The sequence below is a fragment of the Mytilus trossulus genome, chromosome 2, assembly GCF_036588685.1.
Source record: "Mytilus trossulus isolate FHL-02 chromosome 2, PNRI_Mtr1.1.1.hap1, whole genome shotgun sequence".
NCBI lineage: Eukaryota > Metazoa > Mollusca > Bivalvia > Mytilida > Mytilidae > Mytilus > Mytilus trossulus.
The window spans coordinates 13,943,780-14,066,424 of NC_086374.1; the positions used below are offsets into that span (position 1 = coordinate 13,943,780).

Here is a 122,645-nt window from a genome sequence, read left to right on the forward strand (position 1 = left end):
TGGGAGTTAGAAACGTTGGAACTAATTGAGATCAGTAAGAAAGGGGTAGTTATTTTCGAGTTGTACTAGTAGGTGTCCCTCCAGTTTGAAACTACGAACTCCCGTCGGTAGTCCGTACTTCATTTGAATCACATGTGCCAAAGGTTATAGAAAACAAAAAAACTGCAAACTGTACGTGTATTCTTTGTTGTTAATTTGTATGATATTCAAGATTATTGAATTGTTCTTGTAATATTTGTTCAAATCGATGTTTGGTGTTTAATTTGTATAACGTTCAAGATTTGTGAAAAAAATAACAATAGTTGATGTAACCATTTAACATCAGGCTAATACTGTATTTGTAGATACTAATTGCATTTTAATTTTCGAATTATTGTTTATATACCACGGTTTAGATGTTACGGTACACTTATTAGACGTGTATACAACGAATCTCTTCATATATGAGAATGTCTGCAAGATTCACCAGTTATGGTTGATAATCGCTCGAAAGGTGTAACCCGAATGTTAAATAGTATTTGTTTTTCTGTCATTGACCTACTAGTATACAGAATATATCGTAGTCCATGTATAACTATAAATGTAATATTTACTGGGCAGTTTAATTAAAGGTTGGGCTCATGTCATATATCATGGGGCGATTCCAGGTTTAAAGGGTAACCCGTTTTTGTTGTGTAGAAAAACATACGTATAAAACTTCGTATATGTTTTCCAAGCATTTGTGGGAAATCTCATCATGTCAGCTGTTGTAAGAATTTTCTAACGTGATCCCTTCTGTATCCATTTAAATTGCGAAATTTTCGAACTGCAATCAAATCAAAACAGAAAAGATACTGAAAAAATAAAGATTAGCCATTATGTACATATACCAAGGGGAAACTTCATGCACAGCATGAATATTCATCGTTTCATTTCATTTTTTTTAGAAAATGGGATTTTCTGGCAAAAAAACCTCACAATATTTTCTTCTTTAATACAGATTTTGTTGCTCACTTGTTTATTCTGTGATTTGCTGGGTTTATGGTTCACAAAACGTCATAAGCAGCCTTTAAAATCTCAAAATATCGTGCCAAGTCAGCAAAAGGTATACTTGAAATGACCCATAATTTTATTTGATTTAACGAACATCTTGATTTATGAACTTGCAATGCATGCAATTATCCTTTAATTATCAAGCATTGAATTACATTAAATGCGTGTTATTTGGATTTGTTCAGCTCAAAATCATTATGCAGCTATGGGTGAACGCCTGTTGTATGGAAAATTGAACTAAAACAAATAATGAATAATTAAGGTTCATCATAACAAATGGACAAATATGGCCGTATTTTTACCTCAAAAACTACTCTGTGTACAGACTCACCTGTGCTGTTTGAAAAGTTTTAATGCCTAGCATCCACTAGATATATAAAAGTTAAATGCATTTTGTGTTTAAGAAAGATAAAATCTTTCTTGGTTTTTGCTGGGCATTTTTTTCCTTTCTTCAGAAGGTGCAAAAATAAACAAACACCTGCATTACTTTGATACTGTCCACTCACTGACTCAGATAAACTCTTTAACTCACCTATAGTTGTAAAGATACCTGGTGTCTATGGTCAATTAAGGACAATGAAAACAATACAAACCGGTTTTTTTGCCCATCAAAATCCAAAAGAGATTTTATCTTTCTGAAACACAAAATGGATTTTTTTTTTTTTTATATCTACTGGATGCTAGGCATTAAAACTTTTCATACTTTACAGGTAAGTCTGTACTCAGAGTAATTTTTGGCATGTAAATACAGCCATATTTGTCCGTTTGTTATGATGAACCTTAAACAAATTTTGTTTCTGTTCAAAGCATATTATTTCGGAAGAATAAAAATAGGTTCCTACAGACTTGTAGCTACTTGTTGCTGTCGGGTAATCAAACAGGAATGAGTCGTTTGATTTTCCGGCTATTATTTTCAAGAATGAAATCGCCACCTTTCTCTCTAAGATTCGTTTTCAACAATAACGCAAGAACTTCAGGCGGATATTATGTCCGAACAAACCAATCTATTGCAAATGTCTTATAAAAAGGCAAATCGAGACCAAAGAAAGAGTGGCGCAAATTTTACTTTTGCTTTTTGAATAGCAGAGGACTACTGCCATGTATATGGAGTGCTAAACAGTAGTATACTGTTTCCGACATTGAACTAAAGTTTGGATTTTGGACACCCTCCAACCATTGAAAATGGTCAATTGCAGACACTAGACCTTTCTTGTGAAGCTGTTCTTAGCAATACGTTGTGAGTAGCTTCTGGGCCATAGCAAACATAAAAATTTGTAGGATTTACCAGTTTTTGTGATGACTTAAAAAAAAATGAAACAACATTACCATCTATCAAGTGTAACATAAATTATCTATAAAATATGAACAAAACTAATTGAAAATTAAAACGTTTTGCGTCATTCACTTTTAGTATTATCCTTACTGATGTTCTTTATCAATTATATCGAAAAGAGTATATGTAACAATAAAAGTAAAAGCATGTTTGAAAAGACTAGTTTCAATATTCATATGTCACACCACCCTTAAAACAAAAATAAATATCTTTTCTATTATAAATCATATTCGACTTGTAATTGTAAGAAATGTTAGAAAATCAGCTTTCGTCTTTCGTTTGATCTTTGTCAATTTTTTTTTTTAATATTTGTCACCCATTGATTTCAGTTTTCGTTTTATTTGATACAGCTTCGTCATTTGGTCGATCATCAGGCAATACAAAAACCAGTTCATACTTCTTCTTAGTGCTTAGTGGAATATCATGCAACCACAAAAAGTATTATCGCCGATGTTCATTGGCGTTTTTTCAGACATGTTGATGAAATTGTTGACGAGGTCATTTCCACTTATTGACTTTAGAGTTGGTTGCTAAGAATTTAGAATTTTTGATAAAAGTTCGAACGTTTGAAATTTCTCTATTAATGTTATAAGCAAACATAATTTTCATTCGCAGAAGCCAAGCAAATTGGACAGCGAGAAAATTCACCTTGAAATCATATTCTTATGTCGTTTTAAGGAAAGTATAATGTTCCGCAGTTACAAAAAATATCGTTCAATTTCTCAGAACACTTGCAATGAAGAAGTCGCCTTCTTCGTTCCCGAACACACAATGTATCAAAAATGATTTGACAAGGACAAAACAGACACATTGACCCATGATGTCGGCCCACAGTCTACACAATGTTTCATCTCCGACTGTAACGACATAAGTGATGATTGCAATATTTGCAATGAGTTGAAATTAGACCAGCGTAATATTTTAGTTGGATGCAGATCAAAATCCCCATGTAGCTACTGGGTGCACGCCCGTTGTATGGGGATTTGTGCCTGAATAAAAACATCATTATAAAAAAAAATCTATCCAAAGCATATTGGTTCGGAAGACGAAATATCATATTATTACATTATCGAGCCTGTCCCGTTCCTTTAGACTTGAAACCACTTGTTGATGTCGGTTAATTCAGCGGGAATGGATTTCCGGCTATAAACTTCAAGAATGAAATCGCCACCTTCTCCCTTAGATCATATAAGATCCGTTATAAACAATACACGCAAGAACTTCAGGCGGACACTGTACCCGTACGTACAAACCAATCTCTTACAGATGTCTCCATGTAAAAAGGCATATCGAGGCCTAAGAGAGAGAGACGAAAATTTCATTTTGTTGTTTGAATCGCAGCGGTATTATTTCGCCTGACCCCTACCCTGAATATATGGAGTGCCAAACAGTAGGTAAATGCTATTTTCGACATTACACTATAAATTGGATTTTGGACACCGAAAACCACTGAAAGTAGCCTATTGCAGACACTGGACCTTTCTTTTCAGCTGTTCTTTGCAATATATTTCACAATATTACCATCTAACATGTGAAACATAAATTATATATAGAATATTTACACAATTTTTTTTTTAGTGTAAAACGTTTTACGTCATGCACTTTTTCTATTTAAATATATTTTTAAAAAAATATTTCCTTTTGCATTTTTATTTTTCTGTGTAAAATTGAAATTTAAAAGGAAAAACACCCTACCATTTGTAAAAGTTAATTTTCAATTTTCTAAAAGTTGGATTAAAACTGGTAAGTAACTTTTGATGTTAAACTATTTATTTCAATAAAATACATACTAGTAGCATCTTGACACGCTTGTAGAGCTTTAATGGATACAAATCCTAACATCTTTGCTAGGTCTATGAGCGGCATCCCACAGCATTTTGAATAAAGCTTTGACCATATATATTTCATAATGACCTGGTCATGCAACAGGGAAAGAAACCCACTTAACTTTCAAAATGAAATAAGAAGGTGTTGTATGAATGTCAATGAAACCAAATTCATCCAAGACAAAATGCAGTTTAAGTAAGCCATTAGAGGTTACAATCTTCAATGTGATGTCTTTGCAAACGTCGAACAGTTACATAATTAAAACTTAACAGGAAGTAAAAAGGTATTGTTGTACTTTCAGCAGTTTTCAACTAGAGTCATTTGACAATGATCTCTTTCTTTTATATGCTCTAGGAACGCTTCCTCTTCCTCAAATTTCATTTCACAATCATAAAAAACTATGTGATTGTCACTGACTTCGTTCCCTATTGTGTAATGCAGAGCGTCGCCAAGAATTGTCCATTTTGTGTTTGATAGTGTCAAATTTTCAATGTGTTATAATACATAAAATACAAATTTGAAGGTAATTTAATGTATACTATTCATTTTCTTGCATTTAAACTGTTTTATTTGGGAAATATAATTAGGAAAGAGTGATAAACGAAGTATTAACTATCTGTACGTACCATTTCGACATATTCACAAGAACATGGTCTCTCAAAGCACGGGTCTCCCATTTTCACTTGGATATTTCATCTGGATGGCCACTAGTTACAAAGTTGAACCATATATATATAATGGCACACATTAAATAATGATATCAGTGGCGGATTCAGAAATTATCAAACGTGGGGACCCACTGACTGCCTTAGAGGAGGCTCCTTCAGTCATTAATTCCAACTTAAAAAAAAAAACACTCTACGTTTACCTCAACATCCAACATCCAAAAAATGATTTAATATCCAAAATACTATAATCGGACGATATATATACCTATCATGTGGGTTGCAATCTTATCCATGTTCCCATCTTCAATTGCTAATCCATCACACATAACTTTAAGTTGCTCTTCTACAAACTGGTTTCTGAAGATATTACTATAACATTTTTTTCTTAATATATATATATAAGTCTACAAGTCTACTTTTAAAGGAGAATAATGTATCTAACCTAACAATAACTACATGGTTCAGCGAACAAGCTAGCTAACCAAAGATATGTGAAAGTAATCGTAAAAGAAATGAATTGAAACCATTTAAAAAAAAAATACTTATTGGTATGAATTGTAGCCAGTTCATTTGTTGATGATGAATACAAAATACTTCCTTCATTAAAGTGCACTCCAACTTTTAATTTGTCAAATAATGACGATACATATCTATTCATTAATAAGACATTATTACCGAAACTTGCAAAAAGCCACATCCTCTTGTTGAAATATGGCTAAAATATCGCCTATATGGCTTTATTCTTTGAAGTCTGGTCAAACTTCAACCAGTTTCTTGGAGTGAATTTATCTTTAAATTGTAACACAATATTTGGATTTGGCATGACGTGGATGCTGTTGGTTATTACGCTGTTTTCCGATTTAAAATTAGTTACAACTCATCACTTTCTCTGTAATACCTGTAAAACAAGTATACAGTATAAGTTTGCATACATTCTAAAAAGTAAAATCACAAAAATACTGAACTCAGAGGAAAATCAATTTGGAAAGTCCATAATCACATGGCAAAATCAAAAAAACAAAACGCATCAAAATGGAATGGACAAGAACTGTCATATTCCTGACTTGGTACAGGCATTTTCAAATGTAGAAAATGGTGGATTAAACCTGGTTCTATAGCTCTAACCCTCTCAATTACACATACTTTGATATTGTTATGCAGACGAGTGTTATATATTTTCAACTTTGTTTACTATACTAATTACCAAATTAATAATGTAGTCAATGAAATATTAATCCACTGTAGACAACAGGTGACTGTATATGGATTATAAATTTGTTAATTATAAGAACTACCTGATTGTTGTCAAAGAGAGTAATAACGTCTATTTCTTCAGGGCACTGCAAAGCTTCCTTGCTATATTATTTGATCCAGTTAGTAACTGTGGTATAGCTGCCAGATGGACGACCAACCGAATTTAGATTAACTGCTGTTTTGCTGCCAGTGGTGTAGTATGTCAACAAAGATTGAACTACACCAAGAGACAAAATGAACACAGAATTCCTCAAGTAATAAATGGCATCTATACATCTGGCTGTGTACAGGGCAGTGTTGTTTTAAGCTGGGTTGTCGTCAATTATTCTATTTCAAAAAATGTTGTTGACCCAATTTCTGCAACACACATACTCTTAATAGGATATTGAAAAAACCAAAATATACCATCACCATTATTGAAAAGGGAAACAATTTGCATCATTGGATTTAATTCTCAGCCATTAGACTTGTGTTTTAATGTTATACCTCTGTCCCAGCTTAAGGGGGGTGTTGGGATCCCGCTAACATGTTTAAACCGGTCACATTCTGTATGTATGTGCCACGCCTAAGTCAGGAGCTTAAATAGGGCCGGTATGTTTCTAGTTTGAATTGTTCGACATTGTCATGTCGGGACCTTTTATAGCTGACTATGTGGTATGACCTTTTTTCATTGATGAAGGCCGTACAGTGACATGAAGTAAGTTGATAATTTCTGTGTTATTTCTGTCTCTTGTGGAGAGTTGTCTCATTGGCAATTATACCACATCTTTTTTTTTTAAATTATGAGAATCTTTATTTACAATAGTTCAAATATACAAGAACATTGATTTCATCCTATCATAATCATAAGTACTCATAACCTAACTGTAACGATGAAAGATTCCAGGTATTCATCATCGTTAAATTTTCCAGCGATATTATCTGAATCCTCGTAAATGACTCTGCTTTGGTATATCCCTATTGCTGTGACAAGTTGTTGCTGTTCAATAGAGCATTCACCCCTTTTAAAAGTGAAATAACTGCTTGCACCGCTTCTTCTGACAAATCACTCTTGTTTATTTTTTTGGTAAACTGGAAATTTATAAAAAAAAATGACCACATTATTTGATATTCATGTCACCACCAACACCGAAGTGTTGACTAATAGGCTGATAATACCCTCGGGGAAGAAACGTCAACCAGCAGTGGTGTAAATAGTTATCAAAGGTACCAGGATTATAAATTGAGAAACCTTTGAAATTTTATTAACAATATATAAAGTGCAGGTTTAATTTAAAATCTTTCTTCGTTAAATATATAAATATAAACAAAAGCAAAGGTTAAAATAAGATTTAACAAAATTAAGATAGACACAAAAAAAATTAAACTACTAGACTTACTAGCAGTGGAGACTGGAATAACTAGATAATAGAAAAGGTAACCTGACTAGGTTTGAAAACTGGTCTTTGATCTGGATGATGCGTTCATGTTTTAGTCATCGGTTTTAAGTGAAGTTGTCGAAATCAATAAATGCAGGAGCCTAGATAGTATTATGTTGTCTGAGTCTGATCTGAAAAAACGATCAGGTCTACTGATATTGCCTGGAAAACAGGCTGATATTACTGAACATGGTTAAGAGGTCGCACATCACGTAGAGTGTGTAGATGAAGTTCTGTCAGTTTTTAGAAAAAAGTTCTTTTAGTTGTAATATTTTGGACGTGACTCCGACTCGGTAATTATCCTGCTAATGGGTTTTGATTTTAACGTTCTTAATGCAGTTTTTTTCAAGGTGCGGCTCGGTCACACGAGGCTTTTTACAATGATGTTTTCAATTTGATTCCCTCATATATCTTTCTTTTAATCTATATCTGTCAATTTATTGTCAACTACAAAAGCGTATTGTGTGTATAACAATTTAGAACTATATAGTTATTCGCATTGTGTGTCTGTGATGTATGTATGTTAGCTGTTGAATCCCAAGAATTCTCGCACAACTAACAATGACGGTTCTAATTGTTCCGCACTAGGTGCACGTTTGCTTACTTCATTTCGTCAATACAACGGAACTACATTCGACTGTTATGTTAACATGTCGGTGTTGACATGAATATCAACAATATGTTATTTTTTATAAATTTCCTGTTAACAAAACATTGAATTTTTCGTATCCCAGGCATAGATTACCTTAGCCGTATTTGGCACAACTTTTTGGAATTTTTTATCCTGAATGCTCAACTTTGTACTTGTTTGGCTTTAAATATTTTGATTTTAGCATCACTGATGAGTCTTTTGTAGACAAAACGCGCGTCTGGCGTACTAAATTATAATACTGGTACTTTTATAAACTATTATGCAACTGGGAGGTTTTGCTAGCTTCGTTGATTAAAAAAAGGGAGCTCCAAGTTAGGAATACTACTGTTGTTTTTCACTGGTTCCAGTTTTTTTTCATAACGTTGATTTTGTCAATTTGTAAGGTTCCCCTTTGTGAATTTACCTTGGAGTTCTACATTTTTGTTAAACATTATGTGATTTACGATACATTCCAACTTATGTCATTAAGAATCAATGGAGTGATTAAATGCAACATGTTTGTTCTACTGAACTTAAACATCTGCTACTCGTGTAGTTCGGTGCAGTCCTTTTATGTGTAGAAGAAATCCGAACTTCTTTGACCTCTCTTGATAAACACAATTCTAAAAATACAATTTAAAACTATAAGATCTATCATTTTTGATAGCTTTTATTTATCAAATTAGATCAAGAAATTCACAAACAATACATACAAGGCCTATGTGGTATCTCTTTACATATCTCACTACCAAATACCAAATGAATAAAATATTCGAAAAGACGTTTTATAACATAATTATTAAAATAAATATTGCTATCAATAAAATATCCTTGACTTCATACAGCAAGGTTGTGCTCGAAATCTTAAACCTACATTTTAAAGTTTTCCTTTGATGAAATTGAAAATCCAGTTATTATTAAAGGAAAATATGTTATTTAAGCCTATAGCAAGACAATGGAAGGATATATACAATTAACAGTAGAGGAGGTAAATAAGGAGCACTATAGTGTAACGTAAAAAAAAAACCGACGAGGAAATAATTCAAACTAGGAAAAGAGACACACTGCCATAAATAAACTAAATATTCATTCTAACCAGAAACACAATTTCGGGGGTCCTGTCAACGAAGCGATCTTATGAATAGAACATGTCTTATTATGGTCTTAGGACACGTCTCAGTCCTAAGTCAGGGTAACGAAAGTCACAGAAGTTACGGTATGTCATAAATTTTGTCACAAAGTTAGGATATACTAATCGGTGTCTTAGGATTGTCCACAAAATTAAGATGTGCTAATTAATTACAATAAAAACAACAAATATGGCCACTGTGTATGTTCATGTAAGACGACGAGCGAATAACATTCGCCGAAACAGAGTGTTAAAGGACAGAGACAATTTATTAGATTATTTTGACAATGCTGATATTGTTGGTAAATATAGACTTTCAAGACCAATGATTCTATAATTTTGTTGAATGTTTCTAAATGAGCTATTGTGTGCCACTTTCATTTTGGCGTTGCTCATAAATGTTGTCCATTTTATCGAATTTCTTTAACAGTTCTTTGATTGTGGGTATTTGAAGAATTTATTTTTATACAAATACCATCCCATGTCTTCTTAATATTATTTGTCCCCAACATTTGGCAATTTGCTTAATATTGTTTCTATTTGTTTTTTTAACTTCGGCTGGTATAATTTGATTTCCGATTTCGGAAAAATTCGGAGATTCTTTGCTCATGCTGATTCAATATACGTAATTAAATCGAGTGGACCTAAGTATACTAGTTTATATAGTTCAATTGCAGTTGTATAGTAGCCTTTAAAAATTTTGACAATCATTTAATCGTTGAAAGAATTCTTTTTCTCAATTAAAATTTACAGAGTTTGGAAATAAATCAACTCGTTCAAGAGTTTGTCTATTTAGAATGAAATGATCATAATATTTCATAACAGTTTACAATTTCTATTTTGAAAAAAAACTTTCCCCTCAAGAAAAATTAGCAAGTGTTTGTGGTATTTTCTAGTCTACCCATCAAAGGTTAAGTAGCCTTTCACATATCAATCATGCATTTTAGAGAAAAAAATCCACAACTTTCATATTTGCTGACTAATTTTGTATTTCATCAAATACTTATAGATAATTAGTTGTTCTAACTGCCAGATCATAAAAGAAAATAGATATGATATTCACAATGAAATGTACTTAAGAGGTATATTTGGTACTTAAATCGTCTGCTTTAAGCATAGTCATAATAAGATTCTCAACAATCTATTGAATAGTTTTATAATTCAAGATGAAGAAACTGGAATGACTCGAGACAGCTTTGGAAGTATCATTACTTGCTGATGTATATGATATAAAACATATCCCTGCAGCGTGTCAATAAGAAGCAGACATCTTAAGCTTTATTTATCAAACAAACTCATTTAGTGTGTGATTATAAGTCGCTTGTATCAAGTTGTCACAATAAACTGAAAAAATTGAAATGCTGCTTTAGTAAACTAGTTTTGTTCAGTTACTTACTAATTAATCACGTGTGCTTTGCAACACAAAAACGTGTGACTTGAAAATAGCATAGATATGTGGTTTACCTGTGCATGATTTATTAAAGAATCAAGCTAAATACCATTTACACATCATCAGAAACTCTCGTCAATATTTGACAGGCGTTAGCGCGTCAATTTTTCATTTGATATGCAATAGTTAGAAATAAAAAAAAAATAAAAAATTGCAAAACAAGCATAAATATGTTTTCGCATTTTGTAGGAATTTTAGGTCTTGTTGTAACGCATTTCATACAGATTGAACCTGTATGAAAAGACCACTGATTTGTCAAAAACTTTGGTCAAATATACTTTAATCGCAATAGTGACTGCTTACAGTTATTTAAAAAAACACTCATGTATATATAAAGCATGTTTGAAAACCTTTTTCGTTCGAACTCTCTTTAAATTCTTTTGTAATCATTTAATTTTTAATGATGAAACATGTGAAATTACATACTACAGTATTCGATACACATTTTAAAAATAAAGTAATACTTGATAAATCAATTAAGTCATATGGATATAATAAGATATAGATATAAATATAACAAAAAGATTTTGTTAATTAATCAAATAAATTAAATAAAAGCTGCTTCTAACAAATGCCATTTCTGATCCATTTTTACTTTTTGTACAGGGGTTAAGAAACATACAGAATATTTCTCTATATTAATCCAATATTTTAAATATTCTACACCACCACATTTTGTGGGGAATATGTTCTTACATCTACATTTGTATATATAATATTTGAAATACAACAAAATATTGTTAACTATTTTACTGTAATTTAGTTGACAAAATCCTCAGACACACCTAAAATGACTTCTTTTGCACTGAAAGGCAGGAGAATGCTATAATTTTTAATCCAATCTGTAACGGATAGCCAGAATTTTTGTGATACATTACATTTCCAAAAAATGTGAAAAATATTTTCTTTAATTTCTGAACAAAAAGTACAAAGTTCAGTTTCTTTTAACTCTCTTTAAATTGACTGCTTTATTTTTTCAGCTTATAACGCAAGAAAAAAAAACCACCACCAATAGAGCTTTTCAAATATTACCTTGAAACAAAAATGAAAAATAAACGTGATACTCGTTTCATTAAAGTCGATATGGAACTTTCATATTTGTTTTAAGGCATTATTGACGTGTATCAAAACTGCTGTAAAAAGAAAGTTTGAAATTACTGAACGCTGTTTGTTTATCTGACTAGACAGACAAGGTTGTGATTTTATGACTTATTTTCCACATTACATTTGTGCATGGTATGTCTTAATGTCATATAACTGCCTCTTGGCTGAACCGACAACTTATACATACTGCTTTATTCCTCAAATAAATCTGGTTTTGAATTTCATTATAATATTGTGATAAATTACTATTGATATAACCGATGACTTTTAACAAATGTATCAAAGGACATGACAATTATTTGTTTAGTCGATACTAGACGTCTGATGCTACCATCTAGAAATAAGATGCTATCAGATGGATATCAGCCTTTATTGAATTTTGAGGCACTAGTTTCAGTTACATTTGGAGATAAACTGTGTCGTAAAAAATTTAAAAGAAAAAATCCAGTTAATTTTGCTAGCCACAAAACCAGATTCAACCTGATGTGCTTTATGTAGTAAGTCGGGTAAATGGCAGTTGTAATCTTATAATTTATTTTTTTGTGTGTTACATTGTCGTTTGGTTTTTGTTGCATTTTAGTGTTTCGTTGTTTTCCTTTTATAACCTCGGATTTAGTTTTTAATCTGGATTTATGACTTTCGAACAGCGGCATACCACTGTTGCCTTTATACATCTTGATAACAACACGTAACCCGCACATATCAGCATGTAGCTTAACCTTCCAAAGGATTTTGGGATGAACGGACGTAGATTCCGACCAGTGTCCGTGTATTTAGGGATGAACGGACGTAGATTACAACCAGCGTCCGTGTATTTACTCATGAACGGACGTAGATTCCAACCAGTGTCCGTGTATTTAGGGATGAATCGTTCAACCGAAGCTTTTCAAATTTAAACATGGTGTCTTTGATGTCACCATGGAGGTCAAGTTCTATATTGAAATTCTTTCACTCATATTTTCTTCTCAAAACTCGGATTGGTGTGAACTAACCAATACCTTATCTATTTAAAAAAATCACTATCTTTATACAATTTGCAATCGTAGTGGTTGAGAATGTAAGTTCGAAAGTGCACTAAGTGTGCTTACATACTTCATAGAAGTTTAAATAACAAAAACACATAACCTGATTTGTAAAAATGTAAAAAATGTCTTCTCATCTATCATCTATTCTTCTTTTTATGATTGATTGCTGGATGACATTTGTTCTACTCATCATCAACGTGTTCTATGATACTTTTCAATATGTTATTTCTGAAATAAAAAACGTATTAATTTTATTTTATCTTGTTTACAAAAAATATTTTAATAAATAAGTTTTAATAATAGATTTAATGTTATTCTTTTTATCAGCCTTTTTTGTGTTTTCATTCTAATTCCCTGTCCCTATTTGTTCCGTTTGGTACTGTAGGGTGGTGACTTCCTCTTTGAAATTCTGTCTTTTTTTCTGTCCGTTTATACCACCATCCCCTGTGTCAATTTTGAATCATTGTTTCCATTATGCGTTTTATTAAAAGAATGGCAGCAATGGCTCTAAATTTATTGATGTGGGATACCATAGCCCAGCTATGTTTTGTTCATAGTGACTTTACAGATTACAAATGCTACCCAGAGGAACAAGTCATTAGTATGCCGGTGTTTCTTATGACAACATAATTATTTCTTGAACTTCAAGGTAACCGTGTTCAACAAATTTTCTACATTCCTATGTGAACGAATTCTGCGCCTTACCTTGACTGCTCCTTCTTTTCAACATATGAATCAGAGTTCGGGTTAGACACTTGTCAAAAGCAAGAAGATATGAAAAGCCAGATCGTTCAATTTCAATTTAGATATATTGATGATGTTCTTTTCATTAACAATCCAATCTTTTTCTATTCGGTTCCATTCATATATCCTCTAGAATTAGAATTAAAGAAACAACAGATATAGCTTCCACCACCTCAGTTTAAGACTTATGCTACTTGTATGACACAAGCGGTTATCTCAGTACCCGTAAATATGACAATCGAAAAAAAATAATTTTGAAATTATCAACTTCTCCTAACCTAGCATCAATATACAGAATTGACCGGTATATGGGATATACATTTCCTAACTTATTCGGTACTTAAGTGCTGGGCTTAAAGTTGATTAATCAGGAGTGTGTCAAAGAACATTTTTTTTCTAAAAAAAGTTCATAGGAAGGTATTAAAACCTTGTTGATAAAAATTCAACTTCACAAATAATACATGAGGGTCTTGGAAGTTTAGATTCTTGTTATTGACGTTTTAAATATTTCAATATGTGGCACTTTAGTGTTTCTGTTGTTTCATTGTTTTCCTTGGGTTTAGTTTGTAACCCGGATTTGTTGTTTCTCAATTGATTCATGCCTTTTGAACAGCGGTTTACTATAATATTGTTGTATTTATCAATAATGTGTTTTAGTGTGCTATTTATTATCTTTGTATTTTTGAACCTTTAATGGTCCTTTTTGCTTATTTGTTATCAATATAATTGAATTTAAAACGTCTGTAATAGTAGTGAAAGGTTTGGCTACCTATCAAACGGGATTCAATCCACCATTTCAACATAAGAAATTTTACTTTACATAAGCAGTAATTTGAAAGATGTCCATTGGTTTGATAGTATGAGCATTTGATTTTGCCATGTGATGAAGGTGTTTCCGTTTAGAAATTAATTTCCTTGGAGTTCTGTATTTATGTTATTTTACTTTTCACCTCAAAAAATATTTAAGGAATGACTGTAATATATTTTTCTGTCTATTAAAAAATAACATAATAAATATGGTGCACACTGAATAACACACGGTTATTTTAAAGTGTGCACCACATTTGTTATGTTATTCTGAATAGACAGATAAAAGATATCAGCTCTTGAGTCTTTCAAAGGAGCAATAGTGGATACATGCAAGTAGTTTTTTATACATAAAAACTCTCCTTTTACACTTGATATTTTATGCCGGTCACTGATTTGTTTTCTCTACCTAATAAGTAAAAAGGAAACAAGTAAAACACAAAATATTAAATGTTGTTAACATTTCATTTACGGGCGATTACTGATATAACCAGTGTTTGGTGATCTTGACAAATTTGTAGATCTGTTAATTGTCTTTGCTATTTAAACTTATCTATTATTATATACTAGTTTTTAAAGATAACAAGCAGAAAACGGCAAAACTTAAAAAACAAAATCGTCATACAGTGACTAACACTCCTGATGAGAAGTTTGGCAATATTGCAAAAATCGTTATATTTTGTTTTGCTCATGTTTCATGTCTATAACATGTGATTTCTCTTGGCCTATGATTATAAGCTTGATTAGCTAAAATACGATCACTGATGAAGACATTATGTTATAGAGGCCATAACTTACATTAGGAGTTGACCCGTGATTTTTGTCAAGTTTACTTATTAGTAGATCTTAGCTTGCTTACAATTTTTGCAATTAAAGTTTGTTTTTTTTAAATTTAAGGGTTCCCTACAATATCCCCTTTAAGGTTCCATCTGACGGTGTGGTGTTAAAAAACAGTAGATCTAAAGATTTGAACCTTTCTACCAATGTTTGATTTGTACATCGTTAGCGTTTTTTAATATTATAATTAAAAGCTTGCATTTTCACCCATGATACATGTTATTCTATGTCAATAATGCTGGTTGAGAGGCTGGAACACATTTATAAAACGATACCTCAAGGACGAGTTGCAATTGTCCAAGTAGTTGTAGAGATTTAATATGATTGCCAATGAGGAAAAATGTGAAATATTAACGAAAATTGTAGTGAAAATAATTTGTTTTCCATATCGTAATAAACATGTAAATCATATTAAAAATCAACTCATTTATCAGTTTTATCCATGCGAATTCAGAATAAATGAAAAGTAACCATGAATAATCCAGACTTCTATGTAAAATGGATTAAATCGATAATGCAATTAAACATACGTATTCATAGATCTTTATAATTTATTTGAATTAGATATTATCATTTAAACATTCATTAATATCATAATTTGTACTCACCAGTTTCCATCCTATTGATCAGTTAAGCATTTAAATATTCAAATAAAATATTAAATATACAAAGCCTGCTTTTAAAGTTAATAGTTAATTAATATTGTATTGATATAAAGTGAGTGGCCCTCTTCTTTCAATGTTGTTGCTTAAGTTTTAAATGGTACGAACCAATACTGTATACTGAAAAGTTCAAAAATACATAAATGAAAATTGTATTCAAAACGTTCTTTCATGAAGCCTTGGTGAAAGGCCGTATGAAGAACATGACATTTCAGATTTATTTAGATGTATAGTCTTAAGATTATAGATTATAAGGAAATACGAATTAATTGCAAACCTTATGATAAACATTCATACGAAATGAAATTACTGAAATCAGCATAAAGAACTGTGTTGATATCCACAGTTTTAGTAGCAACATAAATGGAACATGTCTCAATATCTTCATGTTACTGAATTTGTAAAGTTATGATGACTTACTGAAATATAAAGGTTTTCAAACTGGATTTATAGACACATATCTTCATTTATAAACGTAAGTAAACATTATTTTGATATTAAAGTCGAAACTACCATTTCTTTGTTTTAATTGTAATCTACAGAGATGTCCGTGTACATTTCATTACAAAAACACTAAGAAAGAAACATTCAATTATCAGGAACATGGTACAGATTTTTTTAAACAGCAGAATTCGGGACATTTATTGCTGAATATAAAGACCGTTTTCGCAATTTTTTGAATTAAAACAACCATTGATCTATAATGCCATAGTTGAAAATTATTGTAGAACCTTCATCATCAAAATTATTATTAAAGGTTTGTGGAATAGATAATTCTGTCACAGGGAAACCTTGTTCGGCAGAAGGTAAAAAGAAAATTGTTAACTTTCTAGTAGAAAATATTGAACCTTTGTATTGATTTATCCTTTCAACTTGCGTTCTGTGATAACTGGAAAACCCAAAAAAAAAACAACCAAAAAAACCAACTGAATAAATAGATCTTGATGATTGCTGGTTTATATATCATTAGTCAACAGTTTCCCTTCATTCTAAATGTATATGTAGAGCAAAAATGTTTTAACTTCTTTGCCGCAAAAGAGTCCCGTCTGGAAGTTAAGACTAACAGCATGTGATTTTAATTATATCGATTATATTTTTGGCATTAGACACAGATTAAGTAGTAGAACCGTCGTTTATAGTATAGAAGTATAGTTATAATGTAGATAACTGTACCCCGCCTTTCCCGTACTTTTCTTTTAAGAGAATAGGGATACACCGGTTTAAGGTACACCTCAAAAACGTGGTCCACAAGTCAAGCAATAGTACAGAAAAAAACACGTGTTTTTTTTTATATCCATAACATCGTTCGTTTTCCTGTTTGTATGATTTTACATTGGTAATTTTTTGGGGCTCTTCATAGTCAAGGCTCCGTGCTTAAAGACCGTATTTTAACCTGTAGTGGTTTAATTTAAAGAAAAAATGTGACTTGGATTTACAGTTGTCTCATTGACACTCGTACCACAACTTATATCTATTATGAAACGTAGGTTATGTATATGTCATTGAGACTCTACTTATAAAGTAGTCCCTTTTGAGCATGATTCAGACAACTTTTTGCAGAAGGTTCCAGTTTGGGATTTCATTTGAAAAATTTAGAAAGGAGTTCACTGTTATTTTCATTTTGTATAAATAAAGAAGGCATTTAAAGGGTAAAAAAACAGTGATTCCCTTGACCAATCTTGACTTTATTGTTTTGGTGGGCATTGACCAGTGAAACAACTGAAAAGTTTGAAAAAATATTTACGTACTGTGCAAATATCCCGGGATAAAATATGTGTGATTATTTGTGGTATATGTGTGCTAACATACCAACATTTGTAGTCTTTATAATGTGGTTTATGGATTTATACTTAGATCTATAAATGATAGAATTTAAAAAAAAAAAAAAAAAAAAACACTACAAATAAGAAGTAAAATAACAACAACAAAATACCGAACTCCGAGGTAAGTACTTAACAGAAAGTCCTTCAGCAAATGACAAAATCAAAAGCTTGAACACATCACACAAATGGATAACAAAAGACACATTAGTCAGTTAGTTTTCAAATTATCAGTCTGATTATCACTTTGGTATTGTCCGATTCTCGTTTTATGTCAGATCAAAATAAGTGTGATGCCACCTAAGCAAGTCTACCGTTACAAAATTAAATGAAAAGTTAATCCAGTGAATTTTAGGAACATGGAATTGGTGTATTATGAATCAAACGACAAGTTTAGTTAATGCATCCAATGAATAAATGAACTACAAATAAACGAATAAAGACAACTGTTTATACCCTTTGCATGTTAAAATTAATCTTCATCCGACATCTCAAATGTACAAAGGCTGATTATTTTCTCTGTTGGAATGTTTCATATTTAAATTACTTATACGAGTCGTTTTATGCTTTAACACTATGCGTCATGTGTTTTACTTTTTGATGAAAGTCGTACGACGACTTAGATTTCAAGCAATTGCCGTCGATATAAAATTATATAGAAATATTTAAGAAACTAAGGATCAAACTCCCTGAGGCAGAGTTAACCTCATACGAATTGGGCTATTGTATGTCCTTTCTGGTCAAATATTTGTTGGATGGTTTATGTCTGATACATTTTTGGCTTTTATATCTGTTTGGAATATGATGATCTAGTCAGCAATGTTAGAAATAGGCCGTTGTAGTTGTTCCACATAGGTCTAGGTTAGCGTTAGATGTTTTTTAAACTTCAAGTTTTATTTACAATAATTGGAAGTGATTTTAATAAATGATATTGTTCTATGTGTTTATGGTATGGTCATTTCATAATGAATCGTTCTAAAGATTAACAGTTTGTTTTTCATACACCTTGAGGTTTGATGGTATTTTTCTAGAATTTGCTCATATGTCCTATTTCCAGATTATTTAATCAGGACCAAATTTCATAGAGTTGTACACAGTTTTTCAGACCAACTTCCAAAAGCATTTAAAAGGTTAAAAAGGCTGATTACCTTAACCTATATAGATATACGGTGTCAATTTGAAGCAATGACCTTTAAATTATATATACCAAAGTGCGAATAAAGGTCAATTTCACCACTACGTTATAAACCCTTAAATGATTATAAATAATCTAGAATTATTGTAATTTTAAAATTGTGACTCAAATCCGATGCGTGTTTTTATTTTTACAAATTTAAATAGAATTGATATAAATTACAACAAACTGTACAAAGTGGATACTTGTGTCATTACTAAGACCTCAATCCGATATTTATCTCATCAATTCAACATCAAGCAAAGACATGGAAAATCTTTTCACAAAAAATAATTATTCCGCTCATTGCAATACATTATTTCAGCTTTTGAAGTAGCATTGATGTATGGTGAAAATCTAAATTACAAGTATTAAAGGCTCCAGATAATGGAATTGAATTAGATGACGTCTTATTTTATCACAAATGTACTGGCACAAGTCAGCTATTTATTTAAAGAGCAAAAGATTTGAACCAATAAATTTACCTTTTTAGAATACATATGTTTATACTCTAATACTTATTTTTAGCTCACCTGGCCTAAAAGGCCATGTGAGATTTTCTCATCACTTGGCGTCCGTCGTCGTCGTCGTCTGTCGTCGTTAATAATTTTTCAAACATCTTCTACTCTGAAACTACTGAATGGATTTGGATGAAACTTAGCATGATTGTTCCTTAGATTATCCTGCACAAATTGTGTGCTTTGATTTTTGATCCGTCAAAAAACATGGCCGCCGTTACTTAAAATAGAACATAGGGGTCAAATGCAGGTTTTGGCTTATATCTCAAAAACGAAAGCATTTAGAGCAAATCTGACATGGGGTTAAAATGTTCATTACGGTAATATTTATCAGCCCTGAAATTTTCAGATGAATCAAACAACCCATTGTTGGATTGCTGCCACTTAATTTGTAATTTTAAGGAAATTTTGCAGTTTTAAGTCATTATCTTGAATATTGTTATAGATAAAGATAAACTGTAAACAGCAAAAATGATCAGCAAAGTAAGATCTACAAATAAGTTTATATGACCAAAATTGTCAATTGACCCCTTAAGGGTTTATTGTCCTTTAATGACAATTTTTCACAATTTGTTCATCATATTTGCTAACTTTAAATAATCTTCTCCTCTGAAGCTATTACATGGATTTGGATGAAACTTAGCATGATTGTTCCTTAGATTATCCTGCATCAAGTGTGTGCTTCTATTTTTGATCCGTCAAAAAACATGGCCGCCGTAACTTAAAATAGAACATAGGGATCAAATGCAGTTTTTGGCTTATATCTCAAAAACGAAAGCATTTAGAGCAAATCTGACATGGGGTTAAAATGTTCATTAGGTCAAAAATTTATCAGCCCTGAAATTTTCTGATGAATCAAACAAACCATTGTTGGGTTGCTGCCACTTATTGGTAATTTTAAGAAAATTTTGCAGTTTTGGTCATTATCTTGAATATTATTATAGATAAAGATAAACTGTAAACAGCAAAAATGATCAGCAAAGTAAGATCTACAAATAAGTTAAATGACCAAAATTGTCAATTGACCCCTTAAGGGGTTATTGTCCTTTAGTGACAATTTTCACAATTTGTTCATCATATTTGCTAACTTTAAAAAATCTTCTCCTCTGAAACTACTGAATGGATTTGGATGAAACTTAGCATGATTGTTCCTTAGATTATCCTGCACAAAGTTTGTGCTTCGATTTTTGATCCGTCAAAAAAACATGGCCACCGTTACTTAAAATAGAACATAGGAGTCAAATGCAGTTTTTGGCTTATATCTCAAAAACAAAAGCATATAGAGCAAATCTGACATGGGGTTAAAATGTTCATTACGGTAATATCTATCAGCCCTGAAATTTTCAGATGAATCAAACAACCCATTGTTGGGTTGCTGCCACTTAATTGGTAATTTTAAGGAAATTATGCAGTTTTTGGTCATTATCTTGAATATTATTATAGATAAAGATAAACTGTAAACAGCAAAAATGATCAGCAAAGTAAGATCTACAAATAAGTTAAATGACCAAAATTGTCAATTGACCCCTTAAGGGGTTATTGTCCTTTAATGACAATTTTTCACAATTTGTTCATCATATTTGCTAACTTTAAAAAATCTTCTCCTCTAAAACTACTGAACCAAATTCAACCAAACTTCAACTGAATGATCAGTAGGGTGTATAAAATAAAGTTTGTGCTTTATTTTTTATTTCGTCAAAAAACATGGCCGTCATGGCTAAAAATAGAACACAGGGTAAAATGCAGTTTTTGGCTTATATCTCAAAAACTCAAGCATTTAGAGCAAATAAGACAAGAAGTTAAAGTATTAATAAGGTCAAGGTCTACCTGTCCTGGAATTTTCAGCCGAATTGGGTAACTGGTTTTTCAGGTATAATGCCCCTGAATTGATGATTTTAAAGAAATTTTGCAGTTTTTGGTTATTATCTTGAAAATTATTATAGATACAGATAAACTGTTAATAGCAAAAATGTTAAGCAAAGTAAGATCTACAAATAAGTCAATTGGACCAAAATTGTCAATTGACCCCTTAAGGAGTTATTGCCCTTTAAAGAATTTTTTTCACAATTTGTTCATCATGTTGACTTACTTTAAAAAATCTTCTCCTTTGAAACTGCTGTATCAATTTCAGCCAAACTTAGGCTAAATGAGTTTCAGAGTATCTAGTATAAATTTTATATTTCATTTCCTTATCAGAAACATAGCTCCTATGGCTAAAATAGAAAATAGGAGAAAATGATTTTTTTTTTGCTTTTGAAGAAAAAAGGACGATTCAAAGAACATTTAAATAATTGAAAAGCCAAAATAATCATTGATGAGAGATTTAACCAAAAAAATTAAGGTGAGCGATTCAGGCTCTTGAGAGCCTCATGTTATACCTTGGCCAACTTAATAAGGGGACATTGAATTTTATATAGCATAGTTAATCTAGCTTTTTTTTCTTCTTATTTCTAAACTTTCCCAATTTGAAAACTGCTCCAGGTGATCTGTCTTTAAAATCGATTAAGACCAACCTGGCTGCCTTACGCTGTACCTGCTCAACCTGAGTGATGTGTTGCGTTTTGTACGGATCCCAGACGGGGGAAGAGTATTCGACGACTGGACTGACAAGTGATGTGTACGTAAGGGTTTTTAACCTTACGTGTGCAGTTTTTCAAATTCCTACTAAGAAAATATGTAAGATAATAATTTGTTTATGTGTGTTCCCCTATCAAGATCATGGGCATAAAACTGTTCCCTGAGAGACACCAGAGTCAACAGCTAATTTTGAAGATTTAACACCATTTAGGTAATGTCTGTTTGTCCTTTTCATTTTTAGCCATGTCGTTGTCAGTTTATTTTCGATTTATGAGTTTGACTGTCCCTCTGGTATCTTTCGTCCTTCTTTTAAGAGTACCTGCTGTTGCCTGTCGGCTAAAAAATCATTTATCCAATTTAAATTTTGATTCCTAAAACCATAAAAGTGTAATTTCTGGGTTAATCTGTGATAAGGGACTTTATCAAAAGCTTTAGAAAAATCTAACAGTTTAACATCTTTAAGAATACCATAGCCCAATGATTTTGCTTGATCTTGAATACTGATAATAAGTTGGGTTTCACAAGACCTTTTACTTCTAAACCCATGTTGACTGTCATTTAATATGTTATTATTTGTAAGATGTTAAAATGTGTTCCAGAATTTTGCAACATATTGCAGTTATTGAAACTGGTCTGTAATTAATAGCGTTATGCCTGTCACCTTTTTAAAATTTGGTACAACATAAGCTTGCTTTCAATCAATTGGGATTATACTGGTTACTAGTATCAATAGATTTTTGGAAAAAAGAATGATAATAAGGGAGACAATTCTTCTGCAAAATTATGTAAAAAATATGCTGGCAGATTATCAGGGTCAGTGGCTTTGTGTGGATTTAAGTTTTTAAGTAACTTTAATAAACCGTTAGTACTAATAAATATGTCTGGCATAGTGGGATGGTGACTTCTACCTTTATTGTGCATATCGGATGTGTTTTCGGTAGTTATAGCCTTTTTAAATTGTTCATTTAGGATGTTAGCTTGTGTATTTGGGTCACAATATTATGATAAACCATCCTTTGTTCTTAATGGTGAAACTCCAGATGTTTCGGTTTTTTTACTTTTTATAAATTGCAAGAAATATTTCGGGTTTTTCTCTATCTGGGGGCTAATTATTTTTTGCATGTATGTGCTTTGGGCTCTTCTTATTTCCCTTTGTGCAGTTGTTTTTTACCTTTTATATTTATCTTTATGTTCTTGGTTACCATTTTTTATTTAGCTTTGTTGTAGGCTTAACGTTGTTTTTTTACGTAAATGGTCCATATCCCTTTTTTGCCCAAGGGTTCGTGTATTTAGATTTAGTTATTTTGCTTGGTACATTATAGTCTATTATTTTGTTACTACCTTCTATGAATTTATTCCATAATTGATCAAAAAGTAAATTTGTATTAGCCTGAGAAATAAGTTCAGATATAAAATGAGATGTTACATCTTTTATGCTTTTAATATCAACCTTTTTTCCATAAATAAATTTCATGTTGTGATTGTTTAGATCTTTGGGGCTTGCAGATTGCATCCGCTAATACAATATCATTGTCAGATATACCTGGTATAAATTTTATTTTTGTTATCAATACAGGTTGGTTTGTGCAGAAAAGGTCAAGGATATTATCTTTCCTAGTTCGAAAATCAACCATCTGTTTAATGCCATAGTTGTTCAGCATATATATATATATAACTGCTTTGTTCAGCTCCTTAGTATACAATGAGCCAGATATTTTTTGCTCCGGCCATTTTATGTCAGGAAGGTTAAAGTCACCAACAATCCAAAAGGTGGAATTTTTAAATTTTAATTTAAGTTCATTAATTTCAATGATCATTTGTTTGAGATAGTCTATATGCAGAAATAATAACTAAGGATTTAGTATCAGTTATATTAATTTGGGCAGCAATAAGTTCTACATTTTTGCTTTCATACATTTAAACTAATGTTATTGTTTTATTGGCAATCATACAACATCTTCTTTTTTTTAGGTAGCTCATATATATAGAGAGAGATTGTTGGGTTGATGTTTAGACGAGGTAGTGTTTTTGCTCGTTGGCATTAAAATATTTATTGCAATTAATTCGTTTAGAACGCACTTTTACTCTGGTCAATAGAAATGTTCTGAAAAAAAAACATTAGTTCAGTGTGTCTTTAATTTATTTTTCGTATATCCATGTTATTCTTAAAATTTCTCAGACTACAAAAAAATTGTCTTTACAGTTGGTACATTATTACATGCAGACAAACATGCACTCAAATTTCTCAATCTAATTAACCGAATAAACAGACGGCATATCACTTCAAAAGGAATTCTCGATAAAATATATATATCTCAGAAAACAAATAACACGTGTTTGGTTGATCTGTTAACAGTATCAGTTAGACGTGTCACTCATTGTAACACAGATTTAAGTGTCTAACTTGATATTATTAGGTCGACGAACCAGCTTCTGAAGCAATCAAACGCACTGACATTGTTTTTAAAACGGACAGATCGTTTTTATATTGACATGAATTGCTAGTTATTTTGAGTAGAATTGCATTGATAACAACGTATTAAATTGAAAAATGCAATTTTATATAACTACACCTAACTGCTTTGCTCTTAGTAAACGTGCGTAAAACATATTTCGCTGCTTTTCGTCTGAACATTATCTTTCTTGAATATTGTTTCCTGTTCACTTTAGGGATGTGTGAAAATGCAAACTTTAGAAAATAATTTCCAATGATTCTGTAAAGCTATGCATTATACTCTAGGAGCAAATATCGATAAAGATTATATAGAATGAATTATTTTATATGATTGTTACTTATTCAAGTAAAAAAATAATGTTTATATATCTTCTGATAAGCGTTTTCAAATTTCCTTTCTGTAATGAAAGTTAAAAATGAAGGCCCGTGCTCAGTAATTTCCAACATTAATTGAGAGTTTTAGATGATTAAAGGTTAAAATATAATAACTTACTCTAATTGAATTGCTTAAGATTTAATAACAATGACAGTTCAGTATTATAAATCAAAGATAAAGAAGGAAATAGATATGAATTTATAAATAATTTTTTGCAAACATCTGTTGAAAAAAATCAGTCAACCTCATCCACCATTTTCTACATTTGAAAATGCCTGTACCAAGTCAGGAATATGACAGTTCTTGTCCATTCGTTTTTGATGCGTTTTGTTTTTTGATTTTGCCATGTGAATATGGACTTTCCAAATTGATTTTCCTCTGAGTTCAGTATTTTTGTGATTTTACTTTTTGCCAGATCTAATAAAACCTAAACGTATACATTGACACTTGACGAGCATATAATGTTATCCATTCAATTGATGTGTTTGAGTTTTTGATTTTGTCATTTGATTATGGACTTTCATTTTTAAATTTTCCTCGGAGAGCAGTATTTTTGTGATTTTACTTTTAATATAATTTTTATGTGTATAATGAATACAAATAATGTTTTTGATTATATGAAAGTAATCGTTACAGTTGTATACTTATTGTAAAATATCTAAAACAAATCAAAGTTAAAATATTGCATATTGTGTCATGTTCACATAATCTAATCGGGTGTTGTTCTTGTTCTAACGCTAGACATTCCTCCATAAACTGAATTTCTACTTCAAATGAATGCAATGAACAATGTTCCTTTAACACTATTTTTGGATCGTTATTGTTGTAAGCACTGCTGTTAAGCAAAAGTCAAATTACCTTATAACATGTAATTACTTTCTATAATAGTATCATAATAACATGTATGTATATGCAGTTACTATATAACATTTATGCTCTGCAAATAAAATAGTTAGTTTGAATCTGAATTTCTAAGAAATTATTGGAGCATTTAATGTTATCTAATAACCGATGAAGGATGTACGTGACTTTGAATTTTATTGAAAGTACAGGCAATATAACTTCACCTAGATAATGTCGACAAAGCAATACTCTATGAATATACAATGAATGTGTGTTAAAAGCAAGTTAAATTTGAACTCTATTATGATTAAATAAATACCAAACGCCAAGGAAAATTCATAACTGAAAGTCCATAATTAAATGGCAAAATCAAAAGCTCAAACACATCAAACGAATTAAAAGATGTCAACAATTTGGGTACAACAGTCAGCATTGTGTTGTATTCTTAATCACTATTAAAAAAAGAAATATGTAACAAAGAAACACAAAAAAGCAATTGACAAAGCACATTTGTAATAATGAAAGACAATACAAAAAAGAGGGTTAGTGGACAAAATTTTACATTAACAATTTTGATCGTTTTTAAAACAGACATTTTGATATATTCAGAATAATATACCATTTACCCACCTCAGTAATGAAAGGATCAAAACTATCACAGCTAAATTCTATAACAGTGTAACTGAGGGAAATCTTTCATAATGGAAGTTGTATAGGGTCATCTGTTTGATTGAAAATGTTTGCTGTTAAAATGTGGTTGAACTTGATGTACCGCAATGTAACGCACAATTAATTGTACAAAGCACCAACAGAGGCAGAAACAATTTAAGTGGTATCAGTATAAATAGTTGACCATGCTGTACCTAGGATCAAAAACCTTTTATTGCAATGCTTAACCTGACATTCGGGGTAATAGAAGCACATACATAATCTAACCATCAGAACATAGAAAATGAATGGATTGATAAGTAATGTCGCGAAATGGAAGAAAAATACACGTTATATCGATTCTTCAATATCATATTATTTCCAGTTATGATTATTCCTTCTTATTACAAAACACAAAAGTAACTATTTTTGAATCATGTGAACGGAAGCTTGAAGTATGATGTATGTATGACATGCGGACTGATGATAGACAATTATGTACGTAAAATGTCATATAAATTCCACTAATAATTTGTAATGCCGAGGTAGGATTGGCTTAAAAATGCATGGTAGATTAAAATCATAATGAAACAATAACTTAAACTAAATGATAAAATATATTAATTAACAAATTACGACAATTCATCAAAACTTGTGTTGTAATGATCAATCTTTTAAGGAAAAACTATAGAGAAATTGTGAATTAATATTCTGTACAGAGATTCTCTTAGAGTACTAGATAACTTGTCAAAAACCCTAACGTTAACTAACTTTACAATTGTATATGTTACAGTTGTTGCTAACGTTCATTACTTTTCGCGGTACATGCATGTCGACATCGTTTTTTTTATGTTATCTTCAATGTTATTGTGATTGGCCAAAGTTTGATTTTTGATTACTAATAAGGAGACTGTTTTTTGTTACTATTGAATTTCATTATTATATATTTTATGAGTTTGTACCAAAAAAACCTGGTTGAGTACGATATATTAGTTCTAGTTAAATATAAATAAAAGCCATGTCGTACTTGTATAATGACGGTATTGGTGATAAATTGGGTTTTGCCTTCCAGTTCGCCTTTATATGTATGTTCTTCTTGTGTCTGATCCATTTTGGTTGAGCAAATAAAACATGTTTTTCCCTTACCTTATGTTCGAATCATCCGGAAAAGTTAGTTGTCATCTGATTTAATCTTGATTGTAATGGTCCAGACAATGGGTGTGATCACAGATATGTTTTGGGAGTCTGTTGGTTTATTGGTATTGTCTTGTAGACTAATAAATTGTGTTTTTCCCCATTTGTCATGATGTCTCTCCTTCTCAGACTTAGACGTGATCGCATCGTTGATACCGTGTCAGTTTTAACGTGATATCTTATTCCATTTAAAAATAACATGTCATCATTGGGATCTTTAGAATTTACTTATGGACTGTTGAATTATTTTTTTCATCTGCCAAAAGTCACCCCTTCGACTTAGTGATCACCTCGTTGTTATAGTGTCAGTTTTAAACCCGATACCAAAGTATATTTAAAATCATGTCATCATCGGGTTTATTGGTTTTGACGCCTAACTGATATATTGTTTTAATTTCGTAAGTCAAGACTTATAATGTCGTCCATCACATAGTAATAGCGATCGCTTCATTTGTATCATTTCAGTTTTCAATGAAACCTCAATATAGAAATAGACAATATACAACTGTCAATCTTATCCCATATCTTTTTTTATGGCAAATAGTCTTGTTTCTTAAGTATTCTTGAAAAAAACATGTTTAATTGGCTGTGTTGTCCTTTTTCATTCAATATATTGAGGTCTTTGATCTTTTGATCTTTTAATTGTCCTTCAATATCATCTTTGATTGTTACTAATGCGGTTTAGAAAATTCATGCAAACGTTTCTGAACTTTCATTGGTATTCCATGTATTTTCCATGCGAAATAAGAAAGAAAATGATTCATCAACTCACAAACTTAAATAATTGAGTATTTCAGTGTATCTTTTATTTCGTTGTTTTCCTCTTACAGTGTATAGTTGATGTGTTTTTCTCGATTTTAGTTTGTAACCCGGATCTGATTTCTCGCAATAGATTTATGACTTTCGAACAGCGGTAAACTACTGTTGCCTTAATTCAAGAGATCATACTTGATACAACACTTAGAATAAGCCCCCGTTCCATTACACTTTTGCAGATGTCTTAATAAAAATAACATGAAGCGCTCAAAGCGATTTTCTAGATTTAAATTTGAACTAAAATGAAGAAAAATTAGGGTAAACAGAATCATAAAAGGGCAATTTTGTGATGTAGATAGTGTCTATTCCTTCCCGCTAACTCGTTTCATAATTCTTATGAAGTAGGTGTTATGCATGCGCCTGCAAGAAGAATACACTTTTGTGTTATTTATAGCTATTCTGAGACGGATAGAAAGCAGCATAATATTAAACACACTACCTCGGAGAGAATATAAAAAAAGCTTATATCGTTATCATTTTACATAGTGTTCTGTTATATAGATGATGTCCTACCACTTAAAAAACAAAGCGGCATATTCTTGGTAAAAATATATTCTAAATGATGCAATTGTTCCCTTTCATGCTTTCTGTGATGATTAAAGGGACGCTATCAATTAAACAATTGTTCCAAAGTATCTACAGTAAGTTTCAGTAATTAAAAGTTATTTCTAAAAAAGAGTTGTATGGAAACCTAATGATGTTTGTTATTTTTCGGAACATGATGTTTATTTTTTTCGTAACATGATTGTTCAACTGTGTCACAACTGACGTAGGATGTGTTCTATTAGTTGTGACAACAATCCCTTCTATCACCGAACAGAAAAGAAATACCTAAATAGACAAGGTTTATAACTATCAATTAATCAGGAATCAAGTTTAAAAAACAGATATACTTGACTCCCCTTCTAGAGTTTATTCGATGTTGTAAAGTTGTCTTGCATTTCTAGTTGTCACCCTAGCTTGGTCTTTAGAGGGAACACCGAACATATATGAAAGCTTCCACATGCTACCCTTTAATAGTTCTGGAGATGCATCAGGGTATACTTGAGTGTAGAGATAAGGCGAATCAGTCTCTAAAACTAAATATTCGAGGTCCAATGCACAAACAGTTAACCTGTATGATGGGTATATGTTATCCATACGCAGGAATGGAGGGATGCCAAATTTACCATTTGGAATCATGGTTTTGCATTGCCGATATTTCTCCATGTCACTGGTAAAGCCATGTCAATGAATTGAATGGTCTTCCTCTAGAAATGAGATAATGAACCTCCGCTCATGGTCTTTAGCTTCTTATCTACTCTGCAATAAATGTAGCTATAGGTAGATGTTGCATTTTTGCTATTCTTAGTAGTTCTTCGAATACATTGACCTGGGTTTTTTTTTTCGTTCCTTTGTTTTTTGGATTATCAGAGAAGTGTACTCCACATACCCAAACTGCCACCATTCTATTCACACAGATAAGCATATCTAAATCTGCAATCCACGAATTCAGGACACTCATCTCCTCCCCTTTTACTATCCGTAGATATATTACAGCAGTCGTCTGTATTCGTCTATTCTTCCTGATTTCTTCCATCTCTTCTTTTGCTGACCAACGTCTTGGAAATGCATAGTTTGCTACCAAGTGTCATATTTGGTATACTGACTCACCATCATTGCACTTATAGATCGGTGAGCAAGAAATTCTGGCTTTTTGTTTAATCTTGTCAATATGGAAATGAGAATCAGAAACCACAATAACATTTTTAATGTTACATTGATAAAGAAATACTTTGTCTTAGTATGTTATAAAACTGTCTATGTCATTTCAAAATTTAATTGTAAGGGGACAATTATAGACCTTTCAAATTAGATTTCGGTTGAATGATTATATCATCTGTTAGGATTTGAGCAATTTCCATTTTAACTATTTTCAAGCTATAAGGTTGAACTGTTTTATCTTTATACTAATTCTGTATAAATGTATTTCTTCTCCTTCTTTTTCAACCAAACAGGCAGCTGGTATTGCCTCATTATGAGGAAAACTTCGCCAGTCATCCACACCTTCGGCGAAACAATGGCGGTGGTACATGAAGCTCATTTTACACATTTTGAAGAAAAGTTTTTGAAATGAAGAATGGCGCACTTAAATGTACGCCATGGAGTTCTTTTTTTCTGTTTTGTTTCTAAGTTGTTGACGCCAATGTCATGCCAATATGGTACTTTAATTGTGATGGAAGGTGTTTTGTGAAGCCACTCATCTGAAACAATCTGTAGCATTATTTATTCGTTTAGCCTAAGTATGAACATATATGTGTATAACTGGTTATCAAACGAAAAGCAATACTAAAAGTGAAAAATTGGACTATATTTATAATGTTGCAATTTCCGATAACATATTGTTATAGCACACAAACGAAATTGGGGTTTAAACACCAATCATGGTTTTATTTTGTGTTTCGTTGACATTGACCTGCAATAATTAGAAAAGACATTTCATGTTGATATATTTTTTGTAAATATTTTTTTAAGAAATCTCCTCTTGCGTATTTATATCTCATGTCTTCTGGTGATCTAGATAATGAACAAGAGTTTGTCATAAGGCAAGAATTTTGTTAGTAGTTGCCATTATTTCTTCAATCCTGTAATTGAAAAAAAAAACCTGCGTTTGTGTTTAACTACATCAGGAACTCTCAAACTAACACATTTAAAAGAAAAGAATGTACAATGTATATCTACGTAGCACCGTTGAGAGCTATATATGACAAAAGGGAAACTAAAAAAATTGAAAAGTTCGGATGAGGTCAACGTTGCCGACAGTTTGACCTTAAGTTGCTCAGAATTTTCTCGATTTATCAACGGTTATTATTTTTTTTAATTCATATATATAAATATTCAGCCATGTTTAATAGGATCAGTGTTAAATCAATAATATTGAATTTTCTACAAAACCATATAGCATTTCCTTTAATAGAATTTTATTTTAAAAATATATACGGTAGAAAGTATTGACTTAAAAAATGTGTACAATTGTATCACTTTAATAATAAAGGGAAAAAATAATATATTCAGTATTCATTTGGTTCGATATTTGTTTGTTTGGTGTTACTTATGAGATTCCATTATCACTTCAAAACTTTAAAAAAAGATATAATACACATCGTTAATTGGTAAAATCCATTTGTTTATAAATAAAGTGATTTCTTTTGGTAGTTTTGTTCCTGTTTTTCAATTTTAAAATAATGTTTTATCAATAATTTATCATTGTTATCAGTACGGAAATGTGGTATGATAACTAACGCGACAAAAGAGGGGCGAAAGATACCAGAGGAACATTCAAACTCATAAGTCGAAAATAAACTAACAACACCATGATAGCTAAAAATGAAAAAGACAAACAGCATATAATAGAGCCTCTGGCTTTTTTAGTCTTGTATGATTTTTAATTTTAGTTTCTTGTGTATAATTCGGAGTTTAGTATGACGTCCATTATCACTGTACTCGTATACATATTTTTTTAAGGGGCCAGCTGAAGGACGCCTCCGAGTGGGAGTTTCTCGCTACATTGAAGGCCTATTGGTGGCCTTCGGTTGTTGTCTGCTCTATCGTCGGGTTATTGTCGCTTTGACACATTCCACATTTCCTTCCTCAATTTTAAATAATAGAACAAGAATATGAAACAAAGGACGAGGATATAGATTCAGATTCAATATTTTATTAAAATCTCACTACTTGCAATACATAAATATACAGTACATACACAGTATATACACACTATAAAACAGACAATACACAAATATAAATTACAAGTACCATTCTATTAAGAATTATGAGAGACTATAAAACAATTTCTATATAAAACTAGTTAAAATACATACGATTATTAAAATAATTTCATTTTAAGAATATAAAAGGTATTTCTTCTACTTAAAATATCAAAGCAGGTTTTGGCAACCATATCATAACAATTAATGTTTTTAAATAAATAAACAAATTTATCATCATCAGACAAATCATTAAAATCTACATTATATTTCATAGCTTCGCTATATAAACAAAAGCGCAAATCTGCATATAAAGGACATGATAGTTGTGACGGATGGGTTAACTAAAGTCTAGACAGGCAGTAAAACAACGTCTGGTTCGTTTGATCGTATAATCTGAACTCAATATAGCAACATGATACATAACAATAGCACAACGTTAACAGAAGATAATGATGACGTTAACAATGTGAATGGAAACGGCGTTAAAAGTAGTGTTAACGTTTGACGCGTAAGTTAAACTGTCTCTAAATCACCGACATACTCGGGGCCACCAGATGCAATGTCCATTAGCTGTGATATGTAGTGGCATGCGGAAAGAACAAAAATAGATTGATCTCACAAATAATGAAAAAAGGATTAAATTATTAAATTACGTAAAAAACTCTTTGAATTTACAGTCTTTTCACAAATAAGAAAAATTAACAAGTCTGTTCACACACGTTAGTTTCTTCGTTCACTTCGTCTCAGATAACAGTCCATGCTGTTGACTTCTAATGGGTAGAGTTTCGTCACGGGTCGATTTGTAATTCCTGATTTGGTACGCACCATAGCGACGCGTACTAAGCCGTCCTTGCCTTTAATAGTGTCCTGCACAACTCCAAGTTTCCAATGCACGCGCTTTGATTCGTCGTGTATCTGAACAACATCGCCTTCTTTGATCTTCCGAACGTCGACTCCAGCTCTTTGGTGATATTCTCGCAATGAAGTAAGGTATTCTCCTTTCCATCTTGTCCAGAAGTTCTCAATCAATTGTCTCTGTCGTATCGCTTGATTGTTCAAGTTTGTGTGTGTTAATTCACAAATATTTAGATTGTCAATAGCACTTTTTGACGATCCATACGGTAAAGTTGTTATCCTTCGTCCATGTATAAGATGGGATGGTGTAAGCGGCTCCGGATCTCTGATATCTGTTGAAATATACGTCACTGGTCGATCGTTGAGTGTGGCTTCGATCTCTGTTAATACAGTCCTTAGAGTCTCATTGTTGACATGTGCACGTCCTAATACTTTCTTAAGTGATATTTTTGTTAAGCCAATCATTCTTTCCCACATGCCCCCGAACCATGGAGCTCTATTTGGGATGAACTTCCATTCAATGCCATAATTCTGAATATTTTCTTTAACTTTTCTAGAATTGCAAAGTCGTGAAATTTCGTTTGAAGCAGCTTTAAATGTTAGCGCATTATCTGACATCATTATTTTCGGCACTGATCGTCGACTTACAAATCTCCGGAAACACAATAAAAAAGATTCTCCGCTGAGATCGTAAACTAATTCCAAATGTACGGCTCGAGTGACAGCACATGTAAATAGGCAAATGTAAACCTTCGATTCTTCGTTGTGTCTGTTTCTTGTCGTTAGCGCACCTGTGAAGTCTACACCGGTTATGCTAAAGGGTGTGGCATCTTGAACTCTCTCTTTTGGTAATGGTGGAATTTCTGGTGCGGGATAAGATTTTCCGATTACTTTTCGGCACGTTACACATTTCTTCAATATAGATTTGACGCACTGTCTTAATTTCGGAATCCAAAATGTTTGTTGTATGTATGCTAGAGTGATATTTATTCCTGAATGTAGTGTATTCTCATGTGCTTCTAACACTATCAAATGTGTGAGACGGTCCTTTGCCGGTAACAGATATGGAAACTTGACTGTTTCTCCTAATGTCGCATTGTCTATTCGGCGGCCACCACATCGTAATAATTGCTTTTCGTCTAGAAAGAGCTTTAATTGTCGCACAAGTGTTTTGCGTTTTGTAGAATTATCTATACAATTTATTTCGTCACTAAATATTTTACCTTGTGTATATCTTATCCATAGGAATTTTGCATTTTTAATTTCATCACTACGTAACAAATCTTTCTTTCGTTCAGTTTCTGTTGCTTTGCAGTTCGTTGCGAATCTCATTACATATGCGGTAATGCGGGTTAGTTTTCTATAAGAATTGTACCGTTCGATATCTATGATTTCTCCTATACCAATACATACATTTTGATTTTTCTCCATAGACTCAATTTTGTCATCGTTCTCCGACATAGTTGTACATACACTAGACGTTACGTTATTTCCGTTCCATGTCGGCCAATCTTCTTTGCTGTTTAACCATTTAGGTCCACTAAACCATATTTCGTTCTGTTGCAGTTCTTCAGATGTTATTCCACGTGTAAGTAGATCTGCGGGGTTGTCTTTTGTAGGGCAGTATCTCCATACATTATCTCTACACAAACTTTTAATTTCTTCAATTCTGTTTTTGATAAATTGTCTCTGTGGTTTTACGGATGAAAGCCAACTTAGTACGATTTGACTATCACTCCAAAATTGTATTTCACTGAAAGTTTCTGGAAAGTTTTTGCAGATATGATCAGCAAGTCTTGCTCCAATTACAGCCCCCATAAGCTCTAATTTTGGTAAAGTTATAGTCTTGATAGGCGCAACTCGATTCTTTGCCATTACTATTGTTGGTTTTCTGTCATACAAGATGTACGCGCATGCGCCGTACGCATGAGTTGAAGCATCGGTAAATACATGAAGAGTTGGTAATTTTCTGTTATTCTCGTTCTGTGTTTGAGTACTTCGATGAATCTCTGTTTCTAAGCTCGATGCTAGATCTCGTGAAATTAATATCCATTTTGATTGGATATCTTCCGGTAATATTTCGTCCCACTCCAAATTTAGCTTCCAAAGTGATTGCATAAAGATTTTCGCTTTTACAGTAACTGGGCTTAATAGTCCTAACGGATCGAAAATCTTGGATGATTGCCGTAAAATATATCGTTTAGTCAGTTTTCCTTTTTTGTCCATCTCGAACGTGTTACTTTGATAAAACAGCTTGTCCGATTTAGCGTTCCATTGCATACCAAGAATTTTAGTAAGCTCATCTTTGTCTAAGGTTTGTTCTTTGCTAGCGATTTCTTGTAATTTTGGACTGTTTGAATTCCATGAGCGTAGGTTGAATCCGCCTTTCGTAAGTAATTCTCTCGATCTCCTGTAATAATCTATTACGTCATTTTCGTTATCAAAGCTAGTTAAAATGTTGTCCACATATAACCCATTTTCAAGTGTATCTGAAAGTTTTCCCGGATTTTCTTTAAAGTGCTTGAGAAGTGTGGCGCTCAAAATGAATGGCGAACATGTAGCTCCGAAGAGTACGGACTTAAAGCGATATGTTATTAGCGGACTTGATGTGTTTGTAGAATCGCTAAGCCATAAGAACCTCGTTGCATCTCGGTCTTTCTCGTCGAGCTGTATTTGTAGAAATGCCTTTTCTAAATCTGATGTTGTAGCATATTTCTTAGCGCGAAATCTCATAAGTATTCCCGTAATGTCATTCATAACAGGTGGGTGTGATTCTAAGCATTCATTTAGACTTGGATTATCTCTTCCATCTTTGCAGCTACAATCATAAACAATGCGTATTGGCGTAGTAGATGATTCCTTTGAAACTGGATGATGCGGGATATAGTGCACGGGTCGATCGGTAGGAAGTTTTGTTTCCTCAACCTTTTCAATAAAATGTCTTCTCTCCTGCTCCATTATGATATCTCCATATATTTTTAATAAATCAGGTTTGTTTGCTAGACGTCTAATAACGCTTCCTGTCCTCTGTTTAACCAATTCCAAGTTATGCGGCAGCGGAAGGAAATCTGGTTTCCATGGTAACTTAGCTGTGTACTTTCCATTTTCTAGTATTATAGACTTTTCTCCGTATTCTCGTACAACTTCAGACTGACTTTTAATGGTATCGCTTCCTGAAACCCCCAACGCTTCTAAGTTCCAAAACTTTTCCAAGTCGCAAACAACGGCTCTGTGATCAGTCAAAATATTCAGCATTGCTGACTGTTTTGAAGTACTTCCGTTCTTAGTAAGTACGGGTCCCGACAAGAGGTAACCAATTTTCGACTTAACTGCGGTCGGTCCATTTCCTCTTATTATTTCATCTTCAACTATTGACCAGTAATAGTCTGCGCCAATCAATAAAGATATGTTAAACTTGTCTTCTGCGCATATCGGATGTGCGAGTCGTAAACCACGTAAGTATGGCAGTGCTTTGATTTCCTTTTGTGATTTTGTCTGAATAGGAGCGGCAATTTTCGGTACAATTATTACTTCAATTTCTATTCTTTGATTGTCAACTGTTTCAATAGCTATGTTTGCTTTATCAAGATGACGAACTTGTCCTTCGTTTCCTCCAAATCCAGATATTTTCAGTGCAATCTTTTCGGTGGACTCAATTTCTAATTTTCTAGCTAAATCTTCAGTTATGAATGAATTCTGTGCTCCCTCGTCAAGTAAAATATTTGTCATGATAGATCGATTTTCGGACCAAACTGGAGTTACAGCAGTTTTCAGTAAAACATCTGTATGTGCAGTAACAGTAGAATGCAATGATGTGGTTAGCTCTAGTGGCGTTTCCTCTACGGCAGTATGTGCTACGGTCTTTTGTGTATTATACTGGCTTTCGGTCAAGCTCTTTGGTTCTGTGTTATGTACTTGTACATGTATACTCGTGTGATGTCTCTTTCCGCACTGGCGGCATTTAAATTCAGACTTACATTCAGCTACTCTATGACTTCCGAAACAGTTAAAACATACCTTTTTTCGCTTCACAATTTCAATTCGTTTCTCAACATCTTTCACGTTTTTGCATGTATTTGGATGATGGGATTCTTCACAAAATAAACATTTCTTACGTGACTGTTTCCTGTTCTTTCCTGGAAATGTTTCGGCAATAAACGAAGCGGTCGGTAAAATTTCTAAATCTTCATTACTCTGACCTGTAGATTGTCCTGCGACCTGTACGCATACTTCCCTCTTTATTGCTGTTCTCAATGATTCGATGTCCCAGTCGTCGTTTCCGCGATCTCGGGTTATGTTTTTTCGTACGTCGGACGGCAATTTATTGTATATAATAGGCGTAAGAATGGCTCCAAATGTACTCTCGTTTGTTCCTAACGATTCTAATCCGCGTATGCTACACTCAATTCTGTCGGAAAAGTTTCTCAAACTGTCTGCGTTTGACCTCGGTGCGGGTAAATCAATTAAATTCTGAATATATGCGTTCGTGATTTTGTGGTTCTGACCAAACCTCTCTCTCAGTATTGATACGGCTTGATAGTAATTTGCACTTGTGAGTGGTAAACCGGCGATACATTGCGCGGCTATTCCCTGAATCTGATTTTGCAAATACGTAAATTTCTGCACGTCTGTTAATGTTTGGTTATCGTGTATTGTTGATTGATACGCATCCCAGAAAGGTTGCCAGTTTAACAAATTGCCATTAAAATATGGTAGATTCAATTTTGGTAGCTTGTGGTAGATGCTAGAATTTGTTGCGCTCATTGACGATCTGTATTGCATATCATTATTCTGCATGGGATGTGGAGTATTACATGTAGATGTGGAGTTGATGAAAACAAAATCTGCTGCATTTGGATTTAAGTTCTGATTAGAGCTAGTTTCATTTGATTTATTTTTCTGTTTTGAACTTGATGAATTGCGTACTTTTGTCAAAATTCGTTCTATATCTAAAACATACCGATCTGAGTCTTCTATCTCTGCTTCCATGTTTTCCTCTGCAATCTCCTCTAAAATTTCGCTATCAAGTTCCGAAAGAATATCCCTCTTTTTCTTCAAGGTTTCACATAGGCTTTCTATTTCGTCGCGTTGTGTTGTTTCTTTCTCTAATTCCTCTTCAATCTTTGACATTAATCTCCTCGCGGCTCCTCGATGGCCCACTCGAATGGCTTTCTTTTTCGTCATTATATCCTCTGGTCACAGCACCAATGTGACGGATGGGTTAACTAAAGTCTAGACAGGCAGTAAAACAACGTCTGGTTCGTTTGATCGTATAATCTGAACTCAATATAGCAACATGATACATAACAATAGCACAACGTTAACAGAAGATAATGATGACGTTAACAATGTGAATGGAAACGGCGTTAAAAGTAGTGTTAACGTTTGACGCGTAAGTTAAACTGTCTCTAAATCACCGACAATAGTATTACATGTTTTTTGTCTTCTATGTTATCATTACACATAAAACACACTCTTTCGTCTACATTTTTATTTTCATACCGCCCTGTTTCAATTCTCAACGGAGCTACTCCGCATCTAAATTTAGCAAAAGCACTTCTATATCTATAAGATATTTTTTTAGATAAATATAATTCACTTCCATAACTGTCTTTAAACAATTTATAAGTCCGCAATTTTTTACCAACATCTTGTGTTAATATTCTATTTTGCCAGTTTTCTATATACTTATCAAGTAAATATATGTGAACAACTTGAGATCACCGCTTGACACTCAACAAAGAACACATTTCTTTAATAAGCCATAAAAAGCCGTTGCATGACAAAACAGAAAATTCATCGACGATTTTTGCTAAAAAAACGACAACAAATATTATAGACAGTAACTAACAATATACTGTTTCCGTGTAAGCACTTAATCTGAACTATTTATTTACAGTTTAAATAGAGACTTCAAAGTTTATTTTGCACTTGATTGATTTTCTGAAAAAATCATCCTGGCCATTTCACAAGTTCGTATATGTACGTATAGTATGTTTGAAGATGTCGCTGCATTGCATTAATTTACTCCAAAGTACTGCCTTGAAAATTAAAATGTAGAATGGAATGGGTGGATTTTAAATTTTCAGTTTAAATTCTCGAGATGGCTTGCAGTATATCCAAGTTCGTGTATACGTGATTTTTGCCTTTTTGTTTATTTTGCTTGTACGTATCCTTTCCTTTGTGTTTATATTGCTTCTAATTGTCCTTTTAGTTTTGTTTATTTTGCTTGTACGCATCCTCCTTTTTGTTTATTTGGCTTGTAACTGTCCTTCTCGTTTTGTTTATTTTGCTTGTAACTGTCCTTTCCTTTTTGTTTATTTTGCTTGTAACTGTCCTTTCCTTTTTGTTTATTTTGCTTGTAATTGTCCTTTTCGTTTTGATTTTTTTGTTTGTAAGCATCCTTTTGTTGAAATTTGGTTTCCGTTAAGTTTTTGATTAGAAAGTTCTTTACATAGTCATATGGTTATTTCTCTCCTGAATTTAGAGACTCTTCAAGAGATATCATTTGGTATCTATTAGAAGTTTTTGTCGGTCAGGAAGTTTCATAATAATAGCAGTATCTTGATATTAGTCTATAATTGGTATTTCCCATTTTGAGATTCAGGGCGTTTTAAAGCTCGAAATATACAACTTATAAAAACGATTTAATAAATTGACATGTTCAAGCATATTAAGGAAATATTTAATACAATAAATAAGTTGGATTTGTAGAAAGATTAACAAAAAATCAGACAAATGAAATTAAAACAGAACATTAAAACATCAATCATTTCAAATAAGAAATCGTCAAGATAATTGAATTGAAAATCTGTTGTAGCATGTGTCAAGCAATGCTTTCTATACGCAAATATTACGAGTCTTTCATGTCATGGTCTATAAATAATCCCGAATAATAATAAACGTCGGAATCAATTCTTCGGTGCATTTAAAACTATTTTATAACATGAATATTAATAACTCAATTTGACAGATATTTTGTCTGAATGAAAGCACATAACATAAAGTTGCCTCTCTTAAAATGTAAAGGATTTTCAACATTGTAATGCAGTGTTGCCAGTCAGTATGACCCGTGATATTTTATTGATAACTTTATTGTTTTCATTGTTATTTCAGCTTTTAAGAAGAAAAAACTTGCTTTACTCAGTTTCAATAAAAATCTGACTATAGTATTGTTCCTTGTTGTAAAAACCAATTAGATTTATCAGAAATCATTGTTAGTTGTGTGGGAAAATTAGATTTTTAGTTTATATCCTCTCGTAATAGTGATTATCGAACACTTTAGTTAAGTATAAAATGTACAGACCAAACAAAATCTATTCTTTTAAATGTAACGGGTTTTTCTATTGAAAATTGCAATCTTCACATGGTCAAATAAATAGGTTGTAAAAGACGAAACAATACTCTTTTTTTCATATTACCGACTTTGGACTCCGTTCGACAGGTTACCTATGACCTCCTCAGTGGTACCAAGTTAAATTAGAGCAACGTAAAGAAGTAAAGTCAAGCTCATAATCTGTACAATTATTGGGTGAAACTATACTGCTTCATATCATTCTTTACACGACAAACTCTGAAAATAGTAAAATTACCCCTCAAATTACACCGATGAAATGTTTGGTTTTAAGCCCCAGTCCCACTAGACCACGATCGCACCACGCTCTAAAAAAATTTAGTTGGTGGTGCGGTCGCGGTATGAACGGCATGAACATGTTAATTTTCGTTGCTTTCACGATGCTACTACGTCCTCATTACGCTTCTACAACGATCCCGCTACGATTAAACCACGTTCTCACCGCGCTTATTCTGCGACCTCACTACGCTTATAAAGATCTCTCTACGCTCTTCACGTTCTCACTACGACCATACCACGAGTTATCCGATTGCAACACGATCTTACTGCGAGTATAGCACGTTCTTACCACGATTAAACTACGTTCATACCGCGATCTTACTACGTTCTCAGCAATACCGTCAATATCGTGTTTCATATCAATATAGTTCCATTCCTCCTATTTCTGGTTAAAACGGAGATTTCTCGGAAACAATACAGTCATGCCACCAAAATCTACTAGAACACGTGGGCGTGGTGGTATGGGTTGATGTAGAGGCAGAGGCAGAGGGAGCAAAGTATGAACATCATACTGAACTCCAAATAGTACACAAGAAACTAAAATTTAAAATAGTACTAACAAAAGACTAACAAAGGCCAGAGGCTCCTGACTTGGGACAGGCGCAAAAATATTGGGGTTAAACATGTTCGTGAGAACTCAACCCTCCCCCTATACCTCTAGCCAATGAAGAAAAGTAAAAGCATAACAATACGCACATTAAAATTCAGTTCAAGAGAAGTCCGAGTCCGATGTCAGAAGATGTGACTAAAGAAAATAAACAAAATGACAATAATACATAAATAACAACAGACTACTAGCAGTTAACTGACATGTCAGCTCCAGAATTCAATTAAACTGATACTATACACATAAGTAGTATAATATCAAGAGATGTCGGAACGACCAATCAAACCTAAATTACAACCTATTGTTGGTCCATAAAGCTCAAATGACGATATTTTAGTGAACGATAGAAGAGATGACACAGATGTGTCAATATATATAGGAAGATGTGGTATGAGTGCCAATGAGACAACTCTCCATCAACGTAAAAATCTATAAAAATAAACCATTATAGTCCAAGGTACGGCCTTCAATACGGAGCCTTGGCTCACACCGAACAGCACGCTATAAAGGGTCCCCCAAAAAATACTAATGTTAAAATCATTTTTAACAACGGGAAAAACCAACGGTCTAATCTATATAAAAACGAGAAGCATGGTTGAGCCGTTAGAGCAAATGGATAAAAACATTCAGACAAAAAAAATCTAGGGATTTTTTTTTAATATATTTTATGTGAAAATGACAATGAAAATGATGGTCGTAGTTTGAACGTAATAAGGTCATGAGAAGAGCGTGATGAGGACGACAAGGGCGTGCTAGAATCGTACTATGGTCGTGAACAGCGTGGTAAAGTCGTAGTGGTAGCGTAGTTGGGTCGCGGTGAGAACGTGATGTCGTAGTAAGGTCGTGATAACGTCGCAGTGAGATCGTAGCGCAATATCTCCGAATAGAATCACGCTTTCGCTACGCTCTCGCTACGATTGTACAGCGACCTTTGCGATCTTACTACGATCTTAGTGCGCTCTCACTACGCTTCTACTACGACCTAATTTATCCACGACCGCACCACGATTGTTTTGAACATGTTCAAAGTTGGCCACGCTCTTCGCGATCTTGAAGACCTCACCACGACCGTGGTACGACCTTACTGCGACCTACACGATCGTACCACGATCATCAAAATTTGCATTTTTTTCACAGATCGTAGTGCGATCGTGGCCTACTGGGACTGGGGTATAAGTTATTATAATTATGATCTTAATTGACCGAGTACCAGGATGTCGTAGGTAACCTGTCGAAAAATAATATAAACTAGAGTCAAAAGTCGTTAATATGAAAATAGTCTATTGAAAGTAATATTTTACGAAACTGCAAGTTAAGATTGGTGTAAAACATGTAGATTGTATATGTCGAACTTCCTGACAGCCGAAACCGGAGAAGAGAGGCAAAACAAACAAAACATTTTATCGAAGACAAATAGACACCAGTAAAGCAAGAAGACAGACCAAACAGATCAAGAAAACTGTACATTGTTAAATAAAAAGGATTGACAATCATGAACCCAACGAACAACCAGTCCTACTTCAAGGACTTTCATACATTAGGTGTCATAGTGTGATACGGTAACGGCTTTCAGTAATTTAAACTATGTTTTGACAGTTTTTGATTTAACGCTGAGGTTGATATTCTCTCTGTTAAAATAGTTAAATGGTTATATAATAGATCAAACGATTACTATAGTATTAAAATATGAAAAGTATAAATCTTTAATCTATTACAATTTTGTTTGCTCTTACAAATACTAGTGAAAAGATAAGGTCGGAACATTGTAATCATTTTAGCAAGTCATTCTCTGATTTATTGTCAGATTTAAATGATCTTTTACATGCATTCAATTTATTCAAATATGATTAATAACCATTTCAAATATTAAAGGATATTTTTGACTGACATAATTTGTAAATATTACCCCACTACTCTCCCTCTAAAAAGGTATTACGAATGGAATACTAGTAGTACTCTTTATATGAGAATTCCGCTAGACCATATTGGTCGAATGATTGAGTCTATGCCGAGACAGGTCCGTGTCATAATACAGGTTAATAGTGCGCACAACAGATATTTGTATAAGTTCTTATGTTGCACTGTTACACCACTGTCCCAGGTAATGGAAGGGTTGGTATCCTGTTAACATGTTTACCCCCATCTCATTCTGCATGTATGTGCATGTTCCAAGTCAGGAGCCGTTAGTTTTCTGATTTGAATTATTTTACATTTTTCATCTCGGGGACTTTTATAACTGGCTATGTGGTATAGGCTTTGTTAGTTGTTGAAGGCTTATGGTGACCTATGGTTGTTAATTTCTGTGTCACTTGGTCTCTTGTGGAGCATTGTCTCATTGGCAATCATATCACATCTTTTTTATATTCGAAGTGATTTCATCTCAACCCTACAGTCTAAAATGTCATAAACTTTGATATTTATATAATCGAACTTTAAGTTCTGAACAACCAGTGAGTTAAATTTCAGCTGGATGTGTTTCTGTTTGTTTTTAAATAATGTTGAAAATTTGAAATAAAATATATTTCTTCTAATGTTGCGTTTCTATATATATGTTGAGATTTGATTGCTCATTATTTAATTATTTTGTACGATAATATGATCATATCTTTGTGCGCACACTTTTTATTCTGGGAAATATACACTATTCTTTTCTATAGTGAGGACCGTACTATGTTACTCCCTGGTGGTTTATGGTCATTTCCTTCGTTATGTTACCTACTCATTGACGTATGCAGAACGTTTCTTTTGTTTATTTACACTTACTCTGACGTAAATCAAACATATTTTTTATTTAGTTATTTACTTGAAATCCAATAAGTAGTAATCTACTGTAAAATTAATATACAGTAACTAGTAAATTAATATTTTTGCGAGCTTTATGCTTCTATCTATGCCCTTGACACGTTCTTTGCGGAATATAATGAGAAACCACAAAAATGGCGAATAATATTCATTTCAGTGTCACGTATTCATATGAATTACAATAGTCTTAAAATTATTGATTTATGGATAACCTTCTTCTTATTTTATTTGTAAAAGTAGACTTTTCAACAAAGATATGCACTGAACAGTTTAAATTGAAAAAAAGAATAAACAGAAAAAGCAAACAGCCCTAACAAAGCCAAACATTTATCGTTTCTTATTGAAGGTAAAATATTTATATAACAACAATACTGCCTTATACAGGGGTCTTATAAAACTTTCTATATATAAATAAGGTCAATATAATTTTTGTGTCATAGTTCAATTATAACAAATTTTACAATGGTAATGTTAATTTGTAATTTTGAGTAGATAATATCCAAATATTGACATATAAAGAAATGTCAGTTGATATTCACATAGTTAAAATCCAACGTTTGGTTTAATAATGTGGGAAATACAAAAAAAAAGTCTCTTTATATGATTTGTTTCTATTAAATCTAGTTTTTGTCATAAAGGAACAATAAAAATATGTGATAAGGGTTAAAACTTCTAGTTTGAGAGTTGAACAAAAAGTTTGTTTCGGGATTATACTTTATTGGCCGAAAGTGCACAAACAATTAATTCATTATAGCTATTGTTGTACACATGGAGGCACACGTAAGTATTGTACTAATGAAACATGCAAGAAATGTATTTCAAAATGAATAAGAGCTTGTTCCTCAACCTCAAATGCTTATTATTGGTATTAGAAAAAGTAACTGGTACGTTTAGTGTTGATTTTCAGCATACAACAGTGACAACGATCTCGTAGGCATCAACTTCCTTATCGGAAACGTTCATTCATTTTCCAAAAATATACCAATGTTTTGTTTAAATCTTTTAAAATCATGTTGATGGAAAGGGTTATCAGACGCGATGAACGGGTAAACTCTATTCGTAATATTATCTTAATTTGTGTTTAGAAACTATGTTCTATGAAATATTAAGCGCAAATGTATACGGTACCGTACGCAACCGAATAACAAATTATCTTGATAACTCGAAAACGTTGTTTAGCTTTTAAACTTTATTTTGGCATTACACAAGGTCAGGCCTTTTTTGGATTGTTTATGATGTGTAATGATCAATACTTAAGAATGGGAAAATTATATTTCATTTGGCTTTGAACAACTTTCAATAACTGCTCTTAATTCGGTACTTTGTGTCTATTGTTTAATGTTATTTAACGGGATAGATTGATAAATAGTCAAACAGAAAACAACGCGACCAAAGAGGAGACCAAAGCCTAATGTCACTTTGGGTCTTTAATGCAGTGGGAAAATCTTGAACGAGGAGGCAGACTTTAAGATAAACGTATAAAAGTTCATCGAAATGAACGCCACGCTCAACTCCAAAATATACAAATGAATCAAAACTCAAAAAGAACAAAACCACAAGAATAACATAGACTTATGTCTAGTTTGTTAGTGTGTGCTCCATACGGATTTATTTAGTTCAGCCATTAGTAATTGATTTTTACAGTTTTGGTCTTATTTGAATTTACTGAAAAATTCTTAGAATCTCAACCATGGAATGTCATTGTGCCACTTCTATTTTGTTTTTATACGATTTTTTTTATTACTGGGCATATCGTAGACTTTGTTATTGCCTAAAATGTGGATGTTTAATTTGTATTTGCAATTATTCCTCAACGACTGGACAAATTTGAATGTCATTTTCTAAAATCCCTTACAATGGATGCCTTTATGAAACTTCTATTTCTTCTAATTATTTGTATATTAAGATTGGAAGGTTATCGTTTGTTTCTAGCTCTGCCCGCCGAACCCCTGGTTATTGTTATAAATTTTGTCATATATTTTGTTTTTGCCTTGAAAATTATGGAATCGTAAAGTCACTAACTTTATAATTACTAAGACTCGCTTTAACTAGATGAGAATTTCGCATGGATATAGATTGGCAAATATTTGAAAATAGACTAGCAAAAAAAGCTATCAATTTGTTAGAAGAAAAATTATCAGATGGCGATTTATTAATGTAAAAAACTGATTAAGAACGGATAGATGATTGTTTTCCTTGACAACAAAGATTACAATCAAGTCACAGTAATATAAAAGCAGATAAAAAAAGTATGTGATGGTTGGTATCGAGCGCTTGCAAGATGAAAAAAAACCTCAATACGCATTTTAATCGTTTAAACCTCGCGTCAATAAAGTCGTAATGGTTAATTCAAACAAATACAACATTTTCAGATAGATTCAATAAAGTTTAACCGAGCACTGTCTAGGACGTAAATACAATCAAAAAACATTTGTAACATTGAAAATGTGCAGACATGTGGTGGAAGTCAATTCTTGTTGTTGACACACCAAATGGGTTTGCTCATCAATGATTTATTCGATATTTCAACTCGAAGAAGTCTACATATAAATATCTTCTGTGCTAATTATCCCAGATTGAAGAAATTGAACTAGGATAACACAAATTTACTAAATTATAACACAGTAAGTCAATTAATCTATTTATACAATTGTTTTTAATTATGCATTATACTTGTGACTTTTTCAAATTATTTTTTATCAAACTTTAAATAAAAAAAATATTCCTGTAATTGCAAGCATTGCCAACCTGAATTGTTATCTAAAACAGTATCGTTAGAAATTTTTAATCTGCTTCCAGCTGTCAGAAAAAAAGTTTAATTCTTCGTCTTAACTTGATTTACACATCAAGTATGTTTAAAATTTGGAAGACTTTTACTAACAGCTATGCCAAAATGACATGTACATTGTATCTCACGGATTAGTCATAACGTAGAAAAAACTACATTCAGTTTCCACTTAGAGAAAAAAATATCCCAATCATGTTCTTTACATTACTTGTATACAAGTGATTAATTTTTTTTAATAAGGTTTTCACAACCAATGATGCCCTGAGGAATATTTAAACGTGTACATCTATAATAATAATAAGCTTTTATGGTCATATCAATTGTACCATTGATAGACAATGTCTGTAACTTAGTAAAGAGTTGACAGTAAAAAAAATCCTTTCAGCATGACATTTTCAGTGTACCTGTTTGAAACATTTGTAATATGTGAAAATAGGAAAAAACGCATGTCAAAGAAAGATCTGAAATGAGTAAAAAGTCAACTGTTTTATACATTTGTAGATAAAAAAACGAAGGAATCGATCAGTTTTTTTATATAAATGATTCAAATTGGTCGAAAATCTCTATTTAAAATCTTAAATCATCAAAGAATAAATCAGACTAGATAAAATAATCTACTTCATTGAAATACGTGCTTGAATCTATTACAACAGATGCTTCTGTCAAACAAGACAATCTGCAACGTTTCATTTGTTGATGTTTATAAGCAAAATCAGTTTATATGTTGTGGATTAATTGCTGTATAGTATGTAGAGGTAAATGAAGAATTCCAGTTTTTACTGAAATAAACATGCCCAACTGCTTTGATGCATGTACGTGTCTAATTCATGAAATCAGATATTCAAGATGCAACAACTTAAAAAAAGGGGGGGGACCATTGAGATTAAGATCTCCTACGTTCCGATCTTAAAAAAACCTGACGTTTATCTTTTGCATACCTCGCTTTCCTTGTCCATGATTTGCTTTACTTTTGGTATATATGCTCTTCAACGTTTGTCGATAGAAGCAAGCAGATTGGTTTTTTTGTGCTATTTTGTTTAGACATTAAAAAACTTTTTCATATATTTAAAATATATGTTCTTTATTTTTTTCTCGTTTGAATTGTTTTACATTGTCTTATCGATGCCTTTTAAAGCTGACTATGCGGTATGGGCTTTGCTCATTGTTGAAGGCTGTACGGTGACCTATAGTTGTTAATGTTTGTGTCATTTTGATCTTTTGTGGATGGTTATCTCATTGGCAATTATACCACATCTTCTTTTTAATATCTTAAAATATTTTGTTTAGAACAAATAAAAATCATTTGTTTCAGTCTAGCTTGTATTTCATGTTTCTGGGCAAACGATATTTTTACATGCACACACCTTGATGTATCAGCTACGAAGCATCATAAAGACCCCATCTTTTCTATCTTCTATCTTATAAAAATTAGAACGATTACTTCAGTTGTACATGTTAGGTCACTGACGAGTCTTCGAATATATATCAACGTGTTCCATACTTATCAACAAAAGTGAAACTGCTTAAATATATCCAAATAAAAGTTCTGATAAAATTACCCATGATGTAAACTGTACTGTTATAACATAAATCAGTCCGAAGGTTTTCTCTTTTGAAATATTTAACGTTTTGTCATGCATTGGCCTGTTAAAGCTTACAATACAATATGGGTTTTGCTCATCGATGAAAGTTGTTTACATCCACCTCCTTAGGACCCCGATGAATAATTGTCTCATTAAGAATCATACCACATCTCCTTAATTATAACAGTGATATGATATAGTTGTGATACTAGTAATATAGAAATACAAAAGTGAAGATTTCTTTCAAAACAAATTGGAAAGGTTTTGCCTGGTTTTCTCTGGCATTGCCTCTTAAATACACCTGGTTCGTTTTTGGTTTTCAACGCTATGACTGAACAATGTTAATTATTGCATCTAGGTAAACTGATGCGGTTTTTTTTTTATGATACGGTTGTTTTTGCCCGTTGAAATTACCTTGATATAATACCAGTAGAATAGCATCCTCATCTTCTCACTTTGTTACAATGCATGATTAAATCCATCTTCTTTGACGGCATAGAGAATAAGCCACAATAGTGATGTAACTGCATGTGTCCGCTGTATTAAGATCTGCTATGTTCAGATCCTAAGTTCTATGTACATAAACTGGTAATGTTTGGGTATCAAGTCTTTATTTCTAGTTTCTTGGAATATTAACTAATAACTGTTAGCTTACTGAAAAAAAGTAACGTGAGGGAATAATTGTTTGGAAAGATTATGGTCCACATTTCACCTTGTACGTAAGGACAACCTTCGACTATATTTGAGTTAACAACTGGAACTGAAAATGGAGATCGGAATGCTTTTGGATACCTTTAATACAGTGTTATAGGTTTGAAATACAAATTTACTGTTAATGCACCAATTCCTTAGTATCACTTCCATTTGTCAGCTTCAAATTTTCAACTATATAGAAGTGCATTAAAAAGAATAACTGTTCAACCCTTCAACCATTTAAACTACCTATAACAGACTGGCATTTAATAGAATAAGACACAACTAAAGGAGTTATTTAAGATGAAATGATGGCACCACGTCGATAATCTTACATTGTTGTCCGTTTTATTGGACGTTTTTCTTGTGGCAGTGATCTTTATCAAGCTTAATCTACGCATACTGTATAAGATTACTGTTCAAGTTTAACGTTCGGAGATTAATTTGAGATGGTCATCTTTGTTAATTATTCATCCGGAATAATAAAAGTTTCACCGACTTTGAGAGACGGTATAAATTAACAAAATGTTCAACCAGCCAATTTGTCAAACGAGAAGCATTTTATAGTCGTACTGGAAGATTTTTTCCCAAGATTTTATACGTTGGAAACATATAATAGAAACTAGAAAAAAAGTAGTATTAGTTAAATGAAATATCGGACTGTCATTGTTCTCGTTTCATCAAACGAAGCACTAAGTTTCTCCTGATAAAATATCTGAATTTAGATGTGTTAGACATTCTGTCTTTAGGCAAAAAAAATGTCTTTATAAATGAACCAGGCATTCTACTTCCTGTTCTTTATCAACACAGTCTCATTGTTACTGTGTTAGATTGTCTATTTCTGCACGTACTTTACGAATAAATCTTATTGCCGAGATATGTTAAGACTCACAATTGCAATGTGCGAGGCAGTTTGTTTCTGCACTTTGAAAGGTAAAAAAATACTGTTATAATTAGGCTTCTCTTGAAAGCATTCTTTCAAAGAAAAAAAAATAAGATGTACAGATTGTACATGTATCTTCTAAATCTCTCTCTCTCTTTTTCTTCAATCATATGTAAATTAAAATCCATAATGTTAATGTAATAAGGTATTCAGTTTAGAAACAACTTGACGATTCGTCTTCCCTAAAAAAAATACCACACATTTAGAGAACGATATCGGAGAATAAATAAATAATTTTAATGGTCAATTTGGGTCTTTTTCTGACTGGCAAAAATAAACACTTGCAAATGTTGGGTGTCCATTTGTTTGTGCGGGACGTATAAATACGTCCCTTTGGTCGACTGTGCAAGAGATGTATATTCAGTCAAGGTCATTAAAGCTTCCATTTGTTTGTTTGCGACAATTTTTGGGGGTCCGTATGTTGTTTGTTGCATAGCTTAATTTCTGGATGAAATGTTGACAGATTTTTCTGACTTACCACTATTAAAAATTACATTTTATAAATGTTAATAAGCTTTAAGCACTTTCTGGATTTATTTTCAGCAGGAACACTCTAACCCAAATTGTCAAAAGTAGAGCAAACTAAGATTATCGTGGACTTTGTCGATTTATTCTAAAACTAAGCTCACCGCTGTTTCAGAAGAGATGGTGCATAAAAGTAGGAGTAACCAATTAACTATTACAAATTGTTTGAAAATGTTTATATTTTGAAAACAAAATGAAAAAGAATTAACTGTCATCGCAAGAAAATGGTGAGCTATGCATTTTTTAAACTGCATTGCAAGAAAACAAATGGATTTATCATTTCCCTAAACAAAATAAAAAATGTCAACAGACCGGAAATGAAGTATGATCGAGGAGAAAATACAACACTAGAGCAGACACGACAGAAAATAAATACGGTAGTAAACATACAAATTACTGCAGTGATGAAAAACTTATAAGGTTTTCTTATAATAAATTGTCAGAAACCATATTGCATTTTCTCATAGGAAAGCTTGACTAACAAATCAATTTTCACCAGTTTCGAGTGGTGTTTATTGTACCTTAAGCATACTTTTGTTAACTAAATCGGACTACTTGTGAGATACCTAATCATTGTACATGCCACTAATAAACCAATTTGGATATTTCATTTACTAAATCTTGTCTCGGTTGATAAATTGATTTTGAAGTCGAAAATAATGAAAGTTCATAAAATCGGGATGTGAATAATAATAATATTAATCATCATAATCATACTCATGATTATAAGCATATATAATAGTGTTAAATTATGATAATTGTGACAATTTCAGTTTTTGTCTACATGATTGTTTGTTATGGGGACTGGACATTTAAAAAAAAAATCATTATATGATCAGTAAAGGTGAAACGTGACACAACGAGAATATCGTGTAACGGTGTAACACTGTGATCAATGCCAATGTTGCAAACCCTATTCTATACTGATTTCCTAAGTTAAAACTTTCAATATAGATTGTATAACATGGTTGTGCGTTGTATATATACTTCAGCATCTAACAGTTTCACAAGTTTTAATATCCTCTTATTTTATAACGGAGAGAGCCGTGGTGTAGTGTTTAGTGCATCCGACTAACACAAAGGTTCCTGGTTCAATTCCCGTACTGGGGGGGAAAATTTCAGGGACTCAATTTTAGTCTCCCCCTTGACACCATTTGCGAGAATGATCTTCAGAAAACGATGATAGTCCGTCGGAAGGGGGCGATAAATGGCTGACCCATGTTAATAGAGCGCCATATATCTTGCACGTTAAAGTCACCCTTGTAGATTTCTACTTAATATTAGTTGCAAAACTTGTTTCACAATTTCACAATCCTCTATAAATAAATATGTTAATATCCTCTTGTTTTAGTCACAGAGGAGAGAGGCCACTGTACACTTAACTCAGACAATTATAAAACGCACTAGAGGAAGACTAACATTATATTGCCGACACTATAACGAATCATCTCGTGTGTATTTGTATTATATATACATGATTTGATTTTTTGTTTTTTGACTCATTGTCATTAAACGTGATTTCAGAAATCATTTTTTGTTTTTAGAATAAAACTTCCGTTAATGTTTCTCGCAGTAAGTCATTTCCGTCAAATAGCTAACAACAGACTGGATCACGAAATAGGAAATAATATCTGTTTATAACTGATAAACTATTTCAAATGATGCATTCAACAACGCTGATGTAATGAGGAGATTTCCCCCCCTAGAACTGTATCAAGTATTCTAGATTCTATCACTACATCAATTGATCGAAAAACGATGTTTTTACACTCGAGATAGTTTTTTCATTCTTTTTATACACGAGGCTGGCCGTGCAATATAATCATTTAACTTCGAGAGTTCAGAAAATATCGCATCATAGTGGAACACTAGTGCAATGTATTTCTTTAAGTATTATCCTGCAAGATGAAGCATATAACTTTTGAGTCGTTTGGAAACACCAACAAGAATATGTTGACATAGTATGAGACGTCCTATTGTACCTAACACGGCAGAATAAGTTGATGTCATATCTTAAGTTTGACCAATGAAGAACTGACAATAAGCGCACACATTTGAGATTACAACATTAAAAATCATTTAGTTGGTTAAATTTGATCGGCGTTGATGCATAGAAATTATTGTACTTTTTCTGGCGCCTTTATAATTGATAGCCTGTTTCAAATAAATCTCCCCCTTAAAAAAAAAAAAAAACTTTTTAGTCATTAACTCATCATAAAAGACGAAGATGAAATCAAGAAAGGGAATCTGTATTTGATGTTAAGAGTTATTTTGTCAAAAAATAAAGTAAATTAGTTCGAAAAAACTAAAACAAATCTACATTAAATTTTAAATAAAAACGACCACATAAATGAGAGGAATACAGCGGCTGATTTAAAGTTGTATGAAGTATTCTGACATAGGTTATAGAAACTTCAACCATTATTTGTTACAGAATAATTCAGTATAATTATTTGTTTTTCTCAGGCACTTATTTCAGAAAAAAATTTCGTATATACCTTTATAGGGGGGAAAAGTTCTGAGACGAGTGCTTGTGTTGATTTTCGATGTATTTTTTACATAGAAAGATGCTTGCAAATGAGACAACTCTCCACAAGAAACCACATGATATACATGTAGAAGTCCATAACTATAAGTTTTTATCCTCCATTCTGCCGAAATAAAAAGTGTAATATAGAAATTGTGTTAGCATCCTCGGTTTTTGGTGGAACGTTTTTGTTCCAAACTTGTTTTCAGGGCTGTGTTTTATGTAGTTTTCATTTTTTGCCAGGTGTCTGTTTTTATTCCACTTATTTTTTCAATTGGTCTTTTGGTATTTCCTCTATTTTTAAGTTGACATTTTACTATGAACTATGATCTTTCAGTTACTGCTAGATGCTTAGTAAGTGGCAACACTTTTAGGAACTTGATGCACTCCAACTTCAACTTTATTTGGCCTTTTTAACATTTTTTTTATTCGAGCGTCACTGACGAGTCTTTTGTAAAGAAAACGCTCAAATACAAAGTTTTAATTCTGGTATCTATGAGTTAGTTTGTTTTTAGATTGTCACGATTAGTGTATGCTGTTTTAAGCTAAGAACCGAACTGTGTGGCAAGTCATTTTTATTTGCTTTTAACTGTTTGTTCTTATGTTCTGTTGATACTAAATTATAATCCTTGTACCTTTGATAACTATTGTTACACATTGGCATATTTGAGTGGTTTGTTGTAAAGAGGTAGGCGAGCTCTCACAAACATGTGTAATGTCGTGCTACATTTGTCTGTTACAGGACAGCAGTCTGTCGTCTATAGAATTTTGTTGTTTTCTGTTCGTCATAATTGTTTTTGTTTAATATCGTTATCTTACATCGGGTCGTTAGTATGTATCTATTAAATTGATTTACCTTTTTTGTATTATGAAGCCTTTTATATATCTCTTTACATATAGATCTTTGTTTTGTATTAAAGGTCAATCGATGACCTAAAATTGTTAACATCCTCTTTCTTATAATCTTCGATGGATAGTTGCCACTTGTCAATCATACCACATCTCCTTATTTTATTTAGCACGTTTTTTAAATCTTGTATAACGTATTCTGAAAGGTATTAGTTTTTTTATTCCATCGATTTTAAAGATTGGAATATTGAGTGCAAATGAGTTTTTGTAATCCTATCACAATGCACCTGACTGTCCGATGTCATTTTACTGAAATTCTAATGGTTTCGTCCTTTAAGTTTGTCCATATTTACGGCTTATCTTTACGAAGTCTTTTTAAAATTAATTCTTTCAGGTAATTGAAGCATAACATAGGGAATTTTCCTCATTCGTTCATTGTATTTTATTGATGACCGTATGTTGTATCTATTCTAAAAGAGATTTACAAATATTTCTTTCCTTTTTCATTAATATTGTGCATACTTGCAATTTAAATGAATTTATTATTTCAATGAATTTCTGTTGTATGTCCTACTGTTTGTTTAATTAATCGCAACAGTTAATAATGATTAATTACGGTGTGATTCTGTGAGCACTATGTGATTTTAATCCGGTGTTACATTATTGATGGTACTACTGCCAATGGTTCCGATCTCTGAACTATCTATTTAAATAAAAGGGTAACCCGTTTTGTGATTTGGTTCACTTGACTAAATACATTAAGAGATATAATCAATCTCTACTGGATTTATAGAATTGTATAAAAAGTAACTGGAATCATAATGAACAGTATATTAACGCTGGTTTTAACAAGCTGATGATCCATTCATAAAATTGTCGGCCAGTTCGAAATTAATCCCATTGAAAAAACGCCTACGATCTCTTGCATTGCTGCAATGTATGTTATATCTGTCCTAAATACATTAATTTACTTTTCAGTATAATATTCCGGAATAACAACAGAGCCTACAAAGAATAAAAGGGTGCACTTACTACTTCTCAGGTGAGTCGCTATCTCATTGACAACTTGAATATAAAAAAATATCACAAACATCTTTTTACTACGTAACTTTACTGTAATACATGATTGCCTAAAAAACACCCTTCCTTCTAAATTTATAGAGCTGATGATGTTTAAAACAGAAAGTGAGAAAAAAAACCCACAAACAGTCCTCATATCTCATCTAACATATGTAGGCTAAATATTTATTTCAGATGCAAACAGTGAGTAATTCATTAAAAACAGTAATGAGATGTTTGCAGTTGTGACGCTACATAACAAATATGTATCTGATCACATACATAATTATGATTATCTTGTATTTAAATTAATCTGATATTCATATACATAGTTCAATGTTGCTAATGTACTTTGTCTATATGCCTTTTAGTGTTTCTTTGATACATATGACAAGGCTGTGTACTTATACATTGCGTCGTTGTGTTATTGTTCTATGATAATTTTTGTATTCTTGTCCTTTATTCTTGCTAATGTTTTTTGTCCATATTCCTGTTAGTGCTTTTCGTGAAATATTTATTTGAATTTATAGTGATTAAGGTTATAATACAATGTTGACTGCTGTATTCTTACCTGATGTCTGTTTGATTTGTTCACGCAACGTTGTCAATATAATGGAATTTGTTGCGACTGTCATACAAGCTAGAGGTTTAGCTAGCTATAAAAACTGGTTCAATCCACCATTCTCTACACAAGAAAAATGCCTGTACCAAATCAGGAATATGACAGTTGTTATCTATTCGTTTAATGTGTTTAAAGTTTTGAGGTAAAATATATATATATACATTACAATCCGGTGTGTATGCGCACCTTTAACTTTTTCATTTTATTTCTAATTTTGTTGTTGTCATTTTTGCCAATGTGTGCCCAACAATGAAATCAGAAAAAATCCTAGAGGTTAAATAGATCCTGCTATCTGAAGACTAATAACAGAGGTTTTACAAGATACAAGTTAAAAAAATCTTAACATTCGTTGCTAAAATCTAAATGGGTAAAGAACTTTTCCCCTAATTTAGTATTTTCAATTAATTGCTGTATTTTATAAAATTTTGATAATAATCGCTACATATGTAAAATTATATTACATTGAATGCTATTAGGGTGTCAACACGGCAACTGTCAGCTTGTTCGTTCACACGCCAGTGGAGTTATGTATTATGTAGTAAATACTTTTGGCTTGTAATCCGTTTGTACTATAATTATATTGTGTACCTAAAAACGTGAGTTGTCTTGCTATATGTATGTTCAAGAAGGAAAATTGTGTTGACGCCTTACATAGCTAATATTGATTCAGAAAACATTGCAACATGCAATATCTATATCGATATTAAATATGGGCGGTAAGAATATAAACGGTGATAAATTTAAGTCAAAAGTTGTTTATCGGTGTTCACATGTAATTAATCCAATAAGAATATAAATATATCGATAAAAATATAAACCTAAGGAAACTGGAGAATCTTAAAAAAGAGCGATATGGGATGTGTCTATATGGATATATCCAGCAAATAACAATATACTCACACATTTCAAATCAATTTAAAAGTACCATCCATAAGGTTTTATTTAAAAATTTTAACGAAACATAGCGTTATGAAAATGACAAAGCGTTTTTTTTTTATTTAAGCAAACTTACTTTATAATCAATTGGGACAGTAAGAGCTTGGTAAAACTGAAATCAATAACTTAAGTTATAAATTTAAAGTCGTTGCTATATTGTCTGTATTTTATTCTGCTGCACTGAGTTTATATTAATAGAGAGAAGGTAAGTCCGTTAAACTTATTTTGATTATCAACATGCTGAGTTTATATAAATTGTTTATCAACCATTTGTTTAATTGATAAATTATAACATCATTGTCAAAAAAGTATTTACCAGCAAAAGGAATTCAAATGAAACGTAAACAATACAGTTTTTGGTCAGGTTGGACAAAGCCCAAAACCGGCTAATAACATAATGGTCCGAGGGGTTGGGCGGACGCGTGGGAGGACGGAATAAAGTTGTTACATTATAATGTGTTACAGTAATTAACTCCTCCTGCAGTTGTCTACACATATGATTAAGATTTGCGCATTAAATTATTGAAAATATTTGAGGGTTTATTTTTGTCTCATTTTTGAGTCATGGGAATTTGAATTTAGTCATTTTCAGGAAAATTTACAATTCATGTAATTGCAACTACATTTTAAATATCAACATTGAAGTTTGTTTCACACTTTGTCATTCCGGGGAAAGCCGATTTCAGTAATTGACTAGGTTAGCATGCCTCCTTGCCTAATGTCGGCGTTTCACTCGGAATACTCAACTGAAAAATAAACTTGACACATTCCCCATTTCCTTTATCAATTTTATTGATATGAGCGCAATGTTAAAACAAAGCCAGCTGTAATATGCGTTGAAAACCAACAATCAATCAATTGAACCAATACTTTTAGGACTGTTATAGCTTACTATAACAGTACGGTTAGTTATAAAAATAAGAAGATGTGGTATAAATCCCAATGAGACAGCTTTTCACCAGTTACCAAATGAACTAGACGTTAACAACTATAGGTCACCGTATCAACGAAACCCATATTGCTTGTTGGTTATAATCTAACAGTCTGATTTATATAAACATCAATGTACGAAATACTAATATGTTATAACAACAAACAATAACAACATTATTACAGGCTCCTGACTTCGGAAATGCACATACATAAAGGGGCGGGTTAGACAAGTTAGCGGGTTACCAACCCTCCCCTATTCGCGGAAAGTTGTGTTACAACACAACATTTCAACAAAGTATAAAAGCCAAATCCTACGGGATTGAAAGATATTTACTAGGTTGAACTTAATTAAAATTTAGGCTATTGAAGCCAATGAGACAATAGATAAGCATTCAGTCTGAACCATTCAACTTCTCGATATTAATAACAATCATTAAATAGAAATAGGAAGATGTGGTGTGAGTGCCAATGAGACAACTCTCCATCCAAGTAACAATGTAAAAAGTAAACCATTATAGGTTAAAGTACGGCCTTCAACACGGAGCCTTGGCTCACACCGAACAACAAGCTATAAAGGGCCCCAAAATTACTATTGTAAAACCATTCACACGGGAAAACCAACGGTCTAAACTATATAAACAAAACGAGAAACGAGAAACACGTATATATAACATAAACAAACGACAACTACTGTACATCAGATTCCTGACTTAGGACAGGTGCAAACATTTGCAGCGGGATTAAACGTTTTAATGGACCCAAACCTTCTCCCTTTTTCTGAAACAATAGCATAACATCACAACATAGAAAAACACACGATAAAATATCAATTAGCAGACTTAACTCAATCAAAAAACGTATGATTACACAATGAAATACTTATTTCGCTATACATATACTTAAATAAATAATTAAATTAGTACAGCGATCTATAGTTGCTTACATGCTAGTCATTTGAACTTTATTGGATAGCTATCTCATTGGCAATCATATCGCATATCCGTACCTATAAACCTCAATTTCAATTGATTCTTCTAACTGTAAGTGTTTTGTTTCAACACTTAATTTCAACAGTTTAATACCTGTATACATTTAACTTACTAGCATAACAATCTCTAAAATTCTATTTTCGTCAACTTTAGTGTGATGTAACTTAAATAAGCTCAATCAACGTGCACTATTGTAACTAATAATTCAAGTTAGTCTACTCTGTGCATCTATTAAAAGGACAATTTTAAACATCGCTTTAACAAAGATATAAACCTTGCGATACCCTCGTGGGTAGCCAAATATCGTTTAAATCCTTCTTGTATTCATTGCACTTTCCTATGCTTAAGTTAACCTTCAAAATTTCAAGTTTTTGGTTTCCTTTTACAAGTACAAACTCATGTTATCTACTCAGTAATCACGATCAAGAATACGAGCTGCTTATAATTTCTCAGAAAGGTTAATATCTTTATTATGGTGGGTTTCACTTAATGTAAGTTTTCCAATGTGTAATAATAATAATGACGGTACATTGTCTTGCATTTTTTAATATCGTCATTGTTATATTACGAAAAGTGCGATTATTCCTGTAGGAAAACACAATGTATTTGCAGATAATTGTAAAACAATACCAGATTTCTTGTTCAAGATATCGTCTAAATATCCTTTAAAAAAGCGAAAATAAAGCGCTGTAGCTCGTGCAATACCGTGAATACGACGTTTCGCCACTCTCGCTAGGTTGATTCAAAGTATAAAATTTAACTCTCGAGAGAGGAGAATTGTCGTATTTCAACCTTTGTAATATTTACCAGTTCATACTTTAAGATGAATTATTCAATGTCTATGCGATCCAACAAATCTATTGCAACCATTACACTTTTTTCTGTGTTTTCCTTTTACTCGGGTTTGAAGATCACTGTGTGATTCTATATTTTTCTGACTTCGACAGTAATCTCACATTTGAAATGAACTCTTGACCATCGAGATGCATCGACAGAAATTTTGTTTTTACCTAAGCTAAACTGCTATAAAAAAAATTGGTGGTTTGTTGACAAATACTATCGAAAGCTTATACAGTTTTTAATGAAATCTGCGAATTTATGTGGTCTGTTACAGTTTTGACCCTTTGATCTTTTCATGACTAGGCACTAGAAATGAGCAGACATTTCACTTATTTATTATTCATTAAAGTTTGTTTAAATTGGATTCTTTTTCATTCAAATGTAAGGGTAAAATGGAGGTCCCTAATAACCACTGTGTTATTGACTACCCTCCTGTACCTTTGAGTTATATTGCACATTAGGATCATGTTCGCTTTACATGTGGACAGCCGATACAGATTTAAAAAGAATATAAATTATTGAAATAAATAAAATTTTAATAAATATATATCATGAAGTTTATATTATAAACGACAATCCCATATACATGATATATAGAATCCATATAATATATGAAAGATAAACAATTTTAACAAGACTAAAGAACAAATCAATCATTGGCTAGTTTGCTTGAGTATCATATAATTAATAACTTTAAATACAACAAAGACCAACACTTTTCAGAGAAGAAAATTGAAAATAACTAAAGCCCTGTCTGATATTAATTTTACTTTACACATGAACATGTGGTAGTCGCTCTATACTTCTGATTAAATAAACTAAATTTTATTTAATTTTACACTTTAATGTTTAAGTTAGATTTACAAAATCGTACTATTTTAAGAAAGATAGCGATTTTTTTTATCAGGTGATATAATTCAACATGTCTACTTTACGTCCTTATTCAGTATGAAATTTATATTTGATCTTAATTTAGATCACAAGTACTATGTACACTGTGAAGTAGGACTGTAAACATTATAAAGCTTGTTTTAGTGCTTTATGACAAACTGAATTGATAAAAGAATGTAACGCATTGACTAAACATTTCATACTTCCTATTGATTCACATATCAACCCTGTTTGGGCTTTAAAGATAAATATAGTTACTTTTTGTCTAAAATAGATTTCAAATTCGGGTCGAGGAAATAATAACTTCCTGTTAAACATGTTTTTTTTGTTTTTTTTTTTGTTAGATAACAGAAATCATGTCAGTTTTAAAATTTAATCTATAAACTGAAAATAAATTGGCCTCAATGGAACATGAAAAACAAATGTCGATTACAAATATTGTTTTTCAAATATGAAAAACAAAATGAAATCAATTTCTTGCAACACGTCAAAATATCCTAGATTACAAACTTATTAAGTGAAAAACTCTAACTTGAGAAAGTTGTGAAGTAAATTATTACGTCAAGCGAACACTAAATAATGTTGAAAAAAGATTTCAAATATCTTACTAAAATTCTATCGCTAAACACAAATCATTATTTAAAACAGAAAATAAACAGCGACCCGTCGCAATAATTTCCATAAATAATGCACAATATAAATTCACAGATGGAAAAGGAACAGACAACACAACGGTAAAAACAAGTCGAGAAAACATGAAGATTGAGACTCAAAAATCTAGCATAGATGATGTCCTCTCACTAACACTCAGAAGAGACTATTTTGACCGCACCTATCCCATCAAAAAATAGATATAGGATACAACAGATATGGTAAAGACTGCTTCATATCTTTACTTACGTCTAGAAATTAATAAGTACAAAACTTAGTTTTCAGTTGTAAACTTAACGACAAAAAAATTTGTTTGCCTTTACATTATGCGAAATTTCTATTTCAATGTAACTAAACTCCATAAAAAGTATATCTCCTTAGTGATAAGATTATCAAGATCTGTATTTCCTATCATGATTTCTTTGACAGAGGATTGCTGCGTTCAAGGAAGCTTTTGAAAAATAGATGCTCCTAATCATGCCATCTTAGTTTGGTTGATCGTTATTAAATATCTTTCTCATCGGTGAATTGTCGAATTTATAACCCTGTCCTCTTTTTGTCGATTGTGACATCTTCGAATACGACTGACATCCTATTATTTGGTACCATTTGCTTACCATCAGCAACATGACAGCTACCATTAGTGGTACCTGTTTTAAATGGGTTCATGTTGCTATTGGTTTAGTTTACAGCACTAGTAAACCGATTTTTGAACTGAAACGGTTATTTGATCCGAAAAAACTCATAAAAGACTGATCAATTAGTCATTATAATTTGTTCCGTGTTTAAGTTGGTTTACCTATCCACTGCAGTAAATTCATCAGTTGTTAGACAATTTACTTGCTGTCAATTCAGATATGTTCAGATTTTCAGTAGCTTTTGTTTTACCTGTGCGAAACGACATTTTGAATTGATCGGGTAATGAACAGTTCTGGATTGACTGCAAGAACAACGTCTAAACATTTCTGAATTTACAACAATGAAACACCTGAAAAATAATGCTAGCAAGACTATGTGTAATTTGAAACATGAAAACCATTTCGTAAAGAACTTTGAAATTTGGCTAAGTTTGTGGTTACAATTTGGTTTCATAATTGTAGTGTTACGTTTACTCGTTAAATAGTATGACTCAGTATAGTTTCACGGCAGTATAACACTGTAACTTAATTATCTATCCCTCATTTTATTGATTTACATTGTGTCATAGATCAAATGTATTCGTTCAGTGTATGTCCACTTGTTTTAATATGTTTTTTGATTGAGTTAAGCCATTTCAATTTATATGTTATAGTCTTTCTACGTTGTGATGTTACACTATTGTTTCTGATAAGGGTGCAGGTTTGGTTCAATTAAAACGTTTAAACCCGCTGCAATTGTTTTTTGATTCAGTTTTTCGAACGCGATGTCATTTTTCTTTCTTCATAATTTTTTCTTTACTTCTTTACTTATTCATCAAATTGTTTCCATAAAACCCATCAATCATGAGAAAGTATAAAGTTTTAATCATATCGCTTTCTATCAATAATAAAGGAGAATTTATATAGACACATGTGCTCATACTTTTAGTTAATGTCATCCCCGTTGATTTCAATTTTGATTTATCGTCAACCATTTATATACTAAATTTTGTCCTTGTATCTACGATGAGTTTATTAACCTTCAGCTATTGTCCACGAGGAAAGTCTTTATTACGATAAATTCGCGCTTTTTAATTTTGGTTTGTGAACTTTGTTTGTTTTGTTTGGTATTATTACAAATTGTTCACTTCTCCTTTTTATTATGATGTTGATTCAATTTTGATAACCGAATATCAAAGAACATAAAACGCTAAGGACAAATATGTAAAATATTAATCTTGAACCATAATTATTGATAAAGCCAGTAAAAATGTCCAGATGATTGGGAAGATAATAAACTATCTTTCTATTATTTTTCTCAGGTAATAAATTAAAAGTTTAAAAGTTAGAAACCATTAATGACAATCTGATGTCCTTTATTTGTTTTGAATATAAAAACTTTCCCTGTTTTACAAATATTCGTACCATGCGTGAACTACTGATGTTACAAACGATCAGACGTAATATTTGTCTCCATGCATACCTGAAGAAAATAGTTTTAATCACACACGTATTTTTGCAATTGATATAATGGTATCTTTCAATTTGTCTTCTTTCGTTTAAGCTGTGGAAAAATACTGTCATGTAGGAAATATAACACAAAACTAAAGAGATTTTTTATACACGTCGTCTCGAAAAATCTTTTAGTTTAATCATGTAAACTTTCTTTTCCGTTTTTCAAACATGTGTTTAATATGTTGTATAAAACAATACTGTAAATAAAACCATCTTACATACTTTTATACTATTTTATTTTGTTAAGGCGGAGTATAAAATACATACGAGATAAGTTTGTTTGTATAGATTTCTTCCTTAAATTGATTATATAATAATGGAAGCTATACTCAAGTTATTGACACGGAAAGTTAAATACTTTTGTATAAATATATATATATATCTGTATCATGTAAGTACATAGTTTCGATCAGTTCTATTGATTTTAAAAATAACATGTAAATCTTTTTGAAAACCTGTCTATAGTTTTATTACACTAAGGTACGAAATGTCTACGATAGAATTGAAACTTTCTATAAATGACACATATTTTTTCCTTAAGCGCAAGACAAGACAGTGTACAGTACACACGAGAGTTTGATAAATGAAGATAATTTAATTTCCTCGATAAAGATAAAATTAAGAAAATACCACGACGTTTTGTGTTAAATTTTGAGAACTTGAGAACTTAATAGTAATTATTAATTCCAGGGAGTATGATCAATGCCAAAAGATTAATATTCACTGGTAGAATTTAAACACGTTAGACAAACTGTCAAGAATTTATGTCATCTTCAGGTTCGCTTTGACCTTGAACCTGACTTAACTTTAAAAGAAAAACATAGATTGTAAAAATATGTTTTATCTAGGATCGCTATGTTATAGGTAGTCATTACATACTCAATAGTTAAGGAAAGTGCCTATTCAAGTTAATAAATAAGACTAGATTTTATTCTATTTTAAAAGAGTAGGTTAAATAAGACCCCTTTTTGGCCTCAAAATATAGCAGTTTTACAAAAGTATGAAAATGTAATCTTTTAGCTATTTACTGGAAAGAAGAAGCTTCTGCTACATAAATATAGGCTGTTTTTGACAATACAATGCACATATATCGGGTACAAGCATCATAAAGTCATGTTGAATTACTTAAGTTTTCACAATTTGAGCATTTTACTTAAAGACTGTTTCCATCTAAATGAAAGTGGCCGCATTCTTGTTCATTCATAATATTGAAATGTAAGTTGTATTTGGTGATAATACATACAATATATAAAGGTTGAGGATGAACGGATGCGGCCACTTTCTTTTGTGACAAAAACACATTTGAAAAGTGAGGTTTTTGGGCATATTTGAAAGATTTTTCATATTTAATCTTAAAACGGATTGTTTTTAATGACCAACTCAGTTAAAATCTTTTACATTAACTAATTGAATCAATTTAAATAGACACTTAAGTGTTTAAAAAGTATCCAAAATCTTTCGTTCGATGAACCTGAAATTTGAGGATAAAATCGGCCCTTACCAGACCTACTCCTTTAAAAAGGTGCAATTGAATATTATAAAATTATTGTGAACAATTTAAGTACTTGATACAAAAAGTAACTTCTACAAAACAATGTTAAGTATATTTATAAGCATATATTTTTTGTTATACTGAATTACCTTTTACACTTATCACCTCGATTTGTCATTTATTTTGTAATAAAAAGGTACAGATAAATAATTATGAAACAACATTGAAATATTGGCTGTTCTATATAGATTTATGTATAGCTAAAGCTAAAACGTTTTTTTGTCAAATAAACAATTACATATGTTATATTACTAATTCGTTTGTGGCAAGTAAACTAGATACATTGATTACTGTGTCCATTTAAAGTAATACTGATATATAGTTTTGATTATTTTTAGTATTTCATATGTTCCATGAATTACTTATATTTATTTAATACTAGTCACACTACTTAATGCCACCCGTCTTATTTTAATATGAATTCCATTGTTTCATAGTTTTCAATATATACGTATATAACTTACAAAAGTTAAAGATAACGATATTAATATTCATTTCACACTAAGTTTCAATAGTAGAACTGAATCACAATGAGAACACCATTTAAATAAGTTGAATAGTCTATATTTTATATTCTAAGTGTGTGTAGTGCCGTAAAAATTCAACATGTGTATCAGTAGACTATTAGTGTCTTTTTATGAAGCAAGGCTTTTTGGAAATTTGGAAAAAAATGCACAATTTTAAACCAAACTGTCTGATATAACGAGGTTAGTTAATAACTATATGATAATATATTTAAAAAAGTGTACAACCCTTTCTGTGGAGATTTATTATACTTTGAAATACTACATAATATGGTCTTCCATAGGATGTAGGATCCTTCTAATTTTATAAATGTAAAGTAATGTGTTTGTTTATTTCATATTGGATAGAGGTATAAGGGTAGGGTTGAGATATCGCTAAACATGTTTAACTTTGCCGCAATTTTTGTGCCTGTCCCAAATCTGGAACCTCTGTCGTTAGTTTTCTGTTCTTTGGTCGGCTTGTTTTCTCTTTGACACATTCACAGTTTTCATTCTCAATTTTAAGTATACGTGCTTAATTAAAACATAGTTTTAAATTAGGATGTGATGTATATTTTGTTAATAATAAGAGATTTATAGGTGGAATAAAACGTCAAAATCTAATGTTTGTATCTCTGAGGTAATATGGTTAAATAAACCTTGACTATATATTTTACCATTCAATGTTTATACATAATTTACGTTCATGGACATCTCAAATGACACTAAAATATGTACAAAGAAAAAGAGTTGAAAAAAGTATTACTGTCAAAAGAAAAAGAAGAAAGGAACAAACAAAAGCCACTATCATTAGGAAAATTAAGATAAGAGAGAAAAAAACAAAAACGTCTCTTTAGGAGTGATTTTTTGTTTTGAATTTGCCCGTATGAAAATAGCATAGAAAAGTACATTATATGAAGTAAAACATTTTTGTTATAACATTGAAAATCATTAAAAAAATTAATCCATGACGAAAGTTGTGCAATTTGTTGCGAGTAATTAATTTTGATTAATTGTGACAAACCATTAATACATGTTATCAAATTGAAGTGAATTAATCACTTAATAAAAAAGAAACCCACGTAATATACCAGCATGACAGATTTGAAGGAAAAAACAAACCATCGTTCATTGTTTTCCTTTAAAAAATAACGTAAAGAAAAACGAGCACCACTCTCCTTGGGATTCTAAAAGAATGGCTTGTTTTACATCAATACGATTTTTGTTTAATAAAGTTGTAGATGGTATGAATGCGTATTGCTGATTGATAATGTCCAAACAGTGACCCATAGTTGTTTACTTCACGTGATTTAGTCTCTTAAAGAGATTTGTCTCATTAACACGTATATTACGTCTTCTTATTTTGTATGATATGAACTTGAATTGTATGGATTTCTGGGCTTAGAAAAGTTACATATTTTCCTTGATAACATAATAATGAAAATGAATAGAATTTGATGATTCTGTCTACTCTTATATCATGTTTCCCATGAAGGTATGAGTTATAATTTGATAATACAAACTCTGCTGCTCCTTTGATGAAGAATAAATAAGTTTTGAAGCCATACGTTGGTAAAAACTTTTCAAAATTAGAAAAAGCGATATGTTTCTGTCTTTGCACTTCAAAACTGTTTTATATATCTTAATGATTAGAAGACATGATAACAGTATTATACTAGGAATGTACATGCATTAGTTAATCAATTTGGTCCCCCTCTCTCTCCTTATCTTAGATATAGGAAGATGTGGTGTGAGTGCCAATGAGATAACTCTCCATCCAAATAATAATTAAAAAAAAGTGAACCATTATAGGCATATGTACGACCTTCAACACGGAGTCTTGTTCATTAATTGTTTATTAAATCATATATGTTAATTGTCGTGTTATACATTGGTTTTGGCAAATTACTTTTGAGAACGTTTTCAAGTTCAAAACACTGAAGAGTTTTTAAACCTGGCAGGATTTGACATAAATGACAGGTAAGGGGATTATTTTGTTTCAACATCCGTTTTATCTTGTTAACATGCAATTAGTTTTCGATATGTCGACAGGTTTTGCATTTGTAGGTCGCATTGCATAATATGCCAAGTCAATAAGTAACCTCTTATCAAATCTGAACTTTTTTAAATTATTAATTTTTTATTTTCTTTCAATTTGATTAAGATTAAAAGAAAATTTCTCAATTATACTCATCAAATTAAACAATTTAACGGGAAACGGGATGTATTTAACGCGGAAAGAGATGTAATTAACGTCTTGTATATTAAATTTATTGTCACTGAATGAGAGGACACAAACTTATCAATCAAGAATACCCTATAAAAAGTTTAAGTCGTAATTTCGAAAACTATACTGAAAAAGTCGATCAAATGTCTGTGTCAATTAATGACAACATTATCTGTTCTGAAATGTGACGCATTCTACATTTTTTCAAGAAAGTGACGTATTTTGGATTTCCAGTAGCTCAACAAATTGATGTACAAATTCAGAACAGGTTCTTGTACTTTTGAAGTATCAGAAAACAACTACGAATACAAGTAAATATTGTGTAAACGTCAATGGTAAAACATTATGACGTCCTTCACTCTTAATATCGATGTCCCAATCTAGTAGTTTCATACAAAAGCGTCATCAACATTACTGAGTGACCGTGCATTTTTGAGAAATTCCCAGAATCAATAAATACAGAATTTCAAACCAGACAAAAGTAGAAGAAACAGTTTAGTCCTATTAGGATATCAAGATATGAGGTAAAGAATTGATGTGTTTGTCATACAATACAGGCACAATCAATGAGTAAAAGAATACAACGAAAATTGTTATTTTATCAATTAATGTCTCATGCAAACAAAGAAAGACAGGACAGTTCTCCAATTGAACAAACTATTACAATCCTCGCTAACTAGATGTTTAACAACAGTGAAATAAATGTACCGAATTGGTCAAAACGTTTCCTCAATCTCTTGGCTTGCAAGAAATAGTTTCAATATACTGATGCGGCATCAAATCTAAATAAACATGAAAGCACTTTGTTTGTTAATATTGCACCAATCTTGATTAGACATTTAAAAATGTATTTAACCATACATACATAAACATCTTTATAATTATACTCAGAGTAACGTTGACACATTTTTTGGCATGCATTCGTTTATTATTCAGTAATATATATTTTGGATAGTTGTCGTGTGTTGACTTGGTTCATAATAGTTTCTCATTATCGTTTTTATATAGATTAGAGTTATACGATTGGCTTTCTCGTTTCAATGGTTTAACACGTGCCATTTTGAGGCCCTTTATAGCTTGCTGTTTGGTGTGAGCCGAAATTCCATTTTTGAAGAACGTACTTTGACTTATAATTGTTTACTTTAAAATTAACAAACTGTTACTTGCATGAGAGCTATAGAGTTGGCACTCATACCACATCTTCTTATATCTATTTGGAGTAAATGGATATTGTTTTCAACAACCATACTATCAAACACATGCAGCTGAATGAACCAAAAACATTTCTTACATTCAAAATAACATTCACATTGAATATTATTTACATTTATTATAATAAGACAAAGTTATCATGAGGCCACAGTTTAGACATTGTAAAGCCAAATTGATATTACCGACACAGATAAATCTGCTTCACATTTAGACTTTTTTCTCGAAATGACTACTGATGGTAGGTTAAATACCAAAATTTATGACAAACGCGTGAAATTTAATTTTCCTAAGGTCAACTTTCCATTTCTGTGTAGCAACATCCCAGCACCACCAGCATATGGAGTATATGTGTCTCAATTGATACGTTCCTTTAGAACTAGCTCAAAGAACGTTGTTTTTGTTGACCAAGGAATACTGCTCTCTCAAAGGTTGCTAAGACAGGGCTATGAATCAATCAAATTAAGGTCATCACTCATGACATTTTACGGTCGCCATCATGAGCTGATTGGCCTTATGACAAAAGTGTGTCAGAAATCATATCTGATATTCTTCTTCAGTCATAATAACCTTCCATCATTACCGGACTGAAAAAAGAAATAACACGACGGATGCAGTATACGTTGCACGATATGCTTACCTGGCCGGAGCACCTGACTTCACTCCTGATTTTTAGTTGAGTTCGTGTTATTTCTTATTTATCATTTATAACTGTTGATGAAAATGTCTTTTGGTTTTACGAGTCTTTGTTTACTCCTTGGTTTTGATTGTTATTGTCTTGGACCTTCTTCCAAAACTATGTAGTACACATTTCATTGCTAGTTTTAAAAAGTAAGTAAAAAGCTATCTGCCCATTGGTTTATCTGAGTAAAACTCACAATAGGCTTTGCTATAAATTCATGTAAATCCTCATTGAATAAGTTTAGTACAGAAATAATTGATATAAGAGTAGTGTCATTTATCCAATGAAATCAATGAGATAAAATAGACGATAACCAGTTTCTGATTGAAGACCAAATTGCAAGTGACAAACGTATTTGTGTAATGTTAACATCGTCAAGTAAAACGGTAACTTTGTAACATAGTATCATTCTGATCTTAATTTCAAGTTATCTCTCAGAATTACTACCAAAGCATGCCTATTCTTATTTCTAATGCAAGCCATGCGATGTTAGGTTACATTTAGTAACCAAGGGATCATAACGTGTCTTAAATCATGTTGAAAGCTAGACAAAAAATGTTCAAAGATACCTAAGGTGATAAGACTTGTCAATCACAAAGAGACCACTGCAATATAATTCGAAAAAGGCAAAACCAATAAATCAATAAATTGTTTCAAACACCAGTACAAGGAAAATCCCGGAAAATTCTTAATATTAGGACAATATGTCCTTGTTTTACTATTATTGATAACCATAAAATAACATCACTTTCCTGTTCGACATTATTAAATTCAACTTAAATTGAAAAGTTAAACAAGCTAAGAAAATTTAACAAAAACACGAATTTCACAAGTCCGTTTGCTGTAATTATTTAATGATAAAGATGTAAAAACAAGCCTCGTTAACATTCAGCTGAAATCCTTACATGGAATTAAATGTACCAAATACGACTCAATCTTGAAATAGCTAATATTTCTTACGAAATCAAACTTTTACTTCCGTTGCCACACTCGTCTTTTATAGCATTGATCTACGTTCTGTAAAATCGCAGTTTATAAGGTTTGAACATATAGATTTTTTTTTATCTAATTTGAACATGCATCATAATTAATTTGTATACTCTTCAACAGTAATATCAATGCTTATTTATATTCCTAACTGTGATCTGCATTTAGTAATTGACGTTTTCTTTTTGCATTCATCTTTTTTCACAGCTATTCGTTATATGTAATCATATATGTTGCAGTGCACGTATCAGCTCCGCCTATTTGTAAATACACCTATACTGGTGTTGCATTTTGCGTTTATTAGGGAGTCATACACATTTCCAAATTTATGGTTTGAATCAAAGTTTGTTTTAAGGCATTTTACTTCAGAATCTATAAAAAGATACAAAATAAGGAATGGTGGTATGATTGCACATAAGAAAACCATCCAACAGAGTCTATTTGAGGTAGTTGCAATCAGCTACTAGTCTTCATGTTCTGATTTTGATGTTATTGTTTGAAATTTCAGATGATGTTCAGTCATCCACAAACAAGTGTAGAATTGCAAGATTTCGTATCTTGCCTTCTTAACACTTTTTTGAGTAGCATTGCGTTAAAGGGAAAACGTTGAAAGCATGTAACTGTTACAGTGGATTTAAATGAAAAAGATTTTGTAAAATCAATGAATTCTGCAGATATCTTGCATAATGACTTAAATGATTATTGATTATTCAATCCTTAAAACTAACCAGTGATTTTACATATTTAAATTTTTTACAAAGAAGTTATGGGGTTATAAATAACACAAATATGCATGTTTTATTTGCAAAAAAAATCTTCTGTTTTGAGGTTCAGGGGACAATTTTCGTTCTCTGTCCAATTATCAAATCTAAAATGGACAGCTTTTCATGAGATAGCTGATGAGCCACATTAAAATTAATCATAAATTAAAAACCAACTTTTCAATGATAGTGATATATGCAAAGGTATACAATGAATTGTTTTGTATCCTCATAACATCGTCAAAAGCAAGAGATGACTTTGAAGTGACTGGTTCACTCTTTTAACACCTGCTAATGAACACTTTTTTGTCTCACCAACATTCGATAAAATCAGAAGTTATTTTTAAAATTGATGATGCAAAAAAGAAAACCAACACACAACTGATTGAGTCATTCGGTTCAGTTTGTGGAAATAAAAATTTGTGTTAGAGATTGTAGCTAAACACTTTGAGTTTATGTTTGTAAAGATGTTCAAATCACATTTTAAAGAATTCATTACACTATCTCATCATTAATGTATAATCCCTTGCATTATTTTAGTAATTATATGCATACTTCCTAAAAATTTTATTATCAAAATCAACGTTTTCTGTGATTAGACATAATCCCTTAAAATTGCAGCAATTTTGTATAATCCCGAATCATACAAAGGAACATATCCGATATCATTTGTGAAACGGTTATTCCATAACGCTCAACCAACTCGTGATGGCGTCCGTACAATTTACGAAGGGATGATTTCAACTTCACCATTTGGAACTCTTGGTTTAATAGCTTCCTTGTGAAAAACAACCCTCTATCAAGAAAATCATGATAGGAAATGCAAGCACGGGAATATCGTATCGATTATGAGATATATACCCCGTATAAAGATAAAATAAATTCGTTACACAGTATGATATTGACCTAATACGATAGATACGGATAAGTTAGCTATAAATAAAGCTAAAATTCCCTAACTGTCTTCTAATATAGAAATTTCTCACACCGTATTCATGATTATAGGTCACTAACAAGCACACTGTAACTATAACAATATTAGCAGGTTACGTAGTTTCATTTTGCTTTCGGTAGAAGCAAGCATTATCTGTGTCAAAATGCTATTATTAGCTACAAATGTGCTAGTGACCTACTACGATATATATAGATGTATATAGGAGGTTAGATAATATTTATTGCTGTTTAAATTTATGAGTATTGAAGATTTTGTTATCTATTTAACTGTTCATTTTAAGATATGCGCTTTTCTCTACTGGTTTAATAACTATTTATTACTAATATTATTGTGAGCAGTTTTATTGTATGTCTACAAAAGTAACATATTGGGAATTAGATATAAAATTCTTGTTTTACCCTGCCACATACTTATATGAATGTCCAAAGTTTGGTACTTCGTCCGTTGTTGTCTCATGTAATCTCTTGATGTGCTGATAGAACTTGGTGTGGATGGTGTATCTTTGTCAGTTTCTGTTCATCAATTTATGTTAACAAGACTCCATGCGTTAGTAACAGCTCAGGATATTATAAAGACGTCACTCTGTCTATAATAGTTTAAAAGTTTATGTTCGCCCCTAAATGTCTTTTTTTTTATTTGTATCTCATTGACGTCTACACAAATCTCAATTTATTCATTCTAATAACATCTATAAAAGATTACAGGATGAAACAAATTATATTATAAACTATCAGGTATAACATCAAAGTCAATCATAACAGTTTGTGCGCTCGATACATAAACATGTATTTAATTTGACCCAAACGGCTAAGTGCCAATGTTTGGAAAGTACATTTGGTACTATGCAACCAAACAGATCCTACAGTGTATGGCAATTTATCGTGTATATTCAACTGAGGATAGCTTAGTTGCAACTTTAATTTTTGTAAAAATTTAACTTGTTTTTAATGCCCCTATATATCGTCTCCTTCTTAGAATACATCTCTGCTGTTGTTGAGCTTATTTTATGGGACTAAAGTCTCGTGGACATTTGAAGCAGGTTCAATCCACTATTTTTTACATAAAAAAATGTCTGTACCAACTTAGGAATATGACAGTTGTTATCCATTCGTTTCATGTGAGAAAAATCCGAGGTTAACACATCAAATATAAGAGGAAAACAACAAAACAACAGAAACTTAGAAGGGGAGCTCACATAACAACTTCAATTTTAAATTGCAAGTATTGATACAAATTCGAAAGGTAGCATACAGGTATGGTCTTTTCTATCATTGGCATTCAGCAGACAAAAGGTGTCCAAGAAACTCAATATCGGTGTTTACAATCATTCACAATATGATAATTTGTTTGACAAATAGTTATCAATGGTACAAGGCTTTTAAATTAAAAATGTTGTCTCAAACAACCGAAGTACTTTAAAATTTGTATTTAAAAGTTTTTGATTAAAATATAAATAAAAGATATCATACAAGTTTTCAGACATATATATATTATTCACTTATATCTTTTGTCTGAAGCTTAATCATTATTCACTTGCATGTTCAAGTAGATTGTTCAGTACATTAAGTTGTTCAGAAACTGTTCAATCGAACGTTAATGCTGATTGGCAGTAAAATCGTCAGTGCCGTTAATAGATGCACTTTTTTGTACTAAATGTATATCAATGATGGTAAAATTACTTTTAGCGTTTTCGTTATTTTTCTTGTCGTATGATTAAGTTCGAATTTTGTCATCTGGCAAATTAAAAAAAAAGATCCTTTTATTAGTTTTTGAAAAGAGTTTGTGCAAACACTATATAGTGTTTTGATTGAAATGTTGCAATGATATTAAACAAACATATTTATTTCAGGTGCAATGAGTCTACATTTATCATGTTTTGTACTACTGATGTCGACAGAAACAATGGGGGTAAGCTATAGATTTCGTTTTTATGGAATATTAATATCAAACTGTTCATTCAGTCAATAGACATACATATACTTGTAGAAGTGGATTCGTTGTTGGATAAAATCACACTAGTAAATAATTAATATCGTATAGTAAAAATGAAAAACATATTTTTGCAGAATCGATAAAAAATGTCAAGAGAAAGATAACTCATCACTGACCAGAAAAATGCCAAGAATGGTCTCAAAATTAACCAAGATGTACACGATAAATACGGGATGGGTCATGATGGGGGAAACTGATTGGAATATCCACGTTTTGTGCATATTTATATAGATACAAAGAAAAAAAGGAGCATGTCACAAATACAGTGGTAATACCATTATTGATTTTCCCTATTAGTCTTTGATAAATTTGCACTTTTCATTCAAAAATATTTGCAGAATTTATCTTTGTTACTTATAAAGAAATACTTGGCATGCGTAAAGTTTTATGCTGTGAAATACTATAGACAAAATTGTGCATAACGTTTCATTGCACAAAAGAAAATTAATATCATTGGAAGATAACCAGTCAAATGTTCACCTGTTTTTCACCTGCGTACCAGGTGTAGTAAGCATGTAATCTCAATTTTCCAATATATAGAAACACCTAAAAAACAAATGGTGCTAAAAAAACCAAGGTATATGTTGATGACACAGAATTTTGTTTACTGCAATGAAACGTAGGACACATTACCTATAACTGTCAAATTCCTAAACAATGTTTGTTTCGACCCTTTTTTGTATACAACCGGATGTGACATACTATGATTTGGTGGTATATCACCTTCAACAAACTAAATTGCTATCACTAAAAATGCAATAAAACATAAAATCACAAAAATAAAACTGAACTCCAAAAGTAAAATCAAAATATCATATTCCTGACTTGGTACAGGCATTTTCTCCATGTATTAATGGGCTGTCAAAAATATCCCATCTCATTGTCCAATTCTAGCATATTTTGTCAACATTTTGTTTTCATTTTATGTCTCTAAATTCCTATTTCTAACATCGGCAGAATCTAAGTCTTCTGCTAGAGGGTCAAAAATCAACAACCCATCAATCGTTCAATCAGTGTATTGTTATTTGGAAAAAACTATTTGGAATTCTGGTGCTCAATGCTCAACTTCGTACTTATTTTGGCATTTTTAACTTTTTTGGATTCGAGCTTCACTGATGAGTCTTTTGTAGACGAAACGCGCGTCCGGCGTATAGGTGTAATACTACCAAATCATGGTATGTCACATCCGGTTGTATACGAAAGTAGGTCGAAAAAAATATTCCCTTGAATTTGACCGTTGTAGGTAATTAATCCTACATTTTATTGCAGTAAAACTATTTCTGTGTCATAAACATATATCTTGGGTATTTCAAAACACCATTATTTTTTATTAGTGATTTCTATAGAAAATGTTGTAATCTTGAGGTTACATGGTGACTAAACCTTGTGCACAGATAGAATAAGGGGAGAAATTTGATTGGTTATCTTCCAATGATGGTTATTTTCTTATATGCAGTGAAATGTTATGTGAAACTTTTTCTATAGAACTGGACAGGATAAAACTTTACTCATGCCAATTATTTCTTTATTTGGAACAAAGATAAATTCTGCACAATTTTTTGAAAAGTGCAAATTTAACAAAGACTAATAGGGGAAATCAATGGTGGTATTTCATCTATATACTAAATTAAGTCCTGGTATCTATGATGATTTTATCTCATATAAACAGAACTTAAATATTAAAATTCAATATTACAATTTGAAAACAAATTGAATAATCCCGCATCTTAATTGTATTTGAATCGAAACTTTTCTGCAGATTTGGTTTCATTTCTTAAATCCTGGAGCTCGCATACTTTTGTACCCAATCACTGTCATACCGTTTTTGTTTTTAAAACAATTTCATAGCAGGTAGATTTCAATTAAATATGTGAAAGTATATCATTGGACCCGCAAATTTCAAAGATGAAGAATGGATTGCATCTATATCAACAAACATTTGCATCACAGGAAAATTATTAGTGGTTAAATTGCATCTACTCTCGAAATAAAAAGAAAAAAGAAAGAATGAACTGAACGTTTTCTGTTGAATTTTCAAGGACATCGCGTGTTTCGTCAGATACTCAGATACTGTTGCCAATACGAAATTCAACATGTAAATTTTCGACAAAAGATTCCATTTTATTTGTGGTACAAACCTTATTTATATGTAAATCTGTGAAACACCTTTTTATAGTAGCAATCATAATTATATAATAATTTTCCTATACTTTAGCATGGGCCTCATTCATCTTAATTTTTTTCTTACCAATATGGAAACCGAATTAAATAATTTTAACTTGACGTTAGCGGAATTGGTTTTTATAAGAGTTCTATTCTAATTTGCTAATCCCGGTTTTATATTGTTATGCAATTTGTTTACTGTATAAATCCTTGTACATAACGAATTCATAAATAAAAGTACGGTTTCCATCATATATCGGCTTCCGTAAATTACATTGTGCACATAAACTCGTTTTCATTTCGATTCAATTAGTTAATTGAAGTTCAATGAAACATAATTAAATTACAAGAGTAAACTAATTAAGCTCTGAGACAAAATGCAAAAATTGAAAATATGGATGGTTGGAAGTTAAATTATTCAAATGAATTTAAATATTGATATGTTCGTTCTATTTACACAATTTTTAACACGATTTGACGACCTGGGTGATCTTCGAGTATATGCATGTCGTTTGTAGCCCAAACAATGAAACATAATTAAATTACAAGAGTAAACTAATTAAGCTCTGAGACAAAATGCAAAAATTGAAAATATGGATGGTTGGAAGTTAAATTATTCAAATGAATTTAAATATTGATATGTTCGTTCTATTTACACAATTTTTAACACGATTTGACGACCTGGGTGATCTTCGAGTATATGCATGTCGTTTGTAGCCCAAACTTAAATGTAGGAACATAATATTTCAAACACCCACTCCCTCCCCAGAAAACCCACAACTTTTACCATTGTTATCTGTATAATAACGCCTTTTGAAAATGATGGTGTACGTTATTATTGGTTCAACGCCATCCCTGTATTAACCTATGTTGAGTTTATTGATATTACTTTTTTTTCTAAACTTTTGGAAGATAATACTTTCAACAATACAAGTTCCCCAGATATATGTATATTACATATCAAGTTCTTACTGTAATGTTACATAATCTCCTAATCACAGTATCCTGTGCCAATTTACAACTGATCAATGGTTGAATTCTGCAATTTTTCTCAACTTTTTTGTATGACGTGCTTGAGTGTAAAATATTTTCTCCGGTTGTTGTTCTTTTGCTTTCTTTGTTATTATATTCATTGCCATTTATGTTGACATATCATGGTGTCCATGGAACATTAACGTTTAGTCCTTTTTCCCTAAGATGTTATATATTTTTGATAATTTCTCTTACAATAGCAATGTCTTCAACACAGCGAGTCAAGTGTACTTTGTTTAATTGCCATACTTTTTTTTTTTGGTTTTGTTGATGTTTTCTCTTGTTTTTGATGCAATAAACTACATTAGCGTTTTCTTTTCTTGTTTTTTTTTTTAAAACTCGCGAATATAAAAAAATATTTTGACTCTTACATCATGGATTTGATTTGAATAAACAATAACAACATCATAACTATTTACACTATAATATTGAGAATGGAAATTGGGAATGTATCAAAGAGACAACAACCCGACAATATCAATAGAAAAAAACAACAGCAGTAGCTCACTAACAGGTCTTCAATGTAACGAGAAATTCCCGCACCCGGCGGCGTCCTTCAGCTGGCCCATAGGGGGTCAGTAGTTAACCGTATTACGAATTTATCGCACGCTTGACTTTTTCTTCTGCGTTTTATTGTAAAATAAACAACGAAACACAACAACATTAATAGATGACGTCACCATTACCGCGTCACGAACCCCCTATGAAACTTATTAACCCCCTACGGTCTCATAGGGGGTCACAAAGTGACGGCGTTAAACCAATCACAACGTGATAATTTACCCGCTGTGCGATAATAACACACTATGTACACTTTGTCGATGTGCCGTACTAATGACGTGTACATTTAAGAAGATGTGATCCTTTCTGTTTATTGAATAAGCTGTAAAGTATTCACTTGTAAATTATTATCAGATTTTTTTCATACTTTCTTGATATTGCTGGATGTATGTTACCTACGTTTACGCTGACGGAATGTCAATGTTTTGCCTGGTGAATTGATCTTTGTTTGTATGCTACAGATTTTTCACCAAACACTTATCAGTTTATCGTCCATTTCTATATCTAGAGGAGTTATTTGTCGCGTATGACGATAGCCGTGTGTTTCTTTTTAAAGTTTCTAGAATTGTGATGCCTTTTCTCTTATTCCATGTCTAAATTGATAGGAAAGGGCAGTCACTACATTTGATTGTATCTGAAAAGCTCACTAGAGCTTGTGTTATTTAGTTCATTGAATATCAACTCTAAATAAAACTTTGATTAAAAGTTGTCTCCCTTATATATTGCTATTAGCAACTCTTTTGTTTTTGTCTCTTTTGACTTATTAACTTTGTGTAACATCTAAAAGAGTGTAATTCATGTATGGTTCAAGTCACTCGTTCCTGATAGTAAATGAAAAAAAAATCACGTGCTGTTCTTCTGCGTTCTCAATACGATTTTCTAGTAAATCCTACACTGTGATTGTTATTGTACCACAGGAAGATCAATATTCGCTTGGAAAGTTATGCTGTTTACCAACATCTCTCAAGCAGAAACGTTTGCTGTCTGTTATCAATATAGGTATTTTATACCAGATACCAGGGGGTATTGTGTGGCTGCTCTTCAATGTACCTTTTGTATCTTCATAACTTATTCCTGCTCATCTGATTGTTAAGGTTTTGTCTTTTCGTTTACATAGTAACTACAGCAAATTGAACTAAATGTATTCCCGGTTTGTATTTGGTTGGAGAGTTCATCAACGGGGCAATACTGTTGCATTCATCCGGAAAACTACCAACATAGGACCGGTTTTAATTCGATTTGAGAAAGTATCAAGTATTGGTGATGTTGATGGTTTTTTCCCTTGTGTTTATCGTATAATTTTAGGTAAATAGAACTTATTGACTTTCGCCAAAGTTTTCACACGAATGTTTGTAGCTTCCAAAAGGGCGACAATTCATTCCCCGTGCATGCGTAGAAAATGCTGTGAATGTGTTTAATATTCAGTGACCTCTCATGTCTAAATTGATTAATGTAGCTTTTTTTGCATTGTTTTTTTTTCCTTTACTGACTTTTTACCTAAGCAATTCGAATGTTTGCAACAAAACGACCACTTCGTTTGCCTATCTGTCTACAATTATGAAAACATTTGTATTCAGTTATGTTTTGTGAACGCGGAAAAATCTCCAAGTATTAAGTTGCAATTTTTTTTTAAAGTATTCTTATATTGGGATTATATGTCGTTTGCATCAACGAATGATCTTATTCAATGTTTAGTGCAATTGAACTAAACAGATACAGATTACCAATACAGTACTTTCAAACAGTTTCAAATATTAAAAAACCCATAATGACATAACAAAACCAAGACAACTATCGAATGATCAGAACTGATTCACAAATGGCCCCCAAAATAATCATGACAACGACAACAATTCAATTACCGACATTCAAAGTAAATCGGATGAAATTTATGAGTTATAGTATCAAGTGCTTCAAAAATACTATCGCAGTCATTAAACTCAATAATGATAAACATTAAGAAAGAATCCAACTGTAAATTGAATCTGCATATATAATGCACCACTACTATTTCTAACCATGAATCTTTTTGAATATTCTGTTTTTCGATTTTATATTATATTTTTGACACAAACATACTTTTAAAATTTAGTGAAACAAAACATGCACTTTATGCCGCAATGACTGATTACAAACTACTTCCTTTACGCCGACTAGCTTTTATTTTCTAATTGAATTGGTTTTGAAATCTGCATTTTAAATCCATTACGTTGTTGAGTATATATTATGGTGTAATCTTTAAAATTCATTAGTTTAAATATTAAAGACCATGCTGCAGCTGCGATAAAACTACGCTCTTAGGGCAAAATTTCTATGCAGTGCGTTATATTTCCAAAGAATATACTCATATAAAAGTGCATGATTGTTTTTAATACTGTTACAAATAACGTACACAGAATGTACTTTCTTTACCATTGAAAATGTTTCATTTTAATGATTTATAATGTTTTTTATAATTACTTCAATTTATAACTGTAATAGAAATAGAGGGAAATTGTTTTGCCTTACATTTTTAGATATTTAAATCTGCTGTAGCATAAAAAGTGAAATCACAAAAATTCCGAACTCCCAGGAAAATTCAAAACAGAAAGCCTCTAGTTAAATGGAAAAATCAAAATCTCAAGCACATCAACAGAATGGATAACAACTGTCATATTTCTGACTTGGCATAGGCATTTTCTTAGGTATAAAATAGTAGATTGAACCTTGGTTTTAAAGCTAGCTAAACCTCTCACTTGTATGAAAGTTGCATCCAATTACATTACATTGACAACGATGCGTGAACTAAACAAAGAGATATGGTATAGGTTAAAATTTCAATAATAGCAGTCAACATTGTGCAAAAATCCTAATTATTAAAAGCAAACATACAATCATGTCTGTATCAAAGAAGCACAAAATAGCATACAGATCAAGGATATGTGTGAAAATTAACAAGCATACAAGCATACAAATATTTACCACAGTACAATAACACAATGACGGGTTGTTAAAGTACAGAGCTATGTCATATATGTAACAAAGAAACATAAAAAGACACAAAGACAAAGCACATAGCAAAAATGAAATACGAGCAACATACAAGTTTTCGAAGTTACACCAAAAGGCATATGGACAGAGCTTTTTCTTATTTTCTGTTCTCTCTAAATTCTGTCTGTACTAGTCACCAATACTTGTAATGTTTGTCTATCTGATGAGTTAAGCATTTTTCAACTGATTTGTATAGTTCGTTCTTATGCTGTACTGTCCCTGGTAAGGGGGAGGGTTGGGATCCCGCTAACATGTTTAACCCCGCCACATTATTTATGTTTGTGCCTGTCCCAAGTCAAGAGCCTGTAATTCAGTGGTTGTCGTTTGTTTATGTGTTACATATTTGTTTTTCGTTCATTTTTTTACATTTATAAGGCCGTTAGTTTTCTCGTTTGAATTGTTTTACATTGTTTTATCGGGCCTTTTATAGTTGACCATTCGGTGTGGGCTTTTCTCATTGTTGAAGGCCGTACGGTGACCTATAGTTGTTAATGTTTGTGTCATTTTGGTCTTTTGTGGATAGTTGTCTCATTGGCAATCATACCACATCTTCTTTTTTATATTAACAATTGGAGTGTGTATGATATCCTCCCATTTTCTTAGTTCGTTTTCCAAACATCCAGACTTATGTTTCAACTCAGCATGGATGTTTAACAAAACAGAAAATCAAGAACGAATTCTTAACAAATGAATTATCTATTTGCACAGTATGTTTTGACAAGCACCGGAAACTGGAGCTGTAGAACAATATTTGTACCAAATACGATTACCTTCTTCCCGACACAACAATTTTGTTATTGATTATTATCGGCCATCCTGATCTTGGACTCTAAGATCCCAAAGTTTGGGATAACTAAAGTTAATCATCTGCATGATGCATTGTGCAACATCAAAATGTAAAAATGTAAAACGACTGTTAAACGAATATGAACTAAATCACCAAAACTTTTTAGAATCGTTACGGTAAAATTGGCAAAGGAACTACCATAAAAAAAAGTATTTGTATGTGTGCTTAGTTAACTGATAAGGGATAAGATGACTGCATTTTGTCATATAGTAAGATAAATTGAATAATCATTTGCATGATAGGTTTGTTTTCATACTCACGAGTACACATACATATGTATATTTTTATAACTATATTGTTCATTTTTCAACTGCATTGGATTATTTGAAATATTGAAAAGAATATTTAAATCAGTAAAATATTTTTTATTTATAGGTTATTGTGGACATATCATTGAATGAACAAAACCAAGGCATTGCTGAAGCAAGTCAGATTTGTCAAGGGCTAGTAGAAAATGAAGGAAATCAGAAAAATGGTAAATTTAAAGTTTAAAATAAGAGCTTATATGTTAAAACGTTTCAATTGATCTTTAATCAGTTTATCACACAGTTCGTTACAGAATCAAGCTCAACAAGTAAAAATGTCAAAAACTCGTATGCGTGATACATGACATAAATAGTCTATGGCATATTAAGAAAGATGTATCTATATAGGTTTTCATATTTCTTTTAGAGTAGTCAACCTACTCATAAGATATCAATTTTATACTTGTACATTTATACCAGAAGAAAAAAGTCAACAATTGAATTTTGTGTCATCTAAACAACCTTAAATTTGAGTGTTAAATTAAGTAGCATACGGATTTGTCACGGCTGTACAGAAAAAAACAAAACACGAAATGGAATACATCCGGGTTTTTTTTTCTACTCAATGTTTAATATCACGGTAACGAACTTAGTTATATTATCTTTTTCGATGACATTTGCTAATGGTTCTATAGTCGTGGCAAATTGGAAATATTCGAGTGTGAATTAGAAATAACAGGACGACTCTCGGGTACAATAAGTCGTCATTACTATTATGATGATTTCTCATACATATATTTAATTCATCAGAGAAAGTTACAGTTAAAGATATTTGTGACTGGAATTCTAAATAACATGATATTTTGCTTATGACGTTTTTCAAGAAATTTATTTGTAAAAATATGGGGAATATGTCAAAGAGACATCAACCCGACCAAAAGCAAAACACAGTCGAAAGCCACAAATGGAACTTCCACACAGCGAGAAATCCAGCAGCCGGAGGCGGGCTTCATCTGGCCCTTAAACAACAAAGTTCACCAGTGTAGCATACATGGACGTCACACGGAACTCCAAAAAGAAATGAAGATAAAAAGGAACACGACTTACAAAGATTATGGGATCATGATTAGTTACAGGTGCAAACATGTGGCGGGTTAAATATGTTTTGTGAAATCTCAACCCTCCACATTTAACTCTTACCAATTCATACTAAACTAACACACATCAATACAGTAAATAGTTATCAAAGGTATCATTTTCTTAAAATTTGATACGCAAAACGTGCGTATTGTCTACAAAACACTCATCAGTGACGCTCAGATCAAAATAGTTAGAAAGCCAAACAAGTATTAAGTTGAAGAGCAATGAGGACCAAATATTCCAAAAGGTTGTTCCAAATACGGCTAAAGTTATTTGAATAAAACTCAGTCAAAAGTCCAAGCATGATGTCACACTAGGTAGCAGCAAAAATCTAAGAAAAATGACAATGATGCATATATCAACAATGGACTTCTAGCAGTTATTGAAATGACAGCTCCAGACCCTAATTAAACTAATTTGAAAGAGTATGTCTTTTGTATGCATTTCTGTTGTCTGTTTGTCCTATGGTTAACAAATCGTAACTCTAGAATGAGTCGATCTCGAAAATTGGTATAAACATTGAATCTGTTCTCGTGTTTTGTATTCAGTCATGGCGGTCATGATGATTCATAAGAAATATGTAGTTTTCAAACTCAAATCTAGCTTACAAACTTAAATCTTGCTACATGTTGATGCTAAGGTATCCAAATCTTAAGATGAACATAATGAATCCTATAAAAGGAAAAATTTAACAAAGATACAAATGATCAGAAAATCAAAATCTACCAGCAAAATGTATACACAAAACTTCTCAAGTTGTTTTCTAATCTAGTAATTACTTGTTTAGTCCTGATTTCTGTAAAAAGGTTTGTCCAGATTTCATGATAAAGGAATGAGCAGCAGAAAAATCAAAACACTGGTTTTTGATTTCACTTGAACAAATTTGAAATGAAAATTTGCTACAAAAAAGATGGTTATTTATACCAATATAAATATCAACACTGGTTCCATAGGAGTAGTTCAGGTTCCAATACGTTTGCAGTTTATAGTGTTTTCCGTTATTGATTTATCATATTATTCATTAGCATTATTTCATTATACACCAGCATGCTTACTTTGTAAATCGTGGAGATGACGTTCAACTTGAATAATTGGCAAAAAAATATGCGATAAAATTAGGCTAAATGTGAAGAATGTCTTGTATAAATGAGAACCACTATGAGTAGAACTATTGCTATATTATTTTATTTGTTTTCAGATAGTTTATGTGGAAGAGTATGGGATACAATAGCATGTTGGCCTCCTACACCATCTGGAGGCATGGTAACAATACCCTGTCCAAATTACCTCAATGGCTTTAATACACAAAGTAAGAATTTAAGCATGTATACAGGTTTATTAACAACAGCATACTTATTACACTTATATATCATATACAAACTTTTACATTGTTAATTTTTTTAAATGATTTATATGACAATTAGATAAATATTATTGATATATTTGTAGAATTCGCTAAGAAGTACTGCACGATGAATGGGACCTGGTTTTTCCACCTGGGTTTGAATGTTACGTGGACTGATTATAGAGAATGTCCATACGTGTCTACATTAGAAGAGATACCAGAATTAATAAGAGTAGGCATTCTATAAAAGAAAAACAAATCGGTCTCATAAACTAAAAAATAAGTAACAGACACAAAAAATTGTAAATATAGGTAACAGTAATGAAGATGTTCAAGTTTCATAAATAATGTGAATAATAAGTTTATGAACTAAGTATCATTTCGTATGAAACTTATGGTATATATCTATTGATGTGATTATGTTTTATATGTACGTCTAAAAAGTAAAATAATAATAGATTCCGAACTCTAAGGCAAATTCAAAGCGAAAAAGGCAATATCAAACACACAAAACACATACATCTAGTTTTGTGGCTAGCCAAACCTCGCACTTTTACGGCAATGTTTAATAGCCCAGTAGTCAGCACTTTTGTGCTGACATGAATTATCATTGATATGGTTATATTTATAAATTTGCTGTTCACTAAATTTTGAATATTTGTATTACTAAGGCTGTTCTACCTCAGGCATAGATTACCTCAGCTGTATTTGGCAAAACCTTTAGGAACTTTGGTCCACAATGTTTTCAACTTTGAACTTTATTTCGCCCTTTTAAACTTTTTGGATTCGAGCGTCACCGATGAGTAGACCAAACGCACGTATGGCGTATATACAAAATTTAGTCCTGGTATCTATGATGAGATTATAACACTAAAATGACATCTCTACAGTCACATTTCATTTGATTATATTGACAACAATATGCAAACAAAAGTGCTGACTAACGGACATGATAGATTAAAAAATCAAAAAAGGGACTGCAATCAACATAGTGTTAAAATCGCAATCACTATAGAAACAACCATTTTCACTTGTTCATATAAAATCATCATTGATAACATGCTTTATATTTGTATGCTAGACGCGCATATTTCGTTTGCAAAATACTTATCAATGACGTTCTACTTAGCTAATTGTTGAAAGTCAAAATCTCAAACTTGAAGTTCAAAATTCAAAAGTGGGGACCAAAAATCCTTTCCTGACATGATAAATTAATACATCGCCATAAGACTTTTTATAAAAGCGAAAGCTTGTAAAATGTGGTCAATAAATTTGTCAACTTGTATAAAATTTAGCTTGTAAAGTATCACTTTAGAATAAGTATTATATGATACATTATTTATAATTTCTATTTTACAGAATCACATGCCGTACATCCGTCTAATGTTTAACATTGGCTATGGAATTTCACTGGTGTCATTAGTGTTAGCAACAGCATTAATGTTAACATTCAGGTATTCTTTATTTTATTCTTGTTTCAAATACAGAATATTGAAAGCAATGGACAACTTTCGAGTTCGATGCATTTCCGTAAAACAACTTGGATTTCAGTGAACATCATTCGTGCGTTAATGGGCATCGTCAATGCTGGTGTTGGGAGAGTGTTGATGTTTAATTGCACAAGTTATTCGATTAAATTATTATAATTTACAATCAGCAATGCTGTCATTATGGAAATGTAATACCTACGAATCAATCTTTATTTCTACTTTACCCTGTTCAATGCCGATCACTAAGACGCTTGATGACTGTTAATAGTTCAGAGATACAGGCGATTCCCTCTATCTGGTAAATGACGTCATATAGGCGTGCATAGTTAGTTTCAAATATGTTGAAATGATATAGGACAATCCATCAAGGTAATGAGAGCAACAAAATTATCAAACAATTGAATTAATCAGAATAAGCAATAAATCAATTAAGTAAGTGGAAACACAAAAAAAAAATAGCATGTTAAAGTAAATACGTTTCCCCATATTACATGTGGGTAGTGAATTTCAAACTGTACATGAACAGGACATCACCCTGACGTTTAATCAAATGAAGTAAGAATAGCATAAACGGTCCATTTTCAAGTAGTACTGTAGTTTCATTAAATCGTATTTGTGTTCTTTCCTTTTGGAGACAAAATCGTTCAATTAAATACCAAATTCATTAAGTTTTTTTAAATTTAGAAGAGAGTCATTGTTTTCATACCTTAAATTAAAATGTGAAATCCTATAATTCTTTCAAAATATGTCAATCTTACAGCAAAAGTGAAAACATAATATAATAAGTTAGAAGTTGCGTTGTCAGTTTCTTTTTTCTACTTATTCATAGAATGTCCCTTTGTCTTAATTCGAAACCTCTGTAACAATACTGTAATAAATAATTGTGGAGCTATTTGACAGCAATTGACCTTAACAATTTAAGGCCTAGTTTGCCTGTGGTAGTATATTGTTCTGTATGCTGAAGTAAAAGCGTGATACAAAATTGAGATATATTGACGTATAAATGTTTTCTAATATTTTAATTTATCATCCTTCACAATGTATATTCAAAAGAAGCTAAGCATTATGCTTTATTATTCCTCCTTCTTTTGTTTTTGTGTTATCAACATGAAGGATAACCATAACGTTTTTACACTGAAATTCGTTCGTAAACTTGATGTGTTTGAAAAATGCAAAATATATAACCAAATACATCAAATGTTTATATATTTTACTTTTATTTATAGACGATTACGATGTCCTAGGAATATTATCCATATACATCTATTTATATCCTTTATACTGAGAGCATCGATATCTTTCATGAAAGAGAACTTGTTGGTAAATGGGACTGGATTTCCATCAGATATTCGAGAAATTAATGGCAATTTAGAGTTTATTACCGAAGGGAAAGTGAGTATTAACTTTAATGTATATTTTTCGTTATATTTAAGTATAGGCAATAGCAGTATACCGCTGTTCAATAGTCATGAAGCAAAACAACTGAAACAAATCCGGGTCGCCAACCAAACCCCGATAGAAACATAAACCAAAAAAATGAAAACGGCGGAACAATAGACATACTGGACTGTTACAAAAACTAACACCAATATACATAGAACAGTAGAGCTGGTTCAAGGTCTATTCCCGAACAGTTCTCCTAACAGTTTTATAGAGATTTTCAGATAGGGTAGATCCGGTCTTTACTATACAAACATGTAGTCTCATTACTTGGTCGCCCGGTACAGCTGAGGAATTGCATGATGTTAATAGAATTGATTGCAGTTGCATTATCATTTCAAAAAACCTCCTGCTGAAGAGAGCTAGACTAAGTAGAAACCATCATCCGAGTACATGAAGTAAACATAATGACGGGGAACATGATATTATGTACAAACACTTTGATCATTTCTGTTCGTGTGAACATTTCTTTACTTTTAAATATTCATATATTTATGTTTTCAGCATTGGCAGTGTAAATTATTCTTTACAACTTTTCACTATATACTGGCAACAAATTACATGTGGATTCTTGTAGAAGGATTATACTTAAACATGTTAATAACTGTAGCTGTGTTCTCAGAGAAAAGTGGAATAAAATGGTTCACCCTTTTCGGATGGGGTATGTTCATGATTTTCTCTAGTATTATGTATGTGATATAAATGCTGTGACTTAATGATTATTTTTCTTTTCTAGATACTTATATGTAAAAATCAAATGATCAATTATACACACACAAACTGGTCCATTTTTCATCATCATAATATAAATATAGATATAGATATAGTTATTGTAAAACCAACGTACAATATACGGAATTTGATGAGACTGTCGTACAAGTGAGAGGTTTGGCGCTATAAAACCATGTTCAATCCACCTGTTCTACAGTTGAAAAGGCCTGTACCTAGTCACGACGATAACAGTTGTTTTCCATTCCTTTGATTAGTTTTGTCATTTGATTTTGCCATGTGATTAGGAACTTCCAGATTGAATTTTCCTTGGAGATCAGTATTTCTGTGATTTTACTTTATACAATAAATTAGCATGCGTAGTATGCCTTTTAAATACAAATGTAAAGAAGTGACATATGGTATTCTATTTATTTAATCATTATTCTTATAAACATGCACAGCTTCTTTAGTTCAGACTGAACGTTGCCATTCATTAGAGCTTGAAATATAAAAATATTTTGTCTGTTTACCAAATAATGTATTAAAAGCATTTATCTACTTAGTCTTTTGCCGAACATTCTAAATTATAATTGATCTCGTCGCCAATACCACCGGAATTACACAAGGTACAAATACTATGTTCTCTGAATATTTTTTTATCGACCAATTTCAAAACAAATGTTTGATTCAAAGTTTTAAATCTGTAAACATAAGTAATATTTTTTGTCATCTAAAATATCAAAGAAGGTTTCGAAAGGAGTAGGTTCAGTAAGACCCCTTTTTGGCCCCAAAATATAGCAGTTTTACAAAATTGTGATAATGTAATCATGAAGCTATTTATTGGAAAGTAGAATAATTCTGCTTCATAAATATTGGCTGTTTTTGACAATACAATGCACATATATCGGGAACTAGCATCATGAAATCATGCTAAATTACTGAAATCTTTTAGTTAAATTTTAGACGGTTTCTGTCTAAAATGAAAGTGGCCGCATTCGTGTTCATTCATAATATTGAAATGCAAGTTGTATTTGACGATAATACATAATATATATAAAGGTTGAGGATAAACACGGATGCGGCCACTTTCATTTTTGACCAAAAACTTCTGAAAAGTGACGATTTTTGGCAAATTTGATAGATTGTTCATATTTAAGCTTGAATCGGAGCGCTTTTAATGACCTTATCAGTTAAAATCTGTCACAAAAACTAATTAAATCAATTGAAATAGACACTTAAGTGTTTAAAAAGTGTCTAAAATATTTCGTCTGAATCTGTCTGAACTGGTGATTTAATCTTAATCGAACAGTTTCATACGACCAGTTGTTTCTTATAAAATATTTGGAGTTTCATATATATGTTAGTCCACAATAATCACACATATAATTTATGATGACTGATGTACCCATATTTTGACTATTTTATTAATTGTGACTGTTTATTTAACGCATCATGTAAATATAACGGAATTTGATGAGACTGTTATTAAAGCGAGAGGGTTAGCGCTATAGAACCAGGTTTAATCCACCATTTTCTACATTTGAAAATGTCTGTACCAAGTCAGGAATATGACAGTTCTTGTCCATTCGTTTTTGATGCGTTTTGTTATTTGATTTTGTCATTTGATTATGGACTTTCCTAATTGATTTTCCTCTGAGTTCAGTATTTTTGTGATTTTACTTTTTACATTCTAACACCAAGCTATAATTTCTTTAATACTACCATAAATAAGATTGTATAGTATAACAGGAAGTTTCTTTTCTTCTTTTAAGGTTACAAACTGCTAAGTGGAACTTATTTTTATGCCATTTACAAATCATATTTTGATTATAATAAAAAAAAAAAATATTTGTAGAATAAGGATAATTTCTACATTCAAATGGGAAAAAAAACACGATTGTGTTTAATTCTTATTTTTTTTCTTTTCATATTGGAAATGTTGCGTTGATCGGATATCTTCAGAAGTCTACGAATTGTATTCACAAATTTCAATATAGACTCTGGAAGATATACAGATTGACACAGTGTGAAGAAAATTGTCTTTTGTAGATAGCGAGCTAAACATACTTGAACTTAATATCAAAATTGGCCATACATAAATGATGTTTTAATACTCTATGTTTATTTTCCCAAAAATGTTCTGGTAAAATTACAATTTCTTCACTATATATAAGATCAATTTCTACAAATACAATATTAAAGTAAATCACAGAAAACGAGATTAAATAGGTGCAGCAGAATTTAATCCTCAGCAATAAAAAATAATCAATATTTTTTATTTTCAAACAGATATGTCAATCAATATTAACACATATATGCAAAATTATGGAATAAAATTCTAGTTTTGGAAAATTTTGGACTGCAGTAGTTAATCAACAAATGTGTTACTACTGACAGATTGATAATTGAAAGCTGCTTTATCTGATTTTATTGCTGGAAAATGTGAAAACTAGTATTCATGAACAAGTTAAAAAATAGAACAAACCTTCAAGCGAAATACCAAATTACAATGTGTGTAATATTTAAAAAAAAAAACTGTTATCACTTATTGGATTTTAATATGAAGAATCATGAATGGGTTGATAAACAACCTGTTGTTTATTGTCCAATGACAAATTAAGTGCACATTCAAGTCAAAAGTATGTTAAGTTATATGGATATGATTCCTACTTTGTACTTGACTGTCACGGTGAGCTGGATTGTTAACGAGTTCACAAGGTAACACTGGCACTAACAGTCCACATACAGGCATGTCATCCTACCTAAACACATATATTCTGAATCTGAGCCGATCAGTATTTTCTCTTTTGACAAAATACCGCCTGCGTAGCACAGAAGCAGAACGTTACTCGTTTAATGGCTTTAAGTTTGGTATACACGATATTATCAGGCGGTTTAGTAAGGAGAAAAAAATAAGAAACTAAATACAAAAAGCTTAAATACTGAGCTTTTATGTCTGCATTATTATATTGCGTAAGTTTTCGCCAAAAAAATTAAGTTGTGTTGTTTTTAATTTTTGGCTAGGGTGTTTTCCTCCATCTCGGATTTTGAAATACCAGATAATAATCTGTCTAGATATTTAGTAGAATGTGCAAATTTCGAGAGTAGTAGGTGATTCATATGTTAGAATTTTCAAATCAATACAGAAAATTACATGTTTTATCATTTGTACGGATAAATATATATAAAACAGATAACACATAAGGGCAGAAAACTCAAATGAAAGGGGAGATAAAAGTATTTTTTTCAATAGAATGTGTTAGGAATTAACCTATGTTTATTATGTAGCAGGATAATGAGTCCGGTGACCCGATTTTCTTTTTTTTCTAATCAGAAAGCATATTATTAGAGCTATCTTCTCATATTTTATCTCAAATTATATAATGATTTTTTCGTTTTTCGACACAAAATCAAGGTTTTAATGCATTATCTACACGAATCTGACAATTTAGCATAACCTGCAATAAGCCCTGTGACCCATACTTTCTATCATATTAAAAAAAAAAACATGATATAAACTACATTTTAACAAATTATTAAACAACTTTATGGAATTTAAGACCCCAAGCTACCTTTAGATACCAAAGGAAAATTTAAAACATATATGTATAGAAACTGACGAATCTCAAAATAGTTGTCTAGTGAAAGATTATTATTTTAGTATGTCATCTTTTTCCAAATGCAGTTTGAATGCTTTAATAGAGAACCTGATTGAGTTTTAATATTCCTTTTAAGTCGGTAAACTAATTTAAGTGCTAAACTCACCGTTTTCACCTAAGTTGAATTTAATTTAATCTTGTAATATGTTCAAGTTGGCCTTCGTCCTCATAGATGTAATAACCAATGCAGTGTTTTAATTTTCCAATATTTCAAAGACTTTAGTTATAATTATTAATTCGTTTGCGTTGAGTTGTTGGAGTTGATATTCTGAGGTTTTCGTAATTTAAACTCATTGCACCAATTTCAGTCAAAAATAGAATAGACATACTTTTGCGTGAATGTGTATTGATTACAAATCATATAGATTTTGTGAATGTGGATTAATCTGTACTTAAATTCATAGAAATGCACAAAACAGTACAATTCTATTAAACATTTAATACGCATAGATTCTATACATTAAAAGGTTTAATCTGTCTTACTATGATTAGGTTTTTGTGCTATAAGGCGATTGCTCTACTCCCAACAGTGCGGTTTATAAAACAGACCTGTTAAGGCAAATATTTCACTGTTATCCAACTTTTCTACCGCGTATTGTCTTTTTCTAAGTACCAGTATAATTGTATAAAATGAAGATGTGGTACGAATGTCAATGAGACAACTCCACACAAGAGACCAATTGACACAGAAATTAACAACTAAAGGTCCTTAATAATCATGACTATTTTTCTTTGTTTATTTTTTCTTCTATAGAAACTACAATATTAAACCTAGATTTGTTAATGATTTTATTTAATACGATAATGTTATAAATAAATATGAGGTTGTTTTTTTATTTGATTGTTGGTTTCAGTTAAATGTTTCAAAATATAATCGCATTATTCCTCATGATCGAGACATTAACATGCCAATTCGAAGAAAATAAAGGAAGTTAATTTTCTAAAGCGAGGATATTGATATTGTATACAACTTAATTTACAAATCGTCCAAGCTTTTCGTGTTCTTAGAAAAAAATGGAAAAAAAAATCTTAACTATCATATTATGAACATAATACATTTTGGTTTCTTTATTTTGATATTGTTTTATCAGTCTAATCTTTATTACTTTACAGTTTCACCAATCTTATTTGTTGGTCCATGGGTAATAGTCCGGATACTATATGAAAATACTTAGTAAGTTGTCGTTTATTTCAAGCTTTTACTTAAAGGAGAATGTAGACCATTTTTGCAGATCTTCAGTATATCTGCTCTTTGCAAATACACATTCATTTGAAGAAGATGCAACACCCTCAAAGCATTGTACATATAAACTAATAAGCACTTATTATAAAAAAAAAAATGAAATAAAACAAATACACCTATCCTTTTATTCATTATTAAGAAGGGTTGAAATCAGTAAACAATCTGTATCATTGACTTCGTTTAATTTGTTTTATATTTATCAGCTGTTGGAACACTCACACTAGACCAGGATATTTCTGGATTATGAGAGGACCAATTGTTTTATCTGTAGCTGTAAGTAGAAATTCCGTAATGTACATATACAAAGTTACTATTTTATAGACTTATATTCTGATACATAAATATTTTATTATTGAATGCAAGATAAAAGTAATGTACAAAATGATTATTTCCCATCCAATTTGACTTATTTCAAAATCACTGCACGTTAAACAGGCAATCCATTCAATAAGTATGCTCAAACTGCTTTGAAAATATCGGCAAAGGGGACATAATCAGTGTTTAATCTACCAAAGTTATTAGTGATTTATAAAAATTCTAAAAGATATGCAAAACAAATATACAACATACATTATAAAAGAATACTTTTTTAAAGGGGCTTATTTGTTATAAAAATATTTCAAAACCGAAAATTTAAGGAAATTTTATTGTCAATTGTAACTCATGATATTGAAAAATGATGAGCAGAAAAAATGCTCATACATATAAATTATGAGGTGAAATAAAAAATACTAATTAATTGAAAAACACTGCATGGTCATAAGATTATTTTAAGTGTCTTGAGCAAAAGAGACAGTCTTGGTTCTATAGCAGGATTAGTTGTAATGGGAACGTACATCATATTAACAACTGTTTCTTTTCATTTCAGATAAACTTCATGATCTTTTTGAATATAATAAGAGTTTTATTTACAAAATTAACTGCATTTAACTCTTTTGAAACGAAGAAATTCAGGTATAGGTAAGTAGATAAATGTTATCTCATTGCAGATATGAAATGCTAGTTAGTAAGCTCTGATTGGTAACAGTATTGCTTTCAGGGGACCATTCCTTATATTTCTTAAAGTTATATGTTGTATCCAAGTGCATCAGTAAAAGTTTTCTATATGCTTTCGGGTTTGACGACACATCTGTCTTCGTTCCTTCTGGTAAATGTTTATATTTCCTATAATCTCACCAACGGTGAAATAAATTTTAAATAAATTCCTATCAAATAATGAAATTGGAATTTGTTTCGTTACATACATTACCATTAAGGCTCTTTCTACCGACTTGAATTGCTAGTTTTAGTTATAATCGTTATTTGTATTTATAGTACAGTTTTCAAGAACGCTTTACTCAATATTTTCCCATAGCAATTTTTCTCTCATAAAACCACGCCACTCTTTCGTTTCATCAATATGGTATTGATATTCGTCAAATAAATAACAACAAGAGTAAGAATTTTGTTACGAAACATGATGAGAAAATATTCCATAAAGAATTGCATTGGTTAAAGAGACTATCAAATTAGATAACACTTATCAATATTATTCTAAATATAACAGTTGTAATATTGTACATTCCACGAAACGGTTCATTGAATGCCTTCTGACTTTTGACTTCACATGTTGTATTCAAGTCGATACACATGGAATTGAAAATCATTAACGGCTGTAGGTAAAGACCGTTGGGCTACGTTGTATACTGGAAAAGGTGTATATCTAATTTATGAACAAGTTTGGCAACTGGGATCCCCTATTTTGTATCTTTATAAGTATTTATATGAGTTTTCCCTCTGCAACATTTAAAGCTAATGAAGTTACAATGATTTTTTTCTTTATAAAGGCATTTTATATAAATTGTTTTGCAGGTCTTTCCCATATTTAGACTGGTTTGTAAATAAATAAAATGACATCAAGATAAAGGGTATTTAAAACTAAAATGATATAAACTTAAATAATTTAATCGACCATGTATTTACATAGCAATACGTAACAAAAAGCATATATTTTGAATTGTAAATTTTGAATCAATGATTGAATTCGACATATTTTCAATTTGTCTCGAATGAATTCAAATATATTGAAACAACTAAATGTATGAATTATATAAATGTTTTCTGATATAATTATCTTGATGTCATGTATGCTGCATAATACCTAACACACTCTTTGTTTATTTTACACATCACATATGCTATATGCTGCAATGCACTTTGTGTTGGATCCCTGCTTTTGTGTGGTTTGTTATTTGTTATTGTTCTATGTTTCAAGAATTATCAATTATATCACTAATGAAACAAGTTTCTGAAAATCTAGTAACAGAAAGATGAAAGTATATTATATGTAAATACAGGCAATAGTAGTATACCGCTGTTCTTTTACCAATCCAACAATCTTTCATTGGGTAATATTTACTGCCAGGCTGATGCAGCAAAATCGGAACGATGTCAGGACATTGCATATGAATTGAGAAGATTTTTTGTGTACTATAGTTATAAATGTTTCGGAAAAACGCATTTTTTTTATATTCAATAGACCACAATGTCAATACTTTTGAAGGTCAAAATTTAATTTTTGTTTGCAACACTAGCAGATCACCGTAACATGAACCCTTATTGGATATTTCCATATCTTGTATTATGCAACAAATAAATCTTGCGATCAAAGCTTAGCAACAACTGAAAGGCATTAATGAATCCCAAAATAATATTTCACACACATAAGTAAGACTTCTCAAGAATGTTGCCCCCAACCTAGGACATGGAACAATATACTGCCCGAGAAAAGCCATTAAATAACTTAATTTTTAAAAGAGCTTATGGGCTTTGCTCATTGTTGAAGGCCGAACGGTGATCTATAGTTGTTAATGTTTGTGTCATTTTGGTCTTTTGTGGATAGTTGTCTCATTGGCAATCATACCACTTCTTCTTTTTTATATTAACGACTTTCAGAAGCAGAATAAACAGCGAGCTTGGAGAGTAACTTTAGAAAAGTAACTGAAGGTTAAGCACATATTTCAACGGCGGAAAACCAAATATCATACAGTTTTCGGTTCATTAAATTTCCATTCAGACAGTTCCTTCTTCACAAAGAAAACTCCAATCCTTTTTTGCCAATCACAATTTAGAATAAAATTGCCCTGTTCCTCTTCTGATGTATCGAATCGGACCTGATATTGCATAGAAATTACCAATTATTCAATTGATTACGAATGAAGTGTGAGAAAAAAGTAAAATCACAAAAATCCCGAACTCGGGGCATATTATTGTTTTGGTACAGGCATGTTAGTATGCAAAAAATGGTGGGTTAAACCTGGGTTTTTAGCTTGATAAACCTACCACTTGTATGACAGTCGCATAATAACCCATTAAACTGATGTCAAAACAAACAGACATACTAGTTAAAAATGTCAAAACAGGAGTACAACAGTCAACATTGTGTTATATGTTAATCACTATACTAACAAACATATACGTAACAAAGAAAATAAAAAAAATGTATAGACAAAGCACATAAGCAAAAATAATAGACGAGCTTACAAAAATTGACCATTGCACAATAACAAAATGACGAGATGTCACAAATGATAGACTAAATAGTTAATATATAATTTCAAAAAGACAAATAAAAGAATACCATAACACGCTATTAAGATGATAAACAACGCCGATACCAGAATCTATACATTCAGGACCATCGTGTATTTAGAAAAAAAGGGCGAGCCGTCCTTTGACATACCCTTGGTTCGTCAACTTTCTGCGCCGATACTTGTGACATTTTACAAAGTTTGAGTAGCAGCTGCAAGCTCTGTATACGGAATTACTTGGGATAACTATATCCCATAATTAGGTGATGTCAGTATATTACTACTGAAGTCTGATAATTTCAAAATAGAAATCGTCTCGTTTGGCATAGATTCTGGTACTGGGAACCATTTGTTAATGATAGATAAATAAGAGTAGAAATACCACACACGTAAGATACAGAGCAATATAGATAATTCCGCATTGCACGATATATTATTTGTCTTTACACGGTGCAACATCAAACTATATATCATTTAGCTTTAAACTACAATTTAGCTTTACATCATAGACTATTATACTATGTACTATACACATTTTTTTTTAAAGTTGAACAGTTCAAGGGTCGAAGCTACATTATATTATTCAATAACACCACCTAAACAGTCAGAACTTCAACTTTTTATTACAACAACCACGTCAAACTTTCATTACGCTGAAACATCACGGCTATATAAACGTATGATACCAATTTACCGTAAAGGTACTGTCATCAATTGTCCATCAATATTATTTTAAGACAATCAAGATATACACAAATATAAGATACCCAAACAGGAAATTACTAAAAATACTATTTTGGGTAGAATGACTAGTGATTCAATTCATAAAATTTCATAATGCAAGAAAATTAAGAAACAAATATGAAAGACTTTATGAAAAATACATACGCTTTCAATATAATCAATTATGCCCTGTACAACATTTGAAATTGTTGTTAATTACCTTAATCTTGAATCATTTTAATCGTGTGTCTGATTTATTTCCTTTACACAAATTGATAGTGATATTGGTCTATCATATGTTACCCTGAATCATAATTCGTGAATTATTTTCTTTGATTGTAATGTAGATGTGTTTTGAAATGAATAACACTCATGTTTTGAACGAAAAGATTGGTTTTTTGAAAGGCATACACAACCATTGTTAATTTGCTATTTGGTTATTATTTTGTACTTTATTTTCAACAATTATTTCTTTAACTTCCCGTTTATCTAAATAGTATGCCGCTTAGCATACCAATAAAGGTGTAAATATCATACGTAAAAGTAGATCTAGATCATTACTGGTACATGGGGTAGTTGCAGAGGTACACTTAAACAATTTGCTTAAACGTAGTTAATCCTGAAAAGCCTGTCATTTCTGTAGATATCTTTTTAATCTGTTTGCAGCTTTTTAGTTAAGTAATGTATGTTTAATACTATATAACATTCTCTAAAAAACACAATGTAAAATCTGCAACACACTGCACGGAGAGTGATACGATAACTGTGTTAATTTGAAAAGATAATCCAGCACCATGAAACGAGATAAGGTCATGTCCATTGGCTATCCCCTAGGTCATTGATAACTTTCAAAGGTTGGAACGATGCACATTTTGTTCATTTTAAAATAAATCTCAACCAGCAAATTGAGACAAAAAATAACACAATAGTGTCAACATCGCATTTAAGTTAACGACATACATTAGCATATTATACGTAACATCATTTATTTCTCCACACTTTTTAAATTTGAAATTTATAACTTATCATTGCACGTATTAATATACAAACATGAGTTTTTTTCCTTTCTATCTTTCAGGCGGCTGGCTAAGTCAACAATGGTGTTGATTCCGTTATTTGGCGTGCATTATATTGTTTTCATCGGTCTACCTGATAATGTCAGCAAAGAAGCAGAACTAGTCAAGTTATACTTTGAAATGTTCTTGAATTCAATACAAGTATGTTCTTATTCATGATATTTGTTGACTTTCGGACTCGGATCATCGGTTACGAGTAATGCATTTCTAATGTCAATTAATCTTTGACTTCTTTATATTTTAGTGTAGAAGTTACTAACTTAGGTAATGCAACCGTCGTACGAGTTCAGATAAAATATCGATAACAAAGAAGATGTGGTATGATTGCCTATGAGACAAACATCCATAAAAGATCAAAATGACACAGACATTAACAACTATAGGTCACCGTACGGCCTTTATCAATGAGCAAAGCCCATACCGCATTGTCAGCTATATCTAGCCCAGTAAATAGTACTATAGTATTGCCTTGATGGTATTTTGAATTTAATACTCAATTTCTATTGTTGTATCGGTGTAATTTCTTAATATTGTGTACTACTAAATGTAAATTAAACACAACAACAAAAAAAAAGAAAAAAAAAAGAACTCGATGAGAATAAAAAATTAACGTCCCTTAACAAAAAAGGTAAAATCACAGAAATACTGAACTAAGAGGAAAATCAATTATCACATGGCAAAATCAAATAACAAAAGACATCAAATCGAATGGACAAGAACTGTCATATTTCTGACTTGGTACAGGCATTTTCAAATGTAGAAAATGGTGGATTAAACCTGTTTTATAGCGATAATCCTCTCACTTGGATGACAGTCTCATCAAATTCCGTTATATTTACAATGATGCGTGAAGTAAACAGACACAATTAATAAAAATAGTCAAAATATGGGTAAAGCAGTCATCATCGTGTAACAATTATAAAAGGGACAATTTAACAGAGCACTAAAGCATATATCTACAAACAAACACATTCATTGATTCATATGAAAATAAGAAGAAGTCGGCAAGGAGAGCCGCACAGTTTATTCAACAAATGTATTGTCGATAAGAAACTCCAGCATACTAACCACGTGTTCTTCTGTGTAGCATGTTTCACCTTTTTGTAAGATGCAAAATCAAAAGCTCAAACAAATCAAACAAGTTCATACCTCTGTGTAATAACTCTTCATTGTGTATTTATACCTCTCAATTTAACAGAGCACTAAAACATATATCTACAAACAAACACATTCATTGATTCGAGTGTCTTACGTCAGAAAATTTTATACGTGACATATATCTGTCGTTCAATGTACATACAAACAATTTCAAAATTTCACATAGACAATGTTAGCATACAGGTTTAAAAAATCAAAAGTATGTAAGAATAAATTAAAGAAATACTTTAGAATTTATAGGAATCCACAAATAGTTAATTCCACTACGCGATTGAATGATTTTGACGTTTGTGGTTCAACGTATTTTGTAATTCATTATAGAAATATATCATAATGACAAAAAAATAGAGCAATATCATACTGACGGGATCTTTTAAAGTACGGAGTCACGTTATAAGAACCAAGAGAAATACAAAAAGTGGCATATACAAAACACACCAGCAAAACATGAAAGACAATACAAACACATTGAAGGGATGTATAAGTACCGAACCATGTTAAATGGATATCACATACAACAATCCAACAGTAAAGTAAAATTAATATTAGAACAAAACAAAAGAAAGAACAATATAACACGTTGTTAAGATGATAAACAACATCAGTTCGCAGAATCTATACATCAAGACCATCATGCATTATTTGTGAAGTTGATACGGAATATTTATCAACAAGGTCTTGGTACCTTCTGATGAACGTTTTTAAAAAAGGACGAGACGTTCTTTGACAAACCCCTGGTTCATCATTTTTCTACTCAGACACCGATGACGTTTTACAAAGTCTGAGAAGGAGCTGCAAGCTTTTGAATATCGAATAAATTAGGAAATATATATCCCATATGCAGGTGAAGTTGGTATATTGCTACTAAGGTGGGGGAATTATAATTTCAAAATTATAATCGTCTCGTTTGTCATAGATTATGGTACTGAGATAACTGTAAGCCAAATTCAAGATATAAGTCTAAAAATGAGGCGAAGAAAACGTGTCTGTTGTTTCTTTATTTTCTAGTTCTTGGGGATATATTATAACATGTGTACTATTGTTTGTCTGTTTTGTCTTTTTTATTTTTACCCATGGCGTTTTCAGTTTGTTTTAGATTTATGAGTTTGACTGTCCCTTTGGTATCTTTCGTCCCTCTTTTAATGGAACCCAATCAGAAAAGTTCGGGTTGTTTATGGAAAGAACATCATCAATATATCTGAAAGTTAAATTAAATAATCTGACTTCTTAGATCCTCAGATTGTTTTTGACAAGTGTCATGAGGAACTCCGATTCATATGAAAATAAGAAGAAGTCGGCAAGGAGAGCCACACAGTTTATTCAACAAATGTATTGTCGATAAGAAACTCCAGCATACTAACCATGTGTTCTTCTGTGTAGCATGTTTCACCTCTGTGTCTGTGTAATAACTCTTCATTGTGTATTTATACCTCTGTGTCGGTGTAATAACTCTTCATTGTGTATTTATACCTCTGGATCTCTCCATTGCGTACTACCAACTGTGTGTTGATGTTAAAGTTTGTCATTTGTACTGCTACCATCGAGTCAGTGTAATATCCAATGTAATATCTTGTTAATGTGAGTTACTTCATGTAGGTTGATGATAAATCTTGTCATTGTATAATACAAACTGTTGGTTGATATTCTATTTTTTTCATTTATACTGCTTTCATTGGGTTTGGTATAATATATCTTCTTTGTACAATACTTACACTTGATTTATGTTCTGGTTTGTCTTCTTTTCCTGGAAGGCGGTGTTGTTTTTTTTATTTTAATGTTTTACTACTAACATTAGGTCGGTGTTTATTGAAAAATTATGTCAGTACTGGATATAGTAACTAACTTATGGTTTGGTAATATTATCACCCTCTGACTCATTAACAGTATACCAGCAGCAGAAAATAAGCATAACACCTAAAACACTCGGGAGGATTTCCTTCACTTACAAGATAAACTTTACAACAAAGTCAATCGTAATCGCATACATGTACACCTTTCATGTAGTGTATGCGTGTACTGATTCTTTAATAGCAAAATGCTACGTCAATATATTTGTAAAAACTATTTGTCAGACAAAATTTATTCTGGTTAATGTGTAATACATTGTTGTGTACTTCGCAAGTAAGACATTTAACTAGGGCCGTCATACAACAATGATTTGATGCGCATAAAGCTAGCCTAAAATGCCATTGTTATGTGTTCCAATATAGAAATTAAAATTTAAAGTATATCATTATCTATATGGCTTAGAAAATACACCGAATCCATATAGTAAGCTATACCAACTTAATATTTTTCCTTTATCATTTACAGGGATTCGTTGTGACTTTATTATTTTGCTTTCTAAATGGCGAGGTATGTATCCTCTAAAAATTGTATCAAAATGTCCTTTAGAATTTAATTGTTTTTAAAAACGTTTATTTTTAAATGAAAATATTGTATAATATGGATTGATTTACAAGTAATAACATCATTATCGTGAAATAAAGTCATCGTTTCTAAAAAGATTTATTCAATGCAAGATCTCACATAAAAAAAAATCACTGACAAATCGTGCCTACACATGTTTGTAGATTTGTTGTTATTTATATGAAGTATTTGTTTCGATTGTCGATAAATGATTATTCAATATCTAATACTTTAAGTTCTGCTCTGTTTGCATATAAGTCATTTTGACTAGCATTTTCCATTCATTTAAAGTAAATTAGTGTATTAATCATATAGTGAAAAGTTAAAATGACCACATAAAAAAGCACAATCTAAAATAAATATATATTACAGGTGCAAACTGAAATAATAAAAACATGGAGAAGATTTAGACTCACGCATGGGCATGCTTCACTGAATGGACATCGAGATACAATGATGTCATATGTGTCACGGGGAAGAGGATCACTTGTCTCAAATTCAAATTCAGAACCCGAACAGCGGGACACAAGAAAATTATCAGAATATGAGCTTAAACCATTAACTAATAAAAGTGTTCATAACGATCCGAATGAAAATCATAAAACAAACGGTCACGTTAATTGGCAAGACGAATACCAGCCAATGATTGAGCATCATTTAAGTAATTCAGAACATCATATTAACAGACCAAACGGATGAACTATGTGATTTGTGTAGTGTATTTATTTATGTGTTCGGACGAGAAAAAATCTATGTCGCGACAATATGCTGCGAATCTAGATATGAAAATCACAGTTCCTTGACTGAAAGTAACAACAAAACCAGAGAAGTCTAAGCATACTGACAGATCGTATAGTAATGCAGGCTAATGAGGATTGTAGCATTGTTAGCTTGTTATAAACAATTGAATGAAAGTGATCATAGTTTATCCCTTCATATGAGAGAGTCTTTATTGTAACCATGTCTGCCCGTTCGTCCAAAAAACAATTTCGTGACCCCTTTTTCACGTTATACTGAATAAAATGAATTAAGTAGTAATGTATGAGCTTACCAAGCTACACTTGGGACTTGGAGAACAAACTGTGTGCTCAAAACATCAGTCTAAAGTTATTTGATTACTAGTAGTTGAAAAACGTACTCAATATTTTATGTCCTCAATACCTGATGGGACACATATCTACTTTTGTGCGTCCATTCTTTTAATTTGTTCAATATGCTGAATGGTTTTCATGTTTTTGTCTCTAATTTCAAAATAGAATAACTTCTCTTTTTGTCTATGATTTGCCTGTGATGACTTGTAAAGTGTAAGCGCTGTTGGGATCTGGCATTTACAATTCCTGTTGGCGATATTTCAAAAACCAAGCGGGGGTATATTGAGCACGACAGCAGTTGCAACCTCTTCATTTTGTTAATTATTTTTTTCTAAAAACACACACAATTAAATTCATCTCCAGTTTTTTTTTATAGTTTTGTTATTCAAAATTCTAAATTCATTATTTCACTGACACTGGTTTTAAAGAGATAATGGTAACTGCAATTACGATTATCCCAATATGGCGACGGTAGATATAGGTAAAATCTTTACACTCATTTTTCTTACATGTAGCATGCTTTTGTCAATAGTTAATCAGCTGCAAGGTTTATCTATACCATTACATCATATTTGAATCGTAACGGTGCACTGGAATTGTCTAATCGCTGTGAAAATAGCCGTTGAAAAATTCGGGATGATAATCGTAACTCTATGGTATTTTTCTTCTTTGATAATCGTAATTTTCTTAATCGGATAATAGTAACTTAAACATAATAAATGTGTCTTTCAGCATTTCAATGGTATTTTGTGTGTTAAAAATGTAATTTAATAGAAAAGTACGAATTATATGGCAAGCATGCAAATACAAAAATGTTCCTTGTTTAGTACCTTCAATATTTTTCTCTACAATATCTTCCATGCATATGTATGCAGCATATTTTTCATATACCGAGTATTTATGAATTTTTAATAAGTTTGTTTCTTATTTTGCGGAATATGGGTTATTCAATTATTCTCAATTTTGCAGTCATTCTTTGAATAAGTATTTCTTGTAAGAAAATTTTATTTCTTGATTTTCGGGCTTTTTGGCCAAACTATAAAAGAACACAAATCCATGTGTGTCAATGAACTCCACGTTACTTAATTTCATAATACACAAAGAATCCCATGTAGGGCCAATCTTTCTCTAATCTTATTTAAGAATTGAATGCTTCTTTTTGTAAATTTATTGGGCTGTAAAAGCGTTGACCGAAGTACATTTTGTATAAAAATGTACGCACGGTCAACGCTTTTACAACCCTATAAAGTTACAAAAAGAAGCATTCAATACTTATAATTACATTTTTTAGCTAGGATTATAAAAACACAATTTTCATGAAGTTAAATTTTTAAATTCACCTGTGCACTTTATTGTGGAACCTCGTGTCATCATGAATGAAATGTTATTGTCTCATGCAACTGCTTACGGAATAACATGTGATGTGCAATTAGCCAATCAGAATAACGTATTATAATGAAACATACATCTAATGTAATTATATAGCATTAAATGTTTTAAGGATGTCATATTATCATAATTCAAAATTAAATTTGATTTTTTTATAGTTTATACCTGAGATACTGAAATTCAAGTTCAGTGACAGTCATGAAGTAGCCAATATAAATAAGAAGATGTGGTATGTTTGCCAATGAGACAACTTTCCAGAAGAGACCGACAGGACTCATCATTAACAGATATAGGTATCGTACGGTCTTCAACAATGAACAAAGCCCATACCGCATAGTCAGCTATAAGAGACTCCGAAATGACACTGTAAAACACAGTTTTCAAAGTTTTCCCTTGTTCATCATAGCTTTTAAGTCCATGAAAAATGATCGAAGTGACATGAAAACTGTAGCCACTAATTTCTCGTCAAACGGTTTTTGACGAATACTAAATGTCTTTCCTACTCCGTTATGGCATAATAGGGTATGTTCTAGAATTAAATCACCGGGGGCAGAAATAGCACATATAACCACCTGCAATAAATGAATTTAAACAATATTAACTATATTTACTATTTACTTCAGAAATTAATTTTTGTTTACTGTCTTAATCAGAAATCTGATATAAGGTTACACATACGTGTCGCCTGACAATTATTATCATGTATCATAATTTCCATCGCTCTTTCACATATTTTGTGGCTTACCTAGTGTTTGGAAATTTCTGTAAATTAACAAAGTTCGTGTTTTCCCATTTCCAAATTTCTAGAAGCTTGTTCACCCTTCCAATTGTATGATATACTAGTATGTAGCTGTTTTCATAAGAACTATTAATTATATATGCATAAAAAGAAATGTCATAAGATGTTGGTACGTTTCGTAAATAATTCATCGCTATAATTTCATAATATGCTATCAGATTTACGTTTTAGTGTCAATATTAATAAAACAGTTTCCAGTTACGATTATCTTTTTTATTTTTAGATACATAATTACGATTATCTTTTTTCCGAGTTACGATTATCATCCCGAATTTTTCAACGGCTATTTTCACAGCGATTAGACAATTCCAGTGCACCGTTACGATTCAAATATGATGAAATGGTATAGATAAACCTTGCAGCTGAGTAACTATTGACAAATACATGCTACATTTAAGAAAAACGAGTGTAAAGATTTTACCTATATCTACCGTCGCCATATTGGGATAATCGTAATTGCAGTTACTATTATCTCTTTAATACCAGTGACTGAAGCGCTTTAAGGTTTAGGTACCCTTCTGTAGCCATTTTTGTACGAACTTTTCAACCTTCAGTTGTATTAAAACTACAGATATAATGAATAATAGAGATAGACCATTTTGTACATATTCCAAGGGGAAACTTGATGCAAAACATTTTTTTTACTGTTCCATTGCATTTAATAGAAAAAGTGGATGTTGTGGCAAATAAATCAAGATTTTTATAGAAAATCCACAGCCTTTATCCTTGTACACTCATATTTGGCAATTTGATGACTGATAGATATAGGATTATTGCATGCAGTGCTCGCATTGATTTCCTTAAAACAAGTTTATAAATGTAGTTATTGGTTAAAACAAATATAAATATGGCCAAAATCAAGTACACCTTTTAGGGTGCGCTCGACTTTAGTGACTCAGCACGAGGTGTTTTGGAATTTACAGGTTGCTTAGAACTTTTTGTAGAAAATAAACACTAGCAAAATCATAGAAAATCAAGTGGGTAATTTATGTTTCAAATTTTAAAACAAAAATCTCTGTATTAAAGGCTGTGGATTTTCTACAAAAATCTTGATTTATTTGCCACAAAGTCCTCTTTTTCTATCAAATGCAATGAAACAGTAAAAAAATGCTTTGAATCAATTTTCCCCTTGGAATATGTACTAAATGGCCTATCTCTATGATTTATTATATCTGTAGTTTTGATACAATTGAGGTTTGAAAAATTCGTACAAAAATGACTACAGAAGGGTACATAAACCTTAAGATGAATTCTGTTCGATATCATGTATTGTTGTTGACACAGGGAGAACATTTTTCCGTAAATTGTTTTCGTGTCTTATCTATCGTCAACTCTAGCAATTTTAAGCAAAACTCAGCTACAAAATGTGTAAAATGCGTTTGTTTTATTTTCATGTAACTATATAGTATTGAATAAGAATTATTTTGGAGATATAAATAATTAAATTTCAAACATCAGGAAAACATATTTAGAAATGTTGAATATTTGTAGATTTATACTCCCAAACATATGCAAATACTTCATTTACTATGAATATTCTGATAGCTACTTTACGCAAATTGGTCTTTTTTGTACAGTAATATATGCCCCTGACATTAGTCTTAATAGTGTTAAATCAAATTGCCCAAAATGATTAATTGTAATGTAGCTTCTGGAAAACAAAAATGTGCATTTTTTGTTAAATCTGTTGTTTTTGCGTTCACAAAGTTACAAACGAGACACAACTATGAAAAGCCCTTATTCAAAGAAATGTATATATACCCTCAGGAATTAATTGTAAATTTATTTCGTTGTTAAGAATCCTTTAATATACATGACGTTTTATTTAGATTGACTGCTCTTTATATTGACCAATAAAATAAGTTGCATAAATTCAACATGTTGACAGAGATACAAATTAAAAACATATATTCATGTAATATAAAATGCACAAGTGTGATAATTTTCACCAAAAGTTTAGGATTGAGACTGAAGGAGTTGAATACACAATAATGTCATGTCGTAAGACGCAGAGTTACTTTGCGTGTAAAATAATGTGAAAAGTAAAAGGTAAAAAGCTCCACCAGAAGACATAAACTATGCAATATGAAACCACTTTTGATCGATCTTTCGGGGTTCATTCACGCCAATCATTGCACGATAACCCCGAGCAAACAGATCAATATTTTGATGATCATACTTTAGGCTAACAATTACATTAATTATCGCAAACCTGGTGGTCAATCATTTAAGCAGATTGTCTACCAACAAAATGACTGCAAATGTATCCATTAAATTTATGTTTTTTTCAGTTACTATCCCCTTACTTGCTTTATGAATTGGATTATCTATATTCCTTTCCATAATCGAACAACTTAGTTTCCTGGATCTCATCACACAATCATCATTCCAGGATACTTTATTTGAAAGTTTAGTGAATCAGTCCTTTTTCATTTTGTGATATTATTTTATTTATTATTTGTATTTATGTACTGGTATACACTGTTTTGAATCTAGAAACTATTAAATACATTTTGATTGACTATTTGTGTATTTTACTAATGTGTTGATTACCAACTGAATATCAAACAAGAGAGAAATAAACCGATGCTGGATTTTTCATTACATAATTTGATGAAAGCATAAAACTCCTCGGTCAATGACATTCTTGAAAACAGTTTTGTTTGAATAGATATGATCTATTTCGTCACTTTATTTCCTTCGTGAGTCGTTCATCTTCGTCTTTCGTATGCCTTTAAAAATGTTCTCCTCTTGCACTACTTGGCCGATTTTTTTCCAAACATAGCCGCTATTATCATTGGTTGTACATAACCTCCAAAAATCCAACTTCAAAACCAACATCGACGACCGTTGACTCAAACTAGAATATAGGGATACAATGCAGGTTTGAACATTATCTTGAAAACTGCCGTAGTCAGAGAAAGCAATTAAGTTAAGAATGTTGAGAGCTACCTACTTTTTGCGTACTGTAGTTGTTTATCATCTTAACAACGAGTAATATTGTTCGTTTATTTGGTCTTTGTTCTATTATTAATATTACTGTTGTTTGTATTATCTTTAATTTTTGCTGATGTGTTTTGTACCTGTGAATTTTTGTGTGATTTGTTTTGGTACATATGACGTGGCTCTGTACTCTTGAATATGCCTCCATTTTAATAATTGTTCTATTTTAATCCCATAATGTTGTTATAATTTGAAAATACTTTGAATAACAAAATTAGTTTACTCGCGTAGAGGTATTAACCATATGTGGATTCTTAAAAATTCTAAAGAACATCTGGATGATTTTAGACCTCGGACTTTTTCTGAAATGAGTTCTAACAAAACTTTTTGATTTTCAACCCTGTTACATACCACCATTCCCATGTGAAATCATTGAAAATACTTTGAACGACAAAATTATTTCATATTGACGTTAACATTCTGACGCCAAACACGCGAAGGCCGTAATTTTCAATGCGGTGTAGTAATGCAACAGGGGTGTAGTACCGCGTAACAATCACAAGCCCTCCTGTCAAGGGTTTAGTATCGTGTAATAATCACAATCCCTTTGGCAGGGGTTGAGTATCGTGTAACAATCACAAGCCCTCCTGTCGGAGGTTGAGTATCGTGTAACAATCACACGCCCTCCTGTCAGAGGTTTAATATCGTGTAACAATGACAAGCCCTCCTGTTAGGGGTTTAGTATCGTGTAACAATCGCAATCCATCCTGTCAGGGGTTTAGTATCGTGTACCCATCGCAATCCCTCCTGTCAGGGGTTGAGTATCGTGTTACAATCACAATACCTCCTGTCAGGGGTTTAGTATCGTGTAACAATCACAATCCCTCATGTTAGGGGTTATGTATCGTGTAACTATAAATCTTTAGCATTCAAAAAACTGATTTTAAACTGATATAATATGTTTATTTTCGATTTTTGACGTTCTCATTTAAAATTTGGGGAACAACAGTACGGGAATAATGTACTTGAGCAGCATGTGAATTGACCGCTGGTTGCATCTGATGCAGAAAAAGTAGCAGGACAGTCTTCCGCCCTACTGGCACATTGTCTTTCTGTCATAGGCTGCTCGCAGCCGGTGCCTACATCTGAAATGACATTTTGTATGTGAAAAGATATATGGCAGAATTTCAGGTTCCAAATATTCAACTAAAAAAAGACATTAAAGAGTTCCAAAAATTTATTCAGTGCAAATGATATAATTGATGGTGACAATTCTTGTACAAAATTACAAATTTTACCAGCTTTGAATCGACAGACACATGGAACCAACATGTATGCTTTTGTAACCGAAAATTTAAACATGAAGATGAAGGCAAAGATAAACAATATTAGCCAATTTTTATGAATTCCAAACATATAAAATATACAATTTGAACCCGAGTTGTGGCTTTATTTTTACAGTTGCTTATAAATGGTCTTCGTACGATTCGTTCGTGTATGTAACAATGTTTTAGATTTTAACTAGAGAAACTTATGTTTTACTGAAAAATTATTTCACCGGGGTTTTCGATATCAAAAACTAGTCAAAACATTTACTAAATTTTATCATCTGTATAAGGACATCATTCGTAAATACAGCTCAACATGCAGACTTCTTATACGTTCAGGTATTTCACTAACGATATTTATGACAATATTCTTTATAAAGCACAAAAATGTCAATATTTACATCAGAAACTAACGAAACCTTTAAACAGACTTCTTTTTCGAAAAAGAGTAGGTTAATGCCGCTACAAGGCAGCAATCGCACCCGCAAAGTGTAAAGGGATTAATAAAAGTTGCAAAACTTGTTTCCCAATCCACTATAAATAAATATGTTTCAAGTAAACTAAACAGACATTTCGTTTTTGTTTTTCGTTCATTTTTTACATAAATAAGCCCGTTAGTTTTCTCGTTTGAATTGTTTTACATTGTCTTTTCGGGGCCTTTTATAGCTGACAATATGCGGTATGGGCTTTGCTCATTGTTGAAGGCCGTACGGTGACCTATAATTATTAATATTTGTGTCATTTTGTGGATAATTGTCTCATTGGCAATCATACCACATTTTTTATTTTATATATTATTAAGAAGGGATATAGTTACGATACTGTTGTCAGGTCATTAAAGATTGCATATTTTGGCGTTAATATTGATTCACTTGCAGGGTCTTTGCATCGGAACTAAACACATTTATTTAAAAACCAGTTGTTGGCATGACATGTTATATTCTTCTTATATAAGATATGATGGTATAATACTAAACCCCTCGCGAAAATGATTGTGCCTGATATTGATATGATGAAGACATAATCTTTCAATCAGTTTAATTGAAGTCTTGGAGCTGGTATGTCAGTTATCAGCTAGTAGTCTGATATTATTTGTGTATTATTGTCATTTTGTTTATTTTTACTTTGGTTACATCTTCTGACATCAGACTCGGCCTTCTCTTGACCTGAATTTTAATGTGCGTATTGTTATGCGTTTACTTTTCTGCATTTGCTAGAGGTATAGGGGAGGGTTGAGATCTTATAAACGTGTTTAACCCCACCGCATTTTTGCACCTGTCCCAAGTCAGGAGCCTCTGGCCTTGTAAGTCTTGTGTTATTTTTAATTTTAGTTTCTTGTGTACAATTTGGAGTTTAGTATGGCGTTCGTTATCACTGAACTAGTATATATATTTGTTTAGGGGCCAGCTGAAGGACGCCTCTGGGTGTGGGAATTTTTCGCTGCATTGAAGACCTCTTGGTGACCATGTGCTGTTGTCTTCTCTATGGTCGGGTTGTTGTCTCATTGACAGATTCACCATTTTCATTCTCAATTTTATTGGTCATACGGAAAAGAAAAAATATATTGTACATTTAATGAACAATGAACTTTGGCCCCTGATTTTTGACAAATCAATAGTAACAACCTTTTTATGAATGTACGTGTATTTTTAATTTATCATATACCTTTACCATTGTTGTGTATTGTTACGAATGCTTTTTGTTCATACATAACGGCATTTACTTTAACCTATAATGGTTTACTTTTTAAATTGTTATTTGGATGGAGAGTTGTCTCATTGGCACTCACACCACACCTTCATATATGCGGGTGCGGGATTTATCGCTGTGTTGAAGATCCGGCTGTTTTGATCGGGTCGTCAGGAAAATGGCCATTGTTATATTATAATTCGTTTTTGTGTGTGATACATTTTAATGGTGTGTTTCTGTTGTGTCTTTGTTCTCCGCTTTAATATATTTTATGCGTTTCCCTCAGCTTTAGTTTTTGTAACCCGGAGTTGGTTTTTTTTCTCTATCGATTTATGAGTTTCAAACAGCGGTATATCATATTGCCTTTTGTTATCTCTTTGACACATTTCCATTCTCAATTTTAGTTTAATTGGTTTTGGTATATAATTGGTATTAGATACATATTAGGTTGGGTTTTTTTTCCAGAGGCTGGAAAAAAAACAATTACTGCTGTTCGTTTGGGTAAATATTTGGTTTCATTTACTTGATATACACTTTAACCGTTGCCCTCAGGGAATATCAAATTTTCAAAAGTAAAAAAAACACAAATTTATCTCACCAAATGACAGTTATTGTATAAAATTTCGAAAAATACTATGGTATACTCACTAGAGCATGTTTCGGTGCAACATACTTTTTTACCACAGCATGTTCCGCCCGGTAGTAGTATATTATTACCAGTGCAAGATTTCATACAGTTTCCTCCCATTCTTCGACAATTAGGACGCTTTGATTCTATAATTGATAAAAAGAATTGAACACAAAAAAAAAGTCACCGTCATTCCTAAATAGACAAGAACATATAGTAAAATATATGCTGGATAATGATAGTTCAATAAATTAATTATCAAATTAACACTATTTTATATAAAAAGAAAAAAAGTATAATCGTGAAACGACGAAATGATACCACATTTTTGACTTGGAAAACTACTAATCAACAGAAAAGTATTAAAGTGGTAGTCAAATTAAGACTCAAATCAATCAACAGTACCATGTAGAAAACTATTTACTTCATGGTTTCATTAATTCGCCTATTCATGTCATTTGTAAAAAAAAAAATCAACATTAATACAATCTTTTACCATAGTTTTAAGTTTTTAGTTTTGTGAGTTTTCGTTTCTTTAAGTTTGAAAATGCAATATGCCTAGTTATTTAGAAGTAGAAACTGTTTCACTACTTTTCCACGTGAAACTCCATTTTCTCGGCTTTCCGTTTCTTTTTTTTTTATTCTCTTTACTTGACGATATTACATCATCAGGGAAACCTTATTCTGAGAACATTTTGTTTCTTCTTTCTTGGGATACTGTTTTGGGGTATTTAATTAATTTGCATGCCATTGGAAAAATTATGTATAATTATCTAGAGTTTGTATTACCTGAAAGAGCTGCAGACATTACAAGGACCAGCAAAATATACTGTTTACCACACATTTTTCGGACTTTCGGACTACGATTTCTACAAGAAAGGAAAAAAGGTTGAAAATACAGTACATAGATTTATTATATTACTGATATTGAAAAATTAGAAACCTGTTCGGTCTGTTTGCTCTTCAACTTTGTACTTGTTTGGCTTTATAAATATTTTGATATCAGCGTCACTGATGAGTCTTATGTAGACGAAACGCGCGTCTGGTGTACTTTATTATAATCCTAGTACCTTTGATAATTATTTACACCACTGGGTCTATGCCACTGCTGGTGAAAGTTTCGTCCCCGAGGGTATCACCAGCCCAGTAGTCAACATTGAGGTGTTGACATGAATATCAATAATGTGGCCATTTTTATAAATTTCCTGTTTGCAAAACTGAATTTTTCGAAAAACTAAGGACTTCCTTATCCAAGGCACAGATTACCTTAACTGTATTTGGCACAACGTTTTGGAATTTTAGATATTCAATGCTCTTCAACTTTATACTTGTTTGGCTTTATAAATATTTTGATATGAGCGTCGCTGGTGTGTCTTATGTAGACGAAAAGCGCTTCTGACGTACTAAATTATAATCCTGGTACCTTTGATAATTATGTAGCTAAAATCGATGTTTGTGGTGTTGTTTTTCGTCATATTCCACTTCAATTTGAGAACGTAGACAATGTTTTAATTACTTTAGAATAAATAAAGAGCATTTGCTGTTGTTGTTGATGATATTTTTTGTTGCCGGAGAATTAATGCATGAAATAGAGAATTTTGCTGTCCGAGTGTTGATACATGCATCTATGACCTTATATGCTGTTAATACCTAAAAAAAACTTTGTATAAAATGAACATATAATTATTTAAAGCTGATTATAATGTATTTACAATAAATCTATTTGAGGTGTATTGATTGCTACTTTACTGAGCTACACTATTGTTTAGCCCATTCAAATGTGTTGTGTACCTGTCCAAGATCATACATCTTTGGTCTAGGAATCGCCGTTCGCTGCTATATGTTGAACCGTTTAAGGCGGTAATTGTATATCATGAGTAAACTGTGTTTATTGATGCATCCATAAGTTTGTTAATCGTTTGTTTTAAGCTTGTTTAAGCAATTGTTCTTTGGTCTATTTGAGGATAGGTGTATGATTGGAAATCATGCAGTATCTGCCTTCTGATGTTTGTTACCTTTCACCGAATCTAGTTGTCAGTCAAATTAACAAATTATATGTACACATGGTACAAGAAATATCAATATACATGTATCATGACTGCGGGAAGTACTGACTTTTAACACGTTTTAAACATATGTTTCAGAAATCGATTAACTGATAAATTGTACATACTATCAAGGAAGCCAGTGATAAATATGTTTTAACTCATTAGAACTTAATATAGAACAACATGTAAATGTATTTACAATAAAGCTGTTTGAATTAGCTTATTTGATATAGGTACACTTTTAGTGTTTTAACAACCCAAGTTATCACTTGACATATTTTATAATCCTACTTCGCTGATCTTATCATTTTAAAAAAAAACTACCAAGGTATACAATGATTCAAAATTCAATTTGTCATAAACCTGACTTGGTACACCAACATCTGACACGAATACAGTAGGTACAGTAAAACAACATCTGTTATGAATACTGAACATACAGTAACTCAAATTTGACATGAATGCACCAAACCATTAAACAAACTCTTGACATGAATGCACTAAATCATCATCTGACATGAATGCACTAAATCATCATCTGACATGAATACACGAAACTAACACATGACGTGAATACACTGAACCTTCATCTGACATGAAAACACTAAACTAAAACCTGACGTGAATACACTAAACACACTTTTAACATGAACGCACTAAATCATCATCTGACATGAATACACGAAACTAACACATGACGTGAATACACTGAACCTTCATCTGACATGAATACACTAAACTAATACCTGATGTGAATACATTAAACTATCATCTGACACAAAAAAAAACATTTTACATGAATAAAGGAAAAAAATATTTGATATGAATATAGTAAACTAACAACTGACAAAATTCTCTGACACTTGAATACAATAAACAAACATCTGACATGAATTAGTAAACCAGCATATGACATGAAAAAAAAATCCACTTCAATCCGACATAAATATCTATAAATCAAACATCTGACATACCAATAAACCAACATCTGACATACCAATAAACCAACATCTGACATACCAATAAACCAACATCTGACACTACTACAGTGAGCTAACATATGATAATACTATCGGATACATGATTAGAGTTAACCAGCATCCTATGTGAATAAAGGAAACCATTATCTGACAAAAAAAATTCATACATTCTCTACCTGGATATTCATAATATTTTAGTTCGACAGATTCAACAAATCCACATTTTACTTAATATAAACGATAGGTATAAGACAGTGCTTCATGAAGATTTTTATACCGGAAATAAAAATTTCATACACAAAATAAAAAAAAATATCAATAATTTTGGACATTCAAATAGCCGAAACAACCGACAATACCCAAATCCTCCTATTAAAAAAAGACTTAGAAAAAGAAAATCAGTTTGAAAGTTATCCTGAAAAGGTGATGGAGTTGACACCATTGAACATATCTACAACCTTCTAGACATTATTTTGTAAAGTTTTACACACCAAAAACAAAACGAAATGAAACAAAAAACAAAACCATGCAGACACGTCATCAATAAGCTAACTCAAGAAGGAAACTCAAATGTGAAAATCGGTGCTATATTAATAAGCCGTAAAACAGTTTGATATATCCAGAGATTTTTGAAAGAACAAATATTTAATGGACATTTTTTCTCATATTCAAAAATGTCAAAATATAGACCTAAAATTTATTCCTACAATCAGGACAAATTCAAATTTAAAAAAGTAAAGGTTTCTATCGAACTATCAAGTATATATCATCTCTTCAAATGTATTTTAGAGTATTTTCACCAGAATCTTACCTAAGGTGGTACCCAACACTTTCACTAGAATAAATTTGGCTCGTTTAATTTTCATAAAATTTTTACAAAGTTTTTACTTTGACCCTTTGACAAGAATATAAAAATTTCAAAATATTTGAACCAACCAATTGATCAGAAAAATTACACTGTTTATATAGCAGTTTGACAAACACTAATTGTGATCATTAAGAAGCTTAAGATTCCCTTAACACCACAACGTAATTAAAACGTTTGGCTGATTTTACAGAGCTATCTCCCTGTAGTGTTAGGTACAACCTTAACCTAAGCCAAAAAAAAGTTTATTCATAAGCTGGTTGTTATGTTTTAATGTATATGTCTCCTATATATCGGATACATGTGTGTTATATATATTACATAAGAGTATGTTAATCGTAAACATTACTGTTGATCTTTTTTTATATAAAAATAGGGAGATAGATGATATCCTCGACAAAGATCTCGTACATCAAATGCAAAGGACTAGAACCCATTATTCAAATCCAAGCTACTCACATATCAACTTCCTAAAATACTTCATCAAACTTAAACAAAAATGACTGAAAATTCAATCTATATAGTTACGTAAGTAAAATGTCTTAAATAAAACAATATATATCATCTGGCTACATACCATAAAAGATCTGATTTATTTTATTCTTAAAGATACGAGTACCCTTTCAAAGATTGTATTTGATAAGGAGCTGGTTTTAAATGTTTAAAAGTAAAACTTGCTGAAAACTATTGCTAAAAAGCTAAAGAGACTGCAAATTGCCAATAACAGGTCTATTTATATATTTATCCTTTCTGGAAATAATTGACTGAGTCCTTCTTCTGAAATTTAATGAAAGATATTTTTCTTTAAATGAGATTTATTTTGTTAGTTTATGGTTTATTCTAAAAAAAAAATGAAATACGAATGTTGTGTTTTATATCTGAAAAAAAAGATATATAAAACGTACGTTTCATTTCTTGGGGAAAAAGAAATATATATCTTACCTGTATGAGATACGCTGAAGTAAATAAGGATGTTAAAGTTATTAATGGAATGTAATGGAATGTGCACCTATTTCTTTATAACCTTATATATTAAAACAAAAACAAGTTCTTGGCATTTAGTACGCATTAACACGTTTAAAACATATGTTTCAATTATTAATTATAATTGATTAAAGAAATGCAACTTGTTCAATCATAAATTATTGCTAAATTTAAAAACAAACCTTATTGTTAACCTTCATGTCTGTTCATAAATGATTTATATTACTAGATTGGTATTCTTTCAGACAGAAATATCCTGCCACTTTGCCAATACATGGCATAATAAAGGCAACAGTAGTATACCGCTGTTCAAAACTCATAAATCCATGGACAAAAAACAAAATAGTGGGTAACAAACCAAAACCGAGGGAAACGCATTAAATATAAGAGGAGAACAACGACACAACACCGAAACGCAACACACACAGAAACGGACCAAGCATTAGACAAAACACTACGAGAATAACAAATATAACATGAAAACCAAATACATGAATTTGGGATAGACAAGTACCGTGCCACGTCTTATCTCAAAAATAAGAGAAAACACAAACGACTCAACGTTAAAATGCAACACACACAGAAACGAACAATAATATAACAATGGCCATCTTCCTGACTTGGTACAGGACACTTTTAAAGGGGAATAAAGTGGTGGGTTGAACCTGGTTTTATGGCATGCCAAACCTCGCATTTTAATTCAACGTTAAAATTTAAACCAGATATATGACTGCGAAGATATATTTCGCGAAGTGACATAGATAACCCTTTGCATTGTCTGGATTAGTCAAGATCACCATACTTCTGTATGTCAATCATATTAATTTAATGGTTATTGATATATAAGTACAAGAAGGCCAGTAACAAATATGTCTGAACTTAATATAAACCATGTATCTGTGTTTACAAGATAACTGTTGGAATTAGCTTTATTGATCTAGATACACTTTAGAAGTATGACAAAAGGCACTAAAAGAAACTTTTAACTTCCAACTTTTTACTGTGTCGTTCAGCAACCGAAATAATCATACATACATCACTTGTCATATTTTACAATTCGACTACGCTGATCTCTATTATCTATTAAAAATCATCCAAACGTGTACAATGATTCAAAACTCAATTCTTTAATTACATTAATTTTTATTACATTAATATATTCTCCCATGACGAATACAGTAAATCTGTATTTGACAGGACTTTCTTAGACATGAAAACAGTGAACCAGTTTCTAACATGAATACAATAAACCAACATTTGACAAAACTATTTCATACAAAAATGAGTTAATCGTCATCTGCCATGAATGTAAAGAAACGGGATTTTCTCGAAGTTTTGAAGACCCATTTGTGGCCTTTAGTTGTTTTCTGTTCTTTGATCGGGTTGTTGTCTACTTGACACTCCCCAATTTCTATTCTGAATTTTGAATATCTGACAATTTCATAATATCTGAGTTCGACAGATTCAACAAGTGTCTTGTGCCGAAAATAAAAATCAGTTTCGAAAATAAGAATAACAAACTTTAGGGGATTAGACCAGTAAAAATACATATAACTTCCGCTTTTACCTATCTAGACGATATTTTGTAAAGTTTTAAACACCAAAAACAAGAAAAGAAAATTAAAATTAAAATTAGATTAAAAAAAACAGCACGCATAGACACATTATCAAAAAGCCAACCACCTACTTACAGAACGAAACATAAATTTGAAAATCGGTCATGTGCCGTAAACCATTTTGAGATATATCTCGGAATTTTAAAAGAACAAGTATGTCTCTTTTAAAAATGTCAAAATATAGATAAAATGTCAGAATTTTATTGCTTAGTTAACATTTCTGTTCAATGTATTCCTACCTATCAGGACAGATTCAGTTTAAGAAAGGCAAGGTTTCTATCATCTTTTCAAAGGTCTTTTGGAGTATGTTAAGCTTTTTTTTAACATAAACCTTTAAAATTAACCTTTCTATCGGAACTCATTGTGTTATTTATGTAAGATATGAGTATGTTAATCGTAAGAATTTCTGTTGACCAAACATAAAAGATACGGAAATAAAGGACATCCTTGACCAACATCTCGTATATCAAATATTAAGGACTAAACCCATTTATTTACAACCAAGCTAATATAATTAACTTCCCTAAATACTTCATCTAAACTAAACGAAAATGCATGAACATTTCAATCTATATTATAAGTTATGTAAAAAGTCTTATATTAAACCCGACATATCCGTTGGCTACATACTATATAAGATCTGAATTATGTTATTCTCGAAGATAATATTACTCTTTGTTCTTTACAATAAAGCTGTTTGAATTAGCTGATTTGATATAGGTACACTTTTAGAGAGAAAAGTATTATATGATGCACTTTATTCACTGTTCAACTTGTGACGATGTTTTTTAACAACCCAAGTTATCACGTGACATATTTTATAATCCTACTTCGCTGATCTTATCATTTAAAAAAAAACTACCAAGGTATACAATGATTCAAAATTCAATTTGTCATAAACCTGACTTGGTACACCAACATCTGACACGAATACAGTAGGTACAGTAAAACAACATCTGTTATGAATACTGAACATACAGTAACTCAAATTTGACATGAATGCACTAAACCATTAAACAAACTCTTAACATGAATGCACTAAATCATCATCTGACATGAATGCACTAAATCATCATCTGACATGAATACACGAAACTAACACATGACGTGAATACAATGAACCTTCATCTGACATGAAAACACTAAACTAAAACCTGACGTGAATACACTAAACACACTTTTAACATGAACGCACTAAATCATCATCTGACATGAATACACGAAACTAACACATGACGTGAATACTCTGAACCTTCATCTGACATGAATACACTAAACTAATACCTGATGTGAATACATTAAACTATCATCTGACACAAAAAAAACATTCTACATGAATAAAGGAAAAAAATATTTGATATGAATATAGTAAACTAACAACTGACAAAATTCTCTGACACTTGAATACAATAAACAAACATCTGACATGAATTAGTAAACCAGCATATGACATGAAAAAAAAATCCACTTCAATCCGACATAAATATCTATAAATCAAACATCTGACATACCAATAAACCAACATCTGACATACCAATAAACCAACATCTGACATACCAATAAACCAACATCTGACACTACTACAGTGAGCTAACATATGATAATACTATCGGATACATGATTAGAGTTAACCAGCATCCTATGTGAATAAAGGAAACCATTATCTGACAAAAAAAATTCAGACAATCTCTACCTGGATATTCATAATATTTTAGTTCGACAGATTCAACAAATCCACATTTTACTTAATATAAACGATAGGTATAAGACAGTGCTTCATGAAGATTTTTGTACCGGAAATAAAAATTTCATACACAAAATAAAAAAAAATATCAATAATTTTGGACATTCAAATAGCCGAAACAACCGACAATACCCAAATCCTCCTATTAAAAAAAGACTTAGAAAAAGAAAATCAGTTTGAAAGTTATCCTGAAAAGGTGATGGAGTTGACACCATTGAACATATCTACAACCTTCTAGACATTATTTTGTAAAGTTTTACACACCAAAAACAAAACGAAATGAAACAAAAAACAAAACCATGCAGACACGTCATCAATAAGCTAACTCAAGAAGGAAACTCAAATGTGAAAATCGGTGCTATATTAATAAGCCGTAAAACAGTTTGATATATCCAGAGATTTTTGAAAGAACAAATATTTAATGGACATTTTTTCTCATATTCAAAAATGTCAAAATATAGACCTAAAATTTATTCCTACAATCAGGACAAATTCAAATTTAAAAAAGTAAAGGTTTCTATCGAACTATCAAGTATATATCATCTCTTCAAATGTATTTTAGAGTATTTTCACCAGAATCTAACCTAAGGTGGTACCCAACACTTTCACTAAAAATAAATTTGGCTCGTTTAATTTTCATAAAATTTTTACAAAGTTTTTACTTTGACCCTTTGACAAGAATATAAAAATTTCAAAATATTTGAACCAACCAATTGATCAGAAAAATTACACTGGTTATATAGCAGTTTGACAAACACTAATTGTGATCATTAAGAAGCTTAAGATTCCCTTAACACCACAACGTAATTAAAACGTTTGGCTGATTTTACAGAGCTATCTCCCTGTAGTGTTAGGTACAACCTTAACCTAAGCAAAAAAAAAAAGTTTATTCATAAGCTGGTTGTTATGTTTTAATGTATATGTCTCCTATATATCGGATACATGTGTGTTATATATATTACATAAGAGTATGTTAATCGTAAACATTACTGTTGATCTTTTTTTATATAAAAATAGGGAGATAGATGATATCCTCGACAAAGATCTCGTACATCAAATGCAAAGGACTAGAACCCATTATTCAAATTCAAGCTACTCACATATCAACTTCCTAAAATTATTCATCAAACTTAAACAAAAATGACTGAAAATTCAATCTATATAGTTACGTAAGTAAAATGTCTTAAATAAAACAATATATATCATCTGGCTACATACCATAAAAGATCTGATTTATTTTATTCTCAAAGATACGAGTACCCTTTCAAAGATTGTATTTGATAAGGAGCTGGTTTTAAATGTTTAAAAGTAAAACTTGCTGAAAACTATTGCTAAAAAGCTAAAGAGACTGCAAATTGCTAATAACAGGTCTATTTATATATTTATCCTTTCTGGAAATAATTGACTGAGTCCTTCTTCTGAAATTTAATAAAAGATATTTTTCTTTAAATGAGATTTATTTTGTTAGTTTATGGTTTATTCTAAAAAAAAAAAATGAAATACGAATGTTGTGTTTTATATCTGAAAAAAAAGATATATAAAACGTACGTTTCATTTCTTGAGGAAAAAGAAATATATATCTTACCTGTATGAGTTACGCTGAAGTAAAAAAGGATGTTAAAGTTATTAATGGAATGTAATGGAATGTGCACCTATTTCTATATAACCTTATATATTAAAACAAAAACAAGTTCTTGGCATTGAGTACGCATTAACACATTTAAAACATATGTTTCAATTATTGATTATAATTGATTAAAGAAATGCAACTTGTTCAATCATAAATTATTGCTAAATTTAAAAACAAACCTTATTGTTAACCTTCATGTCTGTTCATAAATGATTTATATTACTAGATTGGTATTCTTTCAGACAGAAATATCCTGCCACTTTGCCAATACATGGCATAATAAAGGCAACAGTAGTATACCGCTGTTCAAAACTCATAAATCCATGGACAAAAAACAAAATAGTGGGTAACAAACCAAAACCGAGGGAAACGCATTAAATATAAGAGGAGAACAACGACACAACACCGAAACGCAACACACACAGAAACGGACCAAGCATTAGACAAAACACTACGAGAATAACAAATATAACATGAAAACCAAATACATGAATTTGGGATAGACAAGTACCGTGCCACGTCTTATCTCAAAAATAAGAGAAAACACAAACGACTCAACGTTAAAATGCAACACACACAGAAACGAACAATAATATAACAATGGCCATCTTCCTGACTTGGTACAGGACACTTTTAAAGGGGAATAAAGTGGTGGGTTGAACCTGGTTTTATGGCATGCCAAACCTCGCATTTTAATTCAACGTTAAAATTTAAACCAGATATATGACTGCGAAGATATATTTCGCGAAGTGACATAGATAACCCTTTGCATTGTCTAGATTAGTCAAGATCACCATATTTCTGTATGTTAATCATATTAATTTAATGGTTATTGATATATAAGCACAAGAAGGCCAGTAACAAATATGTCTTAACTTAATATAAACCATGTATCTGTGTTTACAAGATAACTGTTGGAATTAGCTTTATTGATCTAGATACACTTTAGAAGTATGACAAAAGGCACTATAAGAAACTTTTAACTTCCAACTTTTTACTGTGTCGTTCAGCAACCGAAATAATCATACATACATCACTTGTCATTTTTACAATTCGACTACGCTGATCTCTATTATCTATTAAAAAATCATCCAAACGTGTACAATGATTCAAAACTCAATTCTTTAATTACATTAATTTTTATTACATTAATATATTCTCCCATGACGAATACAGTAAATCTGTATTTGACAGGACTTTCTTAGACATGAAAACAGTGAACCAGTTTCTAACATGAATACAATAAACCAACA

General features: G+C 31.5%; 3 protein-coding genes across 5 annotated transcripts; 1 reads left to right on the forward strand and 2 right to left on the reverse strand.

Annotated features, from left to right (window-relative positions):
* Window positions 1-32,811: 32,811 nt before the first annotated feature.
* On the reverse strand, window positions 32,812-38,130 carry LOC134705615 (uncharacterized). Its single transcript, XM_063564337.1, has one exon. It carries the CDS (start codon window positions 38,128-38,130, stop codon window positions 32,812-32,814), a length of 5,319 nt encoding a protein of 1,772 aa, XP_063420407.1.
* Window positions 38,131-44,652: 6,522 nt separating this feature from the next.
* LOC134706550 (secretin receptor-like) lies at window positions 44,653-103,157 on the forward strand. Of its 3 annotated transcripts, none has more exons than XM_063565578.1 (15): window positions 44,653-44,768; window positions 54,875-54,938; window positions 73,675-73,733; window positions 81,826-81,925; window positions 84,034-84,144; window positions 84,285-84,412; window positions 85,540-85,634; window positions 86,897-87,062; window positions 87,615-87,771; window positions 92,594-92,654; window positions 92,927-92,996; window positions 93,592-93,683; window positions 98,094-98,232; window positions 101,563-101,604; window positions 102,031-103,157. In XM_063565578.1, the coding sequence occupies exons 3-15, from the start codon at window positions 73,680-73,682 to the stop codon at window positions 102,355-102,357; spliced, it is 1,542 nt and encodes a 513-aa protein (XP_063421648.1). In that variant the 5' UTR covers window positions 44,653-44,768; window positions 54,875-54,938; window positions 73,675-73,679; the 3' UTR covers window positions 102,358-103,157. The 3 variants fall into 3 exon arrangements, with proteins under 3 accessions (XP_063421648.1, XP_063421650.1, XP_063421649.1); XM_063565580.1 differs by having other exon boundaries at window positions 93,592-93,677; XM_063565579.1 differs by lacking the exons at window positions 44,653-44,768; window positions 54,875-54,938 and adding an exon at window positions 65,090-65,208.
* Window positions 103,158-108,864: 5,707 nt separating this feature from the next.
* Window positions 108,865-121,358, reverse strand: LOC134705616 (uncharacterized). The gene is made up of 4 exons (XM_063564338.1): window positions 121,348-121,358; window positions 112,315-112,394; window positions 111,546-111,671; window positions 108,865-109,025 (listed from the first exon to the last, which is right to left on the reverse strand). The coding sequence occupies exons 2-4, from the start codon at window positions 112,367-112,369 to the stop codon at window positions 108,865-108,867; spliced, it is 342 nt and encodes a 113-aa protein (XP_063420408.1). The 5' UTR covers window positions 112,370-112,394; window positions 121,348-121,358.
* Between the last annotated feature and the right edge of the window lie 1,287 nt (window positions 121,359-122,645).

Excerpts from the sequence above, each read along its gene's own strand:
- LOC134705616 (XM_063564338.1), bottom strand. The coding sequence starts at position 112,369 with ATGTGTGGTAAACAGTATATTTTGCTGGTCCTTGTAATGTCTGCAGCT. Across the intron at positions 111,672-112,314 it reads AATGTCTGCAGCTCTTTCAG|AATCAAAGCGTCCTAATTGT; the intron begins GTAATACAAACT and ends TATCAATTATAG. Across the intron at positions 109,026-111,545 it reads TTGCACCGAAACATGCTCTA|ATGTAGGCACCGGCTGCGAG; the intron begins GTGAGTATACCA and ends ATGTCATTTCAG.
- LOC134705615 (XM_063564337.1), bottom strand. The coding sequence starts at position 38,130 with ATGACGAAAAAGAAAGCCATTCGAGTGGGCCATCGAGGAGCCGCGAGG.
- LOC134706550 (XM_063565578.1), top strand. The coding sequence starts at position 73,680 with ATGAGTCTACATTTATCATGTTTTGTACTACTGATGTCGACAGAAACA. Across the intron at positions 84,145-84,284 it reads CAATGGCTTTAATACACAAA|AATTCGCTAAGAAGTACTGC; the intron begins GTAAGAATTTAA and ends ATATATTTGTAG. Across the intron at positions 93,684-98,093 it reads ACGAAGAAATTCAGGTATAG|GCGGCTGGCTAAGTCAACAA; the intron begins GTAAGTAGATAA and ends TCTATCTTTCAG.